The following is a 144,179-nucleotide window of genomic DNA, read 5'->3' on the forward strand; positions in this document are numbered from 1 at the left end:
AAAGGCACAGGATGACTGAAAGGCACAGGATCAGCCGGAAAGGAAGGGTGGTGCAGCGGTTGAGTTGCTGCCTCACAGTGACATGGGTTCGATCATGACTACAAGTGCTGTCTACGGAGTTTGTTTGTTCTCTCTGTGACTGTGTGGGTTTTCTGCGGGTGCTCTGGTTTCCTCTCATATCGGACAGGTTTGTAGGTTAATGGCTTATGTAAATTCTCACTAGTGTGTAGGATAGTGCTAAGGTGATTGCTGGTCGGTGTGGACTCGGTGGGCCAAAGGGCATGTTTCCACGGTGTATCTCTGAAGTCTAAATTCAAAAGTTTTCTTGGCCTTCCTAATTAATCTTTGTGTAATATGCTAGAACCCCAGATCTCTTTGTCTCGCAACATTTATTGACAAATCAGATGAAGGTGATGATTCCTTAATTCAGATCAAACCCACATCCAGTCCTTCATAAGCCACACGCAATGCCGCAAGATATAGATTTCAGCAGGGGCGGAAAACCCGGGGGGGCCAGAGGGGACGCCCCCCCCCCCATGTTTTGAGAGGTGGGCGACATCCCCGCCAGGTGAACCTGCCTGGACTTGCGGGAAATATGGCCAGTTAACTGTAGTTAACCCGGTGAGACAGGCAGTTGAGCTGCATTTAGCGCTGGATTGAGCCTCCGAAGCCTCGTGTGTGAGTGTGCGCATGCGCGCGCGGCTGCCACAAAATTGTGTCCCCCGTCCCCTCCATGTTTTGATAGTGAGTTCCGTTCTTGGATTTCAGCATATTTATCCTTCATCTTCAGACTCCTCAATTTGCTTGCCAAGCCTGTCTCCCATTCAACATCCACGAATGCATGCATTTCAAAATGGTGGTGGTGGCAGATGCAAGGTAACAATGGTGCCGGTCAGCGGGTTGGGGGTCTTGCCTCCCATGCTCTCACAAATGCTTTGGCTGCCTCGAGGTCTGCTGTGGAAGGCGCCCCCAGGGCACAAAGATTGAACAGTGGCTACATGTGAGGCGAGGGACGACAGTTCACTGAGGCATCGGTGGGAGTGGGCCATTGGAGGCCCTGCAGCAGCCTGGGGCTAGATTGGATTGGACACCACTTCAAGAGGCCGAGCATGTGGATTGGGCGTGGCCTCCAGCAACACGGAGCAGTGGAGGACACCGACAACGTTGTTTGGCCAGGCCATCCCTGCAATGCCGCCAGGTCAACGGGTTATTTATGTCCGAGTTAAGGCTCTACATCTCTATAATACTAAAACTTTTTGTCTTGTTTGTGGCTGTGTGTGTGTGTGTCAATATCTGCTTAATTCCTATTTTCTTCCAAACGCTAGGCCGCAGCCTTCCCATTTTCACACATTCTACTCAAAATTTTCCCGTAGAGGCGATAAACACCTTTCCGTCGCATTTCCACCTATATTTCCGAAGTTTTTAATCGTTTTAAACAGACCGAAAACTCACCCATTTCGGAAAAAAATCCCAAGTGACATCACAATGCACTCCCAAGGCAGGACTGGACACACCGGGAGGGAGGGGCACTCCAGTGCTTGCGGTGAACGAGGAGTGCCGACGCCCGGTGGGGAGGGTGGTGCTGGAGCTAGAGTGAGGGCTGAGCCCGGGGATTGGGATGGGGCCGTGACCGGGGCCGAGAAAGAAGCCGCCGCTGAAACCCAGGACGAGCCTGGGTCCGGGGTCAGGGACAAGCCCGGAGATGAATTCAGGGCCTGTACTGGAGCCCAGGCGGCGGCCGGGCTGACGGCTGGAGTCTACATCCAGGGCCGGGCCGAGTATGAGAACCAGGCTGAGTTCCAGGCCCTGGCGCTGCTCTACGTCCTGGGTAGGTCCTGGGGCAGGGAATGGGAGTGAGGGGAGGAGGATGAGGGAAATGAGGAGGAGGGAGATGGGGTGGGTAGTGGGGTGGAAGAGGGAGATGGGGGGGGGGGGGGGGGGGGTGTGGAGGAGGGAGATGCCCCCTCCCTATCTATCTTCACTCCCACCCTCTCTACTCGACCCTCTTTACCCTACTCCCTCTCTACCCCTTCCCCCTCTGCTCCCCATCCCCCTCTACTCCCCATCCCCCTCTACTCCCCATCCCCTTCATCTCCTTATCTACCCCACCCCCTCCCTCTCTATCTTCTTTACCCCCCCCCTCTCTACCCCCTCCCTCTCTACCCCCTCTCTCTCTGCCCCCCTCTCTCTCTGCCCCCCTCTCTCTCTGCCCCCTCTCTCTCTGACTCCGCTCTCTCTCTGCCCCTCTCTCTCTGCCACCTCTCTCTCTGCCCCCTCTCTCTGCCACCTCTATCTCTGCCCCCCTCTCTCTGCCTCTCTCTCTCTGCCCCACTCTCTCTCTGCCCCCCTCTCTCTCTGCCCCCCTCTCTCTCTGCCCCCCTCTCTCTCTGCCCCCTCTCTCTGTCCCCTCTCACTCTCTTCCCCCCTCTCTCTCTGCCCCCTCTCTCTCTGCCCCCCTCTCTCTCTGGCCCCCTCTCTCTCTGCCCCCCCCCTCTCTCTCTGCCCCCCTCTCTCTCTCTGCGCCCCCTCTCTCTCTCTGCCCCCTCTCTGCCCCTCTCTCTCTCTGAACCCCTCTCTCTCTCTGACCCCCTCTCTCTCTCTGCCCCTCTCTCTCTGCCCCCCCCTCTCTCTATCTCTGCCCCCTCTCTCTATCTCTGCCGCCCTCTCTCTCTCTCTCTGCCCCCCTCTCTCTCTGCCCCCCTCACTCTCTATCCCCCTCCCACTCTGCCCCCCCTCCTCCCACTCTGCCCCCCCTCCTCCCTCTCTGCTCCCACTACCTCTCTGCCCCGACTCCCTCTCTGCCCCCCTCCCTCTCCACCCCTCTCCCTCCGACCCTCTCAACCCCCCTCCCTCCGCCCTCTATACCCCCTCTCTCCCTCTATACCCCCTCCCTCCCTCTCGTCCCCCCTCCCTCTCTTCCCCCCTCCCTCTCTCTCCCTCTCTCTCTCCCCCCCTCTCTCCCTCCCCCTCCCTCCCTCCCTCTCTCTCTCTCTTCCCCCTCCCTCTCGTCCCCCCTCCCTCTCGTCCCCCCTCCCTCTCGTCCCCCCTCCCTCTCGTCCCCCCTCCCTCTCGTCCCCCCTCCCTCTCTTCCCCCCTCCCTCTCGTCCCCCCTCCCTCTCGTCCCCCCTCCCCCTCTCCCCTCCCCGCTCTATCCCCTCCCCTCTCTCCCCTCCCCCTCTCCTCCCTCTCCTCCTCTCCTCTCTCTCCCCTCTCCCTCCTCTCCCCTCCCCTCTCCCCCCCCCCTCCCTCTCCCCCCCCTCCCTCTCTCCCCCCTCCCTCTCTCTCCCCTCCCTCTCTCCCCCTTCCCTCTCTCTCTCCTCCCTCTCTCCTCCCTCTCTTCCCCCTCCCTCTCTCCCCCCTCCCTCTCGTCCCCCTCCCTCTCTGCCCCCCTCTCTCTCTCTCCCCTCCCTCTCTGCCCCCCTCCCTCTCTCTCCCCTCCCTCTCTCTCCCCCCCCTCTCTCCCCACCCTCTCTCCCCGCTCTCTCTCCCCTCCCTCTCTTCCCCCCTCCCTCTCTCTCCCCTCCCTCTCTCTCCCCTCCCCCTCTTCCCCCTCCCCCTCTCCCCTCTCCCCCCCCCCCCTCTCCCCCCTCCCTCTCTCCCCCCTCCCTCTCTTCCCCCTCCCTCTCTCCCCCCTCCCTCTCGTCCCCCTCCCTCTCTGCCCCCTCCCTCTCTTCCCCCTCCCTCTCTACCGTCCCCCCTCCTTTTCTACCCCATCTCTAGGGTTTGACGAGGGTGAGTGAAGAGGAGGAGGAGGGAGTGCTGGGGATGAGGAGAAATGAGCCGCGCCTGCGCAGTTGGGGGCTATGCGTGAGTGGTGCAATATTGCGTTTCGGGTATGGGTGAATGTTGGAATTTTGCGTTGGGGGAACGGGTCTGCTCTTAGTCTAGTTTATAATAACTTTGTACTTGAATCATGAAAAATGGTGTCAGAAAAATGGCAACTCTTGTATACTGTCTCAGTGTACTATTCCTATACACTTGTACTTAACTATGATTGCACTTATGTATGGTAATATTTTGTACTGAACTGTATGCGAAATAGGGATTTAATTATATCTTGGTATATGTGACAATTAATTGCCTTTGAACCATGCTTCAATCTTTTACCTCTGCCCTCTTGTTTATCCCTCTCAATAACTCTTCATCTCCTTTTCTTGATAATTCATTTAGTTACTAAACCTGGAATTCTCTTCCTGGCTGCATTAGCGCATTCCTCATTCTCAATCTGTAATTCAACCTTCTTGCCATCCTTCTTATTACCTGCCTGGTATATGGCATCTTGGACTATTTTAACGTGAAGGACTTAAGCTAAATGGAAACTTTACTTGTTTGCTTTCTGAAAGGTTCTATTGCCATTCATCACTTATTGATGCAGATTTATGAATCAGAATTTAAAAAAAAATAATATTTTGTTCATGAATGATTAATTTTTTCACTAGTGCATCAGGCTTTGATTGTACCATTCAAAAACCCCATGGAATGATTTCCTCTGTTCCAGCTGGGAGATTCCTCACTTCCACTGGGACTTGCTGATGTAAGGCACACATTGATTAACTGAATCAAATAAATAATCCATCAACATTTTCAAGAACATGCAATGAGCTCAATACAGCTCCAAATCAAGATGAACATTAAGCCATTAATGATTTTCTTTTAACATAAAGCTACTTCCAACACCCGTTAGGCCCCCAATCTGAAATGCTTTTAAGTTGTAACTCTTGATGTAAAATTAAACCGTCAGCATGCGTGTAAATTTGGATAAGATTTATTGCACGTTCAATTTATTAAATTTCCTCGGGCACTTTACCAGCAGTAAAATGTTTAATTTATGAATTTGTTTTTTTTTTGTAAATGCACATATTGGAAATGTGAAATAAAATTGAAAATTTTGGAACTGTTCAGCAAGTCAGGCAGCATCTTTGGAGAGAGATGCCGAGTTACTGTTTTAGTTGATGATGTGATAAATGGTCATCAACCTAAAATGTTAACTCTTCCTCCACAGAAATCCTGAGCTACTATCTACCTCATTGGAGACCCTCTACCTATCTGCCGATCAAATGTTATCTTGCACTAAACGTTATTCACTTTATCACGTATCTGTACACTGTGGATGGCTCGATAGTAGTCATGTATTGGTTTTCGGCTAACTAGTTAGCACACAACAAAAGCTTTCCACTGTACCCTGTACATGTGACAATAAACTAATCTAAACCCAACCTCATGCTGCCTGATCTACTGAGTATCTTCAGCTATATACATTTTCGTTAGAACTAATCTATGAAGATGAATTCCATGCAATAATTATTTCACGGGATAGTCTGGCTGATTGAAAGCAATACACATGTCACATAAGAGTGTGAAGTAGGATCTCAACCTGAAACGTCACCTACTCCTTTTCACCAGAGATGATCCACTGCCTGATATGTTGAGTTACTCCAGCTTTTTGTGTCTGTCTGTCTTCACATAAGGGGGATGCAGGCTCGTAGAAGTACTGTATATCAAGCATTCCGATCTTCTTATCAAGTGTTTTCTCCCGCTGTCTGAATGTTCATGTATCAAATTGGATGCTTAGATTAATTTTAATGATCACTTGGGATGTTTTATATTTTTCCACTGATTTCCCCCTCACCGTGTACTGCTGCTGGGAAGATTCAAGGCGTTCCATCCTTCCAGAATTCTTCAGACAGAATATTAAGCACAAAAACTGTATGATTTAGTTTAGCTTAGTCCATTACCACGTGTACCGAGGCACAGTGAAAAGCATTTCTTGTGTGCTAACCAGTCGGCGGAAAGACTATACATGATTACGAGTGAGCCATCCACAGTGTATAGATACAGGATGAAGGGAATAACGTTTACTCTCTGGCGCTGTGAGACAGCAGCTCTACCAACTGTGCCAATGTGTTGCCCCTACTAATTGTCTAATTTAATAATATACGGTCAGATAAAAGGCCATGCCAACCTCAAGGACTCACAACAAGCAGAAGTGGAAGAATGGAATAGGTTGATGCCACCCCAAGATTAATGAAAAGGTATCGGGACTGCAATGGGAATCCCAGACCTGTGACTGTACTTTTAAATTTCTACTTGTCGATCCTGAATGGACAACAGTGTGTTGTGAGACTGTGACACCTAGCATGACATTTCCAATGGCAAAGGCAAGAACGGGGTACTGATCGTGGATGATCAGCCATGATCACATTGAATGGCGGTGTTGGCTCGAAGGCTGAATGACCTACTCCTGCACCTATTGTCTGTGTATCTATGTATCTATGCTCGTTTAAACCGAACTTAGTCACAAAATGCTGTAGTAACTCAGCGGGACAGACATCATCTCTAAAGAGAAGGAATTGGTGACAAGAATTATGTATGTTTCAATGAAAGCTCATTCTTCTAAACTCATTGGCATTTAGGCCTAATTTGCTTTTAAACTCGTCATACAATCAACGACCCTTCTGATTTAAAACAACATCTGCAGTTCTTTCCTACACCCTTACTTCTGATAGACACAAAATGCTGGAGTAACTCAGCAGGCCAGGCAGCATCTCTGGAGAAAAAGAATACGTGGTGTTTTGCGTCGGAACCCTTCCCTAGCCTGGCCCGCTGAGTTACTCCAGCCTTTTGTGTCTAACTTTCATATAAATCAGCATCTGCAGTTCCTTCCTACACCTTGGTTGTGCAGTTCTTAACTTTAAATAAAATCTCTTAGTATGATATTGCATACTAGAACCCACATAAAATACACAAGGGTTTTAGAAGAATAAAGGAGATTATAACAGTTTGGGCTTTTATAATCAGAGCCGACATGGTGGATATGTAGACACAAATTCGAATCGCACCTTTGCAGCTCATAAAATGTAAATATAACTATATAAATAACCATAAAACCATATAACAATGACAGCACGGAAACAGGCCATCTCGGCCCTTCTAGTCCGTGCCGAACACTTATTCTCCCCTAGTCCCATCTACCTGCACTCAGACCATAACCCTCCATTCCTTTCCCATCCATATACCTATCCAATTTATTTTTAAATGATAAAATTGAACCTGCCTCCACCACTTCCACTGGAAGCTCATTCCACACAGCTACCACTCTCCGAGTAAAGAAGTTCCCCCTCATGTTACCCCTAAACTTCTGTCCCTTAATTCTCAAGTCTTGTCCTCTTGTTTGAATCTTCCCTACTCTCAATGGGAAAAGCTTATCCACGTCAACTCTGTCTATCCCTCTCATCATTTTAAAGACCTCTATCAAGTCCCCCCTTAACCTTCTGCGCTCCAAAGAATAAAGACCTAACTTGTTCAACCTTTCTCTGTAACTTAGTTGCTGAAACCCAGGCAACATTCTAGTAAATCTCCTCTGTACTCTCTCTATTTTGTTGACATCCTTCCTATAATTAGGCGACCAAAATTGTACACCATACTCCAGAATTGGCCTCACCAATGCCTTGTACAATTTTAACATTACATCCCAACTTCTATACTCAATGCTCTGATTTATAAAGGCCAGCACACCAAAAGCTTTCTTTCCCACCCTATCTACATGAGATTCCACTTTCAGGGAACTGTGCAGTTATTCCTAGATCCCTCTGTTCAACTGCATTCCTCAACTCACTACCATTTACCATGTATGTCCTATTTTGATTTGTCCTGCCAAGATGTAGCACCTCACACGTATCAGCATTAAACTCCATCTGCCATCTTTCAGCCCATCCTTCCAAATGGCCTAAATCTCTCTGTAGACTTTGAAAATCTACTTCATTATCCACAACACCACCTATCTTAGTATCATCTGCATACTTACTAATCCAATTTACCACACCATCATCCAGATCATTGATGTACATGACAAACAACAGTGGACCCAACACAGATCCCTGTGGCGCCCCACTAGTCACCGGCCTCCAACCTGACAAACAGCCATCCACCATTACTCTCTGGCATCTCCCATTCAGCCACTGTTGAATCCATCTTGCTACTCCACATTAATACCCAACAATTGAACCTTCTTAACCAACCTTCCATGAGGAACCTTGTCAAAGGCCTTACTGAAGTCCATATAGACAACATCCATTGCTTTACCCTCATCAATTTCCCGAGTAACCTCTTCAAAAAATTCAAGATCAGTCAAACATGACCTTCCAGGCACAAATCCATGTTGACTGTTCCTAATCAGACCCTGTTTATCCAGATGCTTATATATATTATCTCTAAGTATCCTTTCCATTAATTTGCCCACCACTGACGTCAAACTAACAGGTCTATAATTGCTAGGTTTACTCTTAGATCCCTTTTTAAACAATGGAACAACATGCGCAGTACGCCAATCCTCCGGCACTAATCCCGTTTCTAATGACAATTGAAATATTTCTGTCATAGCCCCTGATATTTCTACACTAACTTCCCTCAATGTCCTAGGAAATATCCTGTCAGGACCTGGAGACTTATCCACTTTTATATTTTTCAAAAGTGTCAGTACTTCCTCTTCTTTGAATCTCATAGTTTCCATAGCTACTCTACGTGTTTCCCTTACCTCACATAATTCAATATCCTTCTTGAATTCTCGAATATAAAATAGGACTTGTTTGTTGTAAAAATCCATCCCATATACTGCTACCCTTTAAAGAAGTGGATCAATTATCTTATTCTGATCTAGTCCAATTGTGACTTCAGATCTAATGCATTGTAGCTGCCCCTTGATTCAAGGGCAATTAAGTGCGATAAATATTGGCAATGCCTAAATTACAAGAATTATTTAAAATAACTACCAAAATAACAGAACCATAAATGTATTGACAGACACAAGAGACTGCAGATGCTAAAATCATGAGCAAAAAACAAACTGCTGGAGCAAAATGGACAGATGACAATTGAGGTCAGGACCATCTTCAGAATGGTCCTAATATACTAGCATTCCTTGACGTTGTCTCATTTAAATAAGCATTACTGTTTAATGAAGTTAATGAATTAAAACTTTGTTTGTGGCTTAGAATGCACTACCAGAATGCAGAAGGAATTTTGACTCGAGTGAATTGCTGGGAAATTACATTATTTCCATGTGCTAAGGGCGGCACGGTGGTGAAGCGGTAGAGTTGTTGCCTTACAGCACTTGCAGCGGCAGCGACCTGGGCTTGATCCCGACTACGGGTGATGTCTGTACAGAGTTTGTACGTTCTCCCCATGACCGGGTGGGTTTTCTCAGAGATCTTCGGTTTCCTCCCACACTCCAAAGACATACACGTTTATAGGTTAGGTGTTTAAGAAGGAACTTCAGACTGAAGAAGCGTTTCGGCCCGAAACGTTGCCTATTTCCTTTGCTCCATAGATGCTGCTGCACCCGCTGAGTTTCTCCAGCATTTTTGTGTACCTCAAGTTTGTAGGTTAATTGGCTTGATATAAGTGTGAAAACTGTCCCTAGTCTGTGTAGGATAGTGTTAATGTGCAAAGATCGTTGGTCAGCGTGGACTCAGTGGGCCGAAGGGCCTTTTTCCGAGCTGTAACTTTAATTTAAACTAAATTATGACTGATTTACCAATGTTGCACACTTTATTAATTCCAACAAATATTGTGCAATGGTTATATATAAGCATTAAATCCAATCTATACCATCAATGATCAAGCTTGGCATTTCAGAAAATCAATGCCTCAGAACTGCTTCTATGATTTGTGCAGTCAAGCATGGAATAGAAGAAAATAATTTAAAAAAACAGATGCTGGAAATCTGAATCAAAAACAAAAAATGCTGGAAACATCCAGCAGTTCAGATCAGAACAAAATATTCTCTTTATTAGGAAGAAGGAGAGTTGCTGCCTTACAGCGCCAGAGACCCGGGTTTGATCCTGACTATGGGTGCTGTCTGTACGGAGTTTGTACATTCTCCCTGTGACCACGTGGGTTTTCTCTAAGATCTCCAGTTTCCTCCCACATTCCAAAGATGTACATGTTTGTAGGTTAATTGGCTTTGGTAAGTTGTAAAATTGTCCCTTGTGTATAGGATTATGTTAGTGTACGGGGTGAACGTTGGTTTGCGCAGCCTAGGTGGGCCAATGGGCCAGTTTCCACACTGATTCTCTAAATTCTAAAGTCAAAAATATAAAGAAGGAGATTCTTTAGGTTGAATTTATAGTGGGGCATGATTAATGAATTATGCGCTCTTGAAGGAGGAAGCATTTCAATCTCTGGAACCGCATGAAACATAATTTCAATTCTATGTTAAAGCCAACTTGAAACATACTCATTTATAAGTTGATTTAAAAATAACATTTTACATGTCCAGATTATCTAACTTTCCCATCTGAATTCTTAAGGGAGATAATGCTCGAAGAGTTGGAATTGGCCCTCTGTCCAGCAGCAGGAATGGGAGTAATTTTAGAGCATAAAAAAAACAAACTGCAGGCAGAATCTGTACAGGCAGTGGGATGGTTGACACTTTGGCTTGTAACCCTGCATCAGAGGGTAATTCTACTGGGATTACTGGTACGAATTCTATAAACACCAAACTGGATGCATCCTTTAGCAGCCCTGTCTTTGAATGCAGAATCAAGTTCAACCTCAAGAAAAATCTCTTTCATGTGGAAAGATCAAAACCAGATGGATTTTAATATGGAATTAATTTAAAGGTTACCATTGTACAGAGTTAAGAGGTCTTCCCAAGAGTAGCTCTGTGGACTAGTCACCATCCTCAGAATGAACCTGCTGGATCATTTGTCTGTGCATTACCATGTGTCTATCTGAATACACACCCCCATGTTGTGATTGTAGTTAATGAATACATTATGATTACAATTATGTTGCTTTTCTATATGCCTGGAATCGAGGGCCTGATGACCAACGTAGAATTGCATCACTTGATAATCAGATTAATTTGTTAGCATTTTAAATGTTCCTAAAATGAAAGTACACTCTAAAATAGTTGGTCTCTTACAATCATAAGTGGCTGGAATGTATTTCCTGTTTTTGTCCAAATTCATTTATTAAATGGGGCCGTCAACATTGAAATTGTCCCAGGAAAAGATACAACGATGACATTTATACTCTTTGAAAGAGTACAGTAAGTTATGCCATTATTCTTAAATTATCCAGAGACTAATTGTGATGCTCTTTTCAAAAACAAAATCTAATGAGGGAAGTGAGGTTAAGTGGAGTTACAAGCAGAACAATGGTTCGCCAATTGTTGATTCTGTGCGATGGTCTGCTTTACCAAAGAAAGAACACAAAGTGCCGGAGTAACTCAGCAGCTCAGTCAGCATCTCTGGAGAACATGGATAGGTGACATTTCGAGTTGTGACCGTTCTTCACTAGAGAGTAATGGATTCAGGGTATTAGACAAACTGATCTATCTATATATACATAGTATTAAGGATTTGTTTTTATTTCACATAGTTAAAGTTTTCAATTACTCTTTATTAGAAGAAGGATTAAAGTCCTGTGTATACATTTCTGGCATTTATACCTGACTCTATTTATTTGCTGAAACGTGAATGCATTGATCTGTGCTATGTGATTTTCTTTCCCTACGGATTTACAGTTAGCTGGGGTATTTTGAGATGGGATAAGAAAAAAAGCAGAATAATGGAAAAAAATGTAAATGTCAGCTATTTTGAAGAAAATACATTCTCATTGAGAGTTTATTTGCAATAACTAAAAGTCAATTACAAATATTCTGATACACAGAATTAAAAACCAAGTTTTTCTTAAAAAGTTGTAGAGAGATTTGACATGGTCACATATCCACCCATGGAAAGACAATAAATTTGAATAATAATATCTGCTGATATCTAGAAATTGTAACACAGTTAAACGTATTGGTTATGGTAACAGTGGATTCGTATTGATTTTGCTTGGGTGTCCTATTCTGCACAAAGGCCAAGCGTCATGTATTGTTGAATAGAACTTTAGTTGCACAATGGCCATTCACTTTAGTTTAGTTTGGTTGAGATACAGCAAGGAAACAGGCCCTTTGGCCCACAAAGTCCACGCTGGCCTTTAATCACCCGATCCAAGGAGGGAGAGCTGAATGGATAGTAAATTGGCTGCATGGAAGGAAGCAGAGGGTGATGGTGGAAAGTTGCTTCTCGGACTGGAGGCCTGTGACTAGTGGTGTGCCTCAGGGTTCGGTGCTGGGCCTGTTACTGTTTCTCATCTACATCAATGATTTGGATGAGAACATACAGGGCAAGATGAACAAGTTTGCAGATGATACAAAAGTGGGTGGTTTTGCAGGTAGTGAAGATGGTTGTGAAAGATTGCAGCAGGATTTGGATCGATTGGCCAGGTGGGCTGAGGAATAGTTGATGGAATTTAATACAGAGAAGTGTGAGGTGTTGCATTTTGGGACGTCTAACAAGGGCAGGGCCTACACAGTGAATGGTAGGCTTCTGGGAAGTGTTGTAGGGGTAGTGTTGTAGTGTAGAGCAGAGGGATCTCGGAATGCAGGTGCATGGTTCCTAGAAGGTCGAGTCGCAGGTAGATAAGATGGTCAACAAGGCTTTGGGCACATTGGCCTTCATCAGTCAGAGTATAGAGTTTAGAGGTTGGGAGGTCATGTTGCAGTTGTATAAGACGTTGGTGAGACCGCATTTAGAATATTGTGTTCAGTTCTGGGCACCATGTTATAGGAAAGATATTGTCAAACTTGATAGGGTTCAGAGAAGATTTAGGATGATGTTGCCAGGACTAGAGGGTGTGAGCTATAGGGAGAGGTTGAGTAGGCTGGGTCTCTATTCCTTGGAGCGCAGGAGGATGGGGGGTGTGATCTGGGACATGTTGGTCAGTGTGGGTAGTTGGGCCAAAGGGCCTGTTTCCACACTGTATCACTCTGTGACTATGATTATGACACTAATACCATTTTATCTCACTTTCTCATCCACCCCCTTCACACATTGGGCAATTTTACAGAGGCCAGTTAACCTACCAAGCTGTACGTCTTTGGAATGTGGGAGGAAACGGTAGCACCCGGAGGAAATCCATGCAGTCACAGGGTGTATGTGCAAACTCCATGCAGATAGCGCCCGAGGTCACGATTAAACACGGGTCTCTGGTGCTGTGAAGCAGCAGCTCCACCAGCTGTGTCATTGTACCATCCTCTGCCATTTAATACTGGATAGTGGAGATTTAGAAAAAGTCAATTCAGAACCATTTTGAGGGTGAAGGCAGAATGTGGAGAAGGGAAACTGGGGAAGGGACGGGCCATGGCATGTGAATGCTGGGGACAGGAATCTGCTGTGGGCAGTATTGGTGAAGCCCTTTGGAGGGAAGGACTGGTTATAGAGATAATCAGAGAAGAAAATGGCTGTGTTGGTTGGAAAAACAATAGCAGATGGTGTGGATGAGGAGATGGTGTAGAGGGAGCACGTCAGCAAATGGATGAAGTGGGCACAGTTGGCCCGGATTGGGACATGGTTGAAGAATTGCCTAAGTATATTGGTTGCAAAGAGGAGAAGGTTGGTGGAAAGATCAGTAATAATGTAAACTCAAGTAAGATATCTACCTCTGGAAGCAGCTCAGGCTAGGTTAGGTCCTTTGAATAATGTCAAATTAGGATGGTAGTACATATGGAGAAACAAAGAACTGCAGGTGCTGGTTTATGCTAAAGATAGACACAAAAAGCGCTGGAGTGCCCAACTGATAGTGGGTCAGTCGGCATCTCTGGAGAAAAAGGATGGGTGATGTTTTGGGTCGGAACCTTTCTTCAGGCTTCCTATCCCCGACTCTGAAGAAGTGTCCCGAATCGAAACATCACCCATCCTTTTTCTCCAGAAATGCTGCCTGACCCGCTGAGTTACTTCAGCACTTTGTGTCCATCTGTCGTACATATGGAAGCAGCAATGAAGAGGTTAATGTTATGGTGTCTTGGTAGTGTTGAGTTGCAAATGTTTTATTGCCTACCAAACCTGTGCAATGACTGATATGGATAAAAAAAGTTGGAGGTGGTCCATTTTATCAGTAATCAAGGCATTTTGCAACAGTGTAAAAAATAGAAAATACAACTGGAAGATATTTACAACATTGTTATTCTGTTGACATAACATTTTAATTTGGCCTAGATATTTAAGTATGTAACATTACTGATTATGAAAAGCAATTTTTTTTTGTGCCTGTACCAGTGTTCAATCCTACATGTGCTGTTGACCCAGTGGAAACATCAGTGAACAGATTAGATAATACAGGAAAATATGATCAGAAGTGACAGTACTGCAGTGGTATGAATCTTGTATACATTCTCTGCGGTCTATGATGAGCATTAATCATTAACTCTTGCTTTCTAATTTTCTTCTTAGCTTTGGCTGCAAAAGAAAATATATTATCAAGATGAGAACAGGATCCTGTAACACGAATTAATACATATGTCTGCACAACCCCTATCTTCAAATGTGATTAATGTTACCAAAAAGTATTAAAAATAAACAACTATAAATATCACCAATTTTCTCCCAATATTTTAAGTACCGGTATATCTAGAGTCATTGAGTTATACAGCATGGAAACAGGCCCTTCAGCCCAACTTGCCCATACCGCCCAATTTGCCCATACTGCCCAATTTGCCCATACCGCCCAAGATCTATATATACAGTTGATACCTGTATCCATTGCATCTACTATATCCGTTGTTTTTGGTGTGGGCTCCTATATATTGGTGAGACCAAGCACAGACTGGGCGATCGTTTTGCTGAACACCTACACTCAGTCTGCTTTGGCCTACGCGATCTTCTGGTTGCCAAACATTTTAACTCCTCTTCTCATTCCCACACTGACTTGCTGGTGCCAGTTTTTTTTAGCGGGTCCAGCACTCTCCAGATATGCTGCCTGTCCCGCTGAGTTACTCCAGCATTTTGTGTCTACCCACACTGATCTTTCTGTCCTAGGCCTCCTCCACTGTCAGAGTGAGGCCACAAGCAAATTGGAGGAATAGCACCTCATATTTCGCTTGGGCAGCTGACAACCCAGTGATATGAACGTTGATTTCTTTAATTTCATGGATACCCCTGAATTCCTTCTCTCTTCGGCTCTCCCCCACCCTAGATGTCCTGCCAGTTCCACTGTTCGCATCCATATATTTCTTCATTGTCACCTCCTCCACAGCCAACAATGGACCATTGTGGGCTCCACCTTTCCTTGGTCAACGATGCCAACTCTAGTTTGTTCTGAACCTTTTCATACCTCTAATTTCCATCCCCCCTGACTCTCAGTCTGAGGAAGGGTTTCGACCCGAAACGCCACCTATTTCTGATCTGTTGAGTTACTCCTGCATTTTGTGTCTATCTTCCCTCTAAAATGTTCCTTTCCATAAACGTTCATATCCATTAGCCCTATAATGTTGCGTTAATATTCCATGATAGTGGTAAATGTTAGATTCTGGTGCATGAATTTTGCTAGAGAAAGGGACAGGTTTCTCGGGCGGTCATGGTGGCACAGCAGTAGAGTTGCTGCCTTACAGCGAATGCAGTGCCGGAGACCCGGGCTCGATCCCGACTACGGGTGCTGTCTGTACGGAGTCTGTACGTTCTCCCCGTGACCTGCGTGGATTTTCTCCGAGATCTTCGGTTTCCTCCCACACTCCAAAGATGTACCGATTTGTAGGTTAATTAACTGTAAAAAATGTCCCTAGTGGATGTAGGATAATGTTAATGTGTGGGGATCGCTGGTCGGCGTGTACCCGGTGGGCCGAAGGGCCTGTTTCCGCGCTGCATCTATCTCTAAACTAACTACGTTCTCAGTAGCAAACGAGTCCAGAATTTCCCCAGGACATCCTTTATTCTTGATTGGATTGCAGTAATCACTGTGTTATTGTGTGAAATTTGTCACCAGTATGTTGGCAAAAGGTTTAAGATGTTTAAAAGTTGATAGATTAACATCATCAAATTAAGAGAAATCTAATATGAGCATACTAATGTATGTTGCACTTAATTAATTAGTATTTTCCATATACATTGCAAACTGAAGTTTCAACTAAAATGTTTCCTTGTCTCCTATAACAGGAGTAAATTTCCAGCTTTACACCCATCAACCTTCTGGATATTTTGTTCATGAACATGAACATCATAGAGTCTTGTAGCATGGAACCAGCCCTTCGGCCCAACTCGTCCATGCCAACCAAGATGCCCATCAATACTTTTCCCATTGGCCTGCATTAGCCCCTTATCCCTTGAAACTTTTCCTATCCATGGTCCTGTCCAAATGCCCCTTAAATATTGTTATTGCACCTGCCTCAACCACATCCTCTGGCAGCTCGTTCCATAGACTTACCAACCTCTGTGTAAAAAAAGTATCCTCTCAGGTTCCTATCTTTCCCCTTTCACCTTAAAATATGTCCTCTGGTTCTTAATTTCCTACCCCTGGGGAAATATGTGCAATACGCCCTGTGTCCCTCAAGTAAAGATTTTATTATGGACAATTTCATGCAATAAATAAGCTCAATATAACAGACCTGAAGCAGGTTCAACTTGTTAGAATTCCTCTAGCCAAAAGGAGGAGAAAAGAATCATCCTATCAGTCAGTGCTAAATGAACTCAAGACTAAGTTATAAAAGGGCAATGTACTAATCTAAAGAATAATCACAAAGCACTTCAAAGAAGTTTTAAACAAAACAAATGTGTTATGAACTAAAATATATGTACTACTATGAGGAGCCTATCAGCAATTTGCACAAATAATGCTTTTAACGTAGTGAAATATCACAAGATATTTTATCAGGGCTTTATCAGACAGAACTTGACAATGAACCACCAAGCAAATAAAATTGTTTTTGGCTGTTGACCAAGAACCTGTTCAAAAAGGTAGCTTTTATGGAGTACATTACAGTGTTGGTTTGTTGTCATATTCTACCTGATAAGGCATCCTGTGACATTTTATAGTTTAGGGGCATTATTTAATTGCAAATTATTGACAAGCTGGCTAAGAAGTACAGAGCACATTATTCCCCCCCCCCCCCCCTCAACCAATCTTCTTTGAAGTACCCTATGAAGTGCTCTACAGGATAAAAGACTTGGATTTAGAAATGGATTCTCAGAAGTTAGGACCTTGGCAGCTGAAAGGATTTCTGCTACTACAGGTGAGCTGGAGGTCAGAATTGAAGGAATACACGCATCTCTTGAATCAAGAGAGAGCTAGATAGGGCTCTTAAAGATAGTCTGGGGGTATGGGGAGAAGTCAGGAACGGGGTACTGATTGGGGATGATCAGCCATGATCGCATTGAATGGCGGTGCTGGCTCGAAGGGCCGAATGGCCTACTCCTGCACCTATTGTCTATTGTCTAATATCAAAAAAATGCGGATACAAGAAACCTGAAGTACAAACTGAAAATACTTGCAGATCAGAAATAGGATTCTCGTTGTATCTTTGCACAGAAGCTGGCTGAAAAGATGGATGATAATTTTAGTTTGAGCAAATGCCAAACATTAGTAACAGCAAGAACAGAAGGAATGTGCAACTATAAACTATATATGTTTTCATTTAAAAATAAATTGGATAGTTATATGGATGGGAAAGGAATGGAGGGTTATGGTCTGAGCGCAGGTATATGGGACTAGGGGAGACTATGTGTTCGGCACGGACTAGAGGGGTCGAGATGGCCTGTTTCCGTGCTGTAATTGTTATATGTTATATGGTTATAACAACTGGTGGGCAAATGTGCCAGTGGTCGCCAGGGTGGTGGGTGGCAAACTTTTGTAGATTGGAAATTGATGTGGAAATGGTGTCAGTGCTGTGTATGAAGGAACTGCAGATGCTGGCTTAAACCAAAGATAGACCCAAAATGCTGGAGAAACTCAGCGGGACAGGCAGCATCTCTGGAGAGAAGGAATGGGTTGAGGCTGGAGATTTTGGCATTTATTGGGCTGTCATTGTAATGATAAGTCTGTCTTTCAAAGAATGGACTGGATAGCATTAAAAGGATCCCTTGTATTATATTCTGTTTAGTTCCTTTTTTTTCTTGCCTCCTCTCCTTTTCATCCTTTCTGCTCGGATTCTGAAGTAGCTAATGAGATCAATTTGGGAGGTGCATAGTCATCCACAGATGGACAAAGGGCGGCACGGTGGCCCAGCGGTGGAGGTACTGCCTTACAGCGCCAGAGACCCGAGTTCGATCCTGATACCAGGTACTGAGTTTGTACATTCTCCCCGTGACCTGCGAGATCATCGTTTTTCTCCCACACGCCAAAGGCGTACAGGTTTGTAGGTTAATTGGCTTGGTGTAAATGTAAAACTGTCCCTAGTGTGTGTAGGGTGGTGTTAATGTGTGGGGATCGCTGGTCTGTGATGACCCGGTAGGCCGAAGGGCCTGTTTCCGCTTTGTATCTTTAAACTAAACTAAACAAACATGGTGGGATGCTAGAGGAACAGGTGTGTGGGTAAATTTGTAAGATCGTCTGTTCTTTCCACTACTTACACAGGCCCCGTTTGCTTTGGGTGCACGGATGAAAGATTCTCAATATCATTGCAAGATTCATGTCCAAGGGCCTTATCCTGATATCCATGTTCATTTCCAGCAGGGGGCAGATTGGTAGCAGGAACCTCTGTTGCTGAGGTTCCTCTTCATTCACTGGTTGCAACAAGTCATTTCAACAAGCACCAAAGGCAGATATTATCCAGAATAAAACAGCTTTTCTTATTACTTTGTTCCCTTCAAAAAGCAATAAAATGAATTGACCTTTCTTTGCACTCACAATTTGGTGCATAACTGTATCTGAGGATACCACATCCACTGGCACCACCTATTGTAACTGAACTAGCATTACATTTGCACCATAACACTTAACGAAGACTTCCTACTAATGGTGGCATGCAAAAACTGGGCAAAAAGTTCTAGTGGAGCTGTTATAGTTGTACACCCTTCCATTCTTGCTGTTAATATCTATGGCTAAAGCAGATCAGTAAATTCAGTGAATTTATCAGTAAATTCAGCTAAGCAGTCTAATATTGGAAGGCTTCATGACTACAAATATTATTTCAGTCCCACTGAGGCTCAATCTTGGTTGACTCCTCCACTTACTTTCACCAGCACCGTATTAAGACTACTTGGGATGGGTGATAGATGTTAGCCTTGCCCCCCACATTCTGAGATGAACAAGAACAAAACCAACTCACAAACATGAAAGAAATTCACTATGTTGTGGCTGCCGAGTTGCAGAGAGAGGAAAGATCGCTGGTTTGATCCATTTTCTGTGCTCAGTAATCTTGCTATTTAATACAGGTGGAATAATCTTGCCATGTAACAAAGATGGAGGAGGATTCATGATCCTGTCGATGTTGGAATCTTGTGTAGAACATAAAGTGCTCGATGAACTCAATGGATCATGTAGCATCTCCAGAGGCATGCCTGAAGAAGGTTCCCGAGTTAATAGCTGAATTCCAGCGGAGACATGTGAGTGGCTTCTTTGACATTAAGGCTGCGTTTGGCAGAATGTGGCATCAAAGGAAAACCTTCAAAGGGGGGGGTAAAAGGGGAGGGACTGGGGAGGGTTTCTAGAAGTTGCCTACAATTGAAGAATTCAATGTTCATACCACCGGGATGCAAACTACCCAAGCAGAATATGAGGTGCTGTTCCTCCAGTTTGAGTTTGGCTTCTCACTCTGGTTATGAGTGACATAGCCCAGGTACCAAAGAGCTTAGAGTAGTTAGTAATGAGTGCTTACCTTTCTGGAGCCAAGTCCGGAACAGATGAAGCTTTGTCTTCTGATATGTTTGGATTGCATTGTGAAGCATGTGTGTGCGATGGCTGAGTGGATTTACATTTTTTAATTCTTCTTCCCCTCTTGTACGCAGCTATAAATAAGCATATAATTAAATATGGATATTTAAGATGTTCAGGAGCAGCTTCTTCCCTACAACCATCAGGCTGTTAAACATTACAACCTCCAAATAAGTACAGAACTATACAGAGTTGGGAGCTCTTTTTGCACTATTATTGTCTATTTATGTGTCTTTGTTTTTATATACATAACTGTTTTTACTTTATTATGGGTTTTTCAGATGATGATGTTTAGGTATCTGTTGTGCTGCTGCAAGTAAGAATTTAATTGTTCCGTTTCGGGATGCAAGACAATAAAACACTCTTGACTTCACCATGGCTTCTTCATAGCTCAAGTGCTAGCAGTCAATTAAATGGCGAACAAATAGATAGGAAGAAGACACAAAATACACGCATGCATTCTTCAAATTAGATGCAATTTGATCACATCAATTTTGGTCAATATTATCCCACCAGTTGTCTCTTAATTGTTGTCCTAGTTCCCTCACCCATCTACATTCGCAAAGGGAAGGCTCCAGGATGGAAACCAAGTTATATTCTTGTAGAGAGTTGCATCACACATTTCTCACTCTGGCTGCATAATAAAGATAGAAATGCTTAGAATTGATACTGATATCTAATGAATTATCTTACGCTTGGGTTTGCAGCAGCAATAGAAGTGAGTGGTATGAATCACAAATTCAGCAATAGCAACACAGGCAAAAAGATGAGAAAAGTAAAGAAAATTGCATGGTTCATGCAGAGCAGGCAGTGAGATTCCAAAGGTAAAAACATTTAACTTAATGAACATTGAATTTTGGTATAATGTTATTCAAAAATCATATTTTATGTTGCACAAGCTGAGAGAATCCATATTTTGATATCTTTATTCTATTTTAATTTTCACATAACAAAGTTGCGATCACCTGGCCCCGCATAAAATATTTCAATAGGTAAATGGATAAAAGGCTCCACAGTAGAGGTCCTAGCACAGATCCCTGACGAACTTATGCAGGAAAGAATTGCAGTTGCTGGTTTAAATCGAAGGTAGACACAAAATGCTGGAGTAACTCAGCGGGACAGGCAGCATCTACGGAGAGAAAGAATGGGTGACGTTTCAGGTCGAGACCCTTTTCCAGACTGAGGAACTACACTGGTCACTGACATCCAGCCTGAATATTGTCCTTCCGCCACAACCCTCTGTCTCCTATCAGCAAGCCAGTTCTGTATCCAGATGACCAAGTCACTGTTAATCCTGTGCAGTTTAATCTTTTGGATCAGCCTACCGTGGAGAATTTCATCAAATCCACATAGACAACATCCACCACCCTAACCTCATCGATCACCTTTGTCACCTCCTCAAAAAAACTCGATCAAATTAGTAAGACATGATCTGCCATGTACAAAGCCATACGGACTCCCCATGGGAGAATTTGTACACACCGCCTCTCCCTCCCAGTGTCCTGTACCACATAGATTCCTTAACCCACATTACCAAAACATAAATTAGCTGGCAATGTATAATATTAATGCATCTATGTGTGCATACTGACTGCGTCTTTCCCCATCAAGTCAAGTGGATGTTATTGTCATATGCACAAGGTTAGGTACCGTACAGTGAAAATCTAGCTTTGCAGCAGCATCACAGGCACATAGAAACAGCTAAACTCATAAAAACACAAATTATCCATACACTACACATAAATTCTGCAAGACAATAAAAAGAAAAAGAAAGACTGCAAAGAAAAGACATTAGTGCAAAACACCATTAGAAAAAAATGACCATGGAAAAAAAAAGTGGTTCATTGTGTTCCAGTGTTGAGGTGGGATTAGGGCTGTGCAGGTTTGTTCAAGAACTTGATAGTTGTAAGGAAGTATCTTCCCTGGAACCTCATATAACTGTGACTAGATTTGCAGAGTATTCATTAACTAAAATATTTTGGAATATTAAAACTGCTAAAATTAATATTCTGTGATTGCTTAATTTTGTATTTTGTGTTATCGGATTTTGTTTAGTTGAGTTTAGAGATACAGCATGGAAACAGTCCCTTCGGCCCACCGAGCCTATGCCGGCTATCGATCACCCGTTCACACTAGTTCAATATTATCCCACTTTCCTAATTCCGACCCACCAGGTGCAATTTACAAAGACCAATTAACCTACAAACCTGCACGTCTTTGGAATGTGGGAGGAAATCCGAGGACCCAGCGGAAACCCACGCAGTCACAGGGAGAACGTACAAACTGCACACAGACAGTACCCAAGGTCAGGATCGAACCTGAGTCTCCGGTGCTGTGCTGTATGAGATTATTTATAATTTGTAAAATTGAATTTATTCTTACTGAATGAAAGCATATATTCAAGAGGTTGTTTGATCTAATCCCTCTATTCCGTTCTAATTTATTGTTAATATGTTTAGAGATTTTGACTTCACATGCTAACACCCGTACGGTAACAGTGTTGCAGTGTATTCCATATCTGAAGCCACAACCGTATAATGCATTTAATGCTATTGACCAAAAACAAGCTTCACCACTCAAGTTTAATTATTTAAAAAATATGCTTGCTTGCCCTGACTCCAAAAGGCCTAAAGAATTAAGAATCTTCTGGATAAGGTCAGAACTACATTGCAAACCTCCCTAAAATATTTCCTTTAGGTAAAGAGCAAAGTAGAAACTTTGCTTGCCTCCACTGTGCCATTTTCCCATTCAAAGCATTTTAATCAGAGCAGATCCAAAGCTAAATCTGACCAGGCTTGGTTTTGATTTAACTCTAAAGAACCACCCATGTTTGAATGAGCTAATCGAAAATAAGGCGAATACCTTTAGCTCTTTGCAATGTCATTCAGTCTCTGAATGCAAAAAAAAGAAATGCTCACTATTCTTAAACAACAAGCCCATTGCCTCATTGCAATCTCTTATCTTCATTTTGTAACAGGAGCTTCACCCTGAAAAACCTCATGCGATACTAATTAAATGTTGAGTTACAAAATGGCATGTTGTTTTGAATTGAAAGTAAATAAAGGACTTGTTTAACAAGTGCTTTAAAAGAATTCTGTGCTGATATCACTGTCTCCAGAGGCACAATCATTTTGTAATTAATTAACAGCAAATGAAAGGTGTGCGTAAACTCAGAGTTAAATGTCTGCCTCACCCTTTCTGCATATATTCATCATAAGTAAATGTAGACTGAAGGTTATTTCAGAGAAATATGTTCTCTGGACCCAGATAATTGGGAACTCGCAATGCAGCTATAAATACTTGCAAGCAAACAATCAGGGCGGCATAGTGGTGCAAGGGTAAAGTTGCTGCCTTACAGCGCCAGAGACCCGCGTTTGATCCTGACTACGGGTGCTGCCTGTATAGAGTTTGTACGTTCTCTCTGAGACCATGTGGGTTTTCTCTGGGTGCTCCGGTTTCCTCCCACACTCCAATTGGCTTCAGTAAAAATTGTAAATTGGCTCTAGTGTGTAGGATAGTGCTAGTGTACAGGGATCACTGTTCAGCGCGGACTCGGTGGGCCGAAGAGCAGTTTCTGCGTTATATCTCTAAACTAAACTAAACTAAACTAAAGAATCCGTATATACCATAATAAATGAGCACAGTTGCCAGTTTGGGGATTCCAGTGAACATTCACCTTCAATTTGATAATTAGTTGCACAAAAAACACCATAATATTACCTGAAATTACTTACAAATGTGTTTTAGGAATTGTTAGTCAGAGAGTCATACAGCGTGTAAGGCATAGACAGGATAGGCAGTCAGAATCTTTTTCCCAGGATGGAAAAATCAAATTCTAGAAAGCATAGCTTTAGGGTAAGAGGAGCAAAGTTTAATAGAGATATGTGCGACGAGTATTTTTACACAGAGGTTGTCAAGGGTTATGGGGAAAGGTAGGAGAATAAGGTTGAGAGAGAATGATAGTTCACCCATGATTGGAGTATACATGATTGGGTCGAATGATCTACCTCTGGTCCTATAACTTATGAACCTATGAAAGCCTCACAAACAGGCGGGATTTGTTGGAGCAGGCCATGGGTAGTCTGGATCGGCTCATCAGCTGCCTGGACCCTCCCTGCCGTCGTCCTATGCTAGTTCCGGTACAGTGCATGTTATACTTCCAGCATTGTGCTTGCTGTATGTTACACAACCCCCGCCAAGGTGAATGGCAGCACTTGTCCCCATTTAAAGAACCGAGAAACAGGAGGACATGGTGAAGAGGAAAGGGGAAGGGGGGGAGACAATCTAGAAGATCCTTTCCTGCCTGGGATGTCCATGAAGAATTAATTCAACTGTGACACCAACAAATGGAACACCAATGCACGGTGCGCCAGAGACCCGAATTTGATTCTGACTACGGGTGCTATCTGTCCGGAGTTTGTACGTTCTCCCTTTGACTACAAGGTTTTCTCCGGGTGCTCCGGTTTCCTCCCGCACTCCAAAGACGTACAGGTTTGTAGGTTAATTGTGTTCGGTAAAAATAGTAAATTGTCCATAGTGTGTAGGATAGTGCTAGTGTATGGGGATCGCTGAGCGGTGTGGACTCAATGGGCCGTTGGGCCTGTTTCCGCGCTGCATCCCTAATCTAAACTAAACCAATCTCCATTCACTGTCCTAGCTTTCCTACTGCCACTCTCCATCACAGTGACTCAGTCACCAAGGAAACTTAATATCCAACACAAAATACTTTATTAAAACCAAATTGAAAGCTGAAATCAAGTCATACAATATGTCCACCTAAAAAAACCCAGCAGAGGTAAGGAACTGCAGGTGCTGTAATCTTGAGCATAATACACAGTGCCGGAGTAACTAGCAGCAACAGTTTCGGGAAATGGACAGAAGATATTTTGATTTGTGACCCTTCTGCTATTGGGAAGAAGATATTAGAGACTGAAAACTAACATCCAGCTTTAGGAGCAGGTTCATCCCTACAATCATCAGGTTATTAAACACTACAACCTCCAAATAATCTCTGAACTATATAGACTTGGGGACATTATTTTTTACTTTGCACTACTATAGTCTATTTACTTTACATAGTCTATTGAAGAGGAATTTATTTGGTCAGTGGGTGATGAATCTGTGGAATTCATTGCCATAGATGGCTGTGGAGGCCATGTCAATGGATATTTTTAAGGCAGAGATTGATAGATTCTTGATTAGAACGAGTGTCCGGGGTTATGGGGAGAAGGCAGGAGAATGGGGTTGAGAGGGAAAGATAGATCAGCCATGATTGAATGGCGGAGTGGACAGAATGGGCCCAATAGTAGTATTCTGCTCCTAAATGCTATGATTTCTAAACTTAAATACAAATCTATCTGAAACTGCTCCACTCTTACCAGATGTCCAATAGTCCTGAGGTTTCTTCTTCTTCTTTTTCCTCGGTTGGGCAGCACTATTTTCTGCTTGTTGCTTCTCATTTTCAGGTTTAATCCTTTGCTTCTCATATATCTCTTGAGAATCAATGGCCTAATAAGGTGAAACAAGCAAATTCAAAATGGAAAGCCACCAGCCATAAAACCTTGCGGAGTCACAGTTCTCTTATCTCAGCGATCTTTATCCTTGGACCATTTCAATGGCATTTAATAAAAAGCAGATTTATTTACTCCCTGCACATAAAGCAAGGAATGGATGCTATTCTTGAAACTACTTGGTTACTTTTAATTTTTAATTGGCTTGTTAAACAGATCCCATTAGATGGTTTCATATTGAATATGAAGATTATATCATCAGCAGCATGTAGGAAGGAACTGCGGATGCTGATTTACACCGAAGATGGATACAAAATGCTGGAGTAACTCAGCGGAACAGGCAGCATCTCTGGATAGGAATGGGTGACGTTTTGGATCGAGAGAAGGGTCTCGACCCGAAACGTCACGCATATCTTCCATCCAGAGATGCTACCTATTCCGCTGAGTTACTCCAGCATTTTGTGTCTGCATAGCAGGAGGCTGTGGGTAAGTAGGAGAATCTGCCACTTGCCCTTATCTCCCCTCAGCCGCCAACAAAAGCCAATAAATAAGCAGGCATTAATACATTAATCACAAAGTATTCAGACCCCTTCACTTTCTTCACATTTTGTTACTTTACAGCCTTATTCTAAAATGGATTAAATTCAATTTTTTAATATTCAATCTACACACAATACCCATAATAAAAATGCAAAAACAGGCGTTTAGAAATTTTTGGAAAGTAATTAAAAATAAATAATTGAAATATCACATTACATAAGTATTCAGACCCTTTACTCAGTACTTTGTTGAGGCACCTTTGGCAGCGATAACAGCCTCAAGTCTTCTTGGGTATGACACTACAAGCTTGGCACATCTGTATTTGGGTAATTTCTCCCATTCTTCTCTGCAGATCCTCTCAAGCTCTGTCAGGTTGGATGGGGAGCATCGATGCCCAGCTATTTTCAGGTCCCACCAGAGATACATGATCGGGTTCAAGTCCGGGCTCTGGCTGGGCCACTCAAGGACATTCACAGACTTGTCATGAAGCCACTCCTGCGTTGTCTTGGCTGTGTGCTTAAGTTCGTTGTCCTGTTGGAAGGTGAACCTCCACCCCAGTCTGAGGTCCAGAACGCTCTGAGGCAGGTTTTCATCAAGGATCTCTCTGAACTTTGCTCCGCTCATCTTTCCCAAGATCCTGACTAGTCTCCCAGTTCCTGCCACTGAAAAACATCCCCACAGCACGATGCTGCTACCACCATGCTTCACCATAGGTATGGTATTGGCCAGGTGATGAGCAGTGCCTGGTTTCCTCCAGATGTGACGCTTGGCATTCAGGCCAAAGAGTTCAATCTTGGTTTCATCAGACCAGAGAATCTTGTTTAGGTACCTTTTGGCAAACTCCAAGCGGGCTGTCATGTGCCTTTTACTGAGAGGAGTGACTTCCGTCTGGCCACTCTACCATAATGGCCTGATCAGTGGAGTGCTGCAGATATAGTTGTCCTTCTGGAAGTTTCTCCCATCTCCACAGAGGAACCCTGGAGCTCTGTCAGAGTGACCATCGGGTTCTTGGTCACTTCCCTGACCAAGGCCCTTCTCCCCCGATTGCTCAGTTTGGCTGGGCGGCCAGCTCTATGAAGAGTCCTGGTGGGTTCAAGTTCTTCCATTTAAGAATGACAAGGTCCACTGTGCTCTTCGGGACCTGCAATGCTGCAGAAATTGTTTTATACCCTTCCCCAGATCTGTGTCTCGACACAATCCTGTCTCAGAGGTCTACGGCCAATTCCTCCGTCTTCATGGCTTGGTTTTTGCTCTGACATGCACTGTCAACTGTGGGGCCTTATATAGACAGGTGTGTGCCTTTCCAAATCATGTATTCCATGTCTCTACTTTTAGGTTTTATCTGCAGTTCCCTGTCACCACAATAACACAATCCACGTCCCTATTTACTAGTTATTAGCCCTCACTTTTCTTTCCCTTACAACAAAGATGAACTAGTTATCCCTCTATGTATTATTAAACTTACGATTTTTCTATCTGATTTTAACTCTCAGACTTCAAGTACCAAAATATTCAAACAAATCAGAAATACAATCAAATCATTTTGGTTTGGTTAACCTGGAACAAGTAATTTACTAATCTTGGCAAATCTAGCAGCCTTTCACAATGACTGCTGAAGGAAAATCACAGACTATGCAACATTAGCGATGCATTGCACAGACTAATGATCTTAATCTGATTTTAACTACCCTTAAGTGCCACGTTATTTTACCCTCTCAGACAGATACCCTTTGTTCTACCCACCACCATTTACACTATCGCATCTATCTCAAGCCTAAATTCTTCTTCTCTCTCTCCGATCTGATGAAGGGTCCTGGATCAGAAACATTAATTGGTTTTCCTTCCACAGATGCCTGACCTGCTGATTTAGAGGACCATAGCATCATAGTTAAAAAGTCATTGAGAGAAGACAGCACAGAAACAGTTCTTTCAGTTCACCCAAACTGCACCAACTACCAAACACACACTTTTACACAAATACGTACTATTCTAACCAATATTATTCTCCTCACATTCTCATCAGCTTCCCATTAAGAACTTTTTTTCCCCCAGCATCTTCTGGCTGTATTATTAATAGTTGCTAAATGACCTTGCACTTAACAGGAACTAGTTATCTGATCCAGTCCACATACTCAGAATTGGAACAACTCTATATCAATATATGAATCGCAAAAAGTTAATAGGCAGGTTCAACAAGCAGTTAAGAAGGATGAAGGAAGGAACTATTCTCCACTGCCTGCACATGATCCATATCCCTCCATTCCCTCTATAATCCATGTGGCTTTCTGAAAGCTTCTTAAACGCCACTGTCGTTTCTGCCTCCTACAACACCCTGGTAGCATGTTCCAGGCACCCACCAGTTAAAACCCACACATCTCCTTGAAACTTTGTTTCTTTCACCCCTAAAGCCCTGTCCTATGGTACGAGTTCATTCTAAGAGCTCTCCCGAGTTTTAAAAAAATCAAACTCGTGGTAAGCACGGAGAATGAACGTAGCGGGTACGTCGGAGCTCGGGGACGTCTCGTAACGCTAATGGCAGGTACTCGGGAAGACTCGCTAATGGCAGGTAAGCACGGGAAGACTCGTGAAGATTTTTCAACATGATGAAAAATGTCCACGAGAGTGCCGACGAGTGGCCATTACCGTAAATTTCCGAGTTCGAATCAGGGCAAACTCGGGAGAACTCTTGGAATGAACTCGAACCGTGGGACAGGGCTTTAAAGCTATGCCTCCCTAATATTTGACATTTCAACCCTGGGAAAAAATATTTCTGTCTATCCAATCTATGCCTCTCATGATTTTATATTTTTTTTTTCGGCGTCCCCTCAGCCTCCAAACCTCCAAAAACATTCCAAGTTTGTCCAACCACTCCTTATAGCTAATATCCTTTAATCCAGGCAGCATTCTAGTAAATCGCTTCTGCACCTTCTCCAAAGCCTCCACAACCTTCCTATAATGGGATGATCAGAACTGCACATAATACTCCAAATGTGGCTAAACCAAAGTCCTAACAAGCTGCATCCTGACTTCCTGTTCCTTGTACTCCATGTTCCATCAATGAAGGCAAGCTAATCAGGAAGGCCGGCTCAGTGGTCGGGGCTGAGCAACGAACGGTCCAGCAGGTGGCAGAGGCCAGAACTCTGAACAAACTGGGTTCAATAATGACCAACCCCACTCACCCACTCCATGCCCTGAAGGTGATCAAGAGCAGCATCTTCAGTCAGAGGCTGATTGCACCAATGTGCAAAACTGAGAGACATAGGAAGTCCTGTTTACCAGCTGCTATAAGGTTATATAATGCGCATAAATAACTGCACTTTTTTTTTTTTTTTTTTTAATTAATTGTATTTTAACTTGTATTTTAACTTGTATTTTAACTTGTTAAGTATGGAAGCCATTTGAGGAAATGTGTGGTGTTATGTCTGTCTTGAAGCTGTCGTGGCACTGTAATTTCCTGTAAAGGATTATTAAAGGTATAATCAATCAATCAATCAAAGCATACTATATGCCTTCTTTCAAGAACGGAACTCACTATCAAAACATGTAGGGGACGGGGGACACAATTTTTGGGCGGACACGTGCGCATGCGCTTCGGAGGCTGAATCCAGCGCTAAAAATGGCGATTTTAAAATCGGGATCACAAAAACCTGGGGGGGATGTCCCCCACCTCTCAAAACATGGGGGGGGACGTGTCCCCTCTGGCCCCCCCGGGTTTTCCGCCCCTGCCTTCTTTACCACTCCATCTACTCATGTTGCTATTTTCATGGAGCTATGGACTTGGACCCCAAGATCCCGTGCACATTAATGCTGATAAGGATCTTGCCGTTAACTGTATACTTTCCCCTCACATTCGACCTTCCAAAGTGCAACACCTCACACTCACTCGGGTTAAACTATGTCTGCCATTTCTCTGCCCATTTCTTCTTTCTATTTATCAGGTGAAGTTTTCCAATAGTCAGAATAGAAGTGTTCATCAATGGATTCCTCCCAATGTAAAAATCCTTTGGTGCATAAATTTGACAAATATGTACTAAAAAGAAAATATGGTGTGAGACATGATTAATACATTCATTATAGGCACCTTTGTTTGGATTTCTAATAACATCATAGATCTGTGTTAGTTTAGAACATGATCTAACAACAATACAAACATATTTATCATGAAGCTGCAGGTTATGATAAAAAAAATTACATAAATATTAATAAGAATGTAACATTCCCATTGGGGGCATAATCAAATGGCCCATTTTCTACAATGTAAAACTCTTCAAACCAGATATCAATACATAGACAGCAAATGGAAGGAGGGAGATACATGGGAACTGTGAATTTACCGGTCTCTGCTAAAAATATAAATTTTGATTTCCTCTCCTCAGACCTTCCAAATGTTTAGTTAATACAAAATCTGTAGGAATAACATGGAGACACAAGAGGTTGCGAATGCTGGAATCTTGAGCAAAACACAAAGTCCTGGAAGAACTCAACAGATCAGGCAGCATCTCGGTAGGAATGGACAGGCAACATTTTAGGTTGGACTTTTCTTCAGTCTGAGGAAGGGTTCTGACCCACAATGTCACCTGTCCAGTCCCTCCTCAGATGTTGCCTCACCCACTGAGTTCCTCCAGCATTTTGTGCTTTTCAGTTGGAGGAACATTTGGCCAGGATATACCTTTCGAAGCCATAATAACTGCTCTGGTCATATAACAGCATCCTGGTCCCACTGTATAACATTCAAAAATGATTTCTAAAGGTGAATACATTATTTCCAATTTATGCTGTTAATTTTCAACCAGTGACGCTATGAGAAACATCATCAAAAATCTTGAGCACAATGTACGATTCTTTACATTCTGCTCATAGCAGAGTTCATGAACTGTAGAAACAAGGAAATGCAAATGTCAGTTTAAACAAAAGGACACAAAGTGATGGAGTAACTGTCACACACCCAGATTCAATCCTGACTACAGATGCTGTCTGTATGGAGTTTGTATGTTCTCCCTGTGACCACGTGGGTTTTCTCCGGGTGTTCCAGTTTCCTCCCACACTCCAAAGACTTCCAGGTTTGTAGATAATTGGATTTGGTAAAGTTGTAAATTGTCCCTAGTGTGTAGCATGGACTCGGTGGGCTGAAGGACCAGTTTCTACACTGTATCTCTAGACTAAAACTAAATTAAACTCAGTGAATCAGGCAGTATATTTGGACATCATGGATAGGTGACGTTTTGCGTTGGGACTCATCTTCAGACTTCCTGACCCGAATCATCACCTATCCATGTTCTCTAGAGATGCTGCTTGACCCGCTGAGTTGCTCCATCACTTTGTGTCCTCAGAGTTCATGAGCTTATTTGTGGATTAGACGACCTACACTTTTTGTACTAACCTCACATTGAGAGAGAGCAGGTGAATCTGACTGGCCGTTCAAAAACTGAAGATGTACCTCCACTGAATGAAGAAAAAGAAGTTAGTGAATTGCATTGTAATTTATAATCTGCACATGTGTTAACCTGATAGAAAGCAAATTTGTATTTCTATCTACTGTAGTTTTTGTTAATAATGAGGAAAATCCAACAGCTGTCTTTTTGGAGAATAACCATTGCAGTTTTGAACAATTTCCTGTTTAATAGAAATAACCTGAATTTTCAAAATCATACCCGCTTTCAGAGGCTTACTCATGTTTTTTTGAGGTGACATTTATATTCATAACCACCTATTTACAAGCAACTTCTGGTAACTGTCAGCCCGATTAAGACAAATTGCTTTGTAGCCCCACCTTTGTAGCCAAAACGAATTATTTAAATTCTATTAACAACAGTAAAAAGGTAAATTCCTGATATGAAAATAGATTCTTTTTTTTTTGTCGGATTTATTTTTCAGTTGGGAAACCTATCAGTGAAACCTCCATCAAACATACACCCATCGGTAATTACCGGATAAGTCAGTGAGAAGACAAAACACAGACTTGTTGCCGTGTGACCGTGAGCATGTTAATTCTTGCCTCTGGTCAGCAGTTGTGGTATTATGCTTCCGACTTGCAAATCATACATGGATGAGCAATGGCAGGTCGACTTTATCAGTCGGACATGAACAAGCAGAAACAATTGGTCTGCTAGGGCACACAAAATTGCTGGGGAAACTCAGCGGGTGCAGCAGCATCTATGGAGCGAAGGAAATAGGCGACGTTTCGGGCCGAAACCCTTCTTCAGACTGCCAGGGCAGTTCTGTTTGTAGAATCTGGGGAGAAGATAAAATCGGGCCGTGCGGGTTTTGGGGAGAAGGGCCTCAATCCGAAACGTGACCCATTCCTTCTCTCCAGAGATGCTGCCTGTCCCGCTGAGTTACTCCAGCATTTTGTGTCTATCATGGATGAACAAAGTACTTTTTTATTCTTTGGTCTACATAATCCATTGTACGGGAACATTTAGTGTGAGAATTAGATATAGCAAAGTCATAAATTAGTTTGGGGCGGCAAATTAGTTTGAGTTGCTGCCTTACAGTGCCATAGAACTGGTTTGTCCCTGACTACTGCTACTGTCTGTACGGAGTTTGCATGTTCTCCTTGTGACCGCATGGGGTTTCTCTGGGTGCTCTGGTTTCCTCCCACACTCCAAAGATGTATGGGTTTGTTAATTGGTTTCTGTAAATTGTCAATTCTCCCTAGTCTGTAGGATAGTGTTAGTGTATGAGGTGATCGCTCGTTGGCATGGACTCGCTGAGCCATAGAGCCTGTTTCTACGCTGTATTCCAAAGTCTAAAATCTAAAATAAATTCAAAGGTTTTAGAAAGTTTTCACTGCACCTGACAACCTGTGCCAGCTTTCAACCCCATTGTAAATATTAACTGAAATTGGAGATTAAATACTCAAAATTTCTATTGACGTTTGAAGATTAATATTCTTACCGGTTGGACTTCCATCATCCCTGCTCTTGAGTCTCTTTGTGCACAGTTTCATTCTAATTCTCCGATTGTCATCTGGATCCCTGGATCTAGAAGTGCTGTCATATTGTGCCTGCAAGCAGATATATCTGATCCTCCATCTCAACTCATATGTATAATTCATACAGATGCAAAATACATCTATGCTTAGTCCACATACTTAGAAGAGCAATGACATTTTGCCAAACTGCACAATATAGTGTGTAGATTAATTTGCTTTTGAGGGCTAATACCAACTGCAAAAGATATGTGCTTACATTCGTGAATGTTTCTTAATTTTAACTGCATTCATATCAATTATATCACATGACCTATGGATACCCCTCTTCACCCCATGGTGGGGGAATCGGGAAAAATATACACAAGGCAAAAAACAGTACCCGATAGTTGTCTTCATAAGTGATGGACAATTTCCCTTGAGAATTTTACAAGGACGTATATGTATATATAATTGTTTATGGTCACATTTGTAATTATTGCAATCATGATTACACGTTTAATATTTTCCTACCCAGGATAAGTTTAGTTTTACATGATCTGCTGAGAGAATCGTATTTCATGGTAAAATACTGAGCTGTTGAAAGTTTTAAGGTTGTTTTCCCAAAGTGTCTATTTAGCTTGTCTATGACAAAAAATCTCTATTCAATTCAAAGCTATTAATTTGCTATATTAATGACAATTCTGGATACCTTTCAATTTCCACTCACAACAAAAACATATTTTATAATTAGTTTACTTTTATTAAAAAAGTACATTTTGTTTCAAATAGAAAATAATGAATCATAGGTTAAAGAAATTATGAAGAGCTGCACAAATTGTGGCTCCTCTTACAACGTTAATGAAGGTGGAAGAGAGAGAGAGGGAGCAATGTGAATGTGAATACAGAGGATACTGTAAATCTGAGATAAAAACAGAAAGTGTTAGAATTACTAAGCCAAACAGAGAATATTATTGGACACCAACCATGGAATTTGTTTTTTTCTCTTCATAGATGCTGCCTCATCTGTTGGGTTTTTCTGTGACTTTTATGTTTTTAAGCCAAAGAATGTTATAATTGGTTCAAAGAATGTTATAATTGGTGCCTGACAAAAATGCTGGAGAAACTCAGCGGGCGAGGCAGCATCTATGGAGTGAAGGAAATGGGCAATGTTTCGGGCCGAAACCCTTCTTCAGACTGGTATAATTGGCACAATATTTTTACTAAATGGGGGACAAAGGAAAGGCAAGGGACAACATTTAAAACAACAGTGAGAGACATATGGGCAGGTACAGCTGTAAAATGTTTTTCATTTTAATAATCTTTGGCAAAAGTTTTTATTTTGGTTTTCCATTTAACAGTTTTTGTGATTTACTTTTTATTTTAATACTTACGTAATTTATTACTGTTTCCAAATGTTTTTGCATATCAGAGATATGAAGAGACATTGGAAAAATGGGTTAGCCTTGACAGCAAAGCTGCCCCCCCCCCCCCCCCCCCCCCCCCCCCTTGGCTGAGAAAGGCTACCGGAGGAGTATTTACGGGAATGGCTTATTCTGGTTTCTTTATGGACTTCATTAAGTCGTTCAGGAGCGACTGCCTTTCATGGACTGGCAGTAGGAGCCTGTGATTGTTTAGCCAAGCAAGATCAGCACTCCAGATTTAACTGAAGTAATCTTGGGTATAGAGAATCAGGGAGATCACTATCAGGGTTGAGGTCATACTAGTAAAGTTTAGGACATTGCTCTTAAGTGCTCATCTCATAATATTGCAAAGATTAAAGGCTGGTCTAAAGTCATGGAAATTGTGCATGTTTAGAGTGTACTAAAGGGAATAAGCACAAAAGTTAAGGAAATAACCGATTTCTCTCACTATTCCTGCCCTTCATCCTTGGTCCACCTTCCCCTATATCCATCCCTCTGGTGTTACATTTCACTCCTCTTTCCTAATTTCATCAAGTCATACAGTGTGGAAACAGGCCCTTCAGCCCACCTTGCCACACCGGCCAATATGTCCCAGCTACACTAGTCCCACCTGCCTGCGTTTGGCCCATATCCCTTCAAAACTGTCATATCCATGTACCTGTCTGTTCCTTAACTATTATCTGACACCCTTTTGTCTCCTTTTAATCTCCAGCCTTTGTCACTTACTCCACCCATGTGCCAGTCAAACCATCCCTCCCCCCCCACCCCCCTCCCCGCACCTGTATCCACCTAGCACTTGCCAGGCTTTTTCCTACCCCTGTCTCTATTTTCCAGCTTTAGCTCCCCTAGTACAATCAATCTGAAGAACAGTCCTGATCCAAAACGTCACCTTCTTCTCCCCACTGATGACATGAGATTGATATGCTCCATTCTGATCAGTAGCTGTTAAAAATGAGGATAACAATACTTCATATCACTGATACTTTATTAATTACAAAACATGATAACACACCTTAATGTTCAAATTCTTGTACACTTTGTCTTCATTGTCACTCATTTTTAATTCATCTTTGGGACTCAACACTTCCTGTGCCTTATCTTTGTCTCTACTGGGTGCTTCATCACTCATCGTCTTGCCGACTGGTTCATAAGAGTGCATATTGCCCTGGGAAATTTCACTCGCTAAACCATCATGAGTGCACTTCTTCTGGAGAGGTTCTTCAAATTTTGCCTTCTTAGACTCATATTGAATGGACGATTCACTTCCATGTGTGGACGAATCCTTATTTTTGCAGTAATCTGATAAATCCAAAGGTTTCTCCCCAGATCCATTAGCATTTCCCTCAGAATTTTTACAGCGGCCATTTTGACTTTCCTCAGTTTGTATTTTGTGTATATTGTTAGATTGTTCTGCGGCAGACTGGCTTCTCCTGTAGCCTTTAGACCAATTATGTGCCTCCCTGTAATCAAGATGAAAAATCAAATCACATTCACATCGTTCTCGGAATTATTTACAAAATAAAGTGAGCCCACGTGGCCCAGTGAGTGACATTAATCCCATCAGACCCATTCCCCCAGTGATTTCCTTGTAACTTTGTCCCCCAGACACACACCTTGTCCCCCAGACACACACCCACACTGCGGGTTATTTGCAGATGCCAATTAACCCAACAACCAGCATATTTTAGGATGTGGGAGGGAACCATGGAAACGCCACACTGTCGTCACCTGAGGTCAGAGTTGAACCTGAATTGGCAAAGCTGTGAGGCAGCAAATCCTGCTCTGCTGTTGTGCCAATTTACATATTGTCATTCAAAGAGCTGACCTTCAAAACGTTTTACTTTGAATGGTATGGTGTGGTATGGTAATTTATTTGGCACATGTGCCGAGGTACAGTGAAATTCATTTTTGTATAGAGTCAGTATTAAGTATTGCGCAGCAGCATCCCATAATAACACAAACTCAAGAAACACAGAGATTGTAGATTTGAGCTACCCTTAGAACAATATTTGGTTCTTCAAGAGCTTCAGACTTGTACCAAAAACTGAGAGGAGCTTTATAAGGTGGGCAAATGGGTCAAAAGTAGCTGGGCATCTTGGTTGGCATGGACAAGTTAGGCCGAAGGATCTGTTTCTATGCTGTATCACTTTATACTTTAGCGATACAGCAAGAAAACAGGAATTTTGGCCCACCGAGTCCGCGTCAACTGGCGATCACCCCATAAACTAGTTCTATCCAACACAGAAGGGACAAATTTACAATTTTCACTAAAGCCAATAAACCTACAAACCCGGAGGTACACAAAATTGCTGGGGAAACTCAGCGGGTGCAGCAGCATCTATGGAGCTTCTGCTGCACCCGCTGAGTTTCCCCAGCAATTTTGTGTACCTTCGATATTCCAGCATCTGCAGTTCCTTTTTGGACAACCTACAAACCCGTACGTCTTTGGAGTGTGGGAGGAAACCGGAGCACCCAGAGAAAACCCACGCGGTGACAGAGAGAATGTACAAACTTCATACTGACAGCATCTGTAATCAGGATCAAATGCCAGTCTCTGGTGCTAAAAGGCAGCAATTCTACCCGTATGCCACTATGCCACCCCCTAGTCTCTCGGATTATGATTAAGCAATTTACCAAATTGAAACTGGTTGGATGAACTTCATGTGAGGTTCAAATGACAAATAAACGGTATTGTATTGTATTGCTTGAGTGGAACATTCCTTCACTGGAACTGGCAGGAATTTGTTAACATGGAACGTTATTCTGGCTCATTTCCCAACGTACTGGTATAACTATCAACCAGGTATCTGCCTAAGATGAAGTGTGTGTGGAGTTGTACTTTGTAAAAAAAAAAAGAACCAGAAAAAGAGGACAAGCCTGGCTGTCTCAGAAGATGCTTACAGCTCTGGTGTGCGAACACTAGAGATTCTACTTCCCTGCTCTAAGAAGTCTGAACCTGTCCATGCTGACTGAACTGATGCAAGATGTCCTGAGGTTTCTTGTTCAGTATTAGCATTACATTTGCATAGCATTACGTCCAACAGCTGGGTAAAGGTTGCGTATAATGTGCTCAGATTCATAGGGATGGGCTTTGGAGGTGGAGAAAACAGAGAGGACCTTATTGTTGCTGAAGCCCTCAGAAAGATACCAGGATAGAGCCTGGATGATGTTGAGAAAGACTCTTCCAGTGCAGTCTTCACAACATACTTGGATCCTCAGCATCACTTCAAACTGCACTCCGAGCTATAGTGGGGGTGGGATCATTCTGCATTTCCTGTTATAGTGTCTCTTTGTGTGAAATGTCTGGATAGAGATACATTGGCACATATCAGTCCGTCACTAGCAACTTGATAATACGGGTGTTTATACTAGCCAAGGCACTGAGAGAGACATTGATTATTGTTAGAAGACCATCATCCCAATGGTCATCTCTGAGAGTGCTGTGGCTCCACAGGAGTCGCTGCCTCAAAACGTCAGCCAGCATCATCAGAGACTCACACCACCCTGGCCACACTCTCATTTCATGGCACCTACCATCAGGAAGAATGTATAGGAGACTGAAAACTGTAATGTCCTATCAGGAGCAGCTTCTTCCCAACATCCAACAGACTATTAAACACTAAAACCTCCAAATAAGCTCCTAACTACATAGACTTGGTGGCATTGTTTATGTCTGTGCACGATTATTGTTTGTTTGTTTATTTTTTCTATATATGGATCTTTTTGTTGCTCATTATGGTGTTTACAGAGTTTTAATTTTACATATCTGAGGCGCTGCTGCAAGTAAGAATGTCATTGTTCTGTTTCGGGACGTGATGATAAAACACTCTTGACCCTTGACTCTCGACTTGACTTTCGAGATGGGACTATGCATGAGCACATACAGCTGCACAAGTGCCGGGCTGAGCATACATGTATGATGTACTCAGGTGAGGTGTGATTGTGGGAATTGCTAACCTGTAATGCCATCCCCTCTGAAACTTTCTTGTCCACAATATATGAGGACCGACCTTATGTGGTGGGATTAAAAAAAAGAGATAGAACAATGGACAACCAGAGATGCAATAGTTGTAAAATCTTTGTCTGACTTTGCTTGAATGATGTTTGTTCATAAGTTCATAAGTTATAGGAGGAGAATTAGGCCATTTGGCCCATCAAGTCTGCCATTCACTCATGGCTGATCTATCTTTCCCTCTCAACCCCATTCTCCTGCCCTCCCCATAACCCCTGACACCCATATTAATCAAGTTTGTATGGATTTTCTAACCAGTTTTCTATCCAATAAATTATTTATGTTTGTAATTAAACTTTGTAAAGACATTCTGTCTGACTGTCCTTTGGTTGCACAGAAGGATGTTTTAAAAATATATCAGTATTTGAATAGCTTTTCTAAACTTCCATGAAAAAAACGCATATTTCTTTCATCATTAACTACCTGCGACCACAGAAAGGTTACTCACTCGTAATGCCTCTGCTCTTGGAGTTTCATACCAAACTCTGCTGAAGTAACATCTTTCTCTGATGTACAGCAAGGTGTAGAGCTAGACTGTACTAGTGCGATTGTTCCATGCAACTGGTTAGATATTCTTTGAGGATGCTGGAAGCCAGGAAAAATATTGTCAGTGGTGAGATACCACGTGAAATAGAATTGCAGTTAATGTAGTTATAACAAAAACAACTGGTATTTTAATAATCAATTCAATTCAATTTAATTCAAGTTTATTGGTCACATCCTCAATTATACAGGTATAACCAGTAGTGAAATGTTTAAATTTAAATTAAATTAAATTTCTTTATTTATATAGCACATTTTTAGTCAACTTGCATTGACCCCAAAGTGCTTCACATAAATACATCCACACACACAGGCAAAGGTGGGTGAAGTGTCTTGCCCAAGGACACAACGACAGTATGCACTCAAAGCGGGATTCGAACCAGCTACCTTCCGGTTGCCAGCCGAACACTTAGCCCATTGTGCCATCTGTCGTTTAAGTGCCTGTCCAGTTGTGCATGGTTCCCCACTTACACATAACCCACATAAAACAATACCCACATATAACACATACCCCATAAATATACCACATAGCAAGTAGTGCTGTTACAAGCAATGTGACAAGTGCCGTGGAACACCTGTGATGACAGCATGTTCCATCCAGTTCAGTCCCATGTGTGCGTGTTTGATGGTAGCGAGGCGGGGCGGGGCGGGGGGTTTGGGCGGGGATGCAGATGCTGGTGAGGTGCTGGTGAGGAGGGTGGGGAGGGTTTGGGGGGCTGGCTGGGGGGGGGGGGGGGGGGGGGCGCGCGGGGCTCAACTCTAACTTAAGAAAACCTTACCTGCATTCTGTGTCATTTGCAAAACCCATTGAATTTTCTTGCTTCAACAACTCCAATACCATCTCCCAAACTCAAGACGTCTACCCCCACCAAAAGTAGCCTCTGCTTAATTCTAGAAACAAAGAACTACAGATGCTGGTTTATACCAAAGATAGACACAAAGTGCTTGAGTATCTCAGCGAGTCAGGCAACATCTCTGGAGAGAAAGGATGGGTGACTTTGAAGGTCGGGACCAGCACTGTGTCTTTCTTTGGCATAAATCAGCATCTGCAGTTCTTTGTTTCTTCCACCAAAAGTACATTGGTAAAAAAGGCACAAAATGCTGGAGTCACTAAGCGGGTAGGGCAGCATCACAGTTCTAGGGAGAACACAGTTATGCCCCTGTTCCACTTAGGAAACCTGAACGGAAACCTCTGGAGACTTTGCACCCCACCCAAGGTTTCCGTGCAGTTCCCGGAGGTTGCAGGTGGTTGCCAGAGGTTACAGGTAGTGGAAACAGGTAGGGAGACTGACAAAAACCTCTGGGAACCGCACAGAAACCATGGGTGGGGCGCAAAGTCTCCAGAGGTTTCCGTTCAGGTTTCCTAAGTGGGACAGGGGCATTAGGCGATGTTTTGGTTTGGGACTATGCTTCTCCTAAAGTACATTGGAAGCAGGGGCATTGAAAACTATTACAGGCACATTTTCTTTCAAATCAGAGACCATCCTGACTCGGAAAACTATCTCTGTTCCTTCATAATGGGAATTTTCTCATTCTTGTAACCGCGATTACATCTAAACCAAAAAGATGACTGACTGCCAACTTCTCAAGGGTAATTACAGGTTACTAATAAATGCTAGCCTAGCTAGTGATGCTCACATCATAAAAAGAACAACTAAAAAAAAAAAAAGTCCAAGGCACTTTATCAAACAATAACATTAACAGCATTCGAGACTGAGAAATGGAAGTGATATGAGGAACGACAAGCCAAACCCTCGACAAAGGTTTACAATGCAGGAAGCACTTTAATGAAGAAAAGCAAGAAATAGAGAGTTTTAGGGAAGGAATTTTGCAGCATAGAGTTAGGGCAGCTAAAATGATCAGTGGGCGGATGGAGTGGATGGTGAGGGATGGATGGGAAGTAGACAGCAATGAAGACACATGGATGTGAGAATGAAATGTATAAAATGGAGCAGCTGTCAGGGTTGGCGCCAGAGTGGGCTGAGAACTACAATCACGAGTCAATGTAGATTTCATCAAAATGTAGGCAGCAGGGATTTAGATCAGTTTTAGGGTGCAAAATAGACCTATCGATCAGTGCAGAAGTCCCAATGAGGACGAGATTGGCTGCCTTACCCAGTATAGGTGCCACATTTTCTGGGGGTGGGGGGGGGGGGGGGGGGGGGGGGATTTCAAATACACTCTCATGATTTTGTCCAGATTAAATGAGGCACCGGACCACCAGTGGCTGGAAAATTGGTGATGGATCTGTAATTCAGCTAACTTCAGACATCTTTCTGTGAGGGAATGGTGACAGGGTGTTGGGTTTGTGTTTGAGGCCTAAGATGGTGGCTTCAACTTCCCTCCATATTTAATTGTAATAAAGTGCTGCTTATTTAATGAATGTCACATAAAGTATGTTCCAAGTCTGAGACTGAGGACTGATGGTGAGATAGAGCAGAGTGTGGTCAGTGTCTTTGGATGAGATCATTAGTTGTTAGTGGCGATGAATTGGGTTGACAAAGCATTGCAGGTGACGCAATTGGCTGCTTGAACTCCGCTGGGTTACCTCATTTGTTGTGTCTCCACTGTAAAAGATTCTCTGGCTTTGACAGACACAAAGAGCTGGAGTGACTCATCTCTGGAGAAAAGTTATAGGTGACATTTTAGGTTGAGACCCTTCTTCAGACTAGTCCCTTCTTCGCTTCCAGTCTGAAGAAGCCTTTTTGGATTATCCGTTTTCCCCTCATCCATTCTGAAGAAGGATCTCGTCCCGAAACATCATCTATTCCTTTTCTCCAGAGATGCTGTCTGACCCGCTGAGTTACTCCAACTTTTTGTGCCTATCTTTGGTTTAAATCAGCATCCGCAGTTCCTTCCTCCACATTCCCTCCTACCCGTCCCCTTCCACCTCTACGCCCCTCTTTGGCTTTACATTTCACCCCTCTTCACTCCTTATCTGACATATTTTTGCCTCTGTTTAATCTCTAGCCTTTGAGACTTGCCCCACTCTTCTTCCAATCACCCCACTCACCTGTAGACAGGGATTGCATCTATCACATGCCAAGCTTTGTCCTACCCCCACCCCTCTTTTCCAGCTTCTTCCCACTACAATCAGTCTAAAGAAGGGTCATGACCCAAAACGTCACCTATCCATTCCCCCGTCAGATGCTGCCTGATCAGTAGAGTTACTCCAGCACTATGTTATGCTGAGGTACGTTGTTTGTGTCTTTGAAACTGATGGAGGGATTGAAATACAGTATTCAGGAAAGGTGGGCATTGATTAGGGAAAAGATAAAATGTTACAGGATTTTTGACAGAAACTATGGGGAGGGCGTGGGGGGTGGGGAGGGGGGGGGGGGGGTGAAGAGTAGGTGACAATTTACAAAGACAATGGGATCAAAACAGCTTATACTTACCCAATCAAACATTGAAAGGTCAGGCAGATTGTGAAAAGGTCTTTTGGGGTTTGTGAAGGTTTCTAAAAATGAAAACAGAAATTGGAATTGGAAAATATTAATACCAAGTAGAGGGTTTTGACCTTCTTCTACAATTAAATATAACTCAACATGAAGAGATATCTGAACATCCAATTCATTCTTCTGTACTTGCCCAGAGTGCTGGAAATGGCTCAGTGGTCGTACATTTGGCTCTGAATCAGGGATATGTTGGTTTGAGCCTGCTCCAAAAACTTAGAGTCAAAATCTAAGCATTGTTCAAGATTGGGTCAGCCTCTTTTTCAGAGACATGGAAGTTGCAAGTTGGCGACTCGCTGCGTACCGTACGAGAAGAGAATCTATTGTGCCCGTGCATAGTATCATTTGGAAAGCCTGCAAGACAAGCTTTTCACTGTGTCATTGCACACATGTCATACTCACTGTCAGAAGAAATGTCGATATACTTCAGTTCTAAATAACTGGCTCACAGCTTATCTCCTTAGCTGTGCCCCATTCATAAAAACATCCAAACATCTACCCTGTCAAGCCCTATTAGGATCCTGCATGTTTGAATGAGGTCGACCTTATTTTTCTAAACTCCAAGTAATACAGGCCCAAACTATTTAGTTTTTCCTCCATTTACATTTAATTGCAAAGAGGTAGCTCCAACAATAGTGGCTTCTGAAGACCTTTGGCAAGGCTCCTTTAAACAAATTTAGATCATATTCTTTTGGGCTGTGGATGATAAACAAAGTAGGAATAAATGGGTCAGTTTTGGTTGGGAGGCTCTGATTAAGAGAGTGGGGGTGGAGGGAGGGGGGGAGAGGGGGTGGAGACTTGGTGGTGGAGGGGGGGTGGAGAGGGGGGAGGAGGGGGAGAGGAGAGAGGGGAGAGGGAGGAGGAGAGGGGGGGAGGGGGCCCTCCCTCTCTGCCCCCTCCCTCTCTGCCCCCCCTCCCTCTCTGATTCCCCCTCCCTCTCTGCCCTCCCTTCCTCTCTGCCCCCTTCCTCTCTGCCCCTCCCTCCCTCTCTAGGGAGTGGCGAATATTGGGACCTATGGGTGAGTGCTGGAGTATTGCGTTCGGGAACCAGCCCTCCCCTGTGACGCCGCACCCCCCCATCCCTCAATCTCTACCCCCCTCCCTCTCCCTCTCTACCCCCTCCCCCTCCCTCTCCACCCTCCCCCCTTCTCTAGCCGCGCCTGCGCAGTTGGGGTTATGCGTGAGTGGATAGGGCGGGGGATGGGGTAAAAGGAGCGAATTAATAATATTAATATAATATCAAGGTGGGGTTAGTGTGTGTGGGGGGTGGTTTGTGTGCATGACGCCGATGGCTGCCCCCCCCCCCCCCCCCCCATCCGCAACTGTGCATTGAGGGGACGGGACCCAACGGGTCCCCCTTGGTCTAGTGTATATATAAACTTAATCACATCAGAGGGGTTGCCGCCTACTAAATGCTAGTTAAGGATTTGCCTGTCTTGTATCAATGCCATTTTACCAGCAGTTACAGTTGCTGGCAGAGTGATTAGTTATTTCCTCACTCTTCTGAAGGTTGTCAAGATTTAGGACTGAAGAATACCAGATTTATTTACTCTGTGATTGGAAATGAAGTTGTTCCACAGCGAGCGGTTGCTGCTTTAGGCAACCGTAAGCTTATTGTACTGTGGAAGATGTCCCTCTGCTGTTAACCTTCCTGTGCTTCCTGCAGCGGTTCTGCTGACGTGAGGCTGGGCCACGACTTGGCCACGACTGGGCTCTGGGGAGATCACAGCAGAGCCTTACAAATAAAGCACTGTTGAACCATATTGCCTTCACTCAGCCTCTTCACGTTCCCCCACTGCCTTGTAATTGAGAACAGCAAAGTTTATTTGCAGAAGGAAGCTTCTGTCATTATTGTCTTGGTTAACGTATGCATATTGATTGTTGACTATCAAGACGTACTGTCCTACATCAAACAAAGCAGCTGACCCAGTGGAAGGACAATGCCTTTCTGAAGCAGGACACAAGGAACGTCAGACATGTTGAAATCAATGAACGTCAGACATGTTGAAATCAAAACATTTATCTGTTGGCTACTCTTTCCGTGATTGCATCATGAGGAAAACTGGCAACAAAAGAAGAACGTAAATGTACAATATTTGGAAAATGATAGAAAATTACGTACTATGATTTTCATGAACGCAGATATTAACATGAATAATTCACAGTAAGAAAATGTTTGGCAAATGTAATACATATGATTGTTCAAGAAGGAACTGCAGATGCTGGAAGATCGAAGGTACACAAAATTGCTGGAGAAAGTTTCTCCAGCAATTTTGTGTACCTACTACATATGATTACCTTGTGAGGGAAGCCTGAAGTTGTGTTTGAGCCTTTGATGCTCCGACATTGGATTGTGAACGGCATCCAAACTTTGCTTCCGTCTGTGGTTCAAGGATGAATCAAAAGATATGCTATTGTCTGACAAGGAGCGGTTTCCCCGGGAGGTACTATGACTTTGCCTGTCAAAAGCAATTCTTGTTAAGGAACAAATTAATAATATCCAGCAAAGGCATCAGATTTTGACATTGCTAATTAATGTCACATTACTTGTGCTCTCAAATATTTGTAAAATGACAGCAGCAATTTTAACTTAAAATGCCTCGAGAGATACTTACAGAAAAAAAGTTTTACGCCATTTCTAGAAAATACAATTGCACAGGGTGTAAACTTGGTGGTTTATAGCATGTGGATACAAGGAACTGCAGATGCTGGTTTACCAAAAAAGTGCTGGAATAACACAGTGGGTCAGGCAGCATCTCTGGAGGACATGGACAGGTGATGTTTCGGATGTGGTGCCTGAAGAGTCCCGGTCTGAAATGGTCCCAGACTGGTCTGTCTGAAGAAGGGTCCCATCCTGAAACGTCACCTGTTCATGGTCCCCAGAGATGATGCCTGACCCACTGAGTTACTCCAGCACTTTGTGTCTTCTTTTGGTGGTTTATAAAAGCTTGATAGTTTTATGATGAGTTGATTCGGCTAAAATTGGGCCAAATTAGCTTGGACCAGGCCTGCACCTTGTGGTTGCATTTTTCTTAGTCAGCCATTTGCTTCCCGATATCTCGCTGGTCCCTGTGTGCAGCCACACCCTGAGGGGAATAGCAGCGAGCAGTGACCAGACAGTAGAACCAAATGGTTTGCCAATTATCTTCCCCGATGGTCTTTAGACAGCTCTGACGACCAGAGACATTGAGAAACAATGGAATAATATTTAAATAATCTAGAAGATCTAGAATGGCGGCACAGGGGCACGGCAATAGAGTTACTGCCCTAGTGCTAGACACCTGGGTTCTATCTTGATCATGGGTGCTGCCTCTACGGAGTTTGTATGTTCTCCCTGTGACCACGTGAGTTTTCACCGGGTACTCCGATTCTAAACACCTGTTTTCGCTTCTTCATTCTGGGGTATTGTGTGTAAATTGTTGATAAAAAATGAATTGAATCCATTTTTAAATAAGGCTGTCACGTAACAAAATGTGGAAAAAGTGAAGGGGTCTGAATACTTTCTGAATGCACTGTATGTGTATGATCTAGCAAATGCTGGCATAAAGCTGAGGTCAAATGCAATCTAGATTTGGCCTCTCAGATCAGTATGTTATTGTAGAGTGCCGCTGGGCTCAGAACAAGAGATCGCATGTTGCCATGCACACCTCTCTACAGATCCCTTGGGTGGCCACCAGCAGCTTCAGATCATCCATCCTATTGCATAGAAAATCACTATTACGTTCAATGGGTCTATAGACAGATGGGTCCATTCTCCAGTGATGCTGCTTGTCCCGCTGAGTTACTCCAGCATTTTGTGTCTAGTCTCCATTCCCTGAGATACTTTGACCCTTATCATCTTCTATCCTTATCTCACACTGTGCAGGGAACAGTGGATGCTGATGTGAGTGAGTCCAGAGAGAGAGCTTTAATATGTTTTGCAGATCCTGAGGGGGCATGTTGGATCCATTAGGTCTGAAGGCATTCTCCGTTAATAAATGCCTATTAACACTCAATTAATAGTTGTGCTTCTCAGCTCTTGGAAGATCAACCCTTATATATAAGCAAGCACTAAATCTACAGAGAATTGGAGCTCTTTCCCTATCCATGCTCTCCGGAGATGCCGCCTGACCCACTGAGTAACTCCAGCACTTTGTGTCCTTTTGTGTATTACCGAGCACCTGTATTTTGTTTCTATTCCTCAACACTGTCCAATGACTGGGCAAACTCATAATCAACGTGCGCAGCTGAACAGTCTCAGGGATTTCCAGTGGATGATTTTGTTTAGAATTGTGATAAAATGATTCTACCTTGATAATACCCAAGATCATAAGAACGCAGTCACTCTATGAAAGAATGTTTATTTCATATTTCTTGTGAAGAAATATTTAAATTGTAGTGATTTTGTATGAACAACTATCCTCTTCCTCATGACTAACATACATTAAACAAACTATTGTGAGCCAACTCCACAAGAAAGCTTCAATATTGTTAATGTAATGGGAGCCGTGCGTTTTACTCACTGTAAGAAGTATTTCAGCTTTCTCAGCTCCTGATGAAGTAACTCGTTTTCCTCTTTCAATCCACTGATTTCATGAGCTGTAAAATGCCCAAACAGAAACAGGTTAGATGGAGGGAGTGCTGTATTGAGCGACGCAGACAATGGGTTGATAAAGAAATGTTTAGGGTGCTTACTGAGAACAGAAATGTGCTGAAGGCTTTGGAGTTGAGATGTTTCAAATTCCTGGTGCTTTTTCCTGGCCAACTCCTGTGTGACTGTGCATCGATCGCAAAGACCTGCTCGGAGCCTAACACAAGCAGCTGATTAGTTTTCAAGATTTGACAGCACAATGGAAACACCGTTACAAATGTAAGAAGAGAAGGAGTTGAATTTATACAGCTACTATCAGGACCAAAGGGAGACCCAAGGCCATTGGCAATTGTGCAGAATGGTCATGAGTGTAGTTTGGTAATACCATAGAATGTGATAATTCAATTCAATTCAATTCAATTTTATTGTCATGGCACAGATACAAGTATAGGTACAACAAAATGCAGTTTAGCGTCTGGTCATAGTCATAGTGCAAGATGGGAATTAAAAAAAATACAGAACAAGCATACATTAGAGTAAGAAGAGTACTGGTTAACAATGTGGATGGAGAGACCAAAGATATCTAGCGACGGGACTCCGAGTTCAGCAATGTAAGTGTGTTGTTGAAACAGCTGTTCCTCGTCCTGTTAGTTCGAGACCTGAGGCTCCTGTACCGCCTCCCTGATGGGAGGAGGGCAAACAGTCCATGGTTAGGGTGAGAGGGGTCCTTGATGATCTTCCTGGCCCGTCTCAGACACCGTTTTCGGTGGAGGGCATCCATGGCAGGGAGCGGGGCACCGATGATGTGCTGAGCGGTTTTCACCACCCGTTGTAGTGCCTTCCTACCCGCTGCGGTGCAACTGCTGTACCATACCGTGAGGCAGGTGGTCAGGATGCTTTCGATGGTACAGCGGTAAAAGTTGGTCAGGATCTGGGGGGACAGGTGAGCTTTCTTGAGCCTCCTCAGGAAGTAAAGGTGCTGCGGCGCCTTTTTGATCAGTTTGGTCACCTTCTATGAAGCACCTTCTATGAAGCAAAATGCCCCCGAAGTGCTCTATTTCCAGCACCGTAAGATACAAATCTGCATAAAGCCAGCTTCCACAGCAGCTTTGTGGTAATGATGAAATCATTTATTAGGACTATCTTTGATCGGACTTTACTGTACTTAAACTTGCACCAAACGTATTCACGTTATTTGCTTCATCATGTATCGGTGCACAGTGGTTGGCCTGATTGTAATCATGTATAGTCTTTCCGCTGACTGGATAGCACGCAACAAAAGCTGTTCCTTGTTCACTGTTCCTTGGTACACGTGACAATGAACTAAACTTAACTGAACAATTTCAGGTTTCCTGATTGACTGGGAATCTAAATTAAATGGTGCATGGTAGGAAACAATTGTTAACTTTTAACAAATTAATACAGAGTATAAAAGGCTAAAAGGTAGGAAATGGCAAGCATAAAACTGATCCAATGACAGCCATCAGGAGCAGTTAATGTTGATGAAGGTGATAAAGAAGTGATGGCTGTGTGGGTTGAGTCAGGGGTTTGTTCAACGTTGTGTTATTGCGGAGCGTATCTTGGGGTGTCTTGGATACCAGTAGTGAGATGGTCATGATGGGGGTAGACACAAAATGCTGGAGTAATTCAGCGGGTGAGGCAGCATCTCTGGAGAGAAGGAATGGGCGATGTTTCGGGTCGAGATCTTTCTTCAGTAGTCAAGATGGGGGATGGGTGTTGGTCGTGGACTTTATTAGAGAGGAAAAACAGTTCAAAAGAAACCCTACTGCAAAACAGAACATCTCAGGTTTTCTTGCAGAGGCCGAGGCATGCTTAGCCCCACTGATAGCACTCAAACAGTGACCACCCTCTGATTCAAGCTGTTTGAGGACTTTGTTTTGCGCAACTGGTAATAGGAACAACTTTGAAAACTGAACATGCCTAACAGCTTCTGAGGTTATGAGTTTATAGATGCAGCATGGAAACAAGACACTTCGACCCACCATCCATCACATCTTCACTCTAATTCTATCTTATCCCAGTTTTGCATCCAGTCCCTACACACTCATGGCAATTTGCAAAGGGACAATTAACCTACAAACCCACACGTCTTTGGGATGTGGGAGGAAGCCAGAGCACCCGGAGGAAATCCATGCGGTCACATGGAGAATGTTCAATCCCCATACAGACAGCACTCAAGGACAGGATGGAACCTGGGTCCCTGGCGCTGTGAGGCAGCAGCTCAGCCAACTGTGCCACTGTGCCACCCAGTTGTGGGCATGGAGAATATGCATCCTAGTCTCACTGGTGCGTTGTTATGGCTCTGAGCAGCTGGTCACATTTATCATTCACTGCAATGCTTGTTTACTTCGAGGCTTTTATTTTCTAATAACACTGAATGAGGATTGAAAATTGGTGTTAAGGCTTTTTTTAAAAATACATTTGCCTATATGGTTGTCATTGCCAGGACGAACTGAGCACTTTCTTCAGACTTTAGATCCCCCTGGGTAAGGATAACTGATTTTTCTTTGGGGAAGGGAATTATTTAAAAAAAAATTATAATCATTTAGTTTCATGATTACTAATATTGATGACAGATTTCCTTACTCAGATCAATAAATCAGGACCCTGGTTACACCCCAATACATTTAAGACCTCTGCTGCCATATACTTGAAGATTGGGTGTGGCACAGTGGCGCAGCAGTAGAGTTGCTGCCTTACAGCACCAGACACCCCCGTTCGATCCTGACTATTGTTTGTATCTATACGGAGTTTGTACGTGGCTATTCTCCAGGTGCTCTGTCTGCCTCTCACGTTCCAAAGACGCACAGGTTTGTAGGTTAACTGGCTTAGTACAAATTATAAATTGTCCCTAGTGCGTAGGCTAGTCTTAGAGTACGGGGTGATTGCTGGTCTGCACGGATTAGGTGGGCAGACGGGCCTGTTTCCATGCTGTATCTCTAAAGTCTAAAGTCGAATAAAGCTTTGGTTTAAATGTCTCATCTGAGCAGGCAATTAAACCAATGCCCTCAGCATTGTACACAACTCCAGTTTATGGAGTGGGAGTTGACTCCATAGTTCCCTGACTCAAAGACAAAGGGGACACTCTTTGAACAATAGCTGGCTGGGGTTAGATGATTACAGTTGTGCTGTATGTTCTTGAGTCATGCACTGATCTCTGAGTCTAATCTAAGCAGTGCTGGATACAAAGAATTCACAACACACATTGTAACAAATATAATTCTAGTTTCCATTTATAGCTTTGAGACTCCTTGGTTTTTCAATTATGGGTTATTCAGGACTTGAGACTTATGTCTCCAAAATACAAACAGACTTTATTTTCTCAGGTCACCTGACTTTTAAATGTATTTGAGCCACAAGTTCCTGAACTGAAATCAAATTCGAGGAAGAAAAGGTCCTCATCTGATATGGCAATACCTCATTCAAATGCTAATTAAAACCTTTGCTGCATTTATTCACATTTACTTTGGTACCTGGAACAAAATCTGTCCTCAAATATTTCACTTTTATAGCTGCGATCAAAATTGTGCATGGCAAATTAGATTTTCTGTGTTTAGGTTGCCATTAATTACTCTCCGCTGAGCATTGTTATCCTTGGGCACTGATATGTCCCAGTTTCTCACTCTTGGTCGGAAGAAGAGTCCCGACTCGAAACTCCGTCTGTCCATTTCCCTCCGCAGATGCTGCCTGACCCACTGAATTCCTCCAGCACTTTTTGTTCAGGATTCCAGCATCTGCAGTTCCCTTGTGTCTCCAGACTTTTGATCCTGAAACCAGGCTAAGAAGGTGCAAGCAAACGACCAGGGATATTTCATAAAATACAATTCTACTTTCCCCCAAATGCACATGTTTGATTCCCAACTATGTTCTCCATGACAATAACTTGCTGCACTTTTGACATTGCCCAAAATAATTCATATGGTGTTAATAAGCAAAATTTATCCCAGAATCTGATAAGGCCAGGTGATTTCAAAGCTTGGTCAAAACAAAGGCTTCTACAAGAAGGAAGAGGTCTTTAGGGTTAGGTTTAAGTTTATTATTGTCATGTGTACTAAGGTACAGTGAATAGGTTTGTTTTGCATGCTATCCAACCAAATCAGATAATACTATATATAAATACAATCAAGCCAGATTCCAGTACAATAGGTAGAACAATGGGAAAGATATAGAGTGCAGAATATAGTTCTCAGCATTGAAGCGCGCCAGTTCTAGAGACAGTCCAACGTCTGCAATGGGGTCAGTGTGGATCAGACAATACCGTGGCTTATGGAAGGCTGGTGCTGGCTCAAAGGGCCAAATGGCCTACTCCTGCACCTATTGTCTATTGTCTATTGACTGCTCGGAAAGCTGATAACAGAATGGAAGAAGCCATTCCTGAGTCTGATGGTGTACATCTTCAAGCTTCTGTATCTTCTGCCCAGAGAAAAAGGAATGACTGAGGTTGGACAAGTCTTTGATTATCCTGGCATCAGATACTGGACTGGGCTACGGCCACAACTCTGTGCCATTTCTTGCGGTTTTGGAAAGAGTAATTTAGCGAGAAAATTCCACATCTTTGGGGCTAGACAGCTGAAGCCATAATTGCCAATAGTGGAGCAAATTGAAATAGCAACCAGGGAGAAAGTGCGTGTGATATATTTTTCTCTCAGATTACTGAGCATGAAACTTTCAGTTGAGAAACATAAGAAAAATAAAACTTGAATCTGAACAAAGGAGAGGGGGGTTTTCATACCTGTTTTCCAAAACCTTGACATTATCATTCATTATCTTGTGCTGCTCCCTCAGCTGATGGTTCTTGCTAAACAACTCGTCCAATCTCTGTGCATCACTGTGTAACACAATATTGTAATTATGCCAGGTTTTGTGCATGGTTCGCTCTATGTAATAATTCTTTATCTTTCACAATTACATTTCTAGTAACACTTGTTGATAGTACAGAGTACAGTATTCAGAGTGCAGAATCAAATTAGGAATTGAACCCAACACTTAAAAGGATAATCTCACATTTACACCTGGAACATTGATCTCTGCAGTTAAGTTCAACAATAGCTCCAGTGTATATATTAGTTATGATGTACCTTCCTTTAGTTTTAATGTGTGGGTTTTTTATTTCAATGGCACTTGGGTCATTGGCACAGTGATAAAAAATGTGGTAACAAATCAAGCATCCCTGTCTTTTTAAACTTGTTGGAATTAATTTCTGTAATTGAGTTAGAGGGCTGGGCAGAGCAAATAATATGAACAAACAGCCCACTGGAATGTTCTTTCAAAGATTTAAAAAAGTTACAGCATTGTTGCAGTTTTCGTTAAAATGTCATGAGCAATTTGGGACCACGGTCACCATAAGAATATGTCATGCAAGACAAATGCAGAAGGAGTCATGGTTAATTAACTGTGTAGGAAGAAGCTGGTTTAAACCGAAGATAGACACAAAAAGCTGGAGTAACTCAGCGGGACAAGCAGCATCTCTGGAGAAAAGGACTGGGTGACATTTGGGATCGAGATCCTTCTTCCGTCTGAAGAAGGGTCTCGGACCCTTAACATCACCCATGGTTAATTAACTCAGGCACTGAATGGGCAGGCAATATAATAGGCACAGAGTGTAAAAGGGGGAAAGACGCCGCAGGCTTGTTCCTATTGTATGTAACTTCAGCAGCGAGGGAGCTTCATGAACAACTCTCTGTTGCTTGATGGCTCCAACAATTACTTCTATTTATTACTGATAGCTTGACAGTTGGCCTGGGTAAGCTCTGTTCTTGTATTACAGGCACACATGAAATCTTCCATATTATTGGCACGGCTTTGCATGGCCAGCGACTTGGGTTCGATCCTGACCATGCATGCTGTATGTACAGAGTTTGTACATCAATGAACTTCCTTCCATCATTAGGCCAGAACGTGGATTATCACTGATTGTACAATGCTCAATCTCCTTTGGCACACCCCAGTAAATGGAGCAGTGTATCCTTGCATACAACAAGGTCTGGAAAACATTTAGGAACGGTAACACTTGTTCCACACAAGTAAACATCTCCAAAAAGGGAGCGGCTAACTGCCTACCTTGGATATTTAATTGCCAAGGTCTTCTTCACAAACATTCTGAGATTCTAGTAACCAGAAACTAAATTGTACCAGAATCATAAATAACATGGCTACAAGAGTAGGTCAAAGGTTAGATAGCATGTGGTGAGTGACTCACCCCAAAATTAGTCCATCATGTACGATGTACATAATGGAATAAGCTTGCCTTGCCTGCATGAATGAGGCTCGTAAATGTCTCAAGAAGCTCATTGCCATCAAGGACAATGCAGATTGCTCCACTGGTACCCCATTCATCTCTGTAAACTTGCGTTTGCTTCTCCACTAGTGTAATGTAACTGCATTGTTTACCATCTACAAAATGCACTGCATCTAGTTGTCTTGGATAGCGTTACTTGGGTTGGGTCTCTGAAGGTACCTTCCAGATCTGTGTTCAGAGCCACCAAGAAGGACAAGGCCTGCAGTGATTGGGACCATCACTAGCAACACATTTCCATCCATGACACACACCGTCATTCACTTGAAGATATATTACCACTTCTTCATCGCCAGGTCTCCATCCTACAGCTCTCTGCCAAAGAGTATTCTGTGAATACCTTCATAAACGGAGAGGAGGATATCTAAGAGAATGCACACTCCCTCCTCAAAGGCCATTGTGAACAGGCAGTGGAGGCCAATTCACTGGATGTATTCAAGAGAGAATTAGATATGGCTCTTAGGTCTAACGGAATCAAGGGATATGGGAAGAACAGGAACCGGGTACTGACTTTGGATGACCAGCCATGATCATATTGAATGGCAGTGCTGGCTTGAAGAGCTGAATGGCCTACTGCACCTATTTTCTATGTTTCTAATCCCATTCCCTCGTTCATGTCCTTGTACTCCTGCAACATTTTCTCCTCTTGATTCTTTTATTTTCTATTAACCTACTCTATGGGGTAATTTTGCATCAACCAATTAACCAGTAGCCAATGAATCTTTAGGATGTGGAAGCAGAGGAAGAACCACCCACAATAAATGAGAGATTGTGTAAAGGTGACATCCAAGATCGGGACTCGATTCCTGGATGCATGGATCTAGGATTATCTGCCACCCAAATGGACCAAAGGTACCCTCCTGTTGTAAGCTAGGAGTACTCTATAATCAGTGCCCTGTAAAAGACAAATTGCACCGATAAAGAGTCATATGCAGTATAGAAACAGGCTCTTTAGTTTAGTTTAGAGATACAGCATGGAAACAGGCCCTTCAGCCCACCAAGTCCTTGCTGACCATCAGTCATCCGCATACTAGTTCCATGCTATTCCACTTTTGCATCCTACACACAAGGGGCAATTTGCAGAAGCCATTTAGCCTACAAACCGGCACTTTTTTGGGATGAAAGAGGAAACAGGAGCACCCGGAGAATACCCACGTGGTCAAAGGGAGAACGTTCAAACTCCACACAGGCAGCACCCGTAGTCAGGGTCGAACCTTGGTCTCTGGTGCTGTGAGATGCAGCTTCTATGTCATTGTACCACCAACTCACCCATGCTGAACAAGATGCCTCATCTAAGCTGGTCCCATTTGCCTGTGTTTGGTCTATATATCCCTCTAAACCTGTCCTAATCAAGTACCTGGACAAATGTCCTTTAAATGTTGTTATTGTACCTGGCTTGGCTGCTTCCTATGGCAGCTGGTTCCATCTACCCTCCACCCTCTGTGTGAAAAAGTTGTCCCTCGGGTTCCCATTAAATCTTTCCCCTATCACCTTAAATCTATACCCTCTATTTGATTCCTTTTTTATTAAACAAATATTTCCAATATGTTGAGGATAAAATAAGGACATCCATTTTAAGTGCACAGAAGATTAAAGAGATGGCTGTAAGCCATGTGTGCCATTAAAATGAAAGGAAACCAGAGAGACAGAATGCAAATACATGGAAGTAATTTGGAACTTCCCCTAAAACTTAGCAATGTCACATTTATAGTGTTGTGCACCATGCTGGATAGCCTATTAGGGAAATACATAAAAGTAATACGCAATGACAATGAGATTGTTTCAGATTAGGAAGGGCAAATGGCAATGATTCTTTACTTAATGGTCAATATTAATTCATTGATTGATTGAAAGATACAGCATGGAAACAGGCCCACTCCCCACATAGTAGGGGCAATTTACAAAGGCCAGTTAACCCACAAACTCGCATGTCTTTGGGGTGTGAAAATGTGTAAATTGATGAAGGGCATAGATAGGGTAAACAGTCAAAATCTTTATCCCAGGAAGGAAAAATCAAATACTAGAGGGCACAAATGTAAGGTGAGAGGGACAAAGTTAAAGGAGATGTATGAGGCAAGTTGTTTTACACAGTGGTGCTGAGTGCCTGGAACTTGCTGCCAGGGATGGTGGTTGAAGCAGATACGCTGATTGCATTTAAATAGTTTTGTATAGGCATGTGGATATGCAGGGAATGGAGGGATATGTGTTAGATGCAGGTGTAAGTTAATAAACAAAAGTTAACAAACAGGGTGGCACGGTGGCGCAACGGTAGAGTTGCTGCCTTACAGCGCTTGCAGCACGAGAGACCCGGGTTCGATCCCAACTACGGGTGCTGTCTATACATTCTCCCCGTGACCTGCGTGGGTTTCCTCCAAGATTTTCGGTTTCCTCCCACACTCCAAACACGTACAGGTTTGTAGGTTAATTGGCTTGGTGTGTGTAAATTGTCCCTAGTGTGTGTTGTATAGTGTTAATGTTGGTCAGTGCAGACTCGGTGGGCAGAAGGGCCTGTTTCCGCGCTGTATCTCTAAACTAAACTAAAAAAAAAATAGCGTGCAATAAGTAGGTAATAAAGAAGGGAGACGTTTAAGATTATCATGGAAGCATTATGAGCTTTGCAATACATGATAGTGAACTACATTCTACTCAAAGAAGGAAAATGCCTTCTTCAAAAACATAACACACTATACTCACAGACATCGCTCCATGTTTATTTCAGTTAACTTTGTGTACAGTCCTGAGCAGTAAAAGGGAAAGGGAAATAGAAAAGAAAAAACAACTTTAGAAACATTGTAATCGTTTAAAGTATTCCTACAGTTTTCCTGCGAGGATGTACAATAACTTCTGTAAATGGCCGCGCTTGCCAAAACATTGGGTAAAGATAAAAGATAACCAAGTTATTACACTTTATGTTTAACTGCGGCTGTACAGAACAAAGGCATTTACAATGGAAAAGAGTGTGTCGAACAACCGACTTTTTTTTACCTCGCACTTCTTGTTCATGCAGATCTTTGAGCTTTGCCCATACATCGGTGAAGTTGTCTGTAGCCATTCCTCACTGCACCTGAAATGATCACAGAATCATGGACTCTCGGTCAGGTTGTGCTTTGACACCAGATCCACTGGCATGCAAATATCTCAACATTAAATAAGGTCGAAATATTTTTATTGCATTTACAACAGAATGTTTATTGCCTTCAAGACAATAAAAACATCCCAAGATGCTTCACAGGTTGTACAATCAAGTAAATATTTTGTGATACTTCATGACATCGAAGGAAGACACCTTCGCTCGGTCCGACTTGGCCTACATAATCTCCCAAACGCTCTAAGTGGAGAGGATGTTGCCACTATTGGGAGCATCTAGGACTAGAGGTCATAGAATTAAAGGACTGTGGTGGGCCGAGCCACTTTGTTCCTGACATGGTCTCACAACCATGTACGTCCCCCCCACCTCCAGGACTGCCAGTATGTCTTCCTCTGCCGATATTTCCCACTGTAGACCACTGCAAAAGCCTTACGAGGGACCCTTCATAGTACTGCAAAATGGCGCCACGGCTTTCATCATCGACACGCGCGGCAGACACGAGACTGGCTCCGTGGACCGTCTTAAGCCGGCACACTTGGACCTTGACCAACCAGTGCAGGTGGAACAACCCCGCCGCAGAGGATGCTCACCATCAAGACCAAACCCGCCCTCAACACAACCAGCTGCAACCCCGAACACAGGAGACATGTACACAGGATTAGGCAGCTTCACTCGACAGCCCAACCGCCTTCAATACTCCAGGTGTGGCGGGGGTCATGTCACGGGCCGAGCCACTTTGGTCTCGAATGGCCGTTCATCGAGCTCAAGTACTTGCGTGGACCTGGAGTGATCTGGGCTGACCAATCAACGTCTATCTGGGTGTACCGCTGACAGGGACGACGGAGCTAGTCTTCACTTCACAGTCAACACGTCAACACACACACCTTGCCCTTTTGTACTCATTGATAAGCTGTATCGTTTAAATAATAAACTGAGTGTTTAAACAACACGTGATCCTCTTCAGGACGCTCTTTTAGGAAGGAGATGAGGAGAAATGTCTTTAGTCAGAGAGTGGTGAATCTGTGGAATACTTTACCACAGAAGGCTGTAGAGGCCAAGCCTATGGATATTTTTACGGCATAGATGGATAGATTTTTGATTAGTGCAGGTATCAGAACTTATGGGGAGAAGGCAGGAGAATGGGGTTAGGAAGGAGAGATAGATTAGACATGATTGAATGGCGGAGTAGACTTGATGGGCCGAATGGCCTAATTCTACTATTATTCCTTATGACCTAATGAACCCCCCTTTCCACTCCCATATTGACCTTTCTGTCCTGGGCCTCCCCCATTGTTCAGATGAAGTCTAATGCAAATTGAAGGAAAAGCACCTCATACTTTGCTTTGGCAGCTTACAACCCAGTGGTATGAACATGGGCCTGCCCCGCTGAGTTACTGCAGCATTTTGTGTCTAACTTTGGTTTGAATATTGATTTCTCTAACTTCAAGTAACCCTTGTATCCCCTCTCTCTCGGCCCCTCGCCCCAACCTAGTCATCATGCTAGTTTCACTGTCGTCCTGGAGAATTTCACTGTCTGTTATCTCGTTATCACCTAGACCACAGCCAACAATGGACCATTGTGGGCTCCACCTTACTTTGATCATTGTTCCTTTTTTCATATATTTTATTCACTTGTTCCATATCTCTCTGTTACCGGCTATTTGGGGCTCATTGTTGTCGACCTCCACGTGGTGAGCCCTGTCAACTGACCTCAAACAGAAACAGCAGCAGCACCGCAGCTTGGCGCCAACCCGGAGCATGCGCCCTTGTTAGGGCGGGCACCTACAGATGTCGAACACCCTGCTGCAGATCTACTGCCTCAAACGCAAGAAGAAGAAGAAGAGACGGTCATATTTCATATTTCCCGCTTATTTCTCTGTAACCTATTCTCCTATTCAGCCGGTACACAAAATTGCTGGAGGAACTCAGCGGGTGCAGCAGCATCTATGGAGCGAAGGAAATAGGCGACGTTTCGGGCCGAAACCCTTCTTCAGACTGATGGAGGGTGGGGAAAGAAAGAAGGAAAAAGGGGGGAGGAGGAGCCCGAGGGTGGGCGGATGGGAGGGTGGGAGGAGACAGCTAGAGGGTGAAGGAAGGGGAGGGGACAGCACAGGCTAGCCAAATTGGGGGAATTCAATGTTGATGCCATAAGGGCGCAAGGACCCCAGACGGAATATGAGGTGCTGTTCCTCCAATTTCCGCTGTTGCTCACTCTGGCAATGGAGGAGACCCAGGACAGAGAGGTCGGATTGGGAATGGGAGGGGGAGTTGAAGTGCTGAGCCACCGGGAGGTCAGGTAGGTTAAGGCGGACTGAGCGGAGGTGTTCGGCGAAACGGTCGCCCAACCTACGCTTGGTCTCACCGATGTAAATTAGCTGACATCTAGAGCAGCGGATGCAGTAGATGAGGTTGGAGGAGATACAGGTGAACCTTTGTCGCACCTGGAACGACTGCTTGGGACCTTGAATGGAGTCGAGGGGGGAGGTGAAGGGACAGGTGTTGCATTTCTTGCGGTTGCAACGGAAAGGGCCGGGGGAGGGGGTGGTGCGGGAGGGAAGGGAAGAATTGACGAGGGAGTTGCGGAGGGAGCGGTCTTTGCGGAAGGCAGACATGGGGGGAGATGGGAAGATGTGGCGAGTGGTGGGGTCACGTTGGAGGTGGCGGAAATGGCGGAGGATTATGTGTTGTATTTGCCGGCTGGTGGGGTGAAAGGTGAGGACCAGAGGGACTCTGCCCTTGTTGCGTGTGCGGGGATGGGGAGAGAGAGCAGTGTTGCGGGGTATGGATGAGACCCTGGTGTGAGCCTCATCTATGGTGGCGGAGGGGAATCCCCGTTCCCTGAAGAACGAGGACATTTCCGATGCCCTGGTATGAAATGTCTCATCCTGGGAACAGATACGGCGTAGGCGGAGGAATTGGGAGTAGGGGATGGAGTCTTTACAGGGGGCAGGGTGGGAAGACGTGTAGTCCAGATAGCCATGTGAGTCAGTGGGTTTATAATGTATGTCATCTTTAATGTATTCCTATTCAGCCAGCAGCTCTCCCGGTTGGTGCCATTGTGCCTGATAGAGCAGCAGACTGACAGCGCCAGAGACCCTGGGGTTTGATCCTGATCCTGGCAACTGCCAGTGTGAAGATCGCACCTTCTTCCTGCGACTGCGTGGATTTTCTCCAGGTTGCCACACGTTTCGGGGATGAGAAGGAATCTCTGTAGCCAGACGGTGGGGAATCTGTGCAATTCATTGTCATAGATGGCTGTGGAGGCCAAGCCATTGGGTATTTTTATGGCGTAGATTGGCAGGTAATTGATTGGTAAGGGTGTCAAGGGTTATGTGGAGAAGGCAGGAGAATGGGGTTGTGATTGAAAGATAGATCAGCTAGAATTGAATGGCGGTGTAGACTCGATAGACCGAATAGCCTACTTCGGCTCCTATGACGTGAACTTATGAGTTAAACGCATTATCTATTAACGACAGTTCATTGAACACTGATTCCATAATTCAGTTTGCACTGCTGTTGCCATTTGGAGAATATTATTTGATGTCCAGATGAGAAATCACTGGACAGAACGGCTTGCTCTCAGAAATAGATTGGCTGAGGCAGGAAAGAGCAGGACCAATATTTGGTTTCATTGCCGCACATCAACAAGCTGTGCATGAAATCAAACTATCAGGTCCGGGTCGAAGATAGACACAGAAAGCTGGATTAACTTAGCAGGTCAGGCAGCATCTCTGGAGAGAAGGAATGGGTGACAATCTAGGTTGAGACCCTTCTTCAGATGCTTTAGACGGTTTAAACCAGCATCTGCAGTTCCTTCCAAAACATATCAGGTCTACTTGACCCTCCCTCACGAGAACTGCATTTACAGCAGAGTTAGACCAATGTATCAGTGCTTCGTGAAAGAGGCGTGAAATAAGAGGAAGGAGGTTGTATGAAGATTTCCAAGATATGGCTGGTCGGGGAGGGCGGCTAATGTGGGTATACCACAAAAAACGATTTCCACTACAAAGTGTATACCAAAACCAAGGGCCATGTTGGCCATGACACCCATTGATTCATGCAGAGGCTGGGACCAAGATGCCACATGATCATGCTCTTTGGAAATTCTGACATTCCAAGGCAACTTCTTCATTTCGCACAAGCTTACATGTAAAAGGAAGGGGTAAACCAAACGGGTGGAGAATATCACACTTCTCTTGGATGAAGCACTGATGCTTCGGTCTAATCTGCCGTATACTAATTTCTCAAGGCTACAACCTTGTCTAAAGAACATTGGGATGAAGTCAATGTCTTTGCTTTTTTTGTCGCTAATGCTGAATATCAAACAGTTTAAAGGCTTAACAAGTCGTCTTTAATTGTCCGATGCACCAGAACAATGACATTATTAGTTGCTGCAGCTTTACAGGCGCACATGATCTCAACAACATGACAAATAAATATGAAATAAACAATAAAACAATAATTTATCTGTTAAAATAGGTACCTTGATGGTGACACGTAGGATTGTGGCACATACTCTTATGCCTTTGTTAATAGACCCAGGAATCAGGCCTATCTACCACAAACAGCCTATAAGCAAACAAACCATCTATTACAAATACCAGCATAATAACCCCCACCATGATGGGTTTGAGGAGGCCATGTGAGGAAGGTTTACTTGGTAATTGCAGAGTTTGAGTGTGGAAGGGCAAGAGGTGGCAAATGGGAGCAGGTTGCTGGTCAATGGAGGGCTACCAACTGGAGATGTTTGAGCATCAACATCATGTTTGATAACATTAGAGGACATAAGAAGCATGCTCAAAGCTGAGGTATCAGTGGTAGAAAAGTGCTCAACATATATCTATTCAACCAGCCGTATTCAATTCCTGAAACTTTCTCTAGCACAAAATATAAAGTACATATCATAAATGATGTGACCATTTTTTGTTTTTTGTTTTCAGAGATACACCGTGGAAACAGGCCCTTCAGCCCACCGAGTCCCTGCCGACCAAAGATCACCCGTACATTGAATTGAATTGAATTGAATTGAATTGAATACCTTTATTGTCATTCAGACCTTACGGTCTGAACGAAATTTCGTGCCTGCAGTCATACATACAATCATACCATAATAAACAACAATAAACACAAATTAACACCACCACAGTGTATCCTCCAAGCACCTCCTCACTGCGGTGGAGGCAAAAATCTTAGGGTTACTGTCTCGTCCCTCCTCTTCTCCCTCTGCGCTGAGGCGATTCCCCACCGGGCGATGGCACAACAGTCCCGCGGCTCACCGAACCCCGCAAACGGGCCGGTTCAAACACCGCGGCCCGGGGGTGGTCGAAGCTGCCGCCCTCCAGTCCAGCACACGCAGCCGCTGGCCCGCGGCTGAACCCCGGACTCAGGTCTCCGCCTCAGAACGCCGCCCCAGCCACCGGAGCACCGTTACAGCCCCGAGCCGGATCGCCCTCACGTGAGTACCGTTCTCCCTCGAGCTGGGCCACTCCGACGGGAGTACCGTTCTCCCTCGGGCTGGGCCACTCCGACGGGAGTGCCGTTCCACCCTCGGGCTGGGCCACTCCGACGGGAGTGCCGTTCCACCCTCGGGCTGGGCCACTCCGACGGGAGTGCCGTTCTCCCTCGGGCTGGGCCACTCCGACGGGAGCGCCGTTCTCCCTCGGGCTGGGCCACTCCGACGGGAGTGCCGTTCCACCCTCGGGCTGGGCCACTCCGACGGGAGTGCCGTTCACCCTCGGGCTGGGCCACTCCGACGGGCCACAGCCCCTCACGGGAAAGTCTCTCAGCCCCTCGCCAGGCCGCTCTCACGAGAGCGCAGTTCCAGCCCCGGGCTGGGCCACTCACACGGGAGCTCAGGGCGAGTCCTGTCAGCTGCCTCCAGAGTCCCGAGGTCGCCAGCTCCGCCATTAGGCCTCAGTGTAGACGGAGGCAGAGAAGGGGGATACGACAAAAAGGTCGTATTCCCCCGAAGGGAGAGACAGCAAGCCCCGTTTCACCCCCCACACCCCCCCCCCACATAAACACGACCTAAAAACCAAAAACGTAACTAGACAAAACGAAAAAAATACAACACAAAAAAGTAAAAGACAAACGGACTGCAGGCGAGCCACAGCCGTTCCCGGCGCTGCCACATTAGTTCTATGTTATCCCAGTTTTCCATCCTACATACGAGGGGCAACATACGGCAGCCAATTAAACTACGGACCTGCACGAATTTTGAATGTGGGGAGAAACCGGATCACCCGGAGAAAATCCACGTGGGTGACAGGGAGAACATACAAACTACGTACAGACAGCACTAATAGTCAGGATCGAATCTGGGTTTCTGGTGCTGTCAAACAGCAACTCAACCACTGTGCAATTTCTAAATATTTTTACCAATTTTTATTCAGCCTCAAAACCACAATAGTTGTGCCAAACAGTTTACAGTAGCTTGGTTTATTTTCCTTTTATAGAAACCAGGTACAAAGGTTGAAGTTTCACATTAGATTCACCTTGTCACTTAACTCACAAACAAGTTAACAGCACATTTAAAATCACATTTAAAATGCAGGTCCAATCACAACATTTAAGGCACTTTTAGACAGGTATATGGACAGGGTAGGTTTGGAGGGATATGGGCAAAAGGCAGGCAGGTGGGATTAGTGTAGATGGGACATGTTAGTCAGTGTGGGCAAGTGGGCCAAAGGGTCTGCTTCCACGCACTATGACTCTATGACAGTCCCAAAACGATTCACAAGAGGAATCTATCAATAGATAGGCATTGAAGAGTATTTGAAGGGGCGGCACGGTGGCGCAGCAGTAGAGTTGCTGCCTTACAGCGCTTGCAGTGCAGGAGACCAGGGTTAGATCCTGACTACAGGCGTTGTCTGTATGGAGTTTGTACGTTCTCCCCGTTACCAGCGTGGGTCTTCTCTGAGATCTTCGGTTTCCTCCCCCACTCCAAAGACACACAGGTATGTAAGTAAATTGGCTTGGTAAATGTAAAAATTGTCCCTAGTGTGGGTAGGATAGTGTTAATATGTGGGGATCGATGGTCGGCATGGACCTGGTGGGCCGAAGGGCCTGTTTCTTAAGCTCTAAGCTAAACTAAAGTATTGGCACTGTTGTGAATTTAACCTGGAGAAAACCCACATGGTCAAAGGAACAACGTACAAACTCCATACAGACAGCATCCTTAGTCAGGATTAAAACCGGGTTTTTGGCGCTGTAAGGCAGCAACTCTACTGCTGTGCATCTATGCCGCCTCATCAAGAGCATGCGATACATAAAATGGTGATGCAGAATGTTCTCTGGGAACACGACCTCTTTGTAACACAGCAGTACACTCTACTAGACAGTGGCTTGGGCAGAATAGAAAATGCACCACATCAGTAAACTAAACCATTCGACAAAGAAATGGCATAATTCTACCTCAAATAGAACAGGATCATTTAATACCATTTACACGTTGTTTTTGGAATTTGCTTTGCAAACTTCAAGTATTTTAAATTGGCATTCTGCTCCTTAAAATGTAAAGAGAAAAACAAATCAGGAGTCCAGCTCTCTATACAACTTTGATTTAGAGTATCAAAACAACAGACCTGAAAGCAACTATGCACTAAAATACAGACCACCTCATTTATTTATAACACCAACAAATTTATATTGAATGCAGGCTACTGTAATTGTTATTCGATCATTTGAAATAATTCAACTAGTGTATAAATTTGGATTTTTGTTATTGCATCGCTGAGTATCAATGTTATTTTTGGCATCCAAATTTACCAGTCAATGGTGTGATTAGTATGGGAACTTTCCAAGACACATGCATTATCCTGTGAAATGCATTTCTCGTGCAACAATTATTTGACACAAAAAGCGTTTTTCTTAAAGATTGTGAAGTCAAGAATAGAAAATGTTGTCACCTGTAATATTCGACGTGGCGATGTAACAGGGCGCTTTAATAATAATAATAATGGATGGGATTTATATAGCGCCTTTCTAATACTCAAGGCGCTTTACATCGCATTATTCATTCACTCCTCAGTCACACTCGGTGGTGGTAAGCTACTTCTGTAGCCACAGCTGCCCTGGGGCAGACTGACGGAAGCGTGGCTGCCAATCTGCGCCTACGGCCCCTTAGACCACCACCAATCACTCACACACATTCACACACATTCACACACAGGCAAAGGTGGGTGAAGTGTCTTGCCCAAGGACACAACGACAGTATGCACTCCAAGCGGGATTCGAACCGGCTACCTTCCGGTTGCCAGCCGAACACTTAGCCCATTGCGTTGCTCAATTGTTACATTGTTGGACAAATGCTCACTACCACAGAAGATCTGTGTTGACAAATGGTCAGAATTATTTAAATCAACATGTGTAAGAAGGAACTTCAGATGCTGGTTTACATCGAAGATAGACACAAAATGCTGGACTAACTCAGCGGGACAGGCAGCATCTCTTAAATCAATTTTAAGAATTATAATTTAAATCAAAGTGCTTTCTGATAATGAGGGGGAAAATTTGGATGACAAGTTTCCTTGAAGCAGTATGGCCCACTTAGTAATAAATTGTGACTTGCATTGTTGCTAACTCAGCGAGGCATTATATACCAAACTGTATTTTATTGTTTATAAAACTAATATATGTTAAGATTAATCTTAATCATATGTTAAGATTCAATCTTTTCAGTAAATTCGGGCGAGAAGCTTTATTGAGACATCCATAGTAATCTGTACCTGGTGTCAGAATCTTGCAGAATCTTGTACCATTTAATAGATACTATAGAAAACAAGCACAAGCTATCGATTTTCAATAACTACCATCAAGATTGTTTCAATTGTCAATATAAAGGTATTGCTCACTAAATTCTCTACAATATTATGGGTAATTACTATTATTATAGAATTGTTGCCTAGTGGCGAAATAATGTTGTCTATAAAAGTGGCAGCACGTTCCAGGCACCCACCACTTTCTGTGTAAAAAACTTGCTCCGCCCATCTCCTTTAAACTTTGCTCCTCTCACCGTGAAGCTATGCCCTCTAGTCTTTGACATTTTCATCCTGGGGGGAAGGTTTCTGACTGTCTACCCTATCTAAGCATCTCATGAGTTTCTGTACTTCTATCGGGTCTCCCCTCAGCCTCTGATGCTCCAGAGAAATCAATCCAAGTTTGCCCAACCTCTCCTTAGAGTAATATCCTCTATTCCAGGCAGCATTCTGGTCATGCTCTTCTGCACCCTCTCCACAGTTTCAACATTTTCTGTAAGGGGTGTGGGGGGGGGGGGGGGGGGGGGGGGGTGGGGGTGGGGGGGGGGGGGGGGGGTGGGGGGGTGGGGGGGGAGGACCAAGAATTGGACGTAGTGTAGGTCTTCCCTCAACCTTCAACGTTCCATTAGATTTATTTAGAATTCCAGTTTAAATCGCAGCTAAACTCAAAACTTTTACTCAGATATAAGTCATAAGGTTATAAATGATAGGAGTAGAATTAGGTCATTTGGCCCATCAAGTCTACTCCGCTACTCCATGATATTTCAATCAAGGCCGATCTATCTTTACCTCCGAACCCCATTCTCCTGCCTTCTCCCCATAACCCCTGACCCCTGTATTAATCTAATATGCTCGTGATTTGAAATGTTCATTCAATTTCTACGCTCCGCGGAAGCTCGTGGACCAACTCTTTTCAGCAAACTCTATTTCAGCTTCCCAGCCTCCATCTTATCTTTCCTTTGTATGATGTGAACTCGAGGGGTGGAGTGTCAATAGAAGAAAATAAATGTCTGCAACTTCTAGGATAACCCCAGAAAAAAAAGTTAATATATGCAGAGAGCCACACAGCACTAGACGGTAATAACAAGATAACCTTTGCAAATTTTTTTTTTTCAGAGTTCCTTCCATTTAAGACTGTATGTTTGGATGTGAATGGACTGATATGTCCATTGAACAAAATAACTCTCCCTTCCCCCACTCAGCGCCTAGACATTTCACTCAGTGGCGGACTGGCCAGGGTGTCAGCTTGCCCGATGGCAAGTGGGCCCCTGATGAAGTGGGCCCCCTTTGTCTCCTGGCAACCAATATTTTTAGATCCAGTCCGCCACTGATTTCACTTGCCATGTTTTTGCTGGCGTAAGAAAAGGCGAATAGATCTTGCAAAATATTTCAAGATTATGGGTTATGGACTCCTTATGGAATCTCTGAGCTAGATTCTCAACCCTATCTGTAGAATACATAATTACATCTATGCGAAGGAGTATTACAACAAAGTGGCAGTTACAAAATGAATCAGCAAGCATGCAACAATTGACAGTATAAGCACCAGTCACAGAAACAATTGATGGTAATTATTTTACATCACAGAGCAACAAATATAATTTTCCACACCTTCTAGAAGTAGCTGTTGGCATCAACACTGTCGCTATCTTTCCACTTTCCCCATGGCAACATCTGTAGGAGCCTTTACTCTGCAGCCACATGTGATTGCAGATATCACAATCCTGTTTACATTTAACTTTCGTTTCACTTCAGGTAATTTCTACTTGTCATTCAGTTTGACCTTTCCAAAAACGGCTTCCTAATCCGCATTCTCCGGTGTCGGCAGAAAATCTGTTCGTTTGAAACCAGCACTTGCACAAAGGCGTGTGAAACAACACCAAGAGGAAATGCAATTGCGCAATTAATGGACTTTGTCAATTTAAAATTATCAACCTTACAAAGTTCTGGGTGGTGTCCTACCCGGATTCCTCACCTGCGTGCAAAGAGCTGAACCGTAAAACTTTAAAGTGGTATTGTCATCAGAAATATATGGCATAGAATCCAGGAATGTGTTGCATTGAAATAATGGCTGCTTTACGCGAGTTAAGAGAAGATGCATCATGTTTACATTGTTTGCCATTTTGAGTCGGGTCGCTGAGAACAAAGAGGGATCCGGCAGTCCGCCTATGGCCATGTGAGGTGGCAGGCCTGGTTCGCCGCTGCGAGAAGATAAGACTGAACTAAGAACTTCTGATACTTTGTCGGTACCAGAAACGTGGCGTCTCTTTGGGTACTGCCTGGGTAAAGTCTGCTGTATGATTTTACCAGATTGTATGCAAAAACAAAGAATCTCACTGTACCTAGGTACATGTGACAATAAAATATCATTGAAATGTATGAAGGTAGACAAATCTCCAGGGCCTGATCAGAAATATCCGAGGACAATGTGGGACACTAGAGAGGAAATTGTCCTGGTTGAAATTTACGAGTCGTTCTTAAATGCAGGGGAGGTGCCGGAAGACTGGAGGGTGCTTCTATTCAAGAAGGGCTGCAGGAAAAACGCCTGGAACTTTAGGCCGGCGAGCTTAACATCTGTAGTTGGAAAGTTACTAGAGATTATTCTGAGGGATAGGTTATACAGGCATTTGTTTGGGCAAGGGCTGATTAGGGATTATCAGCAAGGTTTTGTACGTGGGCTGTCGTGTCTCATAAATCTGATTGAGCTTTTAGAAGACGTGACCAAAAAGGTCGATGAGGGCAGAGCTGTAGGTTGTATACATGGATTTCAGTAAGGCATTCGACAAGGTTCCACTTGGTAGGCTGCTCTGGAAGGTTAGATCACATGGGATCCAAGGGGAGATAGCTGAATGGATAGCAAATTGGCTTTATGGAAGGGAGCTGATGGTGGAAGGTTGCTTCTCAGACTGGAGGCCTGTGACTAGTGGTGTGCCTCAGGGTTTGGTGAAGAGCCCGTTACTGTTTGTCATCTACATCAATGATTTGGATGAGAACATACGGGGCAAGATTAGCAAGTTTGCTGATGATACATAAGTGGGTGGTTTTGCAGATATTGAAGATGGTCATGAAAGATTGCAGCAGGACCTTGATCGATCGGCCAGGTGGGCTGAGGAATGGTTGATGGAATTTAATACAGAGAAATGTGTTGTGTTGCAATTTGGGACATCTAACAAGGGCAGGACCTATACAGTGAATGGTAGGCCTCTGGGGAGTGTTGTAGAGCAGAAGGATCTAGGAGTGCAGGTGCATGGTTCCTTGAAGGTCGATTTGCAGGTAGATAAGGTGGTCTAAAAGGCTTTTGGACCATTGGCCTTCATCAGTCAGAGTATAGAGTACAAAGTACAAAGTATGGAGGTCATATCGCAGTTGTACAGGGCGTTGGTGATTGCATTTAGAGTATTGTGTTCAGTTCTGGGCACCATGTTATAGGAAAGATATTGTCAAGCTTGAAAGGGTTCAGAAAAGATTTATGATGATGTTGCCAGGGTTGGAGGGCCTGAGCTATAGGGAGTGCTTGAGTAGGCTGGGTCTCTATTCCTTAGAGCGCAGGAGGATGAAGGGTGATCTTTTAGAGGTATATAAAATCATGAGAGGAATAGATCAGGTTGATGCACAGAATCTCTTGCACAGTGTAGGGGAATTGAGGACCAGAGGACATAGGTTCAAGGTGAAGGGGAAAAGGTTTAATAGGAATCTGACGGGTAACTTATTCGCACAAAGTGTAGTGGGTGTATGGAACAAGCTGCCAGAGGAGGTAGTTGAGGCTGGGACTTTCCCGATGTTTAAGAAACAGTTAGACAGGTACATGGATAGGACAAGTTTGGAGGGATATGGACCCTGCGCAGGCAGGTGGTACACATTGGCCGGTGTGACAAGTTGGGCCGAAGGTCCTGTTTCCACACAGTATCACTCGATGACCCTATGACTCTATGACTAAGTTGCTTTAAATGGAGGAAAACAGCTGCATATTTTAACAGCATCTCACAGTTGGATTAATCTAAATATTAAACAGTGTGGCATTCAAAGGAAGTCGATAATGCAAAAAGTAAAGAATAATTATTGATGGATGCTTATAATGGGATTTTGTAGAGTTTGGTCCCCTATTCCTCCTGTAGATGTCAGTGCTCTGGATTTCACTGGAGTATTTTTAAAATGGAGATTGATAGGTTCTTGATTAGGAAGGGAGAAGGTAAGAGAATTGTGTTGAGAGGGAAAATAGATCAGCCATGATTGAATGGCGGAGTAGACTTGATGGGCTAAATAGTCTAATTCTGCTCCTATGTCCAATGGTGTTCTGGTATCTATATTACAAAATCTCTGATCTTGACCGATTTTGGCCGACTGTGCTGTGATTTCTGAGAGAACGCCGCCACCCACGGCCATCATTTTTGGCCACCTCGCTCAGAGCCCTCCTCCGCCATATGAGTGCGGAGGATTCTTTCCGTCGATGAAAAATGAGAGATATTAATGTTTTTACAAAATTCCCCATTCTCTCTGCTGCCCCCACTGGCGGCAGGGGGAGGGACTATAAAACCAGGAAGTGTCGTGCCTCACTCAGTCTCTGCCAGACCAGGAAGTGAGAGGGTCACGGCTCTCTGAGCTGCGAATAACACTGAACGCACATCTACTCCACGGTGAGTCCCCTCGATGCGGCTGTAAAGTGGCTGCAGCCCTTTTTAAAAAGTTTGTGTTCACAAAATGAATTTTGGTTGTCGGGTGGCTGCAGCCCAATTGTTTGCCTTGGCTTGGCTTTTAAAATCGTTGCAACAGTTGGATGCCTGCCCAAGCATCCATACGGCCCACAATGTCTATACTAGCCCTCTGGAAACTAGTACCTTCAGCCCGCAACACCCATACTAGCGCAACAGACAGCCCCCCCCCCCACTGGCAAGCAGTATTGGAATTGGTGGAGAGGTGGAATATTGCGTTGGTGACCAGCACTCCCGTGTGATGCTGGGACCCAACGGGTCCCACTTAGTCTAGTTAACTATAGAAACCATGTTTAAGAAGTTTGCAAATTACGCCAAAATGGGCAATACGGCCAACAATGAGAAGGAACGATTTAGATTTCAGGTGGGCAAGAGAGTGGCAAATCATTTCAATGAGAAGAATGGGGTAATACACATGAAATGGGCAAGAAAGGCAAGGAAATGCAACTTAAATGGAAGGGTATATTGTAGTGGGATCTTGAAGTGCAAGTCCACAGACAGCTGAAGGTACCTGACTGATACGAATAAGGAGATTTAAGAAAGCAAGTGAGACTGCCACTGTTGGGCATGCCATTAGAACACAGTTAGAGAACTCACCAGGTCACAGGAGGAGAATAGTGTGACCGGGCGGAATGCAAAATAAATTTTCAGTTATGTCAACAAGGCTAGAACATTTTATGTGAGAGGAACAACTGGTCAGACTAGATTTTTCTCTTTGCCACATAGGAGACTGAGTGGGGATGCAATTTATAAAACACTTTGTGAGGGATAAAAGAAAGGAGTTACGTCTCTTAGCGGAGTGGTCAATAACAAGGGGATCAAGGTTTAAGGTAGAAGGACTAGAAGAAAATATTTTCACCCAAAGGGTATTGAAAGGCCTGAAACGTGTTGCAAGAAACATTCATTGTATTCGACAAGCACCAGGAAAAGTTGGTGGAGTGCTGTAAATTGTATTGCTGACAAATACAAAGTGTGTAGGAAGGAACTGCAGATACTGGTTCACACCAAAGATAGACCGAAAATGCTGGAGTGACTCAGCTGGTCAGGCAGCATCTGTGGAGAGAAGAAATGGGTGACGTTTCGAGTCGAGACCCTTCTTCAGACTGAGATTCGGGGAGAGGGAGTCTAGAGATATGGAGGGATTAGGTGTGAAAACAACAGATCAAAGCAGATGGTGATAAGTAAATGTAGAATGGTTCACATAAAGTGGGATTAGTCTCTGTAGCTCTTTGGTTTACATTGGGCTGAAGGCCGCCTAAACTAATCTATGATTTGTAGCCACAGGGCAGAAAATCCAATTACGATTTCAAATTCTTTCAAACCATCATTCTTTGTGGACAATTATATTTAATTTCAAATATATGATTTTATTTATTTACATTAATTGATGGTAGTGAGGTGAGGTTTGTTTAGAGGTACAGGGTGGAAACAGGTCCTTCAGGCCACCAAGTCTACGCTGACCATTGATCACCCGTTCACACTACTTCTATGTTATCCCACTTTCTCATCCACTCCCTACACTTTAGGGGCGATTTTATAGGGGCCTATTATGGCAGCACGGTAGAGTTGCTGCCTTACTGTGCACCCGGGTTCGATCCCAACTACGGATGCTTTCTGTACAGAGTATATACGTTGTCCCCATGACCGCGTGGGTTTTTTTCCCCAAGATCTTCGGTTTCCTCCCACACTCCAAAGACGTAGAGATTTGTCGGCTAATTGGCTTGGTATAAGTGTAAATTGTCCGTAGTGTGTGTGGGCTTGTGTTAATGTGCGGGGATCACTGGTCGGTACGGATTCGGTGGGCCGAAGGGCCTGTTTCCGCGCTGTATCTCTAAAATAAATGAAACTAATTAACCTACAAACCCGCACGTCTTTGGGATATGTGAGGAAACCGAAGCACCCGGAGGAAACCCATGCCATCACAGAGAGAACTTGAAAACTCTACAGAGACAGCACTGGAGGTCAGGATCGAATCCAGGTCGCTGGCACTGTGGGGCAGCAGCTTTACCTGCTGCGCATTTGTGTTGCTAATCTCCAGGTTATCAGGTACCTGGATTACTAATGCAATAATGGCACAACTAAGATCATGTACCCCATCATCTCCAATTCAAGAAAATTATAAAACACACCATACTGCCTTGAGGTTAGCTGTGCCTTTCCTTTAGGCCAAACTCACACCTCTGATATAGAACAAGGTTTACCCTGGGTTTAAGGGTGCCCCCTTCTTGAGGGAGACCGAGTTCAGTTTTCCTGTCAATAACACAACTGTGCTCTGCTTCAAGAATGCAAGTTACAAACTCAGCCAGTTATTGCTTGCGGCCTATGTTACGGCTGCGGTTACTCTCGGAGTAATAATATTATCTCACTACTTGATTCGCAAGGATGCCCCAGTAATTTCCCAGATTGTTTGAAAACAAAGCAACAAGTATGCAGTCTGTTCACCCAGACTGCATACTTTACTCTCTAGATAGAAGATAAATTTGATACCTAAATGTGATTCCTTCCTGATCGACACTATAATATTGTAACTTCCCATTCTGAGAACAAATGCCACCCTTCAGCTTTGACCCAGCAACCGTATCGACCCCCCTGGGTAATTCTTTTAATTTCCTGCGATTTCTAACCCGGAATGCGTGTTTCCCCAGTAATGTTGATCATAAATCATTTCTTTCCAGGTACCTTTTCGCCAATGCAAGGCGTTACAGATAAAACACATACTACCATCAACTATCAATTCACATTTAAATATAAAGATTCTACCGTCCATTTAACGTGCCTGTACCCTGTGACCATATCCACAAGGCTGGGCCAGCACAGTGGCTCAGCAGTAGAGTTGCTGCTTTATAGCACCAGAGACCCTAGTTCAATCCTAACTCTGGGTGCTATCTGTACAGCATTTGTATGTCTCCCTGCGACCGCATTGGTTTTCTCCGGGTGCTCCGGTTTCCTCCCACATTCCAAAGACGTGCAGGTTTGTAGATTAATTGGCTTAAGTAAAAATGGTAAATTGTCCCGAATGTGTCGGATAGTGTATGGGGTGATTGTTGGTCAGCATGGACGGTGGGTCGAAGGGCCTGTTTCCACGCCTTGTCTCTAAAGTCCTAAAGACCATACACTTGAATGCCCTCTCCCCAATAATAGTCTTACAGTGAAGCCACTTTAATGAGACAGATGGTATAGACAAATTGCCCCTCCATGTTCAAATATCACTCCTCAATTCATAAATCCCTCTCAAGACCGACATAACCAGTGGCGAAGCCTATGTTACTATCAAGTTCACATTGAAATCTGTTCAAATATTGAAGCAGATTAAGTTGGTCGAACAGTTGGGAAGGCTATAAAGCACCCACAGAGCTCAAGAAAATAAAGGTGATCTAAAGGAATATTTTCTGACACCATGTTAAATGCTTGGACATAGATGAATGGTTGGCATTTTAATTTCAGTGTACTTATTGGCTTTCATTTTGAGAGACTATCAAAGTGTATTGAGGTGTGGTTGGCAAATAGCGGTCTAGAACAAAATTTTGTGTGAGTGATATAAAAGGTAACCTTACTAGTTATTAGTAGGAGGAAGCCTTCAGTAATCTAAGATAGACACGATAAGCTGGAGTAACTCAACGGGTCAGGCAGCTTCTCTGGAGGAAAGGAATGGGTGACATTTCAGCTCGAGGCCTTTAATTTTCTTTCCGGTTTTCTATATTATTGCTGTTATTATCACTTTAGTTTAGTTTAGAGCTGGAGTTGGAGTTGGAGTTTCAGTTTCAGTTTTGTTTATTACAGCATGGAAACAAGCCCTTCAGCCCACTGAGTCCACACTGACAATCGATTACCCATTCGCACTGGTTCAATGTTATCCCACTCCATGCACACCAGGGGCAATTTACAGTGGTCAATTAACCTACAAATCCACACGATTTTGGGATGTGGGAGGAAACCGGAGCACCCAGAGTAAACAGAGGGTCAGAACCGGACCTAGGGTTGTGATTTTTGATTGGAGAAAGGCTAACTTTGAGGAGATGCGAAAGGATTTAAAAGGAGTAAATTGGGACATTTTGTTTTATGGGAAAGATGTGGAAGAGAAATGGAGTACATTTAAAGGTGAAATTTTATGAGTACAGAATCTTTATGTCCCTGTTCGGTTGAAAGGAAATAGTAAAAATCGGAAAGAGCCATGGTTTTCAAGGGAAATTGGACACTTGGTTCGGAAAAAGAGGGAGATCTACAATAATTATTGGCAGCATGGAGTAAATGAGGTGCTTGAGGAGTATAAAGAATGTAAAAAGAATCTTAAGAAAGAAATTAGAAAAGCTAAAAGAAGATATGAGGTTGCTTTGGCAAGTAAGGTGAAAGTAAACCCAAAGGGTTTCTACAGCTATATTAATAGCAAAAGGATAACGAGGGATAAAATTGGTCCATTAGAGAGTCTGAGTGGACAGCTATCTGCAGAGCCAAAAGAGATGGGGGCGATATTGAACAATTTATTTTCTTCGGTATTCACCAAGGAGAAGGATATTGAATTATGTGAGGTAAGGGAAACAAGTAGAGTAGCTATGGAAACTATGAGATTCAAAGAAGAGGAAGTACTGACACTTTTGAGAAATATAAAAGTGGATAAGTCTCCAGATCCGGACAGGATATTCCCTAGGACATTGAGGGAAGTTAGTGTAGAAATAGCAGGGGCTATGACAGAAATATTTCAAATGTCATTAGAAACGGGAATAGTGCCGGAGAATTGGCATACTGCGCATGTTGTTCCATTGTTTAAAAAGGGGTCTAAGAGTAAACCTAGCAATTATAGACCTGTTAGTTTGACGTCAGTGGTGGGCAAATTAATGGAAAGGATACTTAGAGATAATATATATAAGCATCTGGATAAACAGGGTCTGATTAGGAACAGTCAACATGGATTTGTGCCTGGAAGGTCATGTTTGACTAATCTTCTTGAATTTTTTGAAGAGGTTACTCAGGAAATTGATGAGGGTAAAGCAGTGGATGTTGTATATATGGACTTCAGTAAGGCATTTGACAAGGTTCCTCATGGAAGGTTGGTTAAGAAGGTTCAATGGTTGGGTATTAATGGTGGAGTAGCAAGATGGATTCAACAGTGGCTGAATGGGAGATGCCAGAGAGTAATGGTGGATGGTTGTTTGTCAGGTTGGAGGCCAGTGACTAGTGGGGTGCCACAGGGATCTGTGTTGGGTCCACTGTTGTTTGTCATGTACATCAATGATCTGGACTGATGGTGTGGTAAATTGGATTAGTAAGTATGCAGATGATACTAAGATAGGTGGGGTTGTGGATAATGAAGTAGATTTTCAAAGTCTACAGAGAGATTTATGCCAGTTGGAAGAGTGGACTGAAAGATGGCAGATGGAGTTTAATGCTGATAAGTGTGAGGTGCTACATCTTGACAGGACAAATCAAAATAGGACATACATGGTAAATGGTAGGGAATTGAAGAATGCAGGTGAACAGAGGGATCTGGGAATAACTGTGCACAGTTCCCTGAAAGTGGAATCTCATGTAGATAGGGTGGGAAAGAAAGCTTTTGGTGTACTGGCCTTTATAAATCAGAGCATTGAGTATAGAAGTTGGGATGTAATGTTAAAATTGTACAAGGCATTGGTGAGGCCAATTCTGGAGTATGGGGTACAATTTTGGTCGCCTAATTATAGGAAGGATGTCAACAAAATAGAGAGAGTACAGAGGAGATTTACTAGAATGTTGCCTGGGTTTCAGCAACTAAGTTACAGAGAAAGGTTGAACAAGTTAGGGCTTTATTCTTTGGAGCGCAGAAGGTTAAGGGGGGACTTGATAGAGGTCTTTAAATGATGAGAGGGATAGACAGAGTTGACGTGGATAAGCTTTTCCCACTGAGAGTAGGGAAGATTCAAACAAGGGGACATGACTTGAGAATTAAGGGACAGAAGTTTAGGGGTAACATGAGGGGGAACCTCTTTACTCAGAGAGTGGTGGCTGTGTGGAATGAGCTTCCAGGGAAGGTGGTGGAGGCAGGTTCGTTTTTATCATTTAAAAATAAATTGGATAGTTATATGGACGGGAAAGGAATGGAGGGTTATGGTCTGAGCGCAGGTATATGGGACTAGGGGAGAATACGTGTTCGGCACGGACTAGAAGGGTCGAGATGGCCTGTTTCCATGCTGTAATTGTTATATGGTTATTATATGGTTAAACCTATGTGGTCACAGAGAGAACGTGCGAACTCCACGCAGACAGCACCCGAGGTCAGGATCGAACCCTATCAGCTGCGCCACCGTGCCGCCCACTGTCCTGATGATTCAAAAACTGGAATTTAGAGCACAATAAGGCCTCTTGAGTCTCTGGCTCGTTTCACTCTCCCAAAAGGTTAGTTAATGTTGAACCTCATGTTATTGAAGACATTTCATTATGCCTTGTTGGCAAATGTCTGACTAACAGGAGATAGAAGGTACTGTAGATTAAATGGACAAGAGCTCAAATTGACAGGCCTAGACTTGTGAAATTGGACAAGGATCAACATCAGGGTTGCAACTATTCATTGTTTGTAAATGATTTTAGATAATAGGATGGAAAGTAACACACCCAAAATGCATTAGCAAAGAGACAAACACAGGTGACATTAGTTTAGTCTAGTTTAGTTTGGAAACAGCCATTCAGGCACTGAGTCCGCACCGACCAACCCGTACACTAGTTCTATCCTACACTCCAGGGGCAATTTACAGAAGCCAATTGCATGTCTTTGGGATGTGGGACAAAATGGGAGTACCCGGAGAAAGCCCGCATGGTCACGGGGTGAATGTGCAAACTCCGTATATACAGCACCCGCAGTCAGGATCAAACCCGGGTCTCAGGCTCTATAAGGCAGCAGCCCTACCTCTGTGCCGCCTTAGAACAATAGTATGCAATGGGTAGGCGGAAATATTAAAGGGATGAAAGAATGTAAAAGGATGAATAGAATGGGCAACACTATGGCAAATGGATTTCAAGTTTGCAACCAATGATAGTTTATCTGATCTCTCCAGTTCAGGCAACATCCGTTACGTTCTGCACTCTCTCCAGTATTATCCTGTCATTTTCAAGGACTTGCTGCTTTTGAGTTTGTCATCACTGTTCTTGGAAATCATTCGATGGTTGGATTGTTTCCAGATCAGATTTGCATTCAGGCATTCACTTCGGCTCTACACTTCTTCTATGGAGTGAAAGCAATTGTTCTGCTGTGGTTTTAAATGCCTTGGGTTTAATTTCAACAGAAATCCATGGAAAATATAGGTTAACATTGTTGCGTACAAGTGCTAAACTCATCCATGGTCAGCACAAATCATGCTTTCACCTGCCTTCAGGACAACGTTTCAACATTGAAGCTTTGCAACGGTAAATAGTGTCAAAGTCTTTTAAACAAGAGATAGACTCAATAAGCTGGAGTAACTCAGTGGGACAGGCAGCATCTCTGGAGAGAAAGAATGGGGGATGTTTCGGGTCGAGACCCTTCGGTGGATGTGCGCTCACAATATTTAATCACTGAGGTGCATTTGTGTCTTTTCACATCATTCTAGGTATGATTCATTATATGTCTTCCGCTTGTCTTGTCAGATGGTTAAATCCTTGTGAGGCAAATGATTAAAAAATGATATGTTGGCATTAATAGAGGATGACAGCTTTCTTGCATAAAATGGAATATGAATGCTCATGCATCTACTATTAATATCATGGCCTACAGTAGCACACTGTCAAACTTCCCCACATGAAATTTGATCACTTTCCTTCACAGAGATGCATTTGTGGAAAGTAACCTCATGTACAGACTCTAGAAGATTACTAACCAGGAGGTAAAGAAAAATCTATATCCATAATCCCATAATGGTATAGAAGGCGACCATTTCAGACTATTGTCCATGTTAGCTGATAGAGCAATCCTATTCCTCATTAATTTTTGTTGCAACCTATTCTCCCTACACTCCCTACTCCTTATGAAGGGTCTCGACCCGAAACGTCACCTATCCTTTTTCTCCAGAAAAGTGTTGCCTGACCCACTGAGTTACTCCAGTACTATGTGCCTATCTCCATACACACCCCCTTGTTAAATCCTGCTCTGTCTTGGATCAGGTTCTACTGAGAATACTTTGTTGAGAAAAAAATAACTATACAGGCAATCCCTGACTTATGTAACGGGCGACTTACTTAAACTTGCACATACGTAAACAATTCTCCAGACCCACAGATGCCCACATGGTCTCCGCGTCAGAGCCCCCACGTGGACTCCACATCGGAGCTCCCATGTAGTCTCTATGTCAGAGCTCCCACGTGGACCCCACATCAGAGCTCCTACACGGTCTCCATGTCGGAGCTCCCATGTGGTCTTCATGTCTAATAGTAAATGTATGCGTGCGCAGCAGCACTTCTGATTCCGACTTGCATAACATCCGACGTAGGCAAGTGTCCATGGGACGTTAGCGGTAACGTATCTATAAGAAACCATAATATGTCCTATTATCACCAAAGTCACACAAACAACACTATTGGGCAAATATATTATTTAAAGGGCCAAGTGGCATTGTAGCTGAGTGGACCAGAAGCCTGTTTACAAAGTTGGAACTTTTCTTGTTCCATCAAAATTAAATGACTGGGAACTGTCTCTGTTTCCATTAGTGGATGATGTGCTCTGTCACATAGCAGGCAGTGAGGCAAAAAGTAGCTTCTGATGAGTTTTAAAGATTAACAAAACTAAGTTCTAACATTAAGGGACATTTGAGATATATTCAGATGAATTCTAACGTTAGATTTGTAAACACAAGAAAATGCACATGCTAGTTCATAAATAATAGACAAAGTGCTGGAGTAACTCAACGGGTCATGCAGAATCTCTGGAGACCATTCGGGCCAGGACCCTTCTTCAGGCGTCCTTTTTAGATTTGTAAATTTACTGGTGCTTATTGTGACCATGCAAAAGTATAATAAAACAGGATTATGACTCAACTTGTACAAACCATTTTTTGATGAATAAATTCAACTTACACCATTGTTAGTTACTCAATGAATCAAACATAAATCTATCATGGTGTAAAGACACAGAATCATGGTGAGGTTCACAATAGAAACAGACCCTTTGAACCACTGATCCATTTGAACTATGCCGACCATCCAGTGGACATTTTTGCATCCATCATAACCTAAACCGTTCCACAGAACATCCACCTGTAACATTACCCTGGGTTTCTCACTCCACAGATGCTGCCTGACCAGCTTGGCATCTCCAGCATTCCCTTTTGTTTCAGCATTCCAGCAAGTTGTTTTGTTTTCATCTTCTTTCTAACTGCTCACATTTATTTGCAACTAGGTGGCTCCGAAAACATTGTGTTACCTAGACATACTTGGTCTCCACCCTATCACAGGCATCTCCTTCGATCTCTCTATCTCACCTCCTCTTGGCAACTCAAAACGTGCTTGTTTCCTCACTTTTCCTGTTCTGATGAAGGGCCATTAACCAGAAATCTTATGACATTTCTATCTCTGCGGAAGAAAGAACTGAAGAAGGGTCTCGACCCGCTATGTCACCCATTCCTTCTCTCCAGAGATGCTGCCTGTCCCGCTGAGTTACTCCAGCATTTTGTGTCTATCTTCGGTGTAAACCAGCATCTGCTGTTCCTTCCTACAAATACAGTCCCAAACTTGGCCCTTTGACCCTACTTGTCCATGCCGATCACGATGTCTACCTGAGCTAGTCCCGTTTGTGTTAGGTATGGTGACTATTTCAGCTGCAACAATAAAGATAACTTGCACTGCTTACCATGTGCTAAGCAATAACTGTATAATTTAAAGTTTTTAGAGTTAAGACCAGCGATCCCCGTACACTATCCGACACACCAGGGACAATTTCCAATTTTTACCAAAGCCAAATTAACCAACAAACCTGTATGTCTTTGGAATGTGGGAGGAAACCAGAGCACCCACAGAAAACCCACTCGGTCACAGGGAGAACGTACAAACTCCACGCAGACAGCACCCGTAGAGAGCTATAGTGCATAGTTTATAACAAGTGCACAGTTGGAGTTTACAATAGCCATAGCCTTAAAACATAATGAATCCTACCAAGTGATAATGTAAAATTCATTATTCAATACATCAGTCAGGATATTTAATACATCAGAGGATATTACTATTACCTGTTTTGCCACAGATCTGAGTCAGTCAATGTTTTATGCTGTGCTTTTTTCAGGGCCGGCCTTAAGCCGATTGGACCGATTTCTCCCAATTGGGCCCCGCGCCTAAGGGGGGCCCATCGTTAATTTTCTGTATTTCGTACGGAAATACAAATTCGCTTTGTTAAATAAAGATTTTAAATAAACATTCGCCATACGGATTTTTTTTCAAAATGAACATGGATAACAACCGCTGCACGGCCATCAGACACAAACGATTTGTTAACTGCTACTGTAGTACTTGTTAACAGCCTGTAGTTAACAAGTAGTTATACAATGTGTCATCAATGCATCGATCCACATTCCTCAGTAAATGTAATTGTGTTTTGAACAAGTATTAATGATGCCGCGTTCCTTTGAATACAATTCACGCGGCGTCATTAATACTTGTTCAAAACACAATTACATTTACTGAGGAATGTAGATCGATGCATTGATGACACATTGAGAATTTCTTAAAACTCATCATCATGATTGAGGGCTTCTTCTTGGTGAGCTTCTTGGTGTGCAGCAGGTTAGTCATTTAATTTACCTATCGACCCACGTTGTGCCTCTCTGTTTTTCGCTCTCTCTCTCCCTCCCTCTCTCTCTCTCATGCTCTCTCTCTAGCTCTCTCGGCATTCCCGGAATCATTGACGTTTTGCGGTAAACAAAAATGCTGGAGAAACTCAGCGGGTGAGGCAGCATCTATGGAGCGAAGGAAATAGGCAACGTTTCGGGTCGAAACCCTTCTTCAGACCCGGCTCGAAACGTTGGCTATTTCCTGCGCTCCATAGATGCTGCCTCACCCGCTGAGTTTCTCCAGCATTTTTGTCTACCTTTTATTTTCCAACATCTGCAGTTCCGTCTTAGACGTTTTGCGGCGAACGCTGGATCTGCGGTTCCTTTCTGTTGGGGGGAGGGGGGGGGGGGGGGGGGGGGTCCTAGCCCGTGGAGGCTCCTGATGTGATATGTTCCCTTCGCGGGTGCTGCCTTACCCGCTGAGTTCCTCCAGCATTCTGTGTTTTTTGTTTGGCTCTGAAGTTGAAGGTGGACCCCCCTGTGTCTACCTTCAACTCCCTGTCTGTGGTGGCTCAGCAGGACGGGCAAGGGCTCTGGGGAGAGGGTTGCATTTCTGGTCGTGACCCTTCTTTAGACAATCACAATTACTCTCACCAACGAGAGTTCAGTTCAGTCTGAAGAAGGGTCTTCTCTCCAGAGTCGCAGTGCTGCCTGTCCTATTGAGTTACTCCAGCTTTTGTCTATCCTCAATTTCAGAGTTAAATAAAATTCCTCATGAGGGGCTTATAGCGTCTACCCCCCCCCCCCCCCCCCCCCCCCCACCTTCCTGCCCAACCTCAGCCTCACGGACCTTAGCGTATCCCTAGTTCCTAAAATCCATTTCCATCACTGATTGCAATATATATGTAACACCACATTGCAGGTTCTACAGAGATTTTGATTATATTGAGTGGATGTTTCTAGATTAATTTATGGGAATTAAACATTAAATTCCTTCCATCTGGCATATAAATTAATGACAGTGAGATTTAAAATCATGTTATATTGTGAATTCTTGTTATCATGTTATATTGTGAATGGGATTAGTTTGTAATTTGGATACTTAGGCTATTTTTAAAAATCACCCTTTCCTTATGGGAAAGTAGTGGGCAGAAAGGCATGTCATGCTTGGTTTGAAGAGCAAAAACTTGTAGTTTACAATGCCAAAATTGGAAAGTTGAGGTAAAACAAGGTGTACAGAGTTGTTTATTGGTTACAATCTGAGGAGTATGATGATGCTATGGCGTCTCTGGACGCGTGCTGAAGGACTGCGCACACCTGGGTCAGTCGGACCATATGTCCCTGTTTTTAATTCCTGCATATGCCCCCCTCAGGAAAACTGCTCCTACCATCACAAAGACCATCACAACTTGGCCTGATGGTGCATCTCAGCAGCTGCAGGACTGCTTCGACAGGACCAACTGGGATGTGTTTGAACACCGGGACCTGGAGGTGTTCACAGACAGTGTACTGTGTTACATTAAAAACTGCATGGACACGGTCACAGTGGACAAACGCATCCGGGTCTACCCCAACCAGAAGCCCTGGATGACCCGGGAGGTCCAGCAGCTGTTAAAAGAGAGGAACACCGCTTTTAGGTCTGGCGATAGGGCTTTATACAGCACGGCCCGAGCTAACCTGAAGAGAGGCATCAGAGAGGCCAAATCAGACTACAGGAGGAAGATAGAGGACCACCTGGACAGTAACAACAGCAGGCAGGTGTGGCAGGGGATCCAGTATCTCACCAACTACAAGACCAACCTTAGAGCTGCTGAAGGTGACGCCTCGTTGGCAGAGGAGCTGAACCTCTTCTTTGCTCGCTTTGAAGTGGAGCCACCCGAGACAGCCACATCACACCACATGGTCCACAGCAGCCTAACCCTCAAGATAGAGGAGCATGAGGTGAGGCGCATGCTGCGGGCCATCAATCCAAGGAAGGCTACTGGACCCGACGGCGTCTCTGGACGCGTGCTGAAGGACTGCGCAGACCAGCTGGCTGGAGTCTGTACGAGGATTTTCAACCAGTCTCTGGCCCAGCCCACTGTCCCACCCTGTCTGAAGTCCGCAACCATAGTCCCCTTGCCCAAAAACCCCCACATTTCCAGCCTCAACGACTACCGGCCAGTCGCACTCACACCAGTGGTGATGAAGTGTTTTGAAAAACTGGTCCGGGGTCACATCACATCACTCCTGCCCCGAAGCTTTGACCCCCACCAGTTTGCGTACAGAGCGAACAGATCCACAGAGGACGCTGTAGCCACAGCTCTCCATGCTGCACTGTCCCACCTGGAGCAGCGGGGGAGCTACGTGCGGATGCTCTTTGTGGACTACAGCTCTGCTTTTAACACCATCCTTCCCCACAAACTGGTGGACAAACTGGGGGATCTGGGACTTCCACACTCCACCTGCATGTGGATAAATAGCTTCCTGTCGGGTCGCAGCCAGAGAGTCAGAGTGGGCCATCACACATCCACGGCCCTCAGCCTCAGTACCGGCTTTCCACAGGGCTGCGTGCTGAGCCCCCTGCTCTACACCATCTACACACATGACTGCACCCCCGCCCACCACAGCAACACCATTGTCAAATTTGCGGATGACACTACGGTGGTGGGACTCATCTCCGGGGGGGACGAGTACGCCTACCGGGATGAGGCGGAGCAGCTGACAGTGTGGTGTGGAGAAAATAACCTGCTCCTCAACACCTTAAAGACAAAGGAAATAATAATAGACTTCAGGAAGAATAAAACGGACATGGTACCATTAATTATCAGAGGGGAATGTGTGGAGAGGGTGGCGGATTTCCGCTTCCTGGGAATCCATATTGAGGAGGACCTGACGTGGAGCGTGAACACATCTGCGCTGCTGAAAAAGGTCCAGCAGAGACTGCACTTCCTGAGGGTGCTCAGGAAGAATAACATCACTCAGAGACTGCTGCTGTCCTTTTATCGGTGCTCCATTGAGAGCATCCTAACATACTGTGTATGCGTGTGGTACACCAGCTGCACAGCGGCTCAGAGGAAAGCGCTCCAGAGGGCCATTGACAACGCCCAGAGGATTGTCGGCTGCCCTCTCCTCACCTTGGAGGACTTACACAGTTCCCGCTGCATCAAAAAATCCCAGAGTATTATAAAGGACATTTCCCACCCCGGACACTCCCTGTTTGAACTGTTGCCGTCAGGCAGACGGTACAGGTCTACAAGGACAAGGACAAACAGACTTAAAAACAGTTTTTACCCCACTGCTATAAAGGCACTAAATGTAGCCGCCAAGGAACGCAGGGGCGATACATACTAAGGGACTGTGGTACACTGTGAAATCGACAGAAGGATGTAGGGTTGGGTGTTTATGCGTGCTATATTCATGATATTTATTTTAGTTGTTTATCTTTTTTAAAATATTTTACCTTGTATGTATCGTTAGCTTTTAGAAATGTTTGAATGGTGCACTGACTGGCTGACATTTTTAAATTTCGTTGTACATGGTTCATGTTACAATGACAATAAAGAAACTATTCTATTCTATTCTATGCTACTGATTATGATATGCCAATGTACCAGCTAGCAACTGATCTTCTCCATAAAGACTTGGTCTATTGCTAGAAATTGTAATTTACTTACCTATCTGTTACGGACTTACAGCATATAATACAATAGTATTAAAGTTCTGATCTTGAGAATATCACATTTTTGAATTTTCAAGGCAGTCTGGGTGTTTGTTACTATTTCCGTCACAACGGTCAATTTTGTAATTAGCTACAATTAGGTAATTAACTAATTATATGCTTTAATTTCAGGTCATCCAAGTAAGATGTTTTATATTTGTTTCAGAATGCTTCAATTTTTATAATAACTGAAAATTTAATTCAGTTCTCTTAGTTTTTAATAAAGTTATGGGCTTTTGACTGTCCAAGATCACAGCTTTTGTGTTAAGTCAATGGAAAAGCAATAGGGAACAAGATACTAATTTTCGAGTAGGAAAATGGCCATAACTGTTTTAATACTGAAGATATGAAAGTGAATTAGGTGTCAAATTAAACTTCTTTTTATGCCTTATCTGATGGGATAAATTGCAGACTTGATTTTTAAAATCTCAAAATTTTGTAACATTGCTAGAAAATGTACCTGCATCTTGGAGGCCGAAGGCTAGGTTGTTAGCCAAGAAAGATAGACTTCGTTATCCCTCAGTACAGCAACATCAAGAACGATGGCCAAGTCTATCCCTCATTGCTAGCAGCTGATGGGAAGCGGCTGTAAAGTGGGAAGCGGCTGTAAAAGGACAGCGCTGCTGGGGGGGGGGAGAGTTCCTTTCACAGCATGTGGGTAGTCTGCCCAGGGGTAAAGTGGTGGGGAGGGCAGGAGCGTTGAGAGGGAGGGGGTCGGGGATCATGCCAGCATCCAGCTCAAGAGCGGGTCAGCGGGTGATGGATAATAGGACAGCGGGCAGTGGAGCCTACTCCATGTGTCAGTGCGAGTAACCTCAATTGATCCCTTGTTCGTGCTGACACAGGAATAAGCTCCACCCCAATTGATGTTATCCGTCACCCTCTGACCCACTCCGTTCTATGATCTTTGCTCTTGAGCTGATCCCCTCACTGTTCAGACAGAGAGCACTGCCAGAGGTGAGCAGGCCGTCAGAAGGTGTTGAGATGGCAGTCGGTTCCGCTGTCTGGTGATGGCGGCCGCTCGTAGCTATGCAAGCTACTTCCCTCCCCGGCCACAATGCAGTGGCTCCGCGCCCGGAGCACAGCAGTAGCGGTGAATGAGTGGGTTACTGGCATAAACCCGACCCCCTCCTTCTCAACGCTCCTGCCCTCCCCACAACTTTACCCCTGGCTAGACTCCCCACACGCTGTGAAAGGAACTCCCCCCAATTGGTCCCTTGAACTAGTATAGTCATTCAATAAGATGACAACTGATTCAACTTGTCCCCGTGTGCTCCCGTTTTTCCCATCATCTTTCCACCTGCCATCACCCTCCACCCTCCACCCATTCAGTAATTCAGAAAGAAGGAGATTTGGAAGCCTTGGGCAAATTGAATTGTTACTTTATTTATTTTTACGGAGAGGAGAACAATCTGCGCATGCGCGGTTTAAGATTTTTTTTAAAGCCGACTGACTGTCATATTACTCACGACACGTGACTCATTTATAATTATTTATTTATATTTCTATGAAAATTGTTCCCAATTGGGCCTCACACCTCCTAAGGTCGGCCCTGGCTTTTTTAGAACGGAGACGAGGAAACACTTTTTCTCACAGAGAGTTGTGGGTCTGTGGAATTCTCTGCCGGTTCTCTGGATACTTTCAAGAGAGAGCTAGATAGGGCTCTTAAAGATTGCGGAGTCAGGGGATATGGGGAGAAGGCAGGAACGGGGTACTGATTGGGGATGATCAGCCATGATCACATTGAATGGCGGTGCTGGCTCGAAGGGCTGAATGGCCTACTCCTAACATAGTCTATTGTCTATTGAAATAAATGTGATTATTTGTTTCAGCCTGATTGTAATGTTTTGACAATGTGAACCATCCCAATCTGTATAGCAGAGAGGAGTACACAGTGTGATACCTGGAATATACAGTAATACTGTGATTAAAGGTACTGATTAACACAGTAACACAGTCCAGTCCTGACAAATACAAGTTCCCATTTGTACTGAACTGCATTATTGATGTGGGCATGAGTTCTTAGAATTGCAAGATAATCCAAATTACAGCACGGTCACTAATAGTAAATTCAGCGAAACAAAACAAACAATTACACGTCATTTCTAATGCGGTAGAAAATCACAAGACATTGATATCAGAACACTAAGAAAGACTTAGCTAAATAATTTGGTGTTGCCTATAAAGTCAAAATTCAATACTTTTAAGTAATCATACGGAAAATGATTTCCAAGCTTGATTTAGCATTTATCCATAGTTTACTCGAATGTAAATGCAGTGATTGTATTTTTAATTCAACCATCTTCAGAGTCAAACAGTGGTGAAGAACTGCAACAGCCCATTTCAAAACAAGATGCCAATTGAATTTCTCAACTACAGAAGGGACAACATGAGTAACTCGTGAACTCAAAATGAGTTTTCTCAGCTGAAACCGCATTACCTGTCCTTCTGAGCAATGATTGGCTGGAGCACTGACCTAATGACTGAAACATGGTGACTATAAAGTGTTCCTATTCACCATTTTGTTTGAATTCAATCAAAAGAAAAATATCACTTCTGTCTACAAGAATATTTTTTTCTTTCATCTATTTGTACATAGAGAAATTGCAATTTTATTTGGTTAAACAAATCACAATAACGCATAAGTCTCCAGCTATCAACTGCTAGCTACTTAATTTTAGAAACAAAGAATTGCAGGTGCTGGTTTATACTGAAAATAGACACAAAGTGCTGGAGTAACTCAGCGGGTTAGGCAGCATCTCTGGAGAAAAAGGACCGGTGACATTTCGGGTTGGGACCCTCTTTCAGACTGAAAGTAAGGGGTTGGGGATAGGGGGGAGGTGAAGAGCTGGAGTGGAGAAAAGACCAAGGGCCAGCAGTTCCTAGTTCAGGTCACTTGCACACGTCTCATCTCCCTTGCTCGTCTGCTGCTAACTGGAACTTTAGCTGCCTGGACCCAAGTTGTCCAGTTCCTTCCTATGTGCCTCTGCCTATTTTAGATCACAATTTAAATACTTGAACGAGCATTTGGTCTAATGCATTCTTGTTGGCCTGGAATGTTCCTGCAAAACACTTTGAGAGTTATTTTATATTAAAGAATAAATGTTTAAGAAACATTTAGACAGATACATGGATAGGACAAGTTTAGAGGGATATGGGCCAAAGGTGGGACTAGTGTTGATGGGGCATGTTGGCTAGTGTGGGCAAGTTGGGCTGAAGGGCCTGTTTCCACACTGTTTGTCTCTGTGGCTCGATGACGCTACATTAAAGGTTCAATGTAACTATATTGTTGGGTTCTTTCCCCTTTAGTTAAATTCATTTAATGTGGATCAAAATGTTCTCAATCTGGAGATGATTGTGCACAGAAGACATTTTTGATTGAAAATCAATAGATGTTACCCAGCTATTAACAGCGCAATATTCTAAAAAAAATACCTTCACAAAGATTTCTCCTTAGCCTTTGCCCCAGGCAAGCCTGCTTGCTTAACTGAAAGTTTGTTTTTCTCAAACATTAATCAGAATAGTGAGGGCAAAGGGTCTGGATGATTATTACAGGTTGCTTGCAGAATACACAAATGTTTGAGTGATTGTCTAACTCAAGGTCAACAAGCAGAATTACTGAAAATCCCCACCCACATTTACCAAAGATATCAGATAGGGAGTTAGTGAATAAGGAAGTAGTTACAATGAGAGTATAGGTGGAAGGGGGCGGTGGGAGCAATGAAAGTGGCAAGTAAGAGGCTGCAGTAAAAACATAAAATCCAGAAACACCTTTAACACCACAGGACGTGTTGGAATGATTAACGATACGATAGAACTTTATTTATCCCAGGAGAGAAATTGGTCTGCCAACAGTCATAAAACACAACACGATATATGAAACATGAAATTAAAGTGAAATTGTGCAGCTCTCAAACACTTCCATATTTGATCCAAATCTTAATGCTGTCCCACAATCTTCGTAGTATTTAGGAACGATTTTGTTTTGCAATTAAAAAAATTCTGCTAAAATTCAGCTAAAATTCTTGCCATCTTTGTTGATCAGAAATCCATTGCCGTATAGTATGCATGTGTCTGCAAAACGAACCCTTGATAGGAACAAGATTATATTGTCTTGACTGCATGATGAAACATGCCCACATAGCCTTTGGTCTCCAATGCTCTATGAATCAATTTTTTTAATAGCATTGCATAGTCAATCTAAAACCAAAAAAAACAAATCCTCCTTTAAAATAATATTCGATTTTATAAAAAATACTGCCAGCAGTAATTTGGCCGCAGAAAGTTAGTGACATTGATTGTTTCAATAAACAAGATTGAGAAGTGTCTATGCCGTAAGTGCCGGATATAAGCCGGAACAATGAAATTCTTACATGCTGCAGTTTTTTGGGAACATTAATACATACCCAGATTGGATGGGTAAATACATTTCACACAATCATGAGCACTTTACTTTAATACGGAGTAACTTGGGTACAAGTAGAACATTAAATGCTGATCTGGATCTCACAGATTTTAGCAAAGGTATTGGTACAGTAATGGCGAGACTCATAGCAAAACACCAGTATCTAGACTATCCAAATGATTCAATTCAATGCAAACGCGAAAGAACAGATTGGAGCTGTGGATAATATAGAAATGTCACATACTTACTCCTGAGTAGCTGTTTAAAAAGGTTTTCACGCACTTGTGTACTTTCCACCCGAATCCTAGACGAAGTTCAGCAGGATTCATGGAGGCAACAGGATGGTACAAAGCACTGTTAGCACATACTTGCAAATCTAGTTTGTGTGTTTTTTTCCAGTACTAGCAGCTGCACTAAAGAAAGAAAGGTTCAGTAAACCTGACAGACAGGTTTTGCTATAATTTTATAACAGGTAAAACTAGTTCTTTCAATATTATTTAACTACTTCATAAATGTTTCCTTCGTAAGCTGGAAATTATTTTTTCCAAGGCACTTCTTTGAATGAAAGCAGGTTTAATGTATTTTTCTGTAAGATAGAACCTTTTTGCTTAATTCTTAAAATTTCTTCAAGCACCCTATTAATACACCCTATTAAGTGAGTTGTTCCAAATGTCCAATTGGACTGAAGCCACTCACTGCATTATTTAATCTTCTGAAGACGGTGATGCCACCTTCATTTTGTTTTTGCAGCTGCTGTTAAGACATTGCCCCTTACAAATTTGAAGAGTGTACATTTACGAAAGAAAAACTGTACAAAATCTGGGACTGGCTGTTCGTTGCATTTTTTGAAGTACTCAGAATTCAGCAAGCTAGGACATGATTGAAAATGGATCTGACAGGAGGGGAATTTGTAACATACATCAGTGTAGAATGCTGTAAACCTCACTGGAAATATTCACCACAGACAAATATCATTCAACTACACATCATGGTTGGGAAGTTACTGGAATACCTTTGATTTAATTAAAGGATAAAAATATGAATGTGGACCTTCAACTGTGCACGTCCGCTACTCGAAAGAACAGAAATGAATGATGATAGACTCAAATTGCAGGTGTAACTCAGCAGGCCAGGCAGCATCTCTGGAGAAGAGGAATATGTGACGTTTTGGGTCGAAATCCATCTTGAGACCATTCTCCTGACCCACTGAGTTACGCCTGCATTTTATTTCTATCTTCAGTATAAACCAGCATCTGCAGTTCCTTCCTACACAGAAATTAATGATGTACAGTTTTTCTGAACTATTAATTTGCTGCAGACAAGTAGAACTAGCAGGAAAGGTGATACCAGGAATCATGACCATAAGGAATGGGTGTCATGTTTCTGTATGAAATTATGACAATCAAATACAAATGGATTGATAACAAAGTAATCCTTGGCTGCAATATAATTATGAAATAAAATAGATCTTTCAGCATGACATTAAGCATAAAAGTCAATGCATATGAAGGCTGAGATAGATCGATTCTTGATTAGTGCGGGTGTCAGAGGTTATGGGGAGAAGGCAGGAGAATGGGGTTAGGAGGGAGAGATAGATCAGTCATGATTGAATGGCTGAGTAGACCTGATGTGCTGAATGACCTAATTCTACTCCTATCACTTATGATCTTATGATTAATCTAGCAGATGGAATCCATCAGATTCAGATTCAGATTCAGTTTCAGATTCAACTTTAATTGTCATTGTCAGTGTACAGTACAGAGACAACGAAATGCAGTTAGCATCTCCCTGGAGAGCGACATAGAATATGATTTCAATAAATAAATCTATTTACATGCATACAGTCATAGTGTTTTTCCTGTGGGAGGAGTATCCGGGGAGGGGGGGGGGGTGATTGGCAGTCACCGAGGTACAGTGTTGAATAGTGTGACAGCCGCAGGAAAGAAGCTGTTCCTGGACCTGCTGATCCAGCAACGGAGAGACCTGTAGCGCCTCCCGGATGGTAGGAGGGTAAACAGTCCATGGTTGGGGTGAGTGCAGTCCTTGGCGATGCTGAGCGCCCTTCGCAGACAACACTTGCTTTGGACAGACTCAATGGAGGGGAGCGAGGAACCGGTGATGCGTTGGGCAATTTTCACCACCCTCTGCAGTGCTTTCCGGTCGGAGACAGAGCAGTTGCCATACCATACTGTGATACAGTTGGTAAGGATGCTCTCGATGGTGCAGCGGTAGAAGTTCACCAGAATCTGAGGAGACAGATGGACCTTCTTCAGTCTCCACAGGAGGAAGAGACGCTGGTGAGCCTTCTTGACCAGAGTTGAGGTATTGTGGGTCCAAGAGAGGTCATCGGAGATGTTGACCCCCAGGAACCTGAAGCTGGATGCACGTTCCACCTCCGTCCCGTTGATGTGGATGGGGGTGTGCGTGCCGCCCCTAGACTTCCTGAAGTCTACAATGAGCTCCTTGGTCTTCTTGGAGTTAAGGGCCAGGTTGTTGTCAGCGCACCATGCTGTTAGGAGCTGGACCTCCTCCCTATAGGCCAACTCATCATTGTTGCTGATGAGGCCAATCACCGTTGTATCATCTGCATACTTGATGATGGTGTTAGTACCATGTACAGGTGTGCAGTCGTAGGTGAAGAGGGAGTAGAGGAGGGGGCTCAGCACACAGCCCTGTGGAACGCCGGTGTTCAGGGTGAGGGTTGAAGAGGTGTGCTTGTCTAACCTAACAGACTCACAGACTCATCTCTTCCTTCCACCCAATCTGTCTTTACATTGCATCAGGAACACTTGTACACAGCAAAGATACTTTCCCAGTCAAAGAGTCATAGTCATATAGCGGTGAAATAGGCCCTGCAGCCAACTTGCCCATGCTGACCAACATGCCCAGCAACGCTAGTCTTACCTGCCATTGTTTGACCCATATCCCTCTAAACCTATCTAGACATGTATGTGTCCAGATGTATTTTAAACGTTGTGATAGTACCTAACCTCAACTACATCCTCCAGCAGCTCGGTCCATACAGCACAACCCCTTGCCCCTCTTTCCGCCCTCTCCATAAACATATGTCCTTTGGCTCTTGATTTCCCTACTCTGGGTAAAAGACTCTGTACGGGAAGGGCATAGGATGGGCTTGGATTTTCCCTTTCTTATTTTTTGTTTTTTTTTATACGTTTCTCTTGATTTTCATTAATGTTTGGCAAAATGTTTGTGCATCTACTCTATCTATTTCTCTCATGATCTTATACACTTCCATAAGATCACCCCTCATCCTCCTGCGCTCCACTATAAAGTCCTAGCCTGCTCAACCTCACCCTACAGCTCTGGCCCTCGAGTCCTGGCAACATCCTTGCAAATATCTGCACTTTTTCCAGCTTAACAACATCTTTCCTATAACAGGATGACCAAACTGAACACAACACGCAAAATGTGGCCTCACCAATGTCTATATGAAACCCTTAATGCACTAACAACTGTATGACCAAATTCTGCTCAAACTGCATCTACAAGTTTGCAGATGACACCACTGTGGTGTATCGGATCACAAACAATAATGAGATGGAGTACAAGAAGGAGATAAATAATGTAGCAACATGGTGTTAGGACAACAACCGCTCCTTCAATGTCAGGAGCATGCAGGAGCTAGTTATTGAATTCAGGAGGCGTGGTGGAGTACATGCCCCAATCAGCAACAAAGGTGCTAAAGTGGAAATGGTTGAGAGCTTCAATTTCCTTGCCGTTATTATAATGTATAATCTGTCGTGGACCAACCAAGGTTGATGTAACAGCCAAGAAGGCACACCAATGCCTCCACTTCCTGATGAGACTGAGCAAACTTCACATGTCTCCAAACGTCTGCAGGTGCACCAAAGGGAGCATACTCTCCAGTTGCGCCACAGCTTGGGTTGCGAACAGCTCTACCCAAGACTGCAAATAATTGCAGCCCAGTCCATCACACAGACCAGACTTCCCACCATTGATTCTATCTACACTGCGCACTGCCTCGGAAAAGCAGCCAACATTATCAAAGACTTGTACCCACGCTGATCATTCCTTCTTCTCCCTGCTCCCGTCCGGCAGAAGATACAGAAGCTTGGAAGTACAGAATTACAGATCCAGGAAAAGCTTGAGTTCCCCACTCTTGTCAGGCTTCTGAATGGTCCTTCCATGGGGCGGAAGATTGCAACCTTCACGTGGTCCGCCCTGTTTCGACGAATGCAATCAACCCGGCGTGCACAATCAAATAAGATCAAATAGAACAAGTTGTCCTACAACTTTAGGCTGTGCACGCCATACGCGAGAAGAAAAAGATGGTCCTTCCATAAGCTGGGGTACTGGCTGAATGACCTGTATCGCATTGTGAACATTGGACTTTGTCAAAGGAACTGGTGCGCTACAATGCTGAGGTCTATAGTCTGCACTCTGTATGTTCCCCTTTGCTCTAACTATTGTACCTGAGTTTGACTTGATTGTATTTATATATAGCAGGGGCGGAAAACCCAGGGGGACCAGAGGGGACACGTCCCCCCCATGTTTTGAGAGGTGGGGGACATCCCCCCCAAGTTTTTGTCATCCGGATTTTTAAATCTCCGCTTTCCGCGAGACAGTGGATGTGGGACTGCTGATCGAGGGCGCCGATTGGACGAGAGAGACGTCGGTCAGCAGGCAATGGGGGCGGGACATGATGATTCAGCGCGATGATTGGAGGAGGGAGGAGTGGGGGGTGGGACTGAGGATAGATGCGGTGATCGGAGGAGGGAGACGTGGCACAGACCTGCGCCTCATCCGCAGCCAGGATCAATCCCGGCCGGGTCTCCGGCGCTGTCCCGTCCCCTCCCGAGTACCCCCCCCTCCCCACGGGTGGCCAGAGAGGTCGGGAGTCAGACGCGAGCTGTACCCCCAGGCCCACAGCCAGCGCAGAGAAACAGCGCTAAACCCAGCTCAACTCTGCCTGTCCCGCTAGGGTAACCTGCCTGGGCTTGTGGGAAATATGGCCAGCGCGGAGAAGCAGCGCTAGTGTCCCGTCAGTCCAGTCAGGGCTGTAGTTAACCCGGTGAGACAGGCAGAGTTGAGCTGAATTTAGCGCTGGATTGAGCCTCCGAAGACTCACGTGTGTGTGTGAGTGTGCGCATGCACGCGCGGCTGCCAAATAATTGCGTCCCCCGGTCCCCTCCATATTTTGATAGCGAGTTCCGTGCCTGGTATAACTTATTCGGATAGCATGCAAAACAAAGCATTTCACTGTACCTCAGTACACATGACAATAATAACCCAATAATAAAGTATCGACAAGGATTCCTGCCACCCTGGCCATGCCATTTCTTCTCTTCTACTTTCTGCAAGATGATACAGGAGCTTGAGAACATGGACATCCAGATTTCAGACCAGGCTCCTCCCCACGGCTCTCCAACTTTTAAACCGATCATCTCCTTCCACCCGCTTCCTGGAGGTGCTGCTATGCACTCTTACTCTTAACTCTTCCTCATTGGGTTATTCCGTTATTGTACTTTAATATCCCTTTGCACTACTGGAGTGTGGGAGGATGAGGGGTGATCTTATAGAGGTGCACAAAATCATGAGAGGGTCTCTAGCGCTGTAAGACAATAACTCTACCGCTGTGGCACTGTGCCACCCTTGTAATTATTATTATAACTGAGGAGATGCATTTTTTTACAGTTCTTTCCTTGTTCCCCGTGACCTAGTACATAGTGTTTTGCTTTCCAAATAATTCTGTCACCACAGGAAAGATCCCATGGACCCATCCTTTGCCTGAACCTTTTCATTATCTGTACATTTCCTCTTGACAAGTTGATACGGGAAAACTGGGTAAACATTGTCACTGCCCAACCACCCCATCACTGCCTTTGCATAATCAATATTCTCTGTACATCAGGCTGTTTAGTTTGGAGGAGGTAGTTTCCTCCTGTTAATTATTATCTTTTGACCCTGCTGAATAATGCTCTCCGTTCTAACCTCTTGTCCCGGCTATTGTTTCAGGTTTGATAAAACTATTCGCAGTTTTTGATTTAGAGATACAGCCGTGAAAACAGGACCTTTGGCCCACAGAGTCCGCACTGATTAATGATCAATGACCAATGACCAATGATTGTACTGTAATATAACTTTGCACTACTGGAGTGTAGGAGGATGAGGGGTGGTCTTGTAGAGGTGAACAAAATCATTAGAGGGTCTCTGGCGCTGTAAGGCACTAAGTGCACTAGTTCTGTCCTACATACTAGGGACAATTTACAGAAGCCAATTAACCTACAAACCTGTACATCTCTGGAGTGTGGGAGGAAACCTGAATACCCGGAGAAACCACACAGTCAGAAGGAGAACGTACAAACTCCATACAGGCAGCACCCATAGTCAGACTCGAACCTGGGTCTCTGGCGATGTAAGGCCGCAGTTACTATTTATACTGAATATGTTTCTAAACCAGTACCAGCTCCATCTAACCAGTACCCTCTCCATAAGTCGATCTCATTTCTTCCACAGCCACCACCTCAGCTCATCAACCTCTGATAACCCATCCTTACTCTAGTCATATTTAGCCCTTTACTATTTCCTGGTCTGTTGAGTGACCTCCAAGCTTCCACCCTTTGAGTCCACAGCTCATACAAAACCTCACACTTCTGATCTTGTCCTGTATCGAGTCATCGATCATCTTGTCTTTGCCAACAACTTTGGTTGTCATCCCCCAACCATCAATATTCTCATCCACATTAAACCTGCTGACAATCTTTGCTCTTTCATCTCTGTAACCTCATCTGATGCTACAATTTCTCCAGACTCCTGGGCATTATGTTTCTCCCATTTCAAGAGATGTGCCTCCTCTCCTTTGAACCTTAGTTGATGACTGTTCGAGGCCCAACTTCTGGCACACCTTTTTTTTTAAGCAAAAAATTTTTTTAATCAACTATTTACAAAAATACACACAAAAACACAAACAAACCCACCACCATAATACAAAATAAAGCAAATATTCTTAAATATTAAATCACCATTTCCCCATCCTTATTGAAGATACTTTCCACCCCCCGCAGTGCCCAGCGGTCCCGGAAATCCCCCAGGGCACCCGTTGACAGCGCATAGTCCCTCTCTAACACCACCCGGGCGTGGGCGCGGATGTAACCCCGGAACTTCTGGCACTCCTGGGGTTGGTGTGCTATGGTTTACCCGCGCCATGTTCAGAATAATGTCAAGTGAAAGAGAGAGAGCAGAAGGCTGCTGATAAGACCCCTCTCAATGTTACACTCTCAAAGATTACTTAAGAACAACTGAGAATAACCAAAATTGTTTCCAAATGATCAGATTTACTCGAAACTCACTATTTCAAAGCATTGACCTTGCGTCTAGCAAAAGATTAACATGGGATCTTATTTACAATCCTGCAAATGAAGGCAAGACATTCGACAAACCTAACTGGTTTAGGTGTGGCTTTGCAACATTCTTTGCATATGTCAAGGTTGTCAAAATTTAAGGCTTAAAGTAATGAAATGCTGGACTTTGCAACAGAACTTGCATTTATCCATACAGTTCACAATCTCAGGGTGGCCAAAAGGGCTTCACATCAGACATGCAAAAGGCACCAGACACCCCACCATTGACACCATCTACACCACGCTGCCTCAGAAAAGCAGCCAACAAAATCAAAAATTTGTTCCACCCTAGCCATATCGTCTTCTCCTCGCTCCCATCAGGCAGAAGATCCAGAAGATTGAAAGTGCGCACCACCGGACTCAGGGACAGCTTCTTCCCCTCTGAGACGGTCCTTCCACGTCTTTGGAATGTGGGAGGAAACTGGGACACCCAGAGAAACCCCATAGGGTCACGGGGGGAGAACATACTGAATTCGGTACAGACAGCACCCTTAGGCGGGATCGAACCCAGGACTCTGGCGCTGTAAGGCAGCAACTCTACCGCTGCACCCATGTGCCGCTACTGTACCATCCCTGGAACTGATGTGTTACAATGCTGAGAACTATATACCACACTCTGTATCTTGTCCTTTGTCCTACATTTTGAACTGGAATTTGGCTGTATTGTATTTATGTATAGTATTACCTGATTTGATTTGGATAAACAAAGCTTTTCACTGTAATTCAGTAAATGCACCATAGTAAACCTAAACCTTAATCTAAGTGTTCTGCATTGAAATGTTAACTGCTTCGTTTGCTACCGATGCTGTTCGACTTGTGTGTTTCCATAATTTTTCTGTTTTCATTTCACACCTGAGGAGATCCTTTTAAAGTCTAATTCTTGTTATAATGTGAAGAAACAATTTCAACTGAGAACATGGTTTAATTTGAAAGTTGTACATCAATAAAATTGTAGAAACAACGAACTGAACTTCTGGTTGACAAGTGCTGGAGGAACTCAGCGGGTCAGGCAGCATCTCTGGAGAACATGGTCCCATTTCGGGGTCGGGACCCTTCTTCAGACTGACTGTGGTGGGGGCAGGGAAGATAGCTGGAAGAAAGGAGGGGCTGGACAAAACCTGGGAAGTAATATGGTGGATTCAGGCAAGGGGGGGGGGTTCAGGCAAATGGTTGGTCAAAGGACAGAGATGAAAAGAGTTGTGAATTGTGAAGCTAGAGGCGAGAGGGGGGGGAGAGGGAGGGGAGAAATTGGTGTAGATCCAATGGAGTAGAGGGAAGAGAGGGAGGGAAAAGAAAGGTGGGGGGGGGGGGGCGGTTTGCGAAAGAAGGGTGCTTACTTACATTTTGAGAATTCAATGTTTATATCACTGGGTTAAAGCCAATTAAACTACAAACCCGCACATCTTTGGAATGTGGGAGGAAGCCGTAGCACCCGAAGAATATCAATGTGGTCACAGGAAGAATGTGCAAACTCCACACAGACAGCACTCACAGTCAGGATCGAATCCAGGTCTCTGGCACTGTGAGGCAGCAGCTCTTCAGCTGCACCACTGTGCTGCCCATCTGGTGACAGAAGGGAGGTAACACATTTTGCCAATTCCTTTCCAGCGGCTGTAAAGTTGGGTAAATTAGTGTTAAACCTGAGATAGAAATGTTATTTCATCCCTTACCATTGTAATGGGATTGTATCAAGACTTGCTCTCTTGATCGACTTCCTCAGGTGCTGAGTACCTAGGATCACGGGAGCTAACCTGAGCAGCCCATGTATACATTTGTGGGTGCTTGTTGCAGCGTCATAATGGGGTGAGGTGGGGAGGGCTGGTGTGGTCCAAAACTTCAATGTAGGAAGGGCTTGGATTTTTGATTTTTTACTTTGTTTGATAGAGTTTTCTTGATTTTCATTAACGTTTGGCAGAATCTGATGCATAAGTTTGTTAAATAAAACTTCATTAAAGAGAAAAATGAACTTTAGTCTCTTATAAAGTGCAACGTTACGACTTTAGACTTTAAACTTTTAGAGATACAGCATGGAAGTAGGCCCTATGGCCCTCCGAGTCCGCAGCGACCAATGACCACCCGTACACTAGTTCTGTCCTACACACTAGGGACAATTTATATTTTACAGATGCCAATTAACCTACAAACCTGTATGTATTTGGAGTGTTGGAGGAAACTGGAGCACCCGGAGAAAACCCACACGGTCACAAGGAGAACGTACAAGTTTTGCACAGGCAACACCTGTAGTCAGGATTGAACCCCGGTGTCTGGTGCTATAAGGCAGCAACTATTGCAACCATCACGTGGTCCGCCCTGTTTCGACTAATGCAATCAACTCGACGTGCACAAACGGAAGATCAAATAGAACAAGTTGTTCAACAACTTTATGCTGTGCACGCCACACAGAAGAAGAAGAAGAAGAAGAAGAAGAAGAAGAAGAAGAAGAAGAGGCAGCAACTCTACCGGTGCAGCACTGTGCCACCCGAAATTAAGTTATAAGTGGTAGGAAGAAAATTGGATGTAGATCCAGAAAGCATAAAACCTCAGTGTATAAAATCATGAGAGGAATAGATCGGGTAGATGCATTTAAGAAACATTTAAGAAACAGTTGGACAGGTAAATGGACAGGATAGGTTTGGAGGGATATGGACCTAATGCAGGCAGGTGGGACTAGTGTAGCTGGGACATGTTGGCCAGCGTGGGAACTGATGTGGGCCGAAGGAACTGTTTCCACACTGTATCACTCTATGGTTCTGTGACTCTATGACTCACATGTCGTTAAGCTGAAGTAAAAACTGAAAATGCTGGGAACACTCAACAGGTCAGGCAGCATCTGCGGAAAGAGAATCAAAATGAATGTTTTGGGCCAATGTCTTTTCAGTGGAATTTAGAAATGAGGTGAGGAAGAGTTTTTTCCAATATGAAGTATATAAATCTGAAAGCCCTGACAGATGAATATTGCTAGAATAATTGGAGGGTTTACGATTAAGGTTTGTCAATATTGGGGGGGGAAAGACATCAAGTTAAAACAGGAAGGGCAGTGTTGATTACTCATCAATAAACTGAGAATGTACAGGGCATGGTTAGTCATTTTGCAGATGTCACTGAAATAGGAGGTATCGTAGTCAGTGAAAATGGTAATCAATTATTGTGGTGGGATCTTCTTCATCCGGACAAGTGGTTTGAGGAATGACTAATGGAGTTTAATTCAGTATGAGGTATTGGGAGATCACACCAGGGCAGGACCTCCACAGTGATTGGTCAGGTCCTGGGGAGTGTTGTAGAGTAGAGGGATCTAGGATTACAAGCATGTCATCCCCTGAAAGTGGCATCACAGGTACAGAGGGTGGAGAAGAAGGCTTTGTAGACCTGGAAGTGAGGCTACACTTGGAGTATTGTGTTCAGTTTTGGTCCTTTATTCCTTGGCGAGCTGGAGGTTGGGAGGTGAGCTTATAGAGATGTATGAAATCATGAGGGGAATCATAAGACTTTAGACTTTAGAGATACAGAGTGGAAATAGGCCCTTCAGCCCATCAAGCCCACGCTGACCAGCGATCACTCCGTACACTCACAATATAACACTAACCTGGGGCTCATGTTGTCGACCTCCCTATGGTGGGCCCTGTCAACTGACCTCGATCAGGCGAACGACAACAAACAGACACAGCAGCAGCTCAGCAGCTTGGCGCCAACCCGGAGCATGGACCCTTTTTAGGGCGGGCACCTACGGATGTCGAACCGGATGGCATCACCCATCTGCAGACTTCTGCTGCCTCAACCGCAAGAAGACGACACTAACCTACTTACTCGGGACAATTTACAATTTTGCAATTTTAACCGAAGCCAATGAACGCACAATCCTGTACATCTTTGGAGTGTGAAACCAGAGTACCTGGAGAAAACCCACGTGGCCACAGGGTAAATGTACAAATTCCTTACAGACAGCATCAGTGGTCAGGATCAAACCCGTGTCTCTGGCCTTGTAAGGCAGTAGCTCTACCGCCACGTCGGGAATAGATAGGGTGAATGCACACTTTCCTTTACCCAGGGTTGGGGAATCAAAAACAAGGTGAGAGATGTAAGATTTAATACAAACCTGAAGGGCAACTATTTCACTCAGGGTGTGATGGGTATATGGAATGAGCTGTCAGAGGAAGGGAGATGGGCCAGATATCACTATGGCATTTAAAAGACAATTTGTCCAGGTACATGGATAAGAAAAGTTTAGAAGGATATGGGCCAAACGTGGACAAATGGGACTAGCTTAGATTTGGCATTCTGGCCAGCATGGACAGGTTGGGCCGAAGGGCCTGTTTCACTGCTAAATGATTCTATGATTCTAAGAGTGTGAACAAGCAAAGGAGTGGAAGTGCCAGCAGTAGCAAGCACTCGTTGACCCTCAAGGAAAACCATCGATAGGACCACCTGTTGGTTGACAGAACAACCTGAGTGAAGCCCATAAATGAAACACATGTAATTCAGTCCTAAAGCTCATATTGTTCTTGTGCAAACACAACCATTGCCACCAAGGTCAAAAAGATGAAAGTACTGTTTCCATTAGCTAGGGAAAAAATGTAAAATATTAACGCATGAATATGATAAGAACATATGTCATAAAATAATCTGAAAAAATATTATGCCTTTGCCTATAAGGCTATGAAAATGATATGGGAAGAAGGAATGTTTGATGCTTTGTAGAAGGGTCTCGACCCGAAACGTCGCCCATTCCTTCTCTCCAGAGATGCTGCCTGTCCCGCTGAGTTACTCCAGCATTTTGTGTCTACCTTCGATTTTAACCAGCATCTGCAGTTCTTTCTTACATATGAAAATGTTACCTCTGGATTGAAACAGATCAGAATGGGCGAAACTGTAGCTTACACTGCCACATGAAACATTGAGTGAAGAACAGGCAGGATCTGAAACCCATCCCCTTTCCTAAAGAAGGGTCACAATCCGAAACTTTACCTGTATATTCCCTCCCACTTGACCCGCTGAGTTCCTTCATTTTGTGTTTTTCTCAAGATTCCAGCACCTGCACTTTCTTGCGTCTCCCTATCTGACTTTTATTGACATCAACGGAACTAAAAAGCAAGGAAAATGTAATGTCAATTTCAGACTTGTTTTTAGCGCTCGATTTTACACTCTCTCTCAAAGTCAGGTGCCTTCGTAGTAGGTTTAATGTCAGATTATTATCCCAGTGCTTCATATGAAGATTGGGACCAACTAACTTTATTGAAATTTATGAGAAAGTAACAAGTTGATAGGACGAGTAACTTAGTTCAGTTTTTGTGGATTAGCAAGGCTTATGGTCAAATCCCCCAATGGTAGACTGATCAGAAAGCTAAAAGCCCCTGAGATCCAAGACAAGATGTCAATTTGGATCCAAGATTGGTTTAGTGGGGGAGAAGGCTCCAGTTATTGGAAGGCTGTACTGGATTGTAGCAAATGCCAGATAAAGTACTTTCTGAAGGGGTTTATTACAGCTCAATGCTAACTTTCTTGCTTTTAATTGTTCATGTCGGCTTGATGGTGAGAATCATAATGAAGAAAGATACAAATGATTGGAGTTTATTTTATTTTAGTGATACAGCGCGGGAACACGCCCTTCGGCCCAGCAAGTCTGCACCTACCAGCGATCCTGCACATTAACACTATCCTACACACTAGGGACAATTTACACATATACCAAGCCAATTAACCTACAAACCAGTATGTCTTCGGAGTGTGGGAGGAAACTAAAGATCTCTGAGAAAACCCACATGGTCACGGGGAGAACGTACAAATTCTGTCCAGACAGCACCTGTAGTCGGGATCGAACCCGGGTTTCCGGTGCTGCAAGCGTTATAAGGCAGCAACTCTACCGCTGCGCCACTGTGCTGCCCTACAGGGGGTGCGTTTGATAGTGAGGATGAACATTGTACGGTGCAGGAATATATTGATGGATTGGTCTGGTATTCAAAAAAGTGGCAAATGGGACTGATCAAAAATAGTGTGAGGAGGTAAAGAAAGTAGGGGAATAAATTACAAGCAAACAAATACCGTGAAGGTAACAAGTTGATAGGCAAAGTAACTTAATTCAGTCTTTATGGAATAACATGTCATGGCCAAATCCCACAGGGTAAACTGATCAGAAAAGGAACAGAAGGATCTTGGTGTACACAAATCTCTGAGTATGTGTATGACATTTGCCTTTAGTTTAGACTTTATTTAGACTTTGCAGTAGACTTTATAGATGTGGCGTGGAAACAGGCCTGTTGGCCCATTGAGTCCATGCCAGCCAGCGACCACTACGTACACTAATACTATGCTACACACACTAGGGACAATTTGCAATTTACAGAGTCAATTAACCTGCAAATCTGTACATCTTTGAAATGTGGGAAGAGACCGGAGCACCTGGAGGAAACCACGTGGTCACAGGGAGAACGTACAAACTCCGTACTGACAGCACCCGTTGTCAGGATCGAACCCGGGTCTCTGGTATTGTAAGGCAGCAAATCTACCGCTGTGCCACTGTGCTGCCCTTTAGTAGGCTACTAGCTAAGCTACAGCTGAAGCACTGTGAATGATGCCTTAGGAAGAACATTGGCAGCACTAGAAAGGTTCAAAGATTGGTTCAAAGGTTCAAAGGTTGTATTTATTGTCACATACACCTAGGTGTAGTGAAATTCTTTTTGCCAAGGGTTTGAAAGGGTTGTGAGGAGTTTTTTTTGGATGCAGCCAGAACTGGAAAACGTTAGTATTGAGGAGAGACTGGTCGGGCTGTGTTTCTTTCCTGGAGAGCAAAGGAAGCCAAGGGGCAACTTAACAAAAGTGAGAGCCTTCAGAAATTTTCTTAGCACAGTGGTCAATAGCTCAGAGACATAGACTTAAAGCAATTTTTTGAACTATCAGGGGAATGGTAAACATTCTCAAGCGAGCAGAGGTGGAGCTCTGGAACATTGCCTGAGCAGGTGGTGGAGGCAGGAACCCTCATAATTAACAGGTATTTTGCAGTGTTGTAACTTGCAGAGCTGCAGACTGAGAGCTGGGAAGTACTGTAGGTGCAGCCGAAATAGCTTGATTTTGGCTGGCAGGGTCACGAGGGGTCAAATGGCCCGCTTCTCTGCTGTAAGTTGTTATGAAGTACTTCAAAGGTTAGAGAAAAAACTGCGTAGGTCTCATGAAGGAAGACAAAAATCTGCAGATGCTGGAAATCTAAAATGGCCAATGCTACGGACACTCAGCGGGTCAGGCAGCATGTGTGGGAAGGGAAACAGAGTTCATGTTTTAGACCAAAGATCCTTTGCCTGATCTAGGATAGAGAAAAATAGTTAGTATTTAGTTGAAGATAAGGTTGGGGGAGGGTGGATGGGACAAAAATAATATCTTGCATAGGATGAGGTCAAGATTGTAGTGAAGTGAAGTTTTAGAAGTCACCTTATCGATGGGTAAATGGGGCCAGTTAGACAGAGAGGAAATGAACAAAAGCTATGAAATGAGGGCAATTGGTAAGAATGCAAACAAAAGATTGTAAAAGTTGTGAATGTAAAGCCCAGCATGTCAGGCTACACGAATGGAGAGAGAGAAACGGAGCCGAGATAACAGATTGAATTGAATTGAATTGAATTGAATGCCTTTATTGTCATTCAGACCTTACGGTCTGAACGAAATTTCGTGCCTGCAGTCATACATACAATCATACAATAATAACAACAATAAACACAAATTAACACCACCACAGTGAGTCCTCCAAGCACCTCACTGTGGTGGAGGCAAAAGTCTTAGGGCTGCAGTCTCTTCCCTCCTCTTCTCCCTCTGCGCTGAGGCGATACCCCACCGGGCGATGGTAAAACAGTCCCGCGGCTCACCGAACCCCGCAACGGGCCGGCTCAAACACCGGGGTGGTCGAAGCTGCCGCCCTCCAGTCCAGCGGACGCAGCCGCTGGCCCGCAGCTGAACCCCGGGCTCAGGTCACCGCCGCCAGAACGCCGTCCCAGCCACCGGAGCACCGTTCCAGCCCCGAGCCGGATCGCCCTCACGTGAGTGCCGTTCCTCCCTCGAGCTGGGCCACTCCGACGGGAGTGCCGTTCCTCCCTCGGGCTGGGCCACTCCGACGGGAGTGCCGTTCCTCCCTTGAGGGGGGAGATACAAGAAACTGCAGATGCTGGAATCTTGAGCAAGAAACAAACAAATTGGAGGAACTCAGTGGTTCAGGCAGCATCTGTGGGGAAAATGGACAGAGGATGTTTTGGACCAGGACCCTTCTTCTGTCTAAGGTGGCAAAGCAAGAAAAGAGGAGAGGTTGGCGTTGGGAGAAGTGAGTTACAAAGGCTAGAGATGTACAGGAGAAGGAAGGATGTCAGACAAATAAAGAAGATGAAGTGTGAAATGTAAACCCAGAGGGAGGGGTATGGGTGGAATGGGACAAGAAGGTGTGGAAAGAATGGGGCTGAAGAGATGAGGAGGTGAAGAGATGAGGAGGGGAAAGATGCAGGGTCACTGAGGTGGTGGAAGATGGTGAAGGAATGTGTGCACTGGGGTGCGGCCAGAGGAAAGCGAATGGATGTTGGGGGCTATACTTGAGATTGGAGTTCATGTTCATATTGTTGGGTTGTAAGCTATTCAAGGAGAACATTCTTCCAGTTTATCTGTGGCTTCACTTTGGCAATGGGGGAGGGCAAGGACAGTGCGGTCAGTATGAGGATAGGAAAGGGGGTTAAAATAGTTAGCAACAGGGAGATCGAGCAGGTCTTGGCAGACAGTGCGCAGGTGTTCAGCCAATGTCAAGGAGGCCACATCAGGAGCATCCAATGCAGTAGATGAGGTTCGAGAAGGTGCATGTGAACTTCTGTCTTACCTGGAAGGGCTACTGGCAGTCCCTGGATGATAGTGAGAGCGGAAGGGTAGGGGCAGGTGATACATCTCCTGCGGTTGCAGGGGAACGTGCTCAGGGAGGGGCAGGTTGGGTGGGAAGGGATGAGTGAACCAAGGGACAGTGAAAGTGGTCTCTGCAGAAAGCAGAAATGGGTGGGGATGGAAGTTATGGCTGGTGGTGGGAACACGTTGACAGTGGAGAAAATGTCGGAGAATGACGCATTGTCTGAAGGGGTTGGGGGAGTGAAAGATGAGGACCGGGGTAATACTATCCTTGAACTATCTGGGCAGGAGGGAGAACAAGAGCAGAACTGTGAGACACAGAAGAGATATGGGTGAGGACTCCATCCACAAAAGCAGAGGTGGATCACATTTCCTGAAGAAAGCGGGCATTTTGTATATATTCTGGTAAACATCATCCTCCTCCTCTCCAAGTTGGTAGGTTAATTGGACACTGTTAATTATTCTTATTACAGGTGTGCAGATTAGTGTGGTATTTGGAAAGAGATGCTGAGGATGTGGAGAGAATACAAAACGGGATTAATGTAGGACGAGTGTAAATGGGTGGGTGATGATTAGCAAAGACCTGATAGGCCAAAAGGTATTTTTCCATGTGCTATCTCTCAATGACTCCATCACTCCTTATCTCTTGCACTTCATTGCATTTACAGAATGGACTTGATGGAATCACTTTGAGGGTCAGCAGACACTAAATGGACTGAATGGCCTTCATCCCTGTCATAAGAAATAGAAAATATGGAATATTCTTGGGAATCCAGGCCCACAATCACTCACAATGCAGAAGGAACATTCAGGAAGGCGTTGAGAACCACAGTTCTCACAGAGGAACACACAGAGGCGATGTGTAATTGAAGGGAAAAGCTGACCACTTAAACTATATATGTGTAGGAAGGAACTGCAGATGCTGGTTTAAATAGAAGATAGACACAAAATGCTGGAGTGACTTAGCAGAACAGGCAGACTCTCCGGAGAGAAGGAATGGGTGATGTTTCGGGTCGAGATTCGTTAAGTCAGAAGAAATTTGCCCCATCAGCTGCCACCTGCCCCACCTTCCCAGTAGAAGAGATGCATCAAACGTTATGAATGAAGACAAAATAAAATGCTCACTACTATTTTACACCAAAAGGAGGTTTGTGTGAGTTTGCATTAGAACGAACACCCAGTCAGTTTAGATAATAAACTGCTGACGGGATGCTCTAGACCTCCTGTACCGGCCTAATTAGTCACCACAGGACCCACAAAACTGGGATGAGAGCAATGCATCATCAATCCTGAAGGACGGCCCAGGAAGTAGGATAGACATGTATCACAGGAAAAAAATGCCAGTGATGCCCACAACGTGAAAATAAATTGAAAGAAAATGACATGGGAGAGCAGAAATGGGTGTAATAGCCTTTTGCGGTCAGCATTTATTGACTGTGACTCCTCATGAGTGGGGAATGTACAAACAACGAAGAATTGGGTGGAATTCATAACACACTGAAGCTACTGCTATGAATTAGCTGCAATGACACATACTCTCCTGCCCAGTTCTATTTAGGTGGGTGGCAGAAACAGAAATCTGCCAAATCTGAGGAAGGACATTATTGCCATAGAGGGCGTGCAGAGAAGGTTCACCAGACTGATTCCTGGGATGTCAGGACTGTCTTATGAAGAAAGACTGGATAGACTTGGTTTATACTCTCTAGAATTTAGGAGATTGAGAGGGGATCTTATAGAAACTTATAAAATTTTTAAGGGGTTGGACAGGCTAGATGCAGGAAGATTGCTCCCGATGTTGGGGAAGTCCAGGACAAGGGGTCACAGCTTAAGGATAAGGGGGAAATCCTTTAAAACCGAGATGAGAAGAACTTTTTTCACACAGAGAGTGGTGAATCTCTGGAACTCTCTGCCACAGAGGGTAGCCGAGGCCAGTTCATTGGCTATATTTAAGAGGGAGTTAGATGTGGCCCTTGTGGCTAAGGGGATCAGAGGGTATGGAGAGAAGGCAGGTACGGGATACTGAGTTGGATGATCAGCCATGATCATATTGAATGGCGGTGCAGGCTCGAAGGGCCGAATGGCCTACTCCTGCACCTAATTTCTATGTTTCTAAATGGAAGTGTCCTCTTGGTTTTCACAAATGAAATATGATTCTTTTAATACCAAGGACATATTTGCTGTAGGTGTCTAAGCTGAAGATTATGAATTTCCGGATCATGTTGGTACTTGTCTTGGTGCTGTCTTGAAGACGAGATGCCAAAAAAATGATGGGTGAATCGGCCAGTATGTGGCTCATAAAGTTCATCTGGTTAAATACTACTCATACTTTTTTATCTGCATTTCACACAAACATTTTGATAATTCTTAAGAGACATCTTCTTAGTAGAAATGATACATTTGTTTTGTTAATGAAGAAAAAAATGAAATCCTCTTAATTATTTTACACATAAAATGGAAATATGTGTGAATTTGCATTAGAGTGAATGGCCATCAGTTTAGATAATAAATTGTTACAAGAATATTACAGTCCAGCATTTAATTAAATGTAACAACGTATCAACACTTGCTTACAGTATACGCTTCAGAATTAATAGGTTTTCGTGCAACAAAAAATAAGTCTTTCTTTAGTAAACATAGTTTCTCCCTTAGTGTTGTAGATGCATCACTCACCCCTCTTCTCTGTGTCCTGCAGTTCTACTGCTGCTCTCCCTCTCTCCAGATGGATCAAGTTCTCCTGGTCCTCATCTTTCATGCCATTCTCTGACATTTCTGTCACCTTTAACGTGATCCCACCACAAGTCACATCTTCCCGTACCTGTTCCCACCATTTTCCGCTTCCCACAGAGACCACTCCGTAACCTCTTGGTTCACTCATCCCTTCCCACCCACAGGTGACCAGGTACCTTTCCCTGCAACCGTTCGAGGTATGACACCTGTACCTGCACCTCCGATCAGTGACCTGAGCAAGCCTTCCAGGTAAGACACAGGTACACGTATACCTGTACCTACATGCCTACTGCATTCAGCACTCCCGATGTAAACTTATTTCCATCAGTGAGATCAAGTGTAGACTGGGTGACCGTTTTGCTGAACTCTTGCACACCATCCACCAAGGCCTGCTGGATCTTTTGGTTGCTAAACATTTTAATTCCCCTTCCCATTCCCACACCAACCTTCATGTTCTTTGTCTCCTTCATTGCTGGAGTGCGGCCACTAGCAAATTGGAGGAGCAGCACCACATATTCCGCTTGGGTAGCTTACAACACAATGGCACGAACATTGAATTCTCCAATTTTAATTAATACCCCTCTCTTTCCTGTGTTTTCCACAACAGATGCACACCCATTTCTTCCACTATATTGCCCCTCTTTCACCCCCCAACTCCTAAATCTCTCCATCTGGCTTCATCTTTCATTCCCCTTCTCTCCTTGTCTCTCACCCTTTTGACTTCTTTTCATCTCGATTCATTGTCACTTACTCCATCTATCTGCCCACCAAACTCCCCTCGCCTCTATCCACCTATCACTTGCCAGACTTTACCCTCCCACCCCCTCTCTTTTCCAGCTTTCTCCCTCTACTATGATCGGTCTGAAGAAGGGTCCTGACCTGAAACGTTACTTATCTTGATGCTGCTCTGACCCGTTGAGTTCCACCAGCACTTTGTGTTTTGCTCAGTATTCCAGCATCTGCAGTTCATTGGGGCCCTAAAAATAAATATATGCTGCTTTTTTTTCCCTTTTTATGTTTTTATTAGTAGTGTACAGTAGTATAAAGTGTGACATAGGACATAATACATTTTGTGTACAACTTCTATTTTTAATTTAACAACAGAAAGATAACACAAGAAAAAGAAAGCGAGAAAAGGAAAGAGTGAACAAAGTTGTGAGGTGTAAACCCCTGGAGTGCCTGGGGTTAACAAGTGATAGCTTGTAGAAAAATAACAAAAAATAAAAAGAAAGAAAGAGAAAAAAGAGAAAAAAGAAAGAAAGATTAGAAACAGAGAAGGTATATACCTAGTGTTCAAAAAGGAACTGCAGATGCTGGAAAATCGAAGGTACACAAAATTGCTGGGGAAACTCAGCGGGTGCAGCAGCATCTATGGAGCGAAGGAAATAGGTGACGTTTCGGGCCGAAACCCTTCTTCAGACTGATGGGGGGTGGGGGGGGGGAGAAGGAAGGAAAAAGGGTGGAGGAGGAGGAGCCCGAGGGCGGGCGGATGGGAGGGTGGGAGGAGACAGCTAGAGGGTTAAGGAAGGGGAGGAGACAGCAAGGGCTAGCAAAAGTAGGTATATACCTACTTCATATCTCACCACACACATCACCCAGTTCAGATACGGTTAATTTCCAGAGTTGAGTTGCACCATACTATACTTGTAATAAATCAATGAAAGGAGACCATATCTTTAAAAATTGCACTGATTTTCCTAATATATGCTGCTTTGAATACACTGCACATATTATGGCATGGAACTGAGCCAAACCGAGCTGAGAGCTCTCGATTTATCCCTGCAAACTGGTTTGTGATAGCATTGTAGTTAAACTATTAGACTAGCAGCCAGCTATTGATTTAGAAAGACAAGTTCAAATCTCACCAGCCACTAAATAAATGTGGAATTTAAAAAAGTTAAACAAGGAACTGTAGATGCTGATTTACAAAATAAGACACAAAGTGCTGGAGTAACTACACGGGTCAGACAGCATTTCTGGAGAAGAAGGGTCCCGGCTCGAAACGTCACCCATCCATGTTCTCGAGTGATGCTGCCTGACCCGCTGAGTTACTCGAGTATTTTATGTCTTTTTTCTGGAATTTAAAAAGGTTTCTTTCAGCAAAGGAGACCATAAGATCATTGGATTGTTCTCAAACCCATCTCCTTCCCTGCCACCATCACCTGGCCTGGACTTTGTGTGAGTCCAGAACCACCAATGAGGTTTAATTCGTTGTTCTCTTCAATTCATGTGCAATTACGGATAGAAAATCATTTTTTGACATTGGTGGCGAAGTCTATATTCCATAATCAGATGAATAAAAATACAATGCAAAAGCCGACAGCCAAATATAACTAAATGAATAGGAGTAGGTGATTTGGCTGCTTGAGACTGCTTCATCATTCAGCAAGACCATAGCTGATCTTCAACTTCACAGACATTTTCCTGCCCTGTCCCCATATCTCTTGATTCTTTTAAAATTCAAAAATCTTATGATCTTAGTTTTTAATGAAATCAATGACTGAACCTCTATGACCCTTCAGGTTAGCAAAGTCCAAAGATTCCTTTGGAACATTTGGAACATAGGAACAGGACCTTTGGCCCACTATATCTATGCCTAACATGATGGAAGGTTTGGGTGGCACAGTGGCTCAGTGGTAGAGTTGCTGCATTAAGGGCCTGTCCCACCTAGGCAACTTTTTAGGCGAGTGCAGGAGACTCTGCGCTCGCCTCATGATCGCCACATGGTCCCCACATGTTCGCCACATGTTCGCTGGTGGTCTCAGGTGAGTCTCCTTCATGGTCGCGAGGAGTTCCCGCATTCTGGGAACTAATGGCGGCCTCAGTATGGTCGCCGCATATTTTTCAACATGTTTAAATTTTTTCTGCGACCAAATATTGGTCGCCATGGAGAAAATCGAAACTTTTGTAATCATAGGTGCAGTGGTAGTGGGGTTGCCATGTAGTTATAGGTAGTCGAGGTAGCCAAAGGTAGTTTTAGTTAATCGCCTTTGCTGACCGGTCATTTTCATTGGCTCTTTGGGGGGAAAAAAACGTAAGCACGAGTTTTCTGAACCAAGGAAAACCGACCAGTAATGTTAAATGCCCGCTAAACCTCACAGTTGTGTATCTCTGGCTTATTAAAAATTGTCTGGCTTCTTAAAAGTATCTCCACTCCTTCTCACCCCTTCTCCCACTTCTCCCCCCCACCCCCTGCCCCCGCTCTTTTAAAGAACTTACTGTACACTGTGCTAGCCGTCTTAACCTTCCTGTTCATCGCAGTGTGTGTCTGTATCACCTTGGCTTTGCAACGTGTGAATTTCAGACAGTGCTCCCCCGCTTTCCCTGGCCCCCGCCTTTGTTGTGTGTGTGTGTGTGTGTGTGTGTGTGTGTGTGTGTGTGCGTGCGTGCGTGCGTGCGTGCGTGCGTGCGTGCGTGCGTGCGTGCGTGCGCGCGCGTGCGTGCGTGCGTGCGTGCGTGCGTGCGTGCGTGCGTGTGTGTGTGTGTGTGTGTGTGTTCCGCTCTGACGGCCGCCGTTCCAGTTCGCGGTTTTACTGGCGAGCTTGAAGGTCGCAGGCAGTCCGCTGAAAAGTCGCCAAAGTGGGACAGGCCCTTTACAGCACCCCAGAGCTGGGTTTGATCCTGACTACAGATGCTGCCTGTATGGAGCGTGTATCTTCTCCTTATGACCCCGTGGGTTTTCTCCGGGTGCTCCAGTTTCCTCCCACATTCCAAAGTCATGCAGGTTTGTAGGTTAATTGGCTTCAGTACGTTGTAAAACTGTCCCTAATGTGTAGGATAGTTAGTGTACGGGGTGATCGCTGGTCGGCGAGGACTCGGTCGGCAGAAGAGACAGTTTCCGCGCTGTATCTGCAAAGTCTAAAGTCTAAAGTGTGTAGTTAATCTCCTCTGCCAACATGTGATGTATATCCCCCTATTCCCTGCATATCCTCATGCTTATGTAAAATCCTCGTGAATGCCACTATCATATCTGCTTCTACCACCTCTCCTGAGTGCACTTTCTTGAGATCGTGACTTCTGGTTCTAGACTTCTCAGTAGGGAACATGCTTTCCATTGATATCCTGCTAACTACCATGAGAATTTGGTATGGGCCAAACATCGAGGTGAGGGAAGGGAAATCACATGATTTCTGCTGCTATTTACTCTCTCTTCTCCCTCTGGGCATGTGTGTGGCTGTCAGACAGGAGAAGCGCAGACACAAGAGACTGCAGCTGCTGGAATCTGGAGCAAAGAAACAAACTAAGAGTGCCAAGCAGCATCTGAAGGGGCAAAGGATTAGTCAATGTTTTGAGTGGAGGCCCTGCATTAGGACTGAATGTGTAGAGTGGAGATAACCACCATAAAGGGGTGAGAGAGAGGGATCAAGCAGGGGCTGGAGGCTGGCCATGTTGAACCAGGGGAGGGGAGAGATGAAAGGCAGATAGAGCCAGGTGGGGGAGGGGGAGATGGTGAGGGAGAGGGAGAGGGAGAGGGAGAGGGAGAGGGAGAGGGAGAGGGAGAGGGAGAGGGAGAGGGAGAGGGAGAGGGAGAGGGAGAGGGAGAGGGAGAGGGAGAGGGAGAGGGAGAGGGAGAGGAAGAGAGAGGAATCCGGAGGTAGTGATTGATGGGTGATAGATAGAGACATAGAGGGTAAGAGAAAAACAGGGGCCAATGGAGCCAGTTGGAGCTGAGTACAATGGACTAGAATGGGCTGCTACAGGTAAAGCAGCAGACAACATTCATTCTGGTTTTTTTTCTCCAGAGATGCTGCCTTATTACTTCATACTTCCAACAACTTCAATTTTGTTTTTTACTTAATATATTGGCATTGGCAAGAAATAATGCACATTTACACAGCACCTTCCTTGGCATTTACTGGCCATTCAAAACACTTAACAACAAATAAAATGCATTTGAAGTGTAGTCACGGTTGAAACTGATGGCTGAGGAAAGGGAATATACTAAACTTTATTTTTGCAAGACGGATGATGGCATATAGACTGCAAAAGGAAAAAAACCTTTACAGTATATTGCATTTATCACAATATTCATCCAGAAACAGATTTTCACAGAAACTGAACAAATAAAATTGTGACATTAAAAAAACATGTGAAGGGGCTGCGAAACATTGCAGAATTTATAAATTAATAATTTGGGAAATTGAATTGGAGTTGCAACAAATCAATGAAAGAATAAATAAATTATTGTCACAGTTTAGCATTCAACTCAACCTGTTTATGTTCAACTCATTGCCACAGAGGGTTGTGGAGGCCAAGTCAGTGGATATTTTGAAGGCAGAGATAAATACATTTTTGATTAAAACGGGTGTCAAGGGTTATGGGGAGAAGGCAGAAAAACGGGATCAGGAGGCAGAGATCAGCCATAGACTCGATGGGCCAAATGGCCTAATTTTTCTCCTATAACTTGTGAACTTGAATGCAGCACAACGCTAAATATCTCTGTACTAATGTCAGAATGAGTTTGCAATGATATTATTGCAATTGATTTCCTGATATCCTGAACATTTAAAACAATTGTCAATACTGTGTGGTAGCACATCAAGTAAGAACCTTATATCATATGATGCAATGGTAATGTTCAACAAAAATCATAAGACAGAGGAGCAAAATTAGGCCATTCGGCCCATTGAGTCTGCTTTTCCATTCAATCGTGGCTGATCTATCTTTCCCTCTCCGCTATTCACCTGCCTTCTCCCCATTACTTTTGACACCCTTACTAATCAAGAACCTATAAATCTCTGCTTTAAAAATATCTAATGAATTAGCCTCTGTAGCAATGAATTCCACAGATTCACCACCCTCTGACCAAAGAAATTCCTCATCTTCTCCATTCTTGCAACATTCAACCCAGGCATATTGTTTTTACAGAAGATAGACACAAAATGCTGGAGTAACTCAACGGGTCAGACAGCATCTCCGGAGAAAAAGGATGGGTGACGTTTCAGGTTGGGACCCTCTTCAGACTTCTTCTGTCTGAAAAAGTTAATCCAGCACTTTGTGTTGAAAAGTTACTCCAGCACATTGTATCTATTTTCAGTATATACTAGCATCTGGAGTTACTTTCTACACATATTGTTTTTACACTTCATTATGAAGTATGAAGGTATCTTTACGGATCGATTTTGCTTCACTTGAGCAAATTGTTCACATTATCAAACTGCGTGTTTGCCAAATTAAAAGCAAGTGAGCGGCGTAATTGATCAATACACATGACTAGAATTAAATTGAGTGAGGCAACTGGAATCCACTCATGTAAATGCTGCATTTACCAGAAATCCAGGTTTTTAACAGAAAATGCTGAAACATTAATAGCGTCTAAAGAGAAAAGGAAGGTTTTAACATCATTGTTGCAGCACTTGGTCAAAATGTATGTAGGATCTGACAAAGGTTCACTTAGCCTTCAAGATAGTTGGCAAGTCCACCTCTGCTGGTTATGGGCTACAGCCTAATAATTTGAGTTAAATCTTTTAAGAGTGATGTTAGGAAACACTTCAACATGGTAGAAATTTAGAACTCTGCGCTGTAAATGACAATTGATATTGGGTTAATTGCTAATCTTAAATCTGTAATTTATAGAGTGCCACATTTATTAAGGAGTTACATAGAACATAGAACAGTACAGGACAAGAACAGGCCCTTCGGCCCGCAATGTCTGTGCTGCAGGATGCCAAGACGATCATTTATTTCACTGCATATTACCCATATCCCTCCATTTGCTGCATATCCATATACCTATTCATTGGACTCTTTTGTATCAGTTTCAACTACCACCCCCAGCAGCACGTTCCAGGCACTCACCACCCAACCTCTGTGTAAAAAACCTACCTTGCACATCTCCTTTAAACATTGCCGCTCTCACCTTAAAGCTATGAGTTCCATAAGGCAAGTGAATGCAGTCAGTCCTAAGATCAGACTTGATTTAATTGACTAATGTGAAGCTTAAGGGGCTAATGGTCTACACCTTTTCCTCGGTTCATTCTGAAATAAGTCTAGCATTTTTGTTCAAGGATCAGAAAATATATCTCACAATATCTTCCACTAGAGGGTGATAGTTGCAAGCTTAAAGGGACAACTTTGCTGGATGTTATTGTAATTTAACTTGGATATGGAAGAAGCAATAAAACTCTAAATGAAGTCATCATTAAGTGAATGTAAATATTCAGGCACAAATAAGTGATGGCCTGCTTAACATAGACAAGTAATATTCATAACAATCAAAATACAGTAAACCCTCGTTATAACAGACCAGGAGGGGGGGGGGGAATTATTGCCGATTGTCCGCTATAACTGAGTGAGGGATTGTGCTAATGTACCACCCTTATAGTGAAAGCAAATTATCCTTAGTGCCAGGGGATTGCCCAAGAGGAAGAATGTTGCTCCAATTATGTAGAATATCTTGCTGGGTGCTGGTACATCAACTAAGGCTATGAGTGCAAATGATGGGGCAGGCTTAAACTAGCAGCTAACCAGTGGTTCTTAACCTCTTTGGCTCCAGTACGCGCATACGTGAACAAAATACTTTTTGTGGTATGTACCTTCGTTAGGTTCCTAAACATGGGCTCAACAAATTGATATGTTATTTGTGTCCCCTTCATGACCCCCAGCAAAGCCCCAAACGACCCCCATAGGGGGTCACGACCGCCAGGTTAAGAACCACTGAGCAAGACAATAATACCAATGGAGCACGCTTACTGTAATGGCTGAGATTACTAATGTAGGTGGCAGATAAGAAGTGGGTATCTTTTGAGACGAGGATGGCTTTTTTCCACAGGAGATTTGTGACTGTGATGGGGTTCATGAAAGCGCAGATTGTACATGGCTTATGGAAGGAGTAGGAGTAAAAGGAGAATTGTTATCTCTTGTTTCGTGTTTCTTCTGTTGAACAAGTTATTGGCATCATAGTTGCCGTAGGGATTGTTGATAACCAAGATACTTTTGGCGACAAGAGTCCTGGTGACATCCAGGCTGAAAGATTAACAGCAAGGGAATAATCACTATAAATCTGCCCAATGATAACCTTGAGTTAATTGGAAGGAAATAATACCGTCCAGTTTACTAGAAAGTGATAATGAACAGATTGTGGCATCAATAGAGCAATATTAAGCATTCATCATGTGGGGAAGAATTGGAATTCAACATGACTAATAGCTGGATGTGATAAGATTGAAGACTCAATTGTATTGTATTGTATTGTATTGTATTGTATTGTATTGTATTGTATTGTATTGTATTGTATTGTATTGTATTGTATTGTATTCAATTTATTGTCATTGTCTCATATTAGAGACAACAAAATGAAATTTCCATACAGTCAAGTATCATAAAAAGATAAATACATAATAAATAATAAAAACATATTAAAATTTAAAAAAAAGCACAAACACAGAAGTCCACGACACCACATAACCACAACACAACACAGTGGCAATTTACAATTTTACCGAAGCCAAATAACCTACAAATCTGTATGTCTTTTGAGTATGGGAGGAAATCGGAGCTCCCAGAGAAAACCCACGTAGGTCACGGGGAGAACATAAAAACTCCGTACAGACAGCACCCGTAGTGAGAATCAAACCCGGGTCTCTGGCGCTGTAAGGCAGCAACTCCACCACAGTGCCACTGGGACTGTTTTGTTTTGATCCACTATCTTAACATCGCCAGTGTAACCAAGAGACCCTTGATATCCATTTTGCCATTGGTGTACCAGAAACTTACACCAGAAACAACAGCATTTTAGCTGATGTAAAAATAGATGCAAGCAGTCAGAGGTATGAAAGTTCCCATATTTATTCACTGTGACTTTTGCAGAAACCGACTTCCCCAAAGTTTAAAAAAAAAGGATAAGAAGGAAACTTCAATGAAGGTTGATATTCTCCCTCCACCGCCTAACTCCATCTGTCTGTCAACTGCACCTCACCTGGATCCATATTCACTTTCCAGCTCTTGCTCCACCCCTCATTCCCTCCTCATAAGGTCATAAGAGATAGTAGTAGAATTAGGCCATTCGACCCATTCCCTGCCATTCAATCATGCTGATCTATCTCTCCCTCCTACCCCCATTCTCCTGCCTTTTCCCCATAACTTCTGATATCCGTCCTAATCAAAAATCTATCTATCTCTACGTTAAAAATATCCACTGACTGGGCTTCTACAGCTTTCTGTGGCAAAGAATTCCACAGATTCACCACCCTCTGACTAAAGAAATTTTCCTCATCTCCTTCCTCAAAGAATGCCCTTTAATTCTGAGGTTATGACCTCTAGTTCTAGACTCTCCCACGAGTGGAAACATCCTCTCGAATCCACTCTGTCCAAGCCTTTCACAATTCTGAATGTGAATTCTGAAAGGCCACCCCTCATTCTTCTAAACTCCAGCGAGTACAAGCCCAGTGCCGACAAGTGCTCATCATAGGTTAACCTACTCATTCTTGCACACCTCTCTGCTTACGAAAAGAACGTCTTTATGCTGGCTAGTTTCAGTTGAGATGATCCAAAAGGTTGACCGTCCGTTTCCCTCCACAGATGTGCAAGACGTGCGGAGATCCCCCACCAGACTGTTCGTTGCTCCAGTTTCCAGCATCTGCATTCTCGTGTGTCTCCATTAATATTTTTCTGGTGCACAAGAGTTGCTTCCACATGAAAATCACTGGTTGCAAGTAATTCAACAGGCCTTGATGAATAAACTGCGGATGTGAGTTCAAATCCGGTTCAGACTGATTCCTGGGATGTCAGGACTGTCTTATGAAGAAAGACTGGATAGACTTGGTTTATACTCTCTAGAATTTAGGAGATTGAGAGGGGATCTTATAGAAACTTACAAAATTCTTAAGGGGTTGGACAGGCTAGATGCAGGAAGATTGCTCCCGATGTTGGGGAAGTCCAGGACAAGGGGTCACAGCTTAAGGATAAGGGGGAAATCCTTTAAAACCGAGATGAGAAGAACTTTTTTCACACAGAGAGTGGTGAATCTCTGGAACTCCCTGCCACAGAGGGTAGTCGAGGCCAGTTCATTGGCTATATTTAAGAGGGAGTTAGATGTGGCCCTTGTGGCTAAGGGGATCAGAGGGTATGGAGAGAAGGCAGGTACGGGATACTGAGTTGGATGATCAGCCATGATCATATTGAATGGCGGTGCAGGCTCGAAGGGCCGAATGGCCTACTCCTGCACCTAATTTCTATGTTTCTATGTTTCTAAATCCGCACCGTGCTGGGTGGGAAATCCAAATTCAACAGGTTCAGCAAATCTGGAATTTTAGGAAAACGCTCATCAGTAATTGATAGTATAAAGCTATTGGATAGTTGTTTAAAAAAATATTTAGTATAACATTGTCTTGTATGGAAGTAAATCCTTTACCCTTATGCCCCTGTCCCACTTAGGAAACCTGAACGGAAACCTCTGGAGACTTTGCGCCCCACCAAAGGTTTCCGTGCGGTTCCCGGAGGTTGCAGGTGGTTGCTGGAGGTTGCAGGTAGTGGGAGCAGGTAGGGAGACTGACAAAAACCTCCGGGAACCGCACGGAAACCTTGGGTGGGGCGCAAAGTCTCCAGAGGTTTCCGTTCAGGTTTCCTAAGTGGGACAGGGGCATCTCAGAATTGGTTTAAGATGCTAGCTTAATCCTTAATTGCATTGTTTTTTTAAATAATTGATCCATGGATGGTGAATTAATAATTCTACCCTTCCTTTGTCATCTGTTGTCGGCCTAGATTTGTTCTGGCATTTTCCTACCTCGAGTTCCCCCCACTCCTCATCATGTCATCAGCCAAAGCCAGTTGGTTTTATTTTCTAAGTTCTTTCAGACTTTTAAACATTTTGATCAATAACTCGAGAAATAATGCATGAATTTTTCAGATGAGGCAATTTCGGAGTCCACGGGATAAAACTCTACAGGAATATGTAAAAACTTTACCGTTCGGGCGTCATTTTCTCGAGCAGATGTGATTACACACAACCACACACATCCCAGAGTTTTATAATTATAGAGATAGGCATAATTAGGCCATTCGACCCACCAAGTCTACTCCGCCGTTCAATCATGGATGATCTATTTTTCCCTCCCATCACCATTCTCCTGCCTATTCCCCATAACCCCTGACACCCATACTAATCACCTTAAAAATATCCATTGACAGCCTCCACAGCCTTCTGTGGCAATGAATTCCACAGATTCACCACCCTCTGGCTATGGAAATAGAGGCATTGGTGTGGCTTTTTGTTTGGAACTTTGATGTGGTTGTTTCTGGACAAACTATTGATGGTATTTAATAATAATAATAATAATAAATTTTATTTAATGGGCGCCTTTCAGAAATCTCAAGGACACCTTACATAGGTTAATAGAAATAAAAACATATAATCAGAATAAAATAAGTAATAAAGACATCACAGAGACACAAATTAAAAACAGAATTCATTCCAAAAACAGAAAATCAAAAACACAGTGTGAAGAGAGAGCAGCGGCAGCCAAAGCGCGCCAGCGTTCACTCTCCCTTCACGGCAGCCATCTTGGACACAGACTTACAGGATTACATTAGACAAAAAAATCATCCCCCCACAATGGACACCACTGTGGAGGAAGGCACAATGTCCAGTCCCCATCCCCAGTTCACCCCAAAGTCAGGCCTATTGAGGCCACTGCAATTGCCTCTACGGAGGCCCGATGTTCCTGGCCGTTCTCACCGGGTGGTCTTGCCCCGGCGTCGGGAGAGTCCTCTCGGCGGCTGGGCTACCTGGAACGGCCGCTTCCTAGCTTGAGACCGCGGCTTCCGGAGCCGACAAGGCCGCGCCGGTTTGGAGCTCCCAGGCTCCCGATGTTAAAGTCGGCGCCGCCTCTCCGCTCCGCAGACCCGCAGCCCGGAGATGTTGCTCTCGCCGGTCCAGCTCACCAGAGCTCCAGCGCGTCGCTCCACGCAGCGACCCAGGCAAGGCATCGCCCGCTCCACTCCGCTCCGCGATAGCGCTCCAACGCTGTGCCGCCACCGAGGCCGAGCTGCTGGGCGGTGCCCGCCAGGAAACGGCGCTCCAAGCCCGCTGGTGGGCCACGAGGATGGGTCAACGGGCAGCCCGGAGAAAAAGCTGCCACACCGACCAGGTAGGGACCTAGAAATAAAGTTGAGACCTACCCCCCACATTAAAAAGTCCATATCCCCTACAAACGAAAAACAGGACTCACTTAGACCTAGAAGCTTGAAGCTCTTCACCATCTCCAGTTCGACACCATAGATGCTGATTGGGGCATGTGCTCCAAGCTACCTGAAGTTGTGGAACCAGCTCCTCCATCTTGCTGAGGGTGAGGTTGTTGTTTCGACACCATAAGCTCTCTATCTCCTTTCTGTACTCCATCTCAAAATTGTTCGAGATCCAGCCCGCTACAGTGCGATCATCTGCAAACGTAGATGGAGTTAGAGCAGAATTGTCCACATTGTTGTGAGTTTACAAGGAGTACAGTAAGGGGCTGAGAAAGCATCTTTGCGGGACACTGGTGTTGAGAATTATTGGGGAAGATATATTGTCATCTCTCATCACTGATTGTGGTCTATGGCTAGAAAGTTATGAATCCATTTTCCGAGGAGGGTGTTGACCTCTGGATCCCGGAGAATGGAGATGAGTTTGGATGGGATTATCATGTTGATAGTGAAGCTATAGACAATAAATAAGAACCTGGCGTGTGTGTCCTTTTTATCGTCACAACTCTATTTCGAAAGGGAGAAAGACAAAAAAGCAGAATAATACAGACTAATTAGCTTAATATCTGGCACAAAGAAAATGTTCGACACATTTATTGAAGATGCTATAGCAGGTTGCTTAGGAAAATTCAAGGTTATCAGGAAAAGTCAATATAGTTTTGTGAAAGGGAAATCACATTTAAACTTTTTATTGGAGTTTTTTGAACAGCTAACATATGTTGTGGATAAGAAAGAACTGGTGCTTGTACTCAGATTTCCAGAAAGCATTTGATAAGGTGCTGCATCTAAGATTACTGCAGAAGGTAAATGGTCATAAGGTAGGAGGTAACATATCATGGATAGAAGATTGGCTGGCTTACACGAAATAGAGATGAGGTTAAAAATATATATTTTTAATGATTGCCAAGATAGAAGGTGATTCTGGGGCCAGTGTTTTTTAATTTATGTGAATTACCTGATCATATTGTTAAATTTGTTGATGACTCAAAGATAGGTAGGAAAGTAAATCATGAAAGGAGGGATATAAGGAGGCTACGATGATAGATAGATAGGTTATATTCAACAGGCAAAGTTCTGCAAACTGGAGTGAAATGTAGGGCAATGTGAAATTGTACAATTTGGGAGAAAAATAATCTGCCCCCACGGTTTGCCAAACAATTGATTCAATGGTTCAATGGTTCTTTATTATCATGTATGCACAGCACAGTGAGATTCTTTTGCACAACCACAAATGCAGTGTTGCCACAATTTTGACGCCATTAAAAAAAAAAGAAAAATCTGAAAACACAAACTGTGCAAAGTCCAGCCCACGTGTTGGATGTCCAGGAGCGCCCCCGATCCAGGAAAGCGTAGGTAAGCCTGACCTGCATCCCTCTCCCCTGCCTACTGCCTCTGTGTCCTGGGGGGTGTCTCCTGAAGCCCACCTTGAAGACGCTGGTGGTAATACCCAGGTCCCTCTCCAACCGGCCCACTCCTCGCGTCCGTCGCCACCAATGGCTCCCTCCTCAGCTCTCTTGTCCGAGCTTCCGCCGTATGTGGCCGTTTGGGTCTCCACTCTCGGCGGTCCTTGTTCGTCCTTGATCCTTGTTGTCAGTGGTCTTTGTCCGTCCTTGTCCGCCTGTCCTCGGCGGTCACTTCTGTCGTTGGGCTTGTTTGCACCAACTGGCTCCGGTCTCGAAACGGTTCTATGCTGGAGGCCGGGCCCGCTCCAGCACGACTGCGCAGCTCAGGAAATCAATGTTTTGTTATTCAGATATGCATCTGCTTCCCATTCCTTTCTCAGGTTTACATCCAGTGGTGGGAGCGGGTGGGCAAGGTAGTGGATAGGGTGGCAGATCACTTTTTCTTCCATCGTGTCAAGGTTCTGGAGGGTGGTGGCAGCTGCACCCATCCAGCAAGTGGATATTATTCCATGTTTCTCCTGGCTTATGCTATGTAGCTGTGGAAGAGGTGACATCCATTGCATGAAGTCCAGCATCTAACATGCTCTAATGTCCAGGCATTTGTGTGACTGGATTAGTTCCACTAAATGACAAAAGGATGTCAATATTGAGAAAAGGGTGGCATGGTAGCTCAGTGATGGAATTGCTGCATTACAGTACCAGGAGCGATCCTGACTATTCTTGCTGTCTTTACTGAGTTTGTACATTGTCCCCGTGACCGCATGGGTTTTCTCCGAGTGCTCCGGATTCCTTCCATACTACCACCCAATGATGTAAAAGGTTCGTAAGTTGATTGTCTTTGGTAAAAATTGTAAATTGTCCCTCGTGTGTAGGATAGTGCAAGGAGGTCGCTGTTCAGCGCAGGCTTAGTCGGCCGAAGGGCCTGTATCCGCTCTGTATCTCAAAACTAAATTAAACTTGGCGATGTTAATATCCCTGAATAGCCATTGGGTGGTTGTTGGGTACCATGAATGTTACTTATCCATTAATCACTCGCAAATGTAAGTATTATTCAGGTTTGTTGCTGATTGTTCACTGAAGACAGTTCTGAGGTCTTAATCTATCAGTTGGTATGGTGGTAATGTCAAACCTCCACTCCTGCCATGGAGAGATGCTTTTGTTCATATTGACCGATAAGGGTGAGATTAAGTATCGCATTCAGTTATATTATTCTCTTTAATGTGCTGCAAGCCAAGTCAGACAGTTTACTATATGTCCTTGAAGACCAAAACAATGTATGGGACTACTGAGGCAGTCTTGCTGATGGATATTGTTTGCTATTCTTTGCCATTCCTCCAAGCAGTGTTCAGTATGGGGAAGCAGTGAAGGAAAATGGTTGGTAATAATGGTAGGTACACAAAAATGCTGGAGAAACTCAGCGGGTGCAGCAGCATCTATGTAGCGAAGGAAATAGGCAAAGTTTTGGGCCGAAACCCTACTTCAGACTGATAGGGGGTGGCGGGGAGAAGGAAGGAAAAAGGAGGAGGAGGAGCCCGAGGGCTGAGGGATGGGAGGAGACAGCAAGGGCTAACAAAATTGGGAGAATTCAATGTTCATGCCCGCAGGATGCAGACTCCCCAAGCGGAATATGAGGTGCTGTTCCTCCAATTTCCGGTGTTGCTCACTCTGGCCATGGAGGAGACCCAGGACAGAGAGGCCAGACAGGGAATAGGAGGGGGAGTTGAAGTGCTGAGCCACTGGGAGGTCAGGTAGGTTCTTGCGGACCGAGCGGAGGTGTTCGGCGAAACGATCGCCCAAACTCAGCTTAGTCTCACCGATGTAGATCAGCTGACATCTGGAGCAGCAGATGCAGTAGATGAGGTTGGAGGAGATACAGGTGAACCTAATGGTTGTAGTTTTCATAGAACATAGACACAAAGTACCTGAGTAAAGGGCCTGTCCCACTTACGTGTCCTTGGCACGCAAATTACGCGACCTCGTCGTCGCGCTGAGGCGCACGAGCATCGTATTGCCGCGCGGGGCCGGTCCCACTGAGAAGCGTGGAGGGGTATGTAGTTGTGCGCGACATTGCGCAGGGCTCTGAAATGTTTGTAGCGAACAAAATCTTCGCGCGCCAACGGGCTGTCGCGTAACTGACGGCCAAAGTGGGACAGGCCCAAGACCCTGGTGCGACGCAACGTCTCACCACCATCAGCAGCAGAAGCAGGCAAACGATCGCCGAACTCGGCCTTGGGCTCACGGCCATTGCTGTCCGGATCCGCCCCCACTTCTACTTCCAGAGCGGGGCCAAGAAAATTGAAGATAGACACAAAATGCTGGGGTAACTCAGTGGGACGGGCAGCATCTCTGGAGAGAAGCAATGGGTGACATTTCGGGTCAAGACCCTTCTTTCAGACTGAAGAAGAGTCTCGACACGAAACGTCACCCATTCCTTCTCTCCAGAGATGCTGCCGGTCCTGCTGAGTTACTCCTGCATTTTGTGTCTATCTTCAAATGATGTCACGCGCTCCAGACAGCTGTGCGGGCGCATGAAATCGTGTACGACCTTCGCGGGACCATTGCGACCATGAGGTCGCGTAATTAGCATGCCAAGGACACGTAAGTGGGACAGGGGCTTAACTTAGCTGGTCAGACAGCATCTCTGGAGAAAAAGGATGGGTGACATTTCAGATCGGAAGAAGGATTCCAACCCAAAACGCCACCCATCCCTTTTTCTCCAGACATGGTGCCTGACCCGCTGAGGTGCTCCAGTACTTTGTGTCTATCTTCAGTATAAACCAGCATCTCCAGTACCTTCCTACACATAGAATGGTAAAGCATAGGAATAAGCTCTTTGACTAACTGAATAAGCTCTTTGACTAACATGATGCCAAATTAGACTAATCTCCAATGTCTGCACATGATCCATATCCCTCCATTCTCTGCAATGATCCATGTGCCTACCCAAAATCCTCATAAATGCCACAATCATATCTGCCTCCAGCATCACCCCCGGCAGCACATTCCAGGTGCCCACCACTGTCTGTTTAAAAAAAACCTACCCTGCAAATCTTCTTCAAACTCTGCCCCTCTTACCTTAAAACGATGCCCTCTAATCTTGGACATTTTCACGCTGGGAAAAAGGTTCTGGCTGCTTCCGCTATCTTTGCCCCTCATAGTTTTATATAGTTCTATCAGGTCTCCCCTCAGTTTCTGAACCTCCAGAGAAACCAATCCAAGTTTGTCCAACCTTATAGCTGGTACCCTCTAATACAAGAAGCACTTTGGTAAACCTCTTCTGCACCCTCTCCCAATCCTCTACATCCTTCCTGTAATAGGGTGGGCAGATGTGCTTGGCCACAAAGCCATGAGAGGTATCAAGTCCAGAGTCAATGTTGAGGTTCCCTCCCCTAATTTTACTGATATTCCCCATCTCTTTCCCTACTTTCCTTACCATGGCTACATGCACATATCACCGTGAGCTCCTAAGGAAATAGAGAAGTCTGGGAAAGTAGCTGATGGGTACAATTCTGTGAGCAGTAAATTGTGAAACAGTTAAACCTACAGCAGTATGGAAGTCCTTGCATTTTGGGAGCTATTTCCAGTGATCGATTCACTGGAATCAGGGATATGAGGGGTTATACGACTCATTTCCTGCCTCAGTATCTATGAGAAAATCTCAATTCGTTTTGCCCAAACTCTGAAATGAGCAGAATTGCATTCTCTCAGTTAAGCCATGACATGGAAATAGGCCCTTTGGCCCATCGAGTCCACGTTGACCAGTGATCCCCACACACAAGCTCTATCCTACACACTAGGGACAATTTACAATTTTACTAAAGCCAATTAACCTCCAAACATGTCTGTCTATGGAGTGGGGGAGGAAACCGGAGCACCCGGAGAAAACCCATGCGGTCACGGGGAGTACGTACAAACTCCGTACAGACAGCACCCATAGTCAGGATCGAAGCTGGGTCTCTGGTGCTGTAAGGCAGCAACTATACCGCTGTGCCACAATAAAGGAGAGTCTATCCTGTGAATACAGAGGCTTTAGCCAAGCCACGCTAATAATGGAAGGGTCTTGTTTACTTTATCACTTCATTGTGGGCCTCCCAGTCTAGCTGGCAGTAGAGGTGGCTCTGCAATGAACAGAAAGGCCGGAGCAGGCACCAGCAGTTAGGGTGACAATGCACTGGGGCACCAGGAGGCATTTCCTAGGATTTATCGTGCTTGTGCATCAAGAGCAGCAATTAAGATAACTATGGTAGAAATTTCTCTCAAGAAAGAGTTTGATTTCTTTGTTTGTACAGGACTTCCTGGTCGTGGGCATGGACTGCTCTTAACCCTTTGAGCACAATCCAGTTTTAGCAGCTCCTGGAATAGCCACTTGTTTTTAGTCACAAGTTATTTGCAATAAAACGAAACAATGGACAAAGGATTTTCGGAGTGCACGCTCCACATCCCACACATCCTCCCGAACTGTGAGGGGGGACTTTACCCAGTGTAAGAATGAAGAGTCCAACAAATCCTACAGGGCCAGATGGAAGTTGATTGCTAGTGCTGAGGTGAACGCAACTGAAGTGACTTGTGTTGATGGCTGGGAGAAGTGGGCAGAAGCTGCAGAGACGAAGGTTGGTGGCCAGGATGGGGAGTGGATTGGGATGTCAGGAAGTGTGGGGAATGGGGAAGGCTGGGGACCAATGACTCTGCAGGGAAGGGGAACCAAGGTGCCTGGATTTCTGGAATCGAGTTGTAAGGTGGCAGAGTGGAGGGAGAGGTGGAGGAAATTGCAGTGTCATACTCAAGGTCCAAGTTCACAAATTCTTAGGTTCTAGGAGCAGAATTAGGCCGTTCACCCCATCAAGTCTACTCCGCCATGGCTGATCCATCCTTCCCTCAATCTTCAGAACTTTCAGCTTCCCAAACAGCTTCTCCTTAAGCATAGAAACATAGAAAATAGGTGCAGGAGGAGGCCATTTGGCCCTTCGAGCCAGCACCATGATTCATTGTGATCATGGATGATCATCCACAATCAGCCATGATCACAATTTCCCTCTCAAATTGCAGGCTGAATGTTATGGTCACTACCTCCTTGTGGTTAGAAACATAGAAACATTGAAAATAGGAGGAGGCCTTTTGGCTCTTTGAGCCAGCACCGCCATTCATTGTGATCATGGCTGATCGTCCCAAATCAATAACCCATGCCTGCCTTCTCTCCATATCCCTTGATTCCACTAGCCCCTAGAGCTCTATCTAACTCTCTTAAATCCATCCAGTAATTTGGCCTCCACTGCCCTCTGTGGCAGGGAATTCCACAAATATTCCTTTACCTTAAACTCCCGAATTAAATCCGGTTCATCACACAATACCGAAACAAGAATTGCCTTTTCCCTGGTAGGCTCAACTACAAGTTGCTCTAAGAAACCATCTCGTAGGCACTTTACAAATTCCTCCTCTTGTGGTCCAGTACCAATCTGATTTTCCCAGTCTACCTGCATATCGAAATCCCCCATGACCACCGTAACATTGCCTTTATATAGCGCCTTTCTAATACTCAAGGCGCTTTACATCGCATTATTCATTCACTCCTCAGTCACACTCGGTGGTGGTAAGCTACTTCAGTAGCCACAGCTGCCCTGGGGCAGACTGACGGAAGCGTGGCTACCAATCTGCGCCTACTGCCCCTCCGACCACCACCAATCACTCACACACATTCACACACAGGCAAAGGTGGGTGAAGTGCCTTGCCCAAGGACACAACAACAGTATGCACTCCAAGCGGGATTCGAACCGGCTACCTTCCGGTCGCCAGCCAAACACTTAGCCCATTGTGCCATCTGTCGCCCCAATTGGAGGCCTTTGAATTACCTTTAATACCCTTTACTGGATTTTATTCTTGCACTAAACGTTAAACCCTTTATCCAGTATCTGTCCACTGTGGATGGCTTGATTGTAATCATGTGAAGTCCTTTTGCTGACTGGATAGCAGGAAACATAAAGCTTTTTATGTGAAGCACTTTGAGTCTGCCTCGTGTATGAAATGTGCTATATAAATAAAGTTGCCTTGCCTTGCCTTGCCTTTTCACTGTACCTTGATACATGTGACAATAACAAATTAAACTAAACTATATAGGCTGTGGGCCGAGGAGCTATTTCGTTTAAGTTCGTGACTCAACTCACGGAACTACCTGAATTTTTAACATGTTGTGTAAAAATATTATATAAATCATACATGAAACTCGTCAAGCCCAAAACCTGTGCATTTTCCTAAAATATGAGAAAAACTTCCAATTTTCCGAGTAGTAATTATCCAATCAATGCACATTTGACATTGAAGTCGGACGCAAATTGACCAATCCCGCGCTTTGTTTTATGGTCGCTAGGCAGCGAGGACCCTGGTATCATGACTGCCTCCTCATTACAAAAATAGCAATAGCAAGGTTTCCAAGGAATAAAGGTAATGCTAATCTTGTTGATCATTTTGTTTTTCAATTGATTTATCTTTATAAAGTTATAATGTGAACTGCTAAATAAAAATGATAAATAACAAATATGGAGCTAGGGTTAGGGTTAGGGTTAGGGTCAGGGGCAGAGTCGGTAGGTCGATCGGTCAGTCTGTCAGTCGGGCTTGTCGGTAGGCCGATGGATGTTGTGGAGGATTGGTCGGGTTATCGGGCCGTTCGGCCGCCGGTGGATGGTGAGAGTAGTAGATCTGCCGGTGGGTGCTGCCAGTAGTCGGATGGCCGGTGGGTGCTGCAAGTGGTCGGACGGCCGGTGGGTGCTGCCAGTAGTCGGATGGCCGGTGGGTGCCGCGAGGGATCGGTCGGGCTGCCGGTAGGTCGGTGTTGCAGCGTGTGAGCGGGCGGTCAGACAGAGCCGACGCTATGGTGGTGCTGAAGGCAGCCCGGGAGGCGTGCAGGGCAGTGCTGCTCAAAGTATCTAGTATCTTTGCTCACCGCCAGCAACGTGTCCAGGTGAGTGAGGGGAGACCCTCTGCTCGTCCCGCTCGGGAGCCTGGGGATAGAGTTGGGGGCAGAGCCGGGGCTGGAGGTGAGGTTGGGACGGTGTGATACAGTTGCCTTGTGGTCTTCTCTGGACTACCCCAGGTACAGGAGCAGGAGGGGTGCAGTGCAGAGCGGAGCCGCATGGGCTGCAGCTCAGTGGGAGACCCCTGCCGGAGGGTCGTGCTCCCCTGGTGCCGGTGTCTCTACAGATATTGTGTTTACGTATCCAGCTTCTCCTCTGGAATTAACTGCAATGCACCCAGATCTCCATGAGGGCGAGGGGCCAGGGTTGACATCTACCCTGAAGATAAACACAAAATGCTTGCATCTTACAGTCGCCTGACCCGCTGAGTTACTCCAGCATTTTGTGTCTATCTTCAGGGTAGAATGTCAGAGATGTTGCCTGACCTGCCGAGTTACCCAAGCATTTTGTGTGTATATCTTTGGTGTAAAACAGCATCTGCAGTTCTTTCCTACACTCTTGATATCTACCCTGTAACTCCCAGTGATGTCACCGCTCATTCTCCTAAACGTGAGACAGTTCAGGCTGGAGAGTCTGTCGCCGCAGGAATCAATGTGAAAAACCTTCCGTGCACTTCCTCATTCACAACCACACGCGGTCTTGGACCAATACCTCTTGTGGTCTAGTACCTTTGGTGCTGCTCCCCACCATCATCACTATGATGATCGAGAAGGCCATGCTGGCTGAGGCCACACGTACGGGGCCCGCAGCCAGTGCCAAAGCGGTTCCAGCTCCAGCCGTGGGCAGCTCTGGAAGGAGGGCGAGTTAGGGTTAGGGTTAGGCATTTTCCTGCTTTAGCCTTCCCCCAGCCTGGCACTGCCCCAGTCCCACTATGACCATGCCCCCACTGCACACTGGCAGTCAGTGCGGTTCAGTAAACAGGGGAACCCACAGGAACGGCCCTCACCTATTAATTAGGCTGGTTCAGGAGCCGGACCTTTGCGGCAGTCTCATTCAAAAAACACATAATTATATTCATTATATTATTTTTATATAATATAATTATACATAATTATATATGATTACAGTCATATACACAAGTCATATATATAGTGATATAATATATATATAGTATAACAATATATGGTTTAAATAGACTGCAACACGGAAATAGGCTTCCCGGTGTAATATGGTCATTGGACACTAGATGGCGCTTACTTTTTCGATCTCATTTTCTCATTAGTTTAATTAATTAATGTGCAACCTTTGGCACTGACGAGTTATGACTTCCTTCTCAATTATATTTTATCTAAATCTGCGCAAAATCTCATGTAGTTCCGAGACATGGGTCACAAAAGTTGATTTCTAGACACATTTTTGATGCTCGGCCCACAGCCTAATCAATCCCCATTCACACTAGTTCTATGTTAGCACACAAACCAGAAACAATCCCACCCCTTCTCACCCATCTACTCCCATTGACTCCATCTACACTTCATGCAGTATTAGGAAAGCAGCCAACATAATAAAGGACCACTTATCCCCATTCATTCCCTCTTTCTGCTTATCCCATCAGGCAGACGGTACAAAAGCTTGAAAGCAGGTACCACCAGATTCAGAAACAGCTTCTTCCTTGCTGTTAACAGACTAATGAACAGACTTCCCAGAGGCTAAGGGTGTAGTCCCGATCTTCCAACCTACCTCATTGTGGCTCTTGTGCTTTTTCTTCTTTCACCTGCACTTTCTCTGAAGCTGTAACACTCTAATGTTATAGCACTATATTCTACTCAAGTTATTTTTCTCTTTGCACTACTTATTGTATTTGTGTATGGCTTGATTGCACACAAGTAAGATATAAATTCACCAGATATCATGCAACGTTCAGTACACCACGGTAATAAACCTATATCAATACACCTGATGAACTTAAATCCATTACCTATCAACATCAGAGCTCAGAATACTACCAACTGTGTCACACCTCATGCATGGCGACACCCTCTTTGCATTACAGCCACTGCTTCCATCATGGTTCATGTTATCTATGGACACAATAAGAATAGCTTTAGATTTACTTCCCAAAATGATTTTTGAAACCGTGAATAATAACAGCCTTATATTAAATCGTTCTAAAGTTATTGTGAAGCATATCTATCACCTTGAGCAGAAATACTGGGATATATAATACAGAGGGAAGCCATTTGGCCCATCATGTATATGCTAGCAAAAGAACAACTAAAGGGACTAATTCTGACTTCCAGCCACATGTCGATTGCCTTGAAAGTTATGGCTCAGCATGTTTTAGATTTAGTTTTGGTTTATTATTGTCAGATATACCAAGGTACAGTGAAAAGCTTTTGTTTGTGTGATATCCAGTCAAAGAAAAGACTATACTTGAATACAACCAATCTGTCTACAGAGCATAGATAAAAGATAAAGATACAACATTTAGGTCAAGGTATAAAATTGAAGTCCGATTAAAGTTGGTTCAAACGTCTCCAGTGACATAGATGGGAGGTCAGGACGGCACTCTAGATGGTGGGAGGACCATTAAAGTGCTTGATAACAGTTGGGAAGAAACTGTACCTGAATGTGGAGGTATGTGTCTTCAAACTTCTGCACCTTTTGCCTGAAGTGAGAGGGAGTGACCGAGGCCAGACTGGTCCTTGATTATGCTGCTGGCCTTGCAGAGGCAGCGTGAAGTGTAGATGGAGGCAATGGAAGAGAGGTTGGTTTGTGTGATGGTCTGGGTTACATCCACAGCTGTCTGCAATTTGAAATGGGCTTTTCCTCAACCAGGCTTTGATGCATTCTGATAAATGATTACCAAGTCCTTATCAAGGTACATTTCAGAAGACGGCTACTTGTAAGGGATAATTTTATGTAGATTTTCCATTCTACCTCATACTCTTTGAAATAACCTGGCCAATTCATCTTTGAGGACTTCAGATTATTCGATTTGAGCAAGATAGATGAATGCGGTGGGTGTATGGAACAAGCTGCGGAGGAGGTAGTTGAGACAGGTACTATCGCAATGTTTAAGAAATGCATAGATAGGTACATGGATAGGATAGGTGTAGAGGTTTAGATATGGGGCAAAAGCAGGCAGGTGGGACTCATGTAGATGGTGTATGTTGGTCGGCATGGGCAAATTGGGCCTAAGGGCCTGTTTCCACGCTGTGTGACTCTAGGATTCTGTGCATTTCCCCAAAAAGATCCAAAACTAGGTCGATTTGAAAAATACATACTTGCTGCATTTAAAACAACCAGTCAAATATATGTTTAAACAAAGCTCAGAGATATATAGAAGATAGACACAAAATGCTGGAGTAACTCAGCGGGACAGGCAGCTTCTCTGGATAGAAGGAATGGGTGATATTTTGGGTCAAAACCCTTCTTCAGTCTGAGGTGCTTCAGAGATGCTGCCTGTCCCGCTGAGTTACTCCTGCATTTTGTGTCTATCTTTGGTTTAAACCAACATTTGCAGTTCCTCCCTACAACTCTATAGTTGTATGCAATATGCATTGTTTTGCAGAATGGCAATCAGCAGGTTGACTTAGATGTGTTAACATTTGAGCTAAGATACTCTAGCTAAGAATCCATGGAACTAGCCTTTGGATCCTTGTACCCTATAACGGTGGCACAGCGGTAGAGTTGCTGCCTAACAGCGAATGCAGCGCCGGAGACCTGGGTTCGATCCCGACTACGGGTGCTGTCTGTACGGAGTTTGTACATTCTCCCCGTGATCTGCATGGGTTTTCTCCAAGATCTTGGGTTTGCTCCCACACTCCAAAGACGTACAGGTTTGTTTATTAATTGGCTTGGTAAATGTAAAAATTGTCCCTAGTGAGTGTAGGATAGTGTTAATGTGCGGGAATCGCTGGTCGGCGCGGACCTGTTGGGCCGAAGGGCCTGTTTCTGCGCTGTATCTCTGGACTAAACTAAACTGAAGTAATGACAATACCATGATAATTGACTGATGATTGAAAGACACAGCATTGGAACAAGCCCATCAGTACACCGAGTCCATGCTGACCATCGATCACCCATTCACACTAGTTCACAGTGCACTCACAGTAAATAAAATAGACAGCTGTCGTTAGGTAAATTTGGTCTTTAATTAATACGGATTATGTTAACTGTAATTGTTCTCTTTTCCAACAATCGTTGAAAGAACTTAAGGTTATTCAACAATAAGAGTCTATCAGGGACAAGTTGGGCTTCTCAACTTGTTTGCTCATATTCTTCTTCCTCAAAGGCTTTCATAATGGGAATATCTAATTCGGGAGAAGACTGAAAGCAAAGATGAAACTATGCACGCATAAATAGAACACTTAACCAAAAACGGGCATGTAATTATGAGGAAACTCATTTGTTTAATTTGCTTTAAATCCTAGAATGAAGCATGCATTGCATTCCAAGTTTCAACTTTTGTTCTGTCAAACAAAGTATTACTGAAATTATTATTTGGAAAGGAAAACAAAATGTGCCCTGTGGTACCGAGCTCGTGAGCCCCAAAAACATGATTATTTTAATTCTCATCTTCGTCCAATAAATGGTATCATACTACTTTATCTTTCTGGACTTCTGTATGCTTCTATTGATCATGAATGATGGTGTTTTCGGAAGATGCCAATTGAGAATAAAATGGAAAACAACAATATAAATCACTTGTTTAAAAAAAAAAGTTTCCATTAAATTCAAAAGAATAAAAGCACAATGCAGCTAGAAGTTGAGCCTGCATTGTTAACTTAACAGTTGGCAGAGTTAGTAGGCCCCAAGGTATAGATTGATTGAGGATTATGCCTGTCTCTTTAAGAAATATTCACAAACTCCAGCAAAGATAAGACTTCAAAGTGTTCACAGAACTTAATATAATGAGAGCACACTTCATTCACTCTGTTCAAAAACATGCACTTTTATAAATGTTTGTGTTTAGTTATTGATTCAGTTGGAGGAATTATGCATTAAGTCAATAATGAAACAATTTTGCAACACAAACCTTTTCTCTATCAGATTAATAGGTAACTGGACAAGACGGGCCAAACTGCGAGAGCTGCAACCGTCAAAAGTGTCAGGACTTCTGATCAAAGATTCATATTGTAAAATGCTGTGTGCCCTCAGATGTTTTCCATGTTGGAAAATTTTTAACAATAGTTTTGTAAATCATATAAAATATGTTGATTTAGCCACTGGGGGCTAAATTAGATTACACCTGAAAATGGATGTAGGGATCATGATGTCTGATTAAACCAAGCCTGTTGATAGCAATGCAGGCAGCAAGCCATTTTCTCAGTGCCAGTTAAGTCCAATCGATTTATCACCAACGGCTACACCAACCATAGATACAAGATACATTTATTTGTCACATGTGCCAGTTGGCACAGTGAAATGTGATCACCGCACAGCTATACAATAAAATAAAGAACACAACACACGATAGAGTTCAACATAAAACATCTCCACACAGCAGAATCAAAAGTTTCCCACTGTGAGGGAAGGCACCAAAGTCAGTCATCTTCCTCTGATGTTCACCCGTGGTCGGGGCCTCCCGAGCCCTCCGCAGTCGCTGCTACGGGCAGCCCGCCGCTCAGGCCCGCTCGCCGGGATGTTGGAACTCCGACGTCGGAACGGGAGGCCAACCTCAGCGGCTTGGACCTCCATAATATAACAGACAGTCATTATGAGACTAATTAGCCAAATTCAGTCCATATTACACTTTCTTTAAACCAGCCAGAACTTCAGCTATGCAGATGCTGGTTTACATGGAAGATAGACACAAAAAGCTGGAGTAACTCAGCGGGTTAGGCAGCATCTCTGGAGAAAAAGGAGTAGGTGACCTTTCGGATCGAGACCCTTCTCCAGGCTGAGTCAGGGGAGAGGAAAACGAGGGATAAGAAAAAATGCAGAGAACTTATGAATGAAAGGTATGCAAAAGGACAAGTCAAATCCAGCAACGATGATCAAGGCAAGGTGGTACCCTCATTGATCCATTGGTGGCTGTGGAGAAGGTGATAACAAGTGACACAAACAGTGAATGTAAAGCAGGACGACAATGAAACTAAATGGATGACTAGGCTGGAGGAGGGAAGGAGACTTTAAACTGTTGTACTGGAAATGGTGGAAGTGAATCGGACAAGGAAATGAATGAAGAAAGGTGTAAAATAGGAGAAAGTATGGAAAGGTTATGCAGGGGATGGAAAGTGCATAACGTGACCTGAATCAACAGTTCAGGTAGGAGATTCAGAGTGCGATGTCAGTTCCTTGAAGTCCAACCCTGAAGAATTGGTAGGAAGGAATGCAGATGCTAGTTTATACCGTAGGTAGACGCAAAGTGCTGGAGCAACTCAGCGATCAGGCAGTATCTCTGGAGGAAAAGGATGGGTGACGTTTTGGGTTCTATTTCTCCAAAGATGCTGACTGACCCATTGAGTGGGTCAGTCACTCAACACTTGCTCCAGCACTTTGTGGCTATCGTCTGCAGAATTGGATTCAGTGTTGCAAGACATTAAATGGTTTCCTACACATGCGCATTCAGTGAAAGCGCCTTTAAATGCCATTTCCCACCGTTTTCCTTCTCAGGCCCAGATGTGGCTCAATCAATCACCTACCTATATTCTTTGTCAATCTGAACTCACATCTAATATTCTCATGTTCCATTCCATTCTTACATACTGTGTACTACTATAACCCTAGTTTACATGGTCTAACTCGTGGATTACCCACAGATTGTTAATCAGCCACAGCAACATTTTTCCAGTGATTTATGATTGAAAAGATGCTTAATGGGGTCTCACTACAATTGAACTATTAATTCTCTAATAGATTATTAAGGCACTGCCACAAAGGCACATAGAATAGAGATATTTCCATGAATCAGAAAGTAATACAATTCTGCTTGGAAAACCCCATATGTACTCTTATCCCTATCACCACAGTTTAACTCTCAAACTCCTAAGCAAACTAGAACAGAAGAACTTTGCTTAGACAGTGGCGCAGCGGTAGAGTTACTACATACCAGCGCCAGAGATCCGGGTTGAATCCTGACTATGGGTGCAGTCTGTAGGGAGTTTGTATGTTCTCCCTGTGACCGTGTGGGTTTTCTCCGGGTGCTCCGGTTTCCTCCCACACTCCAAAGACGTACAGGTTTGTGGCTTAATTGGCTTTGGTAAAATTGTAAATTGTCCCTAGTGTGTAAGATAGTACTGGTGTACTGGGATCGCTGATTTGTGCGGTCTCAGTGGGCCAAAGAGCCTGTCTTCGCTCTTTATCTCTAAAGTCTAAACGCTCACACCTAATCAACTACACAGGGGTGTGCTGACTTTAGAATATAGAATATGGATTTAGGAATAAAGAATATGGTCAGAGAGGGTTTTGCATCAACCGTTGGCAATACAAAGATTTCATAAAAAGCTATATCAAGTCAAGCAAACAATCTAATAAAAATCAACAAGCAAAATCTCAAACTTGCAATTCAGGACAACAATGAATTGGTCAGTATCAGAACAACAAAAAAGTAATTGAAAACATGAGGAGAAAAAAATACAATGTAGTGTTCGTTAAAACTTGTTAAAATAAATATTTGGCCAATTTGTGACAATGTGGGGTCATAGATGCTCCAGTTTCCACCCCCAGTCTCAATGGCGTGTGTCAAGAGTCAAGAATGTTTAATTGTCATCAACAATGAAATTGTACCGACAATGAACCGTGCCATTTTTACCTGCAGCAGCATTACAGGCCTGTAAATACAGTAACTCATAGATAACATTATAAACAAAAAACATTCAATAAATTATAAAAACCCGACACTAGTGCAGAAAGACTGAAGTCCTTAGTGCAACAAAGCCAGTTCATAGTTCATAGTTTAATTATTGTTTTGTAATGTTCCAGAACGTGGTGGTTGTTGGGGAGAAGCTGTTCTTAAGTCTGAAGAAGGGTCTCGACATGAAACATCACCCATTCCTTCTCTCCAGAGATACTGCCTGTCCCACTGAGTTACTCCAGCATTTGGTGTCTATCTTCGGTTTGAACCAGCATCTGCAGTTCCTTCCTACACAGCTGTTCTTAAACCTGGAGGTCACTGTTTCCAGTCTCCGATACCTTCTTCCCGATGGGAGGAGTGAAATGAGAGCATGGCCAGGGTGGTGTGGATCTTTAATGATGCTGGCTGCCATCTTGGATTGGATTGAGCAGTGTCCATCACATTTTGAAATCTCCTTCATTCCTGAAGATTCGAGTTGCCAAACCAGGCCATAATGCAACCAGTTAATAAGCTTTCAGCCATGTCATTAACCATGTAAATAGCCCTTGCTCTATCGTTTCATGGTAGAATCGCAGGGGAGATGATGGGGATAAGGCCTGTATAAAATGAAATAGAATGAAAAAATTTGGTGGCAAGAACAGGAAAGTAGACTATTATCTGAATTTAGATTAGATTAGATTAGATATAATTTATTGCCACACAGCCAGGCTGGTGGAAATTTGGGTTGTCTGCAGCGATACAATAATAAAGAACACACAACCACAATAAAACTGTAACACAAACATCCACCACAGCAGTCATCACTGTGGTGGAAGGCACAAAATTTGGCCAGTTCTCCTCCATTTCCCCCCCCGTGGTCAGGACCAGAGTCCAGAGTCAGTCCAGGATCGGCTCTTCCTCACCGGAGACCGCGGCTTTAAGTTGTTGTAGGCCGCAGGCCGGCGGTCAATATTTAAAGTCCCCGCCGCAGCCAGAAGCACCGTAGCCTGCAGGGCCGGCGGTCGAAGCTTCCCTCCAGGGGTGATGGTAAGTCCATGCCGGACCCGCGGTAGAAGTCGGCCGCGGGCCGGCAGTGATGGCTTCTTCTTCCCCCGGGTCCCCAACGTGAGATCCCGGGCTGTAGACGCCGCACCAGCTGGAGCTCTGCAGACCGCGGCTTCAGGCTGCGACTTCAGGCTGCCGGCTGCCCCGGGTCAGCGAAACGGAGCGCTCCCCTCCAGCGAGCCCCAGCGAGGGCTCACCCGCTCCACGCCGAGAGTCCACGCTGCGCCCGCCGCTGAAGCCCCGGGCGCGTCTCCGGGAAAGGCCGCGTCGATCCTTGATGTTAGGCCACGGGGGAGGCGACCTGGAAAAACTCGCCTCTCCGTGGAGGAGGCGACCGAAGCGGTTTCCCACTTACCCCCCCACACCACCCCCCACATAAAACACACAAAGAAACATTAAATACAGACTTTAAAACATACTAAAAAAATAAAAAAAGTTGAAAAACTGACGAGCTGCATGACATGGCTGCTGCCAGAGCAGCGCCCCCTACAGAACATGGTGGCCGATTAGGAAAAGGGGAGATGCAACGAGACTTGGGTGTCATGGTACACCAGTCATTGAAAGTAGACATGCAGGTGCAGCAGGCAGTGAAGAAAGGGAATGGTATGTTAGCATTCATAGCAAAAGGATTTGAGTATAGGAGCAGGGAGGTTCTACTGCAGTTGTACAGGGTCTTGGTGAGACCACACCTGGAGTATTGTGTACAGTTTTGGTCTCCTAATCTGAGGAAATACATTCTTGCCATACCAGGAGTACAGAGAAGATTCACCAGCCTGATTCCTGGGATGGCAGGACTTTCATATGAAGAAAGACTGGATAGACTCGGCTTGTACTCGCTAGAATTTAGAAGATTGAGGGGGGATCTTATAGAAACACAAAATTCTAAAGGGTTTGGACGGGCTAGATGCAGGAAGATTGTTCCTGATGTTGGGGAAGTCCAGAACACGGGGTCACAGTTTAAGGATAAGGGGATAGTCTTTTAGGACCGAGATGAGAAAAACATTTTTCACACAGAAAGTGGTGAATCTGTGGAATTCTCTGCCACAGAAGGTAGTTGAGGCCAGTTCATTGGCTATATTTAAGAGGGAGTTAGATGTGGCCCTTGTGGCTAAAGGGATCAGGGGGTATGGAGAGAAGGCAGGTACAGGATACTGAGTTGGATGACCAGCCATGATCATATTGAATGGCGTTGCAGGCTCGAAGGGCTGAATGGCCTACTCCTGCACCTATTTTCTATGTTTCTATGTTTCTATGAAATCAACATGGGATGAATAGGAGCTGGCGCTGAGGATTTTGGAAGAGTTTTTTGTTCTGTTCTTGTTCTGTTTATGTTTTGTGTATATTTTTTATGCTGAATAAAGCTTATTTCTGCATAAAATGGGGGCTCGGAAATGGAGAAGCAGTGAAGATGGGCAATGAATGATGCCTACACCCCTCGAATGAATGAAGACAATCATGCCTTCACAATCACTGAAGTACTTTTGAAGTGCAGTCACTGGTATAAGGCATGAAACATGACAGCCATCTTGTACACAGCATGATCCCACAGACAGAACGTGAACTAGTACGCTATCTGTTTGATGAGGGATCTGGAAGACGACCACTCTTTCTTAGCACCGTACTAAAATGTAGGCCCTGATTCTATGCTTCATTTTCTAGTGGGCTATTTAAAATCTTGCCCTCTGACTCCAAGACAAAAGTTTTTAACCGTTGAGCCACAATTAACACCGACAATTGGTCATCGTTGAGAAATTGTTGTTACTACGACACCCCAATTATCACTGACACAAGTGCCTTATGCCAGCCTAAACAAAAGCTGGATTGCATTTAGCTACGGTTTCCAATGTTTGCGTTACTAGTATAACATGTAGTTTACATTTTCATCTTGTTGCTTTTTGTTACTTATCTTTCAAGCAATTAATCAGTTTGGCAATTCATTTGACATAATCCCATCAGTTGCTTGCTGTACTTTAAATGAGGCTTCAGTTTTGCAACGGAACATCAACATTTTCATTAATTCTTCAACATTTTTAAAGAAAAATATCCAATATTACCAGTTGGATTGACGCAGTGAATAGTTCTGGTGAAACAAACATTCTGACTGCAGTACTGCTTTCAAAACATTTTTTTTCGTTGAGAAGACACTGCTAACTTCCAAATGCAGAAGTGCCAACTGTGCACTTCTTCATCCATTTGATATTTTGATGTCATTATAATCAAAATAAATTTTATTCAGAATAAAAAATATCTACAAAGCAAGATTTTTTTTAGTTTAGTTTAGAGATAACAAGCCCTTCGGCCCACTAAGTCCGCACCGACCTGCAATTCCCGCACACTAGCACTATCCTACACACACTAGGGACAATTTACAATTTTACCAAAGCCAATTAACCTAGAATCATGTACTTTTTTGGACTGTGGGAGGAAACCGGAGCACCCGGAGAAAACCCACGCATGTCATGAGGAGAACATGCAAACTCCACACAGACAGCATACATGGTCAGGATTGAACCTGGGCGCTGTAAGGCAGCAACTCTACCAGTGCGCCACCATGCTGCCCCAGATCAGTGCAAATTTTTTTGACATTCTAGGCTGCTCTACATACATTCATTAGCATTGTAGTTGGTAGTGTTCACAGAAATATCCTTATACCCGGCTCCTTTGCCACTCAGTGGCCCCCAGGGGTGATATTCCTTGGTGAGGGCATCTCCAACACACCCTGCCCCTCAATGTCCAGCAGCGGAAGAAACCTAGACTGTGGCCCTCCCCCACAGAGCCAAAAGCAGGACTTTCATTTACAAATAAGCAGACTGTGATTTGACAGTACTACGACATGCCCATTTAAAGTAGCTGTGGGTTAATGTTCACAGTTTACATAGAGTAGTCAAAGTTTGCATCTTGAGGCAGTCATTAACAAATCTTGCTCTTATCTAAGCAGCAGCATTCTAATGCATAGATTAAACTGGAATGACTGCAGTACAGTACAGTGAGTGTGGCTGCCAATGAGAGTTGAGTGATCACCATTCGAAAGAGAATTTAGTGCTTAAATGGTTTATTTTTGATATGCTGTGAGAAACACCTTATCTGTGGCAACGTATTAATTACTGTCGCTTCAACATTGCTTTGTGCCTTTGCTTTCTCAAGATCAATACTAAATTAGCAGTTAATATTACTTTGTAAAACATAGGGTCAAAAGATTGCACGTCTGATTAATCTAACCTCAAACAATTTTCAGTGTATTTACTTGAAGATCTTCAAACATGTTTACCACAAACTTTGTACGCTTGCTCCAGTTTTGTTAAAAAAAAAAAGGGTGCATTGATTCGAAGGAAGATTAATATTTCCCTCTGGAAGGTTATATTTATACCATACCTTAAAAAAGAACTACTTGTGTAGTTCAGGTCAGGGCTTAATATATCATTCAGAAACTTTATTTTGCCACAATAGACACAAATGAGCTGCCAAGGAAGCAGGTCCTGTATTGCCCACACACAGGCCGAAACCATCTTGTCAAACAGTGCCAAGTATATGATTTATACAACTCGGACAGAAATTACACTCCATACTGTCAGGGAAAATGGCCTCCACTTGGCTGTATGTTACACAGAGGAAACTGGAAGCACATTGTCCCTGGGAGATTAAGTTATTTTATACATTTTAGGAATTTGGATACAATTAGTGGCAGCAGTTCTTCATCCTGGATATTGTCTCTTGCTGACTCTATGTTTACACTGGGGCATGAGTGCAACCTTCAAATATCCCGCAAAAATACAGCTGAGCCAGTGTGTCTAATTGAGGGAAAGTTGCATTTGAATTATTAGCTCCCAAGTCACTTAATGCAGTTTGTTAAAAATAGATGGCTAATTTATGGAACTTTTTTTTTTAAATGGTCCCAAGGATACAGAGCCATCACAGCTCTATCTATAAATCAATTTTATTTTGCCTTGGATTTCATGATAAAGATAATGGTGAGGAAGTTGAATCGCAATATTAAAGGACTCCACTTAAGTGGTTAAGCACTTTTTGTTAATGCTCCCTCAAAAGACATTCACCATTGAAATGTTCAACATGCTGTAAGGTTGGTGAAGAAGGGTCCCGCCCCGAAACGCCACCTATCTACATTCTCCAGAGATGCTGCCTCACACTGAGTTACTCCAGCACTTTGTGCCTTTTTTAAAAAACATAGTAGATAGTAGGAGGTGATTGAGACAGGTACTATCACAACATTTAAGAAGTATTTAGACAGATACATGGATTAGAATAGATTTAGGATATGGGTCTAACGCAGGCAGATGGGACTAGTGTAGATGGGGCATGTTGGTCAGTGTGGGCTTTGGGCCGAAGGGCCTGTTGTCATGCTGTGTAACATGACTCTAAAACGCTCTATTTATACTAGTCTCAATGCTTTATGCACGGTGGTGTATTTTATCAATATGTAATTGATGGGAATGCTCCTTGCAAAAGAAAAATGCAAAGTTTGCCAGTGATCAAGTGTTGAAATCAAGATGTCCTAAAATACTTTGCAGCCTATCGGTTAATATTGAAATTCAGTCACTTTTGTAACACAGGGAATACAGAGAACTAATATTTTGCACAGGACATTCCCAGAGAACTCAAAGACAAGAGGAGATGGCTTTAAGGTCAGAGGGAGGAAGTTTAAAGAAGATGTTCAAGACAGAAGTATTTAGATAGACACATGGATACCCAGGGAATGGAAGGATATGGGTCAGGTATAGGTAGAAGGGATTAGTTTAATTTGCCATAATGTTGGACACAGATATTGTGGGATGTATCGGCAGCTAAACAAATAAGCACTGGTAAGCCGTACTGTTCAATAGTCTATATGTTCTAGGCAACAATAATCATTAATAATATTTTTACAGTAATGTTAATTGAGGGACAATAGTTGATGTGTCATTATTCAAATAAATGCCACAGGCTGGTTATGTTCTTTGGAAAGGCCAAATAGGGCTTTAATTTAATGCCTTTTCTGAAAGACCAGATGCACAACTGTACTGTATAACTCCTTCCCACTTTGCCTCGTCAGCCAAGGAATGGCATCAAAATCAGCCTGGAAAAGGGTAACAACCTCAAACATCACCTATCCAGGGATGCTGCCTGACCTGACCTGCTGAGTTACTCCAACACTCTGTGTCTTTTTTTGACATCAAATCTCTGCTATGGAAGAGGTAGTGTTAAGTTTGTGTAATACTTCATAAAATTGAATGGACAAAATAGCGCCAAGTGGAGCATTGTTAGCTGCACTGCTCTATGAGTATCAATTTTAGTTCAAAATTGTTCAGGTACTATTCCCATTCTAACTGAACCCAGTGTATCAAAACACAAAGGCATTAACTGTCCTTGCAATGGTAACCATCCCACTTCGCCTTGGGTGTTGTGGTGGCCACTTGGATGCAAAGCCTCTGCTAATCTGTCTCAGATTTTAGAAATAGTACATCAGGAGTAATATAAATGTAGAAACAAGGAACTACAGATGCCGGCTTACAAAATAAAAATACAGAGTGGTGCAGTAACTCAGTGGTTCAGGCAGTGTCCCTGGAGAACATGGCTAGGTGACATTTCGGGTCGAGACCCTTGTTCAGGAGCAGTATAAACGTTAATTAGTAAAATGCCATTTTGTTTAAAATGTTAAAAAAAATGTGTGCATTTTTTTGCTCTATATCAGTTCAACATTTTTCTTCCAGCTTTTTTGTGTACCAACATTTTTCTTATTCGTTTATCCTGAGAATGAAAGATGACAAAAGTTGTTAGTTTAATGTGACATTTTTTCTAAATAAAATATGTTTTTTCTAAAGTGTGTTTAATGTCAACCTTTAAATTGTGTGTGACATTGCCAAACCATTGTTTATTTCCACCCACTGTGCTTTACAACGGCAGGCCACTAGGAGGTGCACAAGGGCAGCCTGGGCTTCCTTCCTTGCTGTCTTTTCCTCCCTTACTCACACTGAATCCCAGCAGAGATCAAGGTTCAGGCCAGGGAACTTCAAAATCTGCCGTATTCCTTTTCGCGTGGCCTTTTTAATCGAGAATTCATAATGTCATTTGAGCTTATTTGCATCAACTTGGAACAGAGAGGGAAATTCATGATTTTAGTGAATGAGTTGTAATATGAACAAATTCTGCTTTTTGCTTTTTTCCCCTCTCAAATTCCAAACATATGCTTTTGAACCATCGTAAAGATGACTATGAAGAGCTTCAAGATAACACGGCAATATTTTCTAGGGACCGTCCATGTCAACAGTAGAGATGTGATTAAGACACTGGTCTAATAATCCAGAAGTCTGGACAAATGATCACCAGACGTGAACACAAACTTTCCCGTCGCTGTGACTTTCAGGAAAGGAAATCTGCTACCCTTGCTCAATCTGACTTCCATGTGACACCAGACCTTTGAATAATTATTGACACTTAACTACCCTAGTTAACTGCTCAGTTCAAGGCCAACATCATCCACATTAATCTGGCAAGGGCCATTTGGTTTAAAATGAGTTATTTTTAAATCAGTGCATATTTGCTAAGCTGTCGGAATCTGCTTAATACAATTTATTTATTTTCTTATTGTACGAATAAACGATAACAAAAATTGTTTACTCATTGTGTCAAATAAAATATATTTGTCTGAAATGGTGCTCAACATCAAATTGTGCACATTGTTGCTAAAGATTTAATTCTACATTTTCCAATTTAAGCTAATATTTTTGTTAAAGAGTTGAACCATAGGTTCAGGTGAATGTTAAAAATCCCACAGTACTGCTGAAGATCGAGGAACAAGCTTTGTTTCCACAGCGAATATCCTTTAACCCACTCGACCCAAAATACGTCATCTGGTCTATCATTTCTTTAATGTGAAAATGACAAGTAATTTGTCCACTTGAAAGTCATTGGATCGCAAAATAATTCTAAGCATTTCTAAGGGATGTATTCACATAATGCAACTTTCTTTTATAGATTCATAAAGAAGTAGAGTTATACAGCATAGAAACAGGCCCTTCGGCCCAACATGTCTATGTTGAGTATCTTGCGTATCTGCACTAATTTCATTTGCCTGCTCTTTTCCATATCCCTCTTTGTCTTGCTCATTCAAGTACCTTCCAAGATGTCGCTTAAATGTTGTTACTGTTCCTGCCTCCACTATCTCCTCGTAGCTCATTCCAGATACCATCTACACTCTGTGTGAAAAATGTATCCCTCAGATGTCTTTTAAACCACATTCCTCTCTCTTAAAAACATCTATCCTCTAGTTTTTTGGTCCTACCATGGGAAGACCATGTTGACTATACTCTATGCCTCTATAGACTATTATCAGGTCACCCATCATCATCCTTTGCTCTAGAAGAGAAAATGGGCCCAACCTATCCAATCTCTCCCAGTAACTAATCACCTCTAATCCAGCATCTTTCCTCTGCACTTTCTCCAGTAAAATCACTTTCTTCCTTTAGTGTGGCAACCAGAACTGCCCACAACACTACATGTGTGGCCCACCCAGTGTTATGTAACGATATTCCAACTTTTGTATGATCTACGAAAGCAATTGC

The 144,179-nt window shown here is 43.9% G+C and overlaps 1 protein-coding gene across 4 annotated transcripts; it reads right to left on the minus strand.

Moving 5' to 3' along the window:
• Nucleotides 1–12,978: 12,978 nt before the first annotated feature.
• Nucleotides 12,979–89,113, minus strand: rbbp8nl (RBBP8 N-terminal like). Of its 4 annotated transcripts, XM_033041947.1 has the most exons (16): nt 89,021–89,106; nt 88,573–88,732; nt 55,955–56,033; nt 55,664–55,706; nt 51,407–51,502; nt 46,758–46,870; nt 46,586–46,661; nt 44,382–44,542; nt 42,027–42,088; nt 38,534–38,670; nt 35,086–35,533; nt 32,637–32,745; nt 31,120–31,181; nt 25,068–25,197; nt 19,634–19,763; nt 14,150–14,285 (listed from the first exon to the last, which is right to left on the minus strand). In XM_033041947.1, exons 3-16 carry the CDS (start codon nt 56,019–56,021, stop codon nt 14,276–14,278), a joined length of 1,644 nt encoding a protein of 547 aa, XP_032897838.1. In that variant the 5' UTR covers nt 56,022–56,033; nt 88,573–88,732; nt 89,021–89,106; the 3' UTR covers nt 14,150–14,275. The 4 variants fall into 4 exon arrangements, with proteins under 4 accessions (XP_032897841.1, XP_032897838.1, XP_032897839.1 ...); XM_033041948.1 differs by having other exon boundaries at nt 88,569–89,113; XM_033041950.1 differs by lacking the exon at nt 19,634–19,763 and having other exon boundaries at nt 12,979–14,285; nt 88,573–89,113.
• Between the last annotated feature and the right edge of the window lie 55,066 nt (nt 89,114–144,179).

This window comes from Amblyraja radiata, chromosome 23 (assembly GCF_010909765.2).
Source record: "Amblyraja radiata isolate CabotCenter1 chromosome 23, sAmbRad1.1.pri, whole genome shotgun sequence".
NCBI classification, from domain to species: domain Eukaryota; kingdom Metazoa; phylum Chordata; class Chondrichthyes; order Rajiformes; family Rajidae; genus Amblyraja; species Amblyraja radiata.

Bases quoted from the DNA above. Each gene is read 5' to 3' on its own strand.
- rbbp8nl (XM_033041948.1), bottom strand. From the start codon at position 56,021: ATGGCTACAGACAACTTCACCGATGTATGGGCAAAGCTCAAAGATCTG. The intron at 46,662-46,757 runs GTAAGCACCCTA...GGCATTTTACAG, and splicing joins TCAGCACATTTCTGTTCTCA to CTCATGAAATCAGTGGATTG. The intron at 19,764-25,067 runs GTAAGAGTGGAG...GCTTATTTATAG, and splicing joins TCAGGACTATTGGACATCTG to CTGCGTACAAGAGGGGAAGA.